Below are 143,209 nucleotides of genomic sequence, written 5' to 3'. Positions count from 1 at the left end.
GGGCAAGCCAGATGAGGTTTGATAGGGTGAGGTATCGATTTTGACTCTGTGCCTCAGGCTTTCCGTGTCCAGAGGGGATGTCAACATGGCTCTGTCAGGGCGGGGCATTCATACCCTGGAAGCCCAAATCCGGCAGGTTGGCCTCTTTACGAGGGCCACTTCTTAGTGGGTGTAGGGTGGGGTCCGGGAGATTAGAATGCAGGCGCTCTCTGTCCGCCAAGGCCCCGCCATGATCCTTTCCCTGACCCAGGGGTTTGCATCAACGAATTTTCGTAAAAAGCGGAAAGAAAACCGTATTCCCTCCTGCTCAGACTCCTCCTCCCCTGACCTAGATTTCAGGACTGACCAGAGGGTTTGGGACCCTCGTGTTTAAAAACAAACAAGCAAAAAACTCATTTGAATTGTGTAGACACAGCTGTGAAGGTGCAAAGCCATCAGGCTACTAGAAAGACTAGTTCTTGCAAAATAGCAAAGGATAGGGATGGTGGGAAGGGAAGATGGAAGCCCGGGACCCAGGGCCAGCTGGCTGGGAACAGAGGCAGAAAGGGTTGCTCTGGTTTCTTCCGAAATGGGGTCATGATCATTGCACAGACTCCCAGGTGTGCTGAGAGGGGAGGGCTGACCCCAGGGGTGCTGCCTGTGGCCTTCAGGATCCTGAAACAAGATAGCCATCCCCTCCCTGCCTCTTGCCAGGGAAAAAGGGGAGACTGGCTTTTAAAAATGGGAGGCAGGTATCACACAGGATCCGTGAAAACCTTCTACCTGGTGATTATCTCTAGGGAGGAGAAGGGGAACAGAGGGAGGGCAACTTGAACTTCCCTACCTGATCTTTTGTCTTCTTCTTCTTTAATTTTATGTTCAGTAACTAACACATTCAAGTGGTTCATAATTCAAAAGGTGATGTACTGCAAAGTCTCTGTCCACCATTCATCTCAGCCTCACAGTTCCTCTCCCGAGGGCCGACAGACTTCCTTTCTGTACTGTCTGAAATTTTGCCTTTTACATATATAACCCATTAAAAAATTTTTTTAAGTAAAGACAAAACAAAAAGGCTCAGAGGGATGAAAAATGGAAAAAGACTTCTGTAATTAAAAGAGGACTGGGCAGGTTCTGGGTAAGAGGATGGGAACGATAAGCCATATAAACACCTGAGGGAGATGGTCTGGGAAGTGAAGTGGGCAGAGATGGGAATAAGACCTGGGCCCAGCTCGAAGTTCTGAGCTGGGAGACCCTGCAGGAATCACTCTAGGCCTCCTGATTTGTTTCCTCCTGTATAAAAGGGAAATAGGATGGAGGGCCGTGTCTAAACAGTGGCTCAAGTTCATTCCAGCCTGCCTGTCATAGCACTCACAAACGTACATTCCTTGAAAGCCCCCCAAACTATCAGGAGGTCTGAACCCACATTGGCTTCTTTCTTCTCTGAAGCATGGCAGGGTGCAGGGCTGGGTCTACAGCCACTCATCCCTGGGAGCCTGGGAGGTTTCCAGGGCTTCCAGGACAAGTCAAGGTGCCAGGGAGGAAAGTGACCTGGAGGCAGATGAGGACCGCAGGAGGGACCCTAGCACTGTGTGCTGTGTGGGAGCTTGATGCCCATGCAGTGAGCAGGGGTGCGTCCCCACACCCCCACACCCAGCTAAGAGGGGCTGGGAACCTGAGTGGCCGGGTGTGCTGCATTGGGTTGCCATGGGAACGGAATGTAGATTTCCCCCAACTGCTTTTTTATTTGCTAGACATTGTAATACATCTTATGTTGCAAGGGGGTGGGGGGGGGGTGCGGGAGAATAGTGGGAAGGCGCCGGGAGCCTGCCTGCACCCTAACCACTCCTAGAAGTTGGGGAGGCGCAGGCGGGAATGACCGAGCCAGGGCTAGTGCAGAGGTTGGCGGGGTTGAGCTCCGTCCTTCCCGCCCGCTGGCTCGCCAGCGCTCGGTTTGTATGCAGGGCAGAGCCGGCCCGTCGGGGAGGGAGGCCCCCCGCCCCGGCCCCTAGCCATTGAGCGCACTCCTCGCCGGTTCTGCTCCGCTTCACGCTGCACACAGACCCCCCAACTGCACACAAAGGCAGCTGCCAGAGCCCGTGAAAAGTGATCAAATTATCAAGAACTTGACCTCACCGAGGGGCGAGGCTCCGGCAACCCCCAAGCCGTATGCTAATGACGCTCAGGGGCTGACTCGTCGAATAATTCGATAAAGGGCGCATTGTTAGCGGCAGGGCAGCCCCCCCTGCCCACCCTTTCACTTCCCCCTACTCCCACCCCCTACCGGCCACTGTCTCTCTCCGTCCACATTTGCATCCCAAAATCCCCGTCCGCAGCTCCGGGAGAGGATTGTTCCAGCCTGATTTATGGGGTGAAGGCGAAGGCTGGCGCCTTCCCCGCCAGCGACCCCTCTGCAACCCCAACCCCCTCCCTTCCCCCGGCCCGCTCCACTTTGGGGTTCCAACTTCGGCGCTGGGGGATGGGTGGGGGCGGGGAAAGAGGAGGAGAAGTGGGGAAAGCTGGCGAGCGCCTCCAGGGTTCGGAAAGTGTCTCGGGAGACAGCCGAGGTCAGGTACCTGGTCCGGGCGCGGCCGCTCCGTCGGGCTGGAGTCTGCTGGGCCGGCACTGGGCTCCTCCGGGTTCCTCGGGCTGGTGGGGGCCGGGGCGGCCGGCGGGACGGGCGCTCGCATGCAGAAGTTGTGAGAGTCATTTCTACTTTCGGTTATCTAGCTTTATGACGGCTCTGTGGCACTCATACAGCTAGATAACCAAAGAGAGAAACGGGCCTCCCTTCGCCACCGCCGCTACCGCGCCGCTGGCCCCACGTGCCGCTGCCCACCGGGTGCGGAAACTGGAGCGGGCGCCGCTCTTGGAGCCGCGGGCTCACGCGGAGAGCCGAAGGGGACCGACAGACACACAGACACACTGACTCCCAACAGCCGAGGCCGGCAGCCCCCGCCCAGTCCCCTCCACTCCTCCCTCCTTCGCGCTCCTAGAGCGTTCCTGCCCGGCTCCCCGCGCTGTGCGTCCGGGCACCGGCGCCGGCTGACCGCTCCGACGGCGCCCCGGGGCGCACCGAGGGCACCCGCGCGGCGCGCGTCGGCAGCCCCGGGCGCCCCGGCCGCCCCGGCCGCCCCCAGCGCTCTGGACTGCCAGCCCTCCTCTCTCAGGCTAATCGCCCCGCGGGGAAGTGACGTCAGTCCAGGGGTTGACCAATCACCGGCTCTCATTCAAATCCCAGCCCCCTTCCCGCGCTCCGCACCACCCAGCCTTACAATGGCCTCGGCGTTCACAGCTTCCCCTCCGAGAGCGCAGGGAGCGCCCCCTCTGCTCTCAAAAGCGCTGGGGCTGCGCGTCTGGGTGCGCACCGTCTGGTCTTTCACCCCAACTCCTTTGCCTTCCCCCAAGTCCCTGGGAGCCTGGCAGCCACCGCGGACCAGCAGAGTTAGGGAGCTACGGTGACAGATTTTGGGGACGTGCTCGTGGGGCGTGGTGAAGGTCTCCCTAGAACGGCCAGGGATACGCGCTTGGGAGGCCGAGAGCCGAGACTAGGCGCTATTTCACCTTTAACTTCCCTTTCCCTCTTCCACGCCCTGCCGCTTACAGTCGACCCAGCCCATGAGCCTGCTGAGACTGAGAAGGGAGGGAGGGGGTAAATATCCTCGTGCGCGTGGGTCGGTGTCCCACCCATTGGTGCGTGCCTGGCACCCAGAGGCTCCGGAGCCGTGCGACACTTGGGCCAGGCCCTGGCACTCAGTACCAGGTTGCTGGTCCCTCCTCTCTCTGCAAGCCTGGGAACGTACAAACCGATTGTGCCCGACCCCTTGGAGAGGTCCTAGGCCCGAACTGCGATGCTGGTTACATTTCTGTGCCACTGAAAAATGAAAGCACAAAGCCTTGTCTCGGCTCTCCTTCTAGGACTCTCAGCACTCGCCTGGCCTACTCACGGCAAGTAGCTCCACAGGGGAAGGGGCTGCCACCCAGGACCTCCCAGAATCTCCCCCAAGTAAGCCTGACACAGACCTGGAGGCCCCATTGTAGCCTTGCAGAGGTGCATGGCCAGGGAAGGCCCTTCTCGCTCACTCCAGCCTTCATCCCTTTCCTCCTTGACGCTGTGGCTACCCTCCAACCTTAGGCAATGAGATTCACCTCCCCACGCCAGCCATCCCAGGGAGGCAAAAGATTAAGTGTGAGAAAAAAAAAATGTGTTATATTTGCTCCCAGATACCCCCCGAGGTGGGTAGTGAGTCCAAGAGCTAGGGAGAGATTTGACAGTGGAATAGGCAGGTGGATTCTCCACTTTTAGCAGCCAACATACCGGTTTTCTCCGACCAGAGGCTGCTGCCACTGAGCAGAGCACCAGGGAGGTTGGAGTACCAGGGAGGTTGGGCGGAGGTACCCATGAGGATCTATTTTCCTGGGATCCAGGGGCGCTGAGCCACTCTCAGCCAGGCAAATCTCCACAGGATGTGTTCCAAACAGGAGGGCCAAATCCTGTGGCTTGGAAAGGATTTCACGATTTTTGTAAATATCCCTGATCTCCCTGATCTTCTCCTAAAAACACGACACATTTCCATGTTGCCAAGTTCTCGATTTTGTCAATTCCTGTCACCCCACCACTTGTCTCATCCTGAACCTAAATCCAAGGCAGCCTGCATCCCATTCCCACCCCAGACCGCTTTTGCCAGACCAGACCTGGTGTTTCCATATCTCCCCCCAAATCCCATTTTGCACATACATCCCTTTTTCCCCAGAAGGTGAAAAAGAACTAGACAGAACCACAACGGGTGGAGGAACAGAGCGTCTGACAGCAGCCTCCGGGAAGGAACCACCTGAATTTGGGCTTGAGACAGTTAATTCCAAAGGATTACCATAATTGGGAGGCGCCCCTTGCTTCCCCTCCTCCAGCAGCTCCAGGAACCCGCACCATCTCCCCTTCTTGGTGTGTGTGTGTGGGTGGCCTCCAGAGCCCCAGTCCTCTGGGCCACCCCGGGGTGGGAAGGGTGGGGCTGCCGAGGCAGGAAGGGGTGGAGAGGCACTGCTCACCTGCGGGAGAGGAAGGGGAGAGAGGGAGCGTGGGGGAAGAGAGCGAGGAAGGAGCCCCTCGGAGTGTGATTTAACCAGGATGCTGCACAAAATGGCTCCTCAGCGAGGCTCACGGTAACACAGCAGCGGCGCCGGAGGCCCGACTGGCCTGCTGAGGGCGAGTAGGGGCTCTGGGAGGAAGAATTAAAAGCCCGATTTAGACTGAGTTCAGATGCGAGAGGCCACTGTCCTCAGGGCCATGTATCCGCTACCCTTTCCGAGAAACCGAGTCCCTTGGCGGGGAGGAGGTGAAGCCAACCAGCAAAGGTCCCAGGCCCTGCCTGAGCGGGATGCTCCCAGAATGAGCGACCCCTCCACCTCACTTGCAGCTGGCCCTTTGAGCACTGCTCCCAGGAAGGAGGCTAGAGAAAAATCTGACCTTGAAGGCGCAGGCATTGGGAATGAGACCGCTCTGGGGGGTCAGGGCTGACCGTGTTCTCCTCAGGCTGGTGGCCAGCCTCCACACACAGCTTAGACGGGGCCCAGGAAATGGTCCATGTTGGAGCCCGCCCGGTGGAGGTGCCTTGTGTGGGCCTGACACCGCCAACTGAGGTGGCAGGCTGTTGAGCAGGCCGATTCCAAGCCCGATTGGGGAGAACCCGATCTGCCCTGACCAAGATCACTCTCTTCTCTGCACAGCAGACCAAGTCTGGCATCTACACGCTTTGTCCCACCCCAAGCCCCAGGCCTTGGCGCCAGGGGCCCAACACAGGCCTTATGGGGAAGCAGGCACTGGGGCTGACTTGAGTGCGGGGCGGGGAGATGCAGGCGTCAGTGGCGCGGCCGGGCCCTGGCCATGGTGCTGAGAAGCACCGGCCGAGTCTCTCTTGCCCCCACGCCCTTTGCCCTGATCATCTTCAGCCTCTTCCCCCCCCTCCCCAACCCAGTCCCAAACCAAGCTCCAGGGACACAAGCAGCTACCAGGAAAAAAAGGGAGCGACCCCTGAAGAGAGTCCTGTTGGCAGGTGACTCTTCAAGAGGAGGCTTCCCTCCTAGGCACCTCCCCCAAGGGCCAGAGATTTCATTTTTCATACTTGAGTCTCACCAAAGGACAGAGAAGCTCATGGGCCCCTCACACCTGCATCTACAGAAATGCCCACTCCTGCTTCAGCCACACGTGCCCTGTAGCCCTTCAGAGCCACGCAACCTGAAAACCCCTCCTCCAAAACCTGGCCCAGGCACCCATCTAGCAGCCGGCCTAAGGCAGGTGGCAGGTCCCTTGCCCATGCAGGCACTTCTGTGCACAAGCGTGCACATACCCACTGGCAACCTCAGCAGCTAGAGCTCCTAGACGGCTTTGGGCCAAATTCCTGTTTCCTTTTGGTCGTTACACCCCTCAGTGCGAGGGCCCTAACCACCCCACAGGAGTATGACCCCCACTTTAAGACACAGTGAGTTAACTCGTTAAATGGAAAGAGAGTGAGCAGTCCTGACTCCAGTCAACAGCTTTGTGCTAGGCCCGTTTTCCTGCTACCAGACTTGCCCTTATCCAGAGGCCGGGAGCCTGAGACCCACAGGGCTCCCCAAGCTCCAGCCCAGGCAGATGCAGCCACCAGACCTGACATTCAGCCTGGATCTTGTGTTCCCTTCCTGAGTTCCTCTGGGACTTAAATAAGAGACGACATCCCTGGTCACAACCCAGGCCAAGTCCAGAGTGCCCTTTCCCCATTCCCTCCCTTCCTTCCTCCTCCCTCAGGCTCAAGCTTTGATTAAAATGATCCTCCTATTGTCTGGAGTCTGGAAGCCAGTCCGACTGGCTCGGATGGACCCAGCTTCCTGCACCCAGGACCTCCACATCACCTTCATGTCCACGTGGTCAGCAGGGCTGTGGTGCTCTCTATGGCTGCCACATCCAGCCTCTCTTTCCTCAGCAGCTAAAAACATCCAGGGTGTGGGCACTGGGCTGACCCAGGAACCCGGAAACAGCCCTCCTGAAAAGATGTGGGCAGAGTAGCACCCTCCCTGAGGTCCAGCTAGCATCGTTGATAGAGGCTCCTGTGGTGGAGCTTGCATATTACCCCCACCTCAGTGCCCACCTGTCTCACCTTCTGGCCTCTGTTCCTTGATTGAAAGCCAGGCCTCCAAACTCCATTCTCTCCCTCTACACTGCTAGAGAAACCACCTTTTTCAGGGTAGGGGTGGGGGGCGCTCAGAAAGGAGTTACCTTTCAGCCCCAGCATCTCTGTTTCTCAGTCACAAAGAATCATACTGTGTCTTTTCGGATGGATGGACAGTTAGTTCCCATGAACTGGCCCGGAGCCACTCCCGGCTTCTTCTACCTCCGTTTTTCTGGGGGGCCAGCTTGGCTACCACCCTCACCCAGACTTCTCCCAGAGAATGCCCTCTCCAGAGCCTCAACCTCCACTGGCACCCTCAATTCTTTCTCAGTTCACTGGAACCCAGGCTGGAGAAGGCTGCAGACACCCCCAAACAGATCCAAGAGGCCTCTTCTGAGGCATGGAGAAGGGAGCAGAGCAGAAAGGGTTTCCCCACAACTTCCCACTACAGAAGGGGAAAGCCTGCCATAAATCTTGTCTAGAGTGGGTGCTGTGGGATGCAATATTCCTTAAAATATTTTCCCAGGAAACCACTTTCTAGATTGTTTTCTGGGGGGGGGGGGAGGGCGCGGATAAGAAGGAAGAGAAGCTTTAGGGGCGGGGGTGGGGTGAGGAAGGGGGAGGTCGCGGACTCCAGGGAACCTCACTTCGGAAACATCGCCTCCTCTCTGCTCAACCTGTCGGCCATCCCACAACTTCCGTAAGCCGTGCGCCCCTCCCCTCCCTGCACACCCAAAGTCCTCACCTCTGGGCACTTCCTACTGCCCCACGACCCTTGACCTTGGCCTTGGTGATTTGTTGGGGATGTGGGGGGGGGGGTCAGGCTCCAGAGGCCGATCCCGCCTTCCACCCGCAGTCGGAGCGCACCCCTCACCCCGCCCGGCGCCAAGGGGAAGCCTGGAGCCGCGGTGCTGCCCAAAGGGGCTGAGCAGGGGCGCCCCAGCCCCCTCTCCCAGTCCAGACCAGCTTCCTGACGCTGCCCTAGGCGAGGCTACCGCCCTGGCGCCCGAGACCCCGCTCCCCAGCTTCACTGACACACAGCCGGCAGCGGCACTTACGGACCGGGAAGCGGGCCGGGGGCCCGCGAGGCGGCGGCGGGGGTGGGGCGGCTGCGGGGACGGCGGCTCCGCGGTCCCTGATCTGGCGCGTCCTCGGGCTCAGGCCCGGCTCCGGCCGCTCTCCGGGCGCCCCGGCCCCGGCGGACGCACGGCCAAGAGCCTCCGGAGGCTAGCGCGGCAGCGGTGGTTCGGGGGCTCCCGGCGGTACGCGGCTTCTCCGGCTCCAAGCCGCTCTCAGCGCCGCCTCCTCGGGCGGGCACGGCCCGCAGTGACGTCAGCGCGGCTCCCCCCGCTCGTTCCCCCTCCCCTCACCCGGACCAGTGCGGAATGGAGGGGGCGGAGGCAAGCGGCGAGGGGCGCCCAGCCCCGCGCCCCGGCGCTTGCGCCCCCCGCCCCACTCGCCTCCCAGCTTTTCCCGGGGAGTCCGGCGCCATTCGAGCCCTCCTTTCCCCTCACGCCGCCTGACTCGTGCAGAGCCACCGACAACTGGAAGCAGCGGGCTGGAAGCCTCGCTGGCAGCTCTGAGCTCAGGGACCCGGGGAGAATGGAGAGCTGGGAGGATGGGGACGTCTCCTCTCTGGGCTGGAAGGGGACGTCTTACCTTGTTCCCTACGCGAGTGTGGGTTAGGGTGAGGATATCCTCGCCGATAGGCCGGAGCCCCCGTGGGAGCTCAGAAGGGATGTTTTAGCATGGGGAAACGTGTCCCGCTCGGAGCGCAGAGAGCCCTCCAGCCTGCGTCCTGCCTCTCCAACGCCCAAGGCCTCCGCCTCCTCTTCCCCGCCGGCCCGCCCGGGGCTGTTCACCTGCAAACTCCGCGCGCTCGGCCGCTGGCGCCCCGGAGCCGCTGTCCAAATGCTGAACCCGGCCTCCTTAGAGGCTGGCTCCCTATGCCTCGCTCCCCTCGCCCAGAGTGCTCACAGGGGCCGGCAGGGGGTTCTGGGACACCCAGCGCGGAGTCCCGGGAAACTTTGGTGCTCCACGGAGAGGTCGGAAAGCTTCAGGGAAGGAGGCGAGCGGTTAAAGAAAGGAGGGAGCCGAGAGGGCAGGCAGAGCCGCGCGCCGTGTCGGTCGCCCTGCCCTGTCGCCGAACCGCCGTCTTCCCCCGCGCGCCCTGGCCGCGCGTCCCGGGTCCCCTCTGCTTGTGTGTTTCTCCCGCCGCCACAGCAGGGGAGGTCCCTCCGGCTGAACTTGTCAGCGGGTTTCACCATCCATCACGAGCCAGACAGACCGGCCAAGTTCACGAGCAACGCTGTTAACCCCTTGCAAACCGAGCGCCTCCCATTAAGAAGGAGCTGCCTGGCTGGGGCGCGCTCTCTTCGATTCTAGAGGCCTCCCCAAAGCTGTGGTCGCCACAGCACCTTTTTTCTTTCCCATTTCTCTCTTTCTGGAATAACTCGGGGAAAGGGCTGGAAGAGAGAAAGGTGATTTGTCTCTCCATCCCACCAACCCCAACGCATTTCCTGACCATTTTCTTTCGTCATTTTGTTTACTGTTTTGGTCTCCATAACCTCTCCAGTTTCTTCTGTTCTAAATTAGTTTGACAGCAGTGTAACTGAGTGCTTTTCTAACTGACTCCCCCTTTTTCTGCCTTATGACTGTTCATGGTGGGGGGAAATGACATTTAGAGAAACATGAGATAAAAATAATAATTGGCCCTAATTTCTAACCTAGAGGCCTGACTTTCAAGGCAAAAGATAGAGAAAAAAATATTTTCATTAGAAGAATCTCGATTGCTGGTCCTGTAGGGGTGGGAGTGGGGTGAGCCGAGATGGGCAGGGCACCCATCCTTCCTGAAACGGATGGAGAAAGGAAAACAAAAATAAGCTCCGAGGAAAGGATCAGAGAGGGAGACCTCTCCAGACAGATCCTGCTAGAGGAGCCTCGGAGAGAAACCGGGAGTGAGAGGGCTAGACACAGGGACCCAGAGAGAGAGGGTACATTTAGAATCTCTACTGGAGAACAAGGGCCGGGCCCAGTCACTCCACCCCCCCCCCCACCCTTTGGCCCCCATTCTAGCATTCAAAGTCCAAGAGAAACTTCTTGTAGCCTCTCTGGGCAGCCCAGCTCCTGAGTCTGGTCCACAGTGAAAGCCTGGGGTCTGGATCCCTGCACTGGGCAAAGACTCAGTCCTGCTGGGGAACCCTAGCCTCCTCCAGGAGAACTTTCTCAGCCTCTCTCCGCCATCCGGCAGACTTGGCCTCCCCCCACCCCCATTTCCTATTGAATTCCTGGTGTCTGGTAGCTGGCGGCAACTAGGGCGACCTACCAACTTTTCCCCTGGGCATTTTCTCACCCCCTCCACCCCCCAGTGCTTTCTTTTCTTCTCCCAGAGCTCTTTTTGAAAGGAGGCACCCAGGCCCAGAACGTGTTCTGCAGTTTAACTACTTCCAAATTCTTTGTTCGGGTCACCCCGGGACTCCATTGTCCGCTATTGAGAGCTCGGGGCGGGCCCGCTCCTGCCGGCAGGCCTGAATCCATTAGGCCGCTGCTCGGGTCCCTGCCGCCCATTGAGGCGCCCGCCAAACCCGGGCTCCTGGCCCCCTCTGGTCCTCTCCACTCCCGCGCCCAGCTGCCCTTTTTAGAGGCCTCAGCGGAGTCCGCCCAGGGTTACCTGGGACTCTCCCCTTCCGGAGGGAATGGGCACGGATGCAGGCCTAGTATGATTCTTGCTGACCCTGTCCCAGCCTGCGGTTCTCAGCCTGGGGGTTGCCAAGACCCTGTCGTCTGCCCCCTAGGGCAGGTTTTGGGGAGGACACAGTCTCGGCCTCAGGACTGGGCGGTGGGGGAACAGCCAGTGCACACCGCTGTGACTTCACCACCCTCCCCGGCTCTCCTGCAGCCCGAATTCCCTTCCTCTCTTTCCTCCCAGCCCAGACCTCCAGCTTCCAGTCGGTTCAAGCCTCTCCTGGGTTAAGGGCATGAAAAAAGGCAGCCCAGTGTTAGGGGAGAAGCACAGAAGGACACATCAGCTCTGTCCTGCGCTGAGCAGGCGCCTGGCATTCCCCTCAAAGGCCCGTCTCCTCAGCATGACAGGTCTCCTCCCAGATCACTAGGAAAAGGATGAGAGATGCTCTGGTCTGAGGCATGACTTTCAGGCTCCCAGGGTGCCAGAGTGGGCTCCCCAGTGGCCTCACCTCCCTGCCTCAGGACCCGAGGAGAGGGAGTGCCCACAAACCCCTCAGAGGGCTCAGCTCGGTGGTGCGAGCCTGGGGATCCGACTCTGATGCCTAGGCTCTACCCGGCACTCCAGAGAGTGTCCCTCCTGGTCCTACAGGAAGATGTTTGCACTCTGAGACCCGAAAAGTCCAGGAGAGACTGAGAGTTCAGCTTGAACCCACGGGAGAAAACATCGAGATTCCAGAACCAGTGCCCAGGAAAGGGTCGGTTACTGTTAGGATGTCTTTTCCTGGCTCCCTAAGGTTCTCTTACCACAGCCCCCATCCTACCCTCCTACTGCGGGACTATGGGATCCCTGAGTCCAGGGTGAATAGACGTCTGGCCCCAGAGGTCACTCAAACCTCTGGCTCGACCTGCTTCGTCCATTTCGAGGATCGGCACGCCCTTCCCTGGAGCAGAGCTGGAGGGAAAGCGGTTAGATGAGCTCATAGGCGAGCCGGGGATAGGAGGACCGGACCCTTCGCGGGAGAAGGGCCCGGCGGCGCAGAGGAAGAGCGCTGGATGGTGGGCTACGCAGGCCACGGAGGGAGGGCGGGCGGGTGGGCGGCCTCTTTTGCACGATCTCTCCCAGAAAGCCCCGCGACTCGGACCCCCGGGCGGGGACCGCGGGGGGACGCGGAGACTTCGAGGAACAGACTGCGGCCTAGATGGTTGGCGGAGAGGCCAGACTAGCGCCCCTGGCGTCTCTGCTGCAACCTGCGCAGTGCCACCTGTACATCCTCCCTGCCACCGGTTTCCAGACTCGAAGCTGGAGAGGCTGAAGCCCGCGCACGCCCAAGACCTGGCCATGCAATGCCAGGACTCTTGCAGGACGCAGGAGTTATGAGGATATCCCGGCCTCCCACCCTAAGCCCTCCTCCTGTTCTTTCCAAAAGTCCGCTGTCCTCCTGTTCACTGTCCTGACCTCGCCGCCCTCCGGAGCGCGGCTCGGCGCGCTGTCCAACGCCGCCCTCTGGCGTCAGTTCCCTGGAAGTACAGGCGCACTGAGGCCCGGGCAGGGAAGCCTCCAGGCGCCAGCCTGATGGTTTAGGGTTGTCTCTTCTCACCCCTGGCTCCTCTAGTCCTCTCAGCCTGCATGCACATCACCCGCTCGCGTGCACCGGGCCCTCTCACGGGAAACGGGCACTCAGGTAGTGGGAACAACAGTGAGGCAGTCAGTCTGCAAGCCTAAAGCTCACCTGTTCTACCTGGGACTAGGGTCTCTGCTATCCTGGCCTCCTTCAGGAAGATCCCATGAAGATTGAAGGGGATCAGGCAGGCTTAGGACCACCACCCCCCCCACCCCCCCGTTCTTGCAGCCGGGCAATCTGTGCCCCTCATCACTTCCCAGCTTTCCCCTCACCACCTCTGCAAAAAGCCTGAGGAGTGAGATTAGGTCTGAGGAATGAGAGATGGGCCAAGGGAACGGTGGGATCTGTGGGCAAAGCCTGGGGTTTGGAGAGTCTCGAGTTCCAAGAGAGTTGGAATTGGAGAGTCTAGGCTCACACCTCCAGTGGTAGGAGCATCTCTGCCCCTGCAAGCATGGTGTTCTCCTTTCTGCCTGATCAAGTTTTGATAGGTTCTTGACATGTATTCAACAGAGCTGAGTTCCAACTACATGCCTCTGGGAACAAAGCTCAGAGAGGGGAGGTAACTTGCTGGAAGTCACACAGCTAGAAATTGCTGGAGCCAGGATTCAGCTTCTGATGCATGCCACCCTACCTCCATCTCTCCTCTTTCACCTGAATGATTTAAGAGGTCTCCTCTTCAGAACTCAGCCCCCTCCATTATGTCATCCACACTTCTGGACCAGGACCCTTCTAAGATGCCAGTCTGGTTGGTCATGTCTCCTCCTTGCTCAGAATCCTTCAGAGGGTTCTGCTACTTTCAAAATAAAAGCCCAAGTTCCTCAGAAGCATTCAAGCTCCCTCTGTGACCTGACCTGTGACCTCTTCTCTGGGTCCCCAACACTCCCGCCATCCCAGATGTCTTCATTTCCCAAGGCCCACACTCTTGCACCACTCACTACCTGCGTTTGTGTGACCAACCCTTCCTCTGCCTGTGATACTTCTCTCTCCTGAGTATCTTTTGGATTCTAGGCACATGTCGCCTCCTCCATAAAACCTTCTGACTCAGACATAGCTCCCTTCAGATAAAAGACCAGATGGGCCTAAGTGGCCAGTTGGGGCTACTCCCTAGTTGCAGTGTGCAGGCTTCTCACTGTGGGGTCTTCTCTTGCTGCAGAGCACAGGCTCTAGGGCACGCGGGTCTCAGGAGTGGAGGCGTGTGGACTTAGTTGCCCTGGTGCACATGGAATCTCCCTGGACCAGGGATCAAGCTTGTGTCCCCTGCATTGGCAGGCAGATTCTTATCCACTGGTCCGTCAGGGAAGTCCTAAGTGGCCATGTCTACACCTCCTCCATTCTTTCCTCTCCGTGGTGATCCATCGATTATATCAGGCATGGCCACTAGCCCCCTGAGGCTGGCCCAGATGGAGTCTCTCCTGAGCCCTGAAGTGAGAGCAGGCTGAGCAGGTCTGCATGGGCCTGATGGATGATGTGTCAGCCGCAATGGGAGCAGGGACGCTGAGAAGAGAATGGAGCCGATGGACAGAGAAAAGATCCCAGGGCTCCAGGACGAGAGGGCCTGAGACTTTCTTAGAGGGTTTCCGCCCCTCCCTGGCAGGAGCGTCTTGCAATAAGCCTGTATCCATTGGCCTTCTTGGCATAGGATTCTGTTCTCTGCCCCTGACAGCTTCCTGACCCAGAAAAAATCCCCTCCTGTCAAGCCTGGCCTTCCTCTCTCGTGTGCGTGGGCACCTCCTGGCAATGGGCACATCTCGCGGAAGCGGCCCTCTTGACCACCTGGCAAGAGTCACACCTGGTGTAATGCGGGCGCTTCTGTTGCGCCTGCTGCATAGCGCCACCGTGTGGCATTTATGAGAAACACAGCCTGCCGTCCTCTGGAGAGCCAGCCCGGGAAAGATGTGCTTATTCATTAACGTTTAAAATGTTTTAGGATTTGCATTTTTCAGATTTGTTCACGGAGTGAGAGTTTGCTAACTGTCAATTGAGTGAGAACAAACCCGCCGATCCTAAAGGAAATCAACCCTGAATATTCATTGGAAGGACTGTTGCTGAAGCTGAAGCTCTGATACTTTGGCCACCTGATGCAAAGAGCTGACTCATTGGAAAAGACCCTGATGCTGGGAAAGACTGAGGGCAGGAGGAGAAGGGGGCAACAGAGGATGAGATGGTTGGATGGCATCATCGACTCAATGAACTCGAGTTTGAGTCAACTCCTGGGAGATGGTGAAGGACAGGGAAGCCTGGTGTTCTGCAGTCCACAGGGTCACATCCAATACAACTTATTGACTGAAGAGCAACAATAATTGAGTGAGTGTGCTATCCTAGTACTTTATGATTAATCTTCACAGCCATCCTTATTCCAAGAGGTTCTCTCTCTCCTCACTCAAAAGATAAGAAAACCGAGGTACAGAGAGGTTAAGTCATTTGCCCCATCACAGGCAGTCCGTCAGTGGCTGACCGGATGTGAATCCAGAATCCACATTCTTTACCACTACATTACACTGCCTCTTAGTAATAGTTTCCCATTGCCCCACTTCCTGTTCAAACCATCCAAATGTTCTTAAAAAAAAAAAAACAGGCAACACTTTTTATTGCTGTTGTTTAGTCGCTTCAGTTGTGTCCAATTCTTTGTGACCCCGTGGACTGTAGCCTGCCAGGTTCCTCTGTCCATGGGATTTCCCAGGCAAAGTGTACTGGAGTGGGTTGCCATTTCCTTCTCCAGGGGATCTTCCTGACCCAGGGATTGAACCTGCCTCTCCTGCATCTCCTACATTGGCCGGCAGAGTCTTTACCTTATCAGACTCTGTTGTACATCTCATCTGTTTGCTTTCCACAACTGTGAGCCCAGTGAGGGAAGAAATCCTGCCTTGTTCATCTCCACATTTTCATTCCTAACACAGAAGCCACAGGCAGCATCTTTACTTTTATTATGATTATTTTTTTTTACTCTTTTATCTGTGGCTGTTCTGGGTCTTCGTTGCTTCTCGAGGGCTTTCTGTAGTTGTGAGCAGGGGGTGCTCTTCATTGTGGGGCACGGGCTTCTCATTGCGGTGGCTTCTCTTACGTTGGAGCATGGGCGCTAGGGTGTGTGGGCTTCAGTAGTTGCAGCTCTTGGGCTCAGTAGTTGTGGCACACGGGCTTTAGTTGTTCCCGCACATGTGGAATCTTCCCAGACCAGAGACTGAACCCGTGTCCCCTGCACTGGCAGGTGGATTCCTATTCATGGTACCACCAGGGAAGTCCAGGCAACATCTCTAGAAGCTGCACCCTTCAAGAGATAAGAAGCTGCCGAAATGCTCTGCATATTTCTGCTTATTTTCATTACTCCTGGGGCAAATTCTGGCCTTTCTCTTCTAGAGACAGCAACAAGTCTTTGAATTATTATTTGTAAATTTCCTCACTCGGTGTACTCTAGAGCAGGTTTTGGAGAAAAAAAAATTGGAGCTTCCTTGTGGACCACGGGCTGCCCTCTCCTTCTTAGTGAATCCTGAGAGACCAGGATTATGCAAGGCAGAGATTTCAGGAACTTGATGTGCACAAACAGGAAATGGGCTTCCTGATGAGGTAGTGAACTTCCTGTTGTTGGAGGTACCTAAGCAGAGTCAAGAGGTTGGGGGAGACAGACAGGGATGCCCTCAGGCCACAGTTCATCTGGGGCTTCAGGAACCATCTTGAAGTTCTTGTGTCAAGCATCCAGCCCATGCAGACCCCCTCCTGGTTTTATTCTTTAATGGGTTGCTGATCTCCATCTCCTTGCTTTCATGCCCTCATTTTCTCTCTGCCAAGCCCTTGTGATTTGGCTGCCTCTCTGTCCCTTTTGGTAATTGAAGTCACCCTCTCAGTGAAGGCCAGGGGATGCCAGCCAACGCCTGGATGCCTCCCTCAGACCTGAAACAAGGAGTCTCAGGTCCTGGCTCTGACTTCAGAAGGAGCCTAGCAGGCACTCTTTCTCCCTGTCTGCAGACATCTCTGCCTGTCTTGGTGATTACAGCCCCCACACCTTGACAGTCCAGCTTTGACAGCTTGTAGAGCTGCTGTGTTCAGCTAGGATTTCCTCCCAAGCCAGGGTCACCAGGCACAGTTGCACAGGTTTAGTGCTGCATTTCTCCAAGGGGTGCCATTCATTTGCACCCCAGTGCTTCCCCCCCAGGGTTGGATATTGCAGAGGGAGGGAATCCTATCAGAACAATGGTGGTGGTTTGGTCACTAAGTCATATTCAACTTTCCGACCCCATAGACCGTAGCCCACCAGGCTCCTCTGTCTTTGGGGTTTTCCAGTCAAGAACACTGGAGTGGGTTGCCACGCCCTTCTCCAGGGGATCTTCCTGACCCAGGAATGGAATCCGGGTCTCTTGCAGTGCAGGCAGATTCTTTACCACTGAGCCACCAGGGAAGCCCCTTTGCTGCTGCTGCTGCTAAGTCGCTTCAGTCATGTCTGACTCTGTGTCCGACCCATAGACGGCAGCCCACCAGGCTCCTCTGTCCCCGGGATTCTCCAGGCAAGAATACTGGAGTGGGTTGCCATTTCCTTCTCCAATGCATGTGCAACCCCATGGACAGCAGCCCACCAGGTTCCTCTGTCTACGGAATTCTCTAGGCAAGAGTACTGGAGTGGGTTGCCATTTCCTTCTCCAGGAAGCCCCTTTAGGTAAGGAGAAATGTCATTAAAAAACATATATATGCAGAGTCTTCCCTGGTGGTCCAGTGGTTAAGAATCTGCCTTCCAGTGCAGTTTGAAACCTGGTTGGGGAACTAGAATCCCACATGCCGTGGAGTAACTAAGCCTGAGCGCAACTACCGAGCCCACGTGCAGCAACTAAAGAATCTGTGCACCACAACAAAAATCCTGAGTGTTGCAACTGAGACCCGATGTAGTCAAACAAATCGACACTATTTAAAATTATATATATCCATTATTGGGATATACCTTTTGAAAAAAATTAAATCTTTCATTGTTTAGGCAAAACAACCATAGAAAGTAAAGGTGGACTAAATCTTCTCTTCTGATGGGGTCTGTGGAGAAGATCTTGATTTTCAATGGTGTGTGCAACTGGCAGGGGAGAGCAGATGTTTGTGTCTGTTAAAAGGTGATCAGAGGGACTTCCCTGGCAATCAGTGGTTAGGACTCTGGGCTTCCACTGCAGAGGGCCTGGGTTTGATCTGGGAACTAAATTTCTACAAGCTGTGTGGTGCAGAATGCACATACCACCCCCCTCCCAGTAGTGATCATAGAAAAATGTTGAGAAATCTGGTTGTCCAAAAGTATCGACAAGCTCCTGGCTGACACCTCTGAGTGTCCAGCAGGAAGTGAATGCATTTTGGAGGGCACCAGAAAGGCTGGGTGGGGGCCAAATGTGGTAAAAAGGCAGGGGCCCCGGCCACCAGCAGGAGAGGTGGGCCAAGGGGTAACCTCCAATAGCCTTCAACGCCCGCCCCCCACCCCCGCCCCCGCAAAGAATACCGATAATCACGATCCTATGCCGTGTAAAGGAGGAGGAAGGAAAGAACCGGCAGGGTGTTTCTGGCAGGGGTCATGTCAGTCTATCCATACTCACAGTTCCAAGAACAGAGTCAGCATTTAGCCAATCGGAGTTGGTATCCCCTCGAGGCCTCTCTCCTTGCGGATGGCTGTCTTCTCTTACCCGAGTTTTCACATGGTCCCTCCTCTGTGCTGTCTGTGTCCTATCCCCTCTTCCTATCAGAACACCAGTCAGATTGGATTACAGCCCACTCTGAGGACCTCACTGCAACTTGGTTACCAGCCTGCTGGGGCCAGTGTGGATTTGGGACAGAGGGGTCATCACCATGCAAAGACCATGCCCACCCATGTCCTAGGGCATGCGGTCCACATCCACAGGTCTTACCTGGTCACCAGGTCACTGGACTCTCTTACTCCCCCTCCACCCAGTCCCCACCACCATCCTTGCCTGAATCCTGGTGTGTGTGGCTCCTTGAGGGACCCGCTGTCATTTCCTGATCCACACTCACCTGTCTTCACCCCACACGTGCTCAGAAATCTGCCATCGGCTCCTTTTAGCCCTCAAGTCCCACATTCACCCTGGAAACTTGGATGGTTCCAGGCTGACACTGGCCCCGATTTCAGCCTGGTTGAGAAGAGAGGTTCTGTTATTTCACATTTCCCCTGTCCTGTCCCTGCTCTGTGGCCAGCCAGGGCCAGCAGTGGGCATCGCCTCACTCCTAGCTAGAGCAAGTCGTAAGACCCATCTCCCCAAAGGCCTGTTTTCATCTGTCCAAAGCCCTTCTGTCCTAGAGACAGGCTGGTTCTAGATACGGACAGATTTTATGGCACAAACCCGGGCCACATTCCCAGCAGCCTGTGCAGGTGGCACCCGTGGGTGTTTCATCTCAATTAAATGGAAAGGCAGCGATGCCACCCTTCTGTGCCACACAGGCGGCTCCCAGCCCTGCTCACGAGTTAGTCATCACCTTGGCAGAGCCTACAGATCCACATAAACCATCTGGAATGAGGAAGGCCAAGTGAAGCGAGAAATCAGTGGAAAACAGCCGAGTGTCCAGGCAGTCGCAATGTTCTTGTGTAAAGGAATACGTGCGGGCACAGAAAAATAACCACTCGATGGTGTCAGATGACAGACAGGGGTGTGGGTGCACTGCTCACACCGAAAATGACAAATATAGCAACTTCACAAAGTGCACCCACCGAAGTGTCAGCCGCAATTATCTCAGGGTGATGGGCTTAGAATATTCGAATTCTCTTTTTTTTGTTTGTCAGTGTGGGGGTGGTGGTGAGGACCAGTTTGGGTTTGAATGGGATTCAGACAGCCTGGGCTGGACTTGTGGACTAGGCTATTTGCATGTGACCTCTGGGAACTACAATTCTCGTTCCACAATCCCGCCAACCAGGATTCTTCTTTTTTTTTTTTTAGTATCTATTTGTTTCTTTGGCTGCCCTGGGATCTTCGTTGCATCATGCAGAATCTTTGTTCTGTGTGTGGGATCTTTAGTTGAACCACGTGGGAACAAATTCTCTGGCCAGGGATCGAACCCTGGCCCCCTGCGCTGGGAGTGCAGAGTCTTAGCCACTGGGCCACCGGGGAAGTCCCCACCAACCAGGATTCTGGTCACTGTTTCTCATGTGTGTAGGGGTTTCCTAATCACCAGGCAATTTGTTGCTCACCAGCTGGGTGTCATGTAATTCCACTCAACCTGACACTGTGGAGATAGCATCAGACTCCACAGCTCAAGGGCTCGGTCCCACAAGATCACCCTCCACTGTGGGCGTCCCTTGCAAGCCCATGGTGTTACCTGGGCTTCTGACCAACTGGCTATGAAACAGAGGTTTCCATGACCCCTTTCTTGGGTTTGATGGATTTGCTAGAATGGCTCACAGAGCTCAGGAACCTCATTGACTCACTAGACCACTGGTGTGTTACAAAGGACGTTAAAGAATGCGAACAATCAGGGGAAGAGACTCACAGGACAAGACCCTGAACAAAGGAGACTCTGTCCTGGAAAAGTCTGGGGCGTTTGGGGCCCAGCAAGGTAGCATGTGGAAGAGCTCTGGTTCATCAAGCTGGAAGCTCCCTGAACCCTCTCCTTTTGGATTTTTCTGGCAGCTTCATGACATAGGAGGATTGATTAATACATTGATCATTGGTGATTGATTCCTCCTCTAGCCTCACTGTCCTTGCTGTAAATCAAGTTGGTTCCTGTTCAGTGTTGGTTCCTCTGGCCATCAGCTCCCCATCTTTAGAGGATTTCCAGAAGTCACCCCATTAGCATAAACCCAGTGGTGGTGGAAAGGGGCTTGTGAATGAGACAAACATTTAACTTTTACAGCTCTGAAGTGATTTCAGGAACTGAGATTGTTCCTATTGTTTGGTAACTAAGTCGTGTCTGACTCTTTGTGACCCCATGGACTGTAGCTCTCCAGGCTCCTCTGTCCATGGGATTCTCCAGGCAAGAATCCCGGAGTGGGCTGCTATTTCCTCCTCCAGGGGATCTTCCCAACCCAGGGACTGAACTCATGTCTCCTCCTTGGCAGGCGGATTCTTTACCACTGAGCCACCAGGAAGCCCCCAGGAACCAAGGACAAGAGACCAAATATTATAACAAAAGTGCTGTCATAGATTTTGTGGCTCAGAAAATTCCAAGGGTTTGGAAAGCTGTGAGCCAGGAACCATGGATAAGGACCAAATGTACATTTCTTACAGATCACAACATCACAGGAATCTTCTGAAAGTTTATAAATTCTATAATATTAATAGCTAACCTCCATATTCATTATAACAGACTCGGTATTTGCCAAGCAGGTTGATTTTGATGCCTACATAACCTTGGTATCCCTATCTTACAGATAAGGAAACTGAGGTCAAGAGAGGTTGAGTAGCTCATCCAAGTTCACACAGTGCTAAGAACCCAGCTCTTAACCACTCACTCTGCATCCTCATGCTCAGTCATGTCTGACTCTCTGTGACCCCCATGGACTGTAGCCCATCAGGCTCCTCTGTCCATGGGATTCTCCAGGCAAGAATACCGGAGTGGGTTGCCATTTCCTCTTTCAGAGGATCTTCCTGACCCAGGGGTCCAACCCACGTCTCCTGTGTCTCATGCATTGCAGGCGGGTTCTTTACCCATTGAGACATCAGGGAAGCCCCACTCACTCTGACCACCCTTCAGGTTCCCCCGTGGTTTTGAGAATGACCTCCCTCCATCTTACCATCAGAGAAGCCAGGCACTCAGGGTGCCGTGCTGGGGGCCAGCTGGCATGCAGACAGGCCTCGGTGAACTGACAGACGGTGTGACTTGTCCTTGAATCCATGTGAGATGTTCCCAGAGGTTCTGAGGTGTACCTGGGGGTAAGGGCTGGGGTCATGGGTGACCTCATCCATCAGAGGGCAGAAAGAATGAAAACCACAATCACAGAAAACTAACCAAACTGATCACTTGGATCACAGCCTTGTCTAACTCAATGAAACCATGAGCCTCACCAGGTAGGGAGAATCAGTAATGTCAGTAATTCCACCTGTACCCACAAGGTGCCGCCACCAGGAGAAAGCACTAACTGCTTTTTTTTTTCTGTTGCATGGAACTTTGTTCAGTGGCTCAGTCATGTCCAACTCTTTGTGACACCACGGACTACAGCATGCCAGGTTTTCCTGTCCTTCACCATCTCCCAGAGTTTGCTCAAACTCATTTCCACTGAGTCGATGATGCCATCCAATCATCTTGTCCTCTGTGGTCCCTTTCTTCTCCCCAGTCTTTCCCAGCATCAGGGTCTTTTCTGATTCATGTCTTTGCATCAGGTGGCCAAAGTATTGGAAACTTCAGCTTCAGCATCAGTCCTTCCAATGAATATTCAGGGTCGATTTCCTTTAGGATTGACTGGTTTGATCTCCTTGCTGTCCAAGGGACTCTCAAGAGTCTTCTCCAGCACCATAGTTCAAAAGCACCAATTCTTCAGTGCCTAGTCTTTTTTATGGTCCAACTCATCCTGATCCATCAGAGGGCAGACAGAATGAAAACCACAATCACAAACTAACCAAACTGATCACATGGATCACAGCCTTGCCTAACTCAATGAAACCATGTGTAGGCCACCCAAGATGGACTGGTCATGGTGGAGAGTTCTAACAAAATATGGTCCACCAGAGAAGGGAATGGCAAACCACTTCAGCATTCTTGCCTTGAGAACCCCATGAACAGTATAAGGAGGTATGGAACTTTAAAAAATTACAAAAGTGACGCACACCTCTCATAACAAAGCAGAGGCATGTAAAGAAAATACTTCATCATCCCCTCACCCCTTATCCTTCCCCAGGAAAGTCAGGTTGAATCTCTCCACTCTTCTCTGAGTTCCAACAAACATAAAACACAGAGGTGGAGGATTTTTTTTTAAATTGCTTTATTTGTTTATTTACTTCTTATAATATGGGGTCACCCTGTCGTCAGTACTTTTTAACCTTCAGTCTTCATTGAACTGTCATGGGCATCCTCTAGATTAGAGAACAGATGATGCTCATTATCCAGTAGTCATGCTCTGTAAAGACCCTTGAAAACAGGGGAGAAGCGAAGGCTGAACCAGCTCTCCTAGGGCAACGTGGAGTTGGATTCTTGCCAACCATGGGTCACCGCATTTTTCTCAGTGGATCAATAGGTAAGTATGTAGCCTTGTTTAGGGGGATGTTTCTACTTAAAGACATCTTTTTAATGTGTACTGTTGGTTCATTAACGTTGCACTCAGGGTCAATAGCTCTATGACTTATGTCTGAACAGAGCTAATTGAATGACCGTATTTTCTCCTTAAGGCCCATCTCATGCTGAGTCCGCTTAGGAACCCCTGACTGTACTTCATTCACCTCCAGGCTTGGGGGTCATTATAAAGATCAAAATCACCTACCAAAAAAAATGCATAAATGTGAAAAAAAAATCATCCTGTGTAAATTACCAAAAGGACACTTGTTTGCGATCTGAGAGCTGAAAGGAGAAGGCAGAACTCTGTCTTATTGCACCTCAGCTAGAAATGCCAGCACCCAGCCACTCAGATTTTTCTCAGCTCTGCCCATGTTGGAGAATGACCGCGAAAATCCCACAGGTATCGATCTGGGGGGTTACAAGTAAATGCTAGAGAATAGGTGGATTCACAAATACAGAATCCATGAATTATGAGTATGGATTGTGTTTTGTTTTTGTTTTTGTTTTTCCTTTTTTGGCTGCTCTGGGTCTTCCTTGCTGTGCATGGGCTTTCTCTAGATCCAGTGAGCTGGGGCCACGCTCTAGCTGTGGATCACAGGCTTCCCATGGAGGGGGCTGCTCTTGCTGCAGGGCTGGACTCAGGTGTGCAGGCTCAGGAGTCGTGGCTCACGGCCTGGCAGTTCGGGGCAGGGGATCTTCCTGGACCAGGGATTGAACCGGTGTCCCCTGCATTGCCAGGAGGTCTCTTTTTAAAAAAGAAATGTACCTACTTACTTTTGGCTGTGTGGGTCTTTGTTGCTGTGTGGGCTTTTTCTCTAGTTGTGGCGAGTGGGGGCCACTCTCTAGTTGTGGTGCTCAGGCTTCTGTGTTGCAGAGCACAGGCGTTAGGGCACGTGGGCTCAGTGGTTGGGGCACATGGGCTTAGGTGCTCCTAGCATGTGAGATCTTCCTGGACCAAGAATCAAACCCGTGTCTCCTGCTTTGGCATGTGGATTCTTTACCACTGAGCCACCAAGGAACCCTGGCAGGAGGACTCCTAACCACTGGACCGTCAGGGAAGTCCTTGGTTGTATATTGACTAAGATATATTTTCTAAAATTTCTACAGTTCATCTGTGGGGTTTTGTGTTTTGAATGGGGAAGGGTGGTAAACAGAGAAAAAAATATTGCTTACTTAAAAAAAAAAAAGGCAAAGGTTGGGGGAGTGGGTGTGCTTTCACCTCTGCTATTAATTCCATTTGTCACCCTGGTCCTCCATGCAGAGTTAAAGTGGAAGCAGTCCCTTCAAATGGAGGTGGCCCTTGGCTTGGGCTGTGGCCAGGGGGTGAGGGGGTTGGGGGAGTGGGAGGCCATAACTCTGTCCACAAGGCACAGAGAACTCTGATGAGGGCAGGGAGCTGGGCAGTGTCCCGAGTCTTCCACTCCTGAGGGCTCACCTTGTTGTGAGGGAGGCAAGGAGGCATTTTCTCCCCACTTCACAGATGAGCGACGGTGGTTCTTAGAGGTCCCCTTCCGCAGTTGCGTAGCACTGGACGTGGCCCACCACTGGCTCAGGCCTTTCACTGTGATGCTTTCTCCCAACATCCATGGAGTCGGTGCTGCTCTGAGGCCTCTGGGGGCCAAGTGAAAGCCGCTCAGTCGTGTCCAACTCATTCAACCCCATAGACTATCCATGGAATTCTCCAGGCCAGAATACTGGAGTGGGTAGCCTTTCCCTTCTCCAGGGGATCTTCCCAACCCAGGGATTGAACCGATGTCTCCCACATTGCAGGTAGATCCTTTACCAGCTGAGCCACCAGCAAAGCCCTTGGAAAAGTCTGGGGGCTAAGCCACTGGAAAACAGTGGATTTCCCCCTTTCCTCCTAGGTGGGTCTGGCTAGAGAAACTGGAGGGCGTAAGGGGCTGCCCCCAAGAGCAATTGAGCCTGTAAGCAAGGCCAAGAAGAGGCCTATGAACAAAAGGAGTTTGAACCCTGACACCACCTGTTGAAGCCGTGTGACCTCCAGCAGAGTATGCTGGACCTCCCTGGGCCCGAGCCCTCCTCTCTAGAAGTGGGAAGCCTTGGCTCCAGAGGGAGCTTGTGAGGTTTCACTGCAGTAACAGGGGCTGATTCCCTAGTTGGAAAGACTCTGGTTGTGTTCCCCCTTCTCCAGAGCTGGCTGGCCCAGCGGCAGGGCAGGTGATGGCAGGCTGGAGCTAGAGAAGGTGGCCAAACGCCCTTTGGTCATTTGGCCCAGCCTTCTGAATGCAGTGTCCCAAGAATGAGCCATTCTGCCTGACACAGAGGGGGATGGTCTGTGTCACATCCAGGTCACTCCCCAGCTCACTCCAGGGCACAGGGCATGGACTTTACCACCCCCGATACCAAAGCTACCAGGACACTTCCCACCCCCCACCCCCACTCCCAAGACCAGCCTGTCTAGCCCCTTTATTTTACAGAGGGCAAGACTAATCACTTACAATTCTTTTAGCTGCAAGCACCAGAAACCTGATTCACACCAGTTTTGGCAGACAAAGGAGAATGTATTGGCTTTCCCAGCCAAACTGCAGAAAGCGAAGGACGACAGGAACCTGACGTCATCGGGGTCTCATCGGGCTCTCCTCTCCTCTCCCTGCGGGTCAGACCAGCTTTCTTCACACTGCAGATGCATGGCTGTGGCACATTTGAGACCTGACCCCCTCTTCTAGCTGTCATTTAAAGAAATTCCAGGCAAAGAGCCTGATGGGCTGACTTTGGCTCACCTGCCACCTTTAGATCAGTCCCTGTGGTCAAGGTGGGGTCTGCAGCTCTTTATGGACCACTTGTGGGAATCCATGGCTCAAGCACTTACTCAGGTTCAATCCCTGGGTTGGAAAAATTGCCTGGAGAAGAAAATGGCAACCCACTCTAGTATTCTTGCCTGGAAAACCCCATGGACAGAAGATCCTGGTGGGCTACAGTCCATGGGGTCACACAGAGTCAGACACGACTGCACACGCACACACGGGCACATTGTGGGAAGCCAGCTGTGTACTCAGGGTGCGTGTGAAGTATAGCACGGAGGGTCCTGAGGACCCATAGTGACTTGACCGTTGCCCGCAGTTAAGTTGAATGTATGTTAACCATGGAAATGAGTGAAAGTCGCTCAGTCATGTCCGACTCTTTGCGACCTCATGGACTGTAGTCCATGGAATTCTCCAGGCTGGAATACTAGAGTGGGTAGCCTTTCCCACTTCTAGGGGATCTTCCCGACCCAGGGATTGAACTGAGGTCTCCTGCATTGCAGGTGGATTCTTTACCAGCTTAGCCACAAGGGAAGCCCAAGAATACTGGAGTGGGTAGCCTCTCCCTCCTCCAGGAGATTTTCCCAGCCCGGGAATCGAACCAGGGTCTCCTGCATTGCAGGCGGATTCTTTACCAACTGAGCTATCAGGGAAGCCCTAACCATGGAAGTAGATAATAATAAAATATGGAAGGGGTGGGTGGGGAAATCACTTCTTTTTCTCTTTGGTTTAATCACTTCTTTTCTTTTTAGTTTTCTTTTTAGTATTATTTTTGAACAATAACAAGTTCATCATTCAACATTCAAGAGCTGGGAATTCTCTGAAGGTCTGGTGGCTAAGGCTCCACGTTCTCAACACAGGGGACCAGGGTTCGATCCCTGGTCAGGGAAGTTGATCCCACATGCCTCATATAAGAGTTTGCATGCCACAACTAAAGATCCTGCATGCCACAAACTAGACCTGGTGCAGCCAAATAAACAAACACTTAAAAAAAATTTTTTTTAATTCAAAAGCTACCGCAGGATTGAAGTGAAGATTCTCCTTGTGTCCTGCCTGGGGGAGATCCAGTTTCTTGCATTTTAGGGGAAGGCGAGGAGCCCTGAGAGCCCCCCTCAGGATGTTCAGGGTGGAGGGGAGGTCACGGGGAGAACCAAGTGCCGGTGTTTGCTGCTCCCATCAGGCCCTGGATGTGCCTGCTTTCTTGGTGGACCCGGCCTCCCCAGCTGAGCCTTAAGAGAAGCACGGATGACCCTGGTGTCAGCAGCTTCCACAAGGCCCTCTCCTTTCCACCCCCGCCTGCTGGGGCTTAGGTTCCAATGCAGCTCTGACCTGATCATGGCCTGCCCCACCCCGGGGTCTCTTCACAGCCCTTCAGACCCAGGACTGGTAGGAGGCTGAAGCACCCAAATTGGGTGGTCAGACTCTGCCGTCTACTAGGTATGGGTAGCCGAAGGGTCCAGGCCCACTCAGGAGGCGCCGAAGCAGAACAGCCAAACCCCACGCACCTCGATGGGTGAGGGGTTAGGAGCCCTGTGCTGGTGGGTCGGGGCGGCCGCCTTTGCTTTCTGATCCTGCAGTGAGGCCATCGTTTTCCCCTGGCTTCCTCCTTCTCAGACACCAGTCACTTCAATGGCCTTGGCGTCCATCTGGGAGTCACCGAGTCTCTCTGCAAACCCAGGGAGGGGCAGCTGAGCCCCGTCTTCTCTTGCTGTGGGTGCTGGGATTGCACACCCTGCCCAGGAGCCCCACACCGGGGGCGTAGCCCTTGTCTGGAGCCACCAGGCTTCCCCAGCGAAGTCTTCTGAGTTCCCCTGTTTGCCTGATCCAGGCCTGCCCTCCCGCCCACTTGTGTCCGCTGCCTTCCAAGAGGTCACTGGTCCCTAAGCTGAGGTGCTTCAGGCCAGGCCTTCAGCTGCTGTTTCCTGCGGCCTCTCAACTCCTGTGAGTAGGGGTCAGGGGGTGGGGGGTGGTTTGCTGGCCCTTTTTAGGAGTATCCCAGCAGTCCCTCTCCCAGATCCCCATTCTTAGGAACCCACAGAAATTTGTGTGAGAACTTGGCCAGAAACCTCAATGGAGCCCTTGTTGTCCTCAGAGCACGGGTCAGCCCAGGGTAATGAAGAAATAGCTCCTGCCCTCAATGCTGGGAGCCAGCGTGCAATTCCCAGAGGCCCTTGCAGCTGGGGTTCTGGCTGTAATTTCTACTCTGCCTGTGTCTCACAGGCAGAGAGAGGCAGGGACCGCCTTCCTGTGGCCTCCGCACAGACCAGCATGCTCTGGCTGACATGACGGTTGTCGCAGCCCAACTTGGCGTGTCACTCTCTCGTCGCTGGATTCGCGTTGTGGCGGCAGCCACAGTGGTAGCCGTGGCAACGGTGGCCTCCTTCCCTCTAGAATCTGGCTCCAGGTCCCCGCTGCAGTGGTGTGACCTTGAAGCAAGTCACCCGAGACACCCACTCTGCCAGCCCGTCCACCGTCTTTATTCTTGCTGATGAAGTTCTGTACCGAATCTCCTCTTGCAGGAAATAGCCAGAGTGTTCCCTAGTTCCTACTCTGAATGATGTGGCTATGAAGGTGAAAAAGAATTTATTCTCACCGGGGAGACTCATTGGTCCATGCAACAAATATTGGCTGGGCACCTTCTTCCTGCAGGTTCTGTGCTGGGTGCTAGGGACATAAGGGAAACCAGACACAGTTCTCAGCGAGCTTGTGGCTGGGGCGGGTGAGGGCAGCAGGGAGCTTAAGCACACCATGGCCACGTGATCCATACCAGAAAGCACGATGGGAGCCCAGAGAAGGGTCCTGGCATCAGTCAGGGTTCAGTCTCAGGAAACAAAGAGCTTTCCAGGTATTTTTGTTGTTGTGTTCAGTCTCTAAGTTGTGTTTGACTCTTTGCAGCCCCATGAACTGTAGCACACCAGACTTCCCTGTCCTTCACTATCTCTCGAAGTTTGCTCAAACTCATGTCCATTGAGTTGATGATGCCATCCAACCATCTCATCCTCTGTTGCCCTCTTCTCCTCCCGCCCCCAATCTTTCCCAGCACCAGAGTCTTTTCCAATGAGTCAGCTCTCGCATCAAGTAGCCAAAGTATCGGAACTTCAGCTTCAGTATCATATTTTTTTAAATTTATTTTAATTGGAAGATAATTACAACATTGCGATGGTTTTTGCCATACATCAGTATGAACTGGGCACAGGTATACGTGTGTCCCCTCCATCCTGAGCTCCCCCTCCCACCTCCCTCCTCACCTGATCCCTTCAGGTTGCCACAGAGCACCGGCTTTGGGGTGCCCTGCATCACACATCAAACTTGCACTGGTTATCTGTTTTACATATGGTAATGTATATGTTTCAATTCTTTCCCTTTCCAGATATTTTAGTACACAAGGGACTTAGCGCAAGGAATTAGGCGCTTACAAATCTTAGGAAGGGCTGGAGGGTAGACTCTTAGTTGGGCCTCCGGAATGAACTTCTAGAACTGACCCTCCAGCAAAGTGACCATCCTGCAAGTCACAGCCACGCCTGCAATTTTGCACCAGCCTAGAGCACCGAGCATCGTGGGGAGAGCTCACAGGGGTACAGCGGAAGCTCTGGTGACCTCAGGCCTCTTGTATTCTCAGATGAGACTGGCCAGGGCCCCTTCACGCTTCCTGAAAGAGGATGCAGTAGGGACACTTGGTCACTGTCTGGTTTGGATCATCCCTGTGGGCTAAGCCTCACTGCATTGACATCTAGTCTCTTTCAAACCTGGCTGGTTCATAGCTAGCTTGACTCAGGTACCTGCCTGAGCCCAGTCAGTTGTGGTTGGGGGAGCACAGCTGGTTTCCTGGGGGGGGTGGGTCTTTGGGCATAGCAGGTCTTTGGGCATAGCAAGTCTTTGTGCACCTTCTGGCAGGACCCCCTCCCCTGTGGCTGCTGACCCCACTGGACACTAACCTGAGCTGCTTCCTGGTTCTACGCTCTAACTGATGATCACCTCATCACAACTAACCTTGTTAACTCACTAAGTTGTGTCTGACTCTTTGTGACCCCGTAAACTGCAGCACGCCAGGCTTCCCTGTCCCTCACCATCTCCTGGAGTTTGCTCAAACTGATATCCATTGAGTCAGGGATGCCATCCAACCATTTCATTCCTCTGTCACCCGCTTCTCCTCTTGCCCTCAGTCTCTCCCAGCATCAGGGTCTTTTCCAGCACAACTAACCTCTGCCACCTTAAAGTGTTTCTGGGACAAAGCAGGGAATAAATAAATAAATAGTCACGCCAGTCCAAACTGAATAGCACATTACAGTCACCAAGTATGTCCCTCATTTCCCCTGAAAGACAACAGACAGAATCTTCTCTCAAAACCCTGACAATTAAATGCCAAGGCAGGATGACCATTTCCTTCCAAAAGTGGGGTACTAGAGATGTTCCCCTACAGGAGAAAATCTGCTCTCAGAAAGTCTTGCTCTCATTTTTCCCCCATTGAATGAATAACTTAAACCTTGTTTGTTACTGGGATGGGATGGGGTGTGTCCTCTTTTAATAGGCAAGCAAGACTGTCTCTACAAAAATTCTTGGTGCTTGGAATTTAGCTCAGTATGACCCAGAAATCCCATTACTGGGCATATATGCAGAGAAAATCATAATTAAAAGAAAAAACATATGCACCCCAGTGTTCACTGTAGCACTATTTATGATAGCCAGGACATGAGGTGAAATGTTAGTTGCTCAGTCGTGTCCAACTCTTGGCGACCCCATGGACTGTATTCCACCAGACTCCTCTGTCCATGGAATTCTCCAGGCCAGAATACTGGAGTGGGTTGCCATGCCCTTCTCCAGGAGATCTTCTTGATCCACGTCTCCTGCACTGCAGGCAGATTCTTTACCATCTGAGCCACCAGGGAAGCTTTGCCAGGACATGGAAGCAACCTAAATGTCCATCAATGGAGGAACAGATAAAGCTGTGGTTCATATATACAATGGAATATTACTAAGCCACAAAAGGAGCAAAATTGGTTCATTTGCAGTGATGTGATAAACCTAGAGACTGTTATACAGAATGAAGTAAGTCAGAAAGAGAAAAACAAATATTGTATAGTAATGCATGTATGTGGAATCTAGAAAAATGGTACAGATGATCTTATTTGCAAAGCAGAAATAGAGACACAGACATAGAGAACAAGTGTACGGACACTAAAAAGGAATGCAGGGTGGGAGGAATTGGGAGATTGGGATTGACATATATACAGTATTGATAGGATATAGAATATAGATGACTAATGAGAACCCTACTCGATGTTTGTGATGATCTAAATGAGAAGGAAATCCAAAAGAAGAGGGGATATAGGTATATATATATATATATAAAACTGATTCACTTTGCTGTATGGTAGAAACTAACACCACTTTGTAAAGAAACTGTACTCCAGAAAATCAGCTTAAAAAAGTAAAAGAGTTCAATCCAACATACTCCTCAAAGGAAATGTCTCTGCAGGAGAGAAATACACATTTCTTTTAATCCCAGAGCTTATATTTTGAGCATAAAATCTTTAGAGACAAACAAATGGCAAGAAGTCCATTTACCTTCTCTGGTGGGCATGTGGAGTGGCCACTGCAGGTCTGGATCTGTGCTCTTCTCACTCTGCAGGGGACACTGCTCGCCAAGCCGGGCCAGGCCGGGATCTAACAGATTACGATGTGGGATTCGCAATGTTGCAGCTGGCAAAACATGCCACAGGGCCTTCGCCAGGGCTCAGAGCCCATGGATATTTCAATCTTTCAGGAACTGAGGGTTCTGCCCTTCCTTGTCTGGAAGGACACACGGCACTGATGCCATGGCCCCCGGGATGGATCCTTGTGGGGATTTTTTTCCCCCAGTGATTTGTAGAACTGCTACTTCCAGAAGTTGACATTTGTTTAGTATGTGAAGTATGGGTAAGGATGCTAATGTCTGTCAGAGAAAGCAGTTCAGTTGCCTTTCTGGTGGTATGCACATGTGGATTGAGATGCTTGGAGCTGATTAATATTAGCATTGTAAAAATGAAATCATCTTGTTGACCCAGAACCTCCTCTTTATCTTAAACTAAGATATGTTAACTGTCTCCTTTCTGCATAGTGTTCATAATGTTTCATTCTTCTGATGGAAGAACTTACTTTCAGGCGTGGTTGTTTTTTTTTTAAGGATTTTAAAAAATAATTTTATTTTTGTCTGCACTGGATCTTTGTTGCTGTGAGGGCTACTCTCTAGTTGCAGTGTGCAAGCTTCTCATCACAGTGGCTTTTCTTGTTGCAGAGCACAGGCTCTAGAGCACAAGGGCTTCAGTAGTTGCAACGAGTGGGCTCAGTAGTCGTGGCACACGGGTCTGGTTGCATGTGGGATTTTCCCCAATCAGGAATTGAACCTGTGTCCCCTGCATTTCCAGGTGAATTCTTTACCACTGAGCCACCAGGGAAGCCCTCAGTTCAGTTCAGTCGCTCAGTCATGTCCGACTCTTGGCGACCCCATGAACCGCAGCACGCCAGGCCTCTCTGTCCATCACCAACTCCCGGAGTCCACCCAAACCCATGTCCATTGAGTCAGTGATGCCATCCAACCATCTCATCCTCTGTCTCCCCCTTCTCCTTCTGCCCTCAATCTTTCCCAGCATCAGGTTCTTTTCAAATGAGGCAGCTTTTCGCAGCATGTGGCCAAAGTATTGGAGTTTCAGCTTCAATATCAGTCCTTCCAATGAACACTCAGGACTGATCTCCTTTAGGATGGACTGGTTGGATCTCCTTGCAGTCTGAGGGACTCTCGAGTCTTCTCCAACACCACAGTTCAAAAGCATCAATTCTTCGGTGCTCAGCTTTCTTTATAGTCCAGCTCTCACATCCATACATGACCACTGGAAAAACCATAGCCTTGACTAGATGGACCTTTGTTGACAAAGTAATGTCTCTGCTTTTTATTATGCTGTCTAGGTTGGTTATAACTTTCCTTCCAAGGAGTAAGCGTCTTTTAATTTCATGGCTGCAGTCACCATCTGCAGTGACTTTGGAGCCCAGAAAAATAGTCAGCCACTGTTTCCACTGTTTCTCCATCTATTTGCCATGAATGCTCAAACTACCGCACAATTGCACTCATCTCACACGCTAGTAAAGTAGTGCTCAAAATTCTCCAAGCCAGGCTTCAGCAACATGAACTGTGAACTTTCAGATTTTCAAGTTGGTTTTAGAAAAGGCAGAGGAACCAGAGATCAAATTGCCAACATCCGTTGGATCATCGAAAAAATAAGAGATTTTCAGAAAAACATCTATTTCTGCTTTATTGACTATGCCAAAGCCTTTGACTGTGTGGATCACAATAAACTGTGGAAAATTCTGAAAGAGATGGGAATAACAGACCACCTGACCTGCCTCTTGAGAAACCTCAAGATATGCAGGTCAGGAAGCAACAGTTAGAACTGGACATGGAACAACAGACTGGTTCCAAATAGGAAAAGGAGTACGTCAAGGCTGTATATTGTCACCCTGCTTATTTAACTTATATGCAGAGTACATCATGAGAAATGCTGGGCTGGAGGAAGCACAAGCTAGAATCAAGATTACTGGGAGAAATATCAATAACTTCAGATATGCAGATGATAGCACCCTTATGGCAGAAAGTGAAGAAGAACTGAAGAACCTCTTGATGAAAGTGAAAGAGGAGAGTGAAAAAGTTGGCTTAAAGTTCAACATTCAGAAAACTAAGATCATGGCATCCGGTCCCATCACTTCATGGCAAATAGATGGGGAAGCCCTCAGGTGTGGGTTTTTGTAAATCAGTTGACTTTCTTACTGGTGTTTGTTATTTTTAAATTTTATATGTTAAATTATAATTCAATGTATTTTTAATTTATAAATTAGCTATTATATAGTCAGTTATGTTGAAATTATACTTATGATGTGATAATTTTTGGCTTATGGTAGAATAAATTGTTTTCCTTCTAGATATTTCTCTTTATCAGAGATAGCTCCAGGAGCATAAATTGTTGTGCAGCTAAGGTGAAATTAACAGCTGCATAGCACATTGCAAATGGAAGAATCTTGTGTATTGTCCTGGTGAAATTTACTTCAGTGAAATTTAGCTAAAGACATTTTTTAGAAAAAGCTCAATCATTTATTCAGCAAATGTTGAATGAGTGCTCAAGCCTGCTGGTCGCAACCCCTGAGCCCCAGTGCCACAACTAGAGAACCCATGTGCTGCAACAAAAGACCCGACATGATGCAACAAAACCCTGCAACTGAGGCCTGACGCAGCCAAATAAGTGATTATTGAAAAAACAGTTACCCCTCTGAAATATGAAGCACATTTTGAAACTAGCCTATGCCTCTCATCCCGGTTTTTACACCCATGCCGGGGTTATCCCACGTGCGGTAGACAGAGACCTGGGACTCCGCAGGAGCTGACCCCAAACAAGCACTCCCCTTACCATGTGTTTTTGGTAGAAACAGCTCAAGAGAGATGGTTGCCTTCTGCCTTCTGAAGCCTGGTGGTGAAGGTCTTGTTATTTCAGGGACGGAGGCCCTGGAGGTGCTCATCATGCTGGTACAGCTTTTACGGAGGTGCTGATCTAAGAATAATCATACACTATATTTTGTGAGCGATTACTCTGGGCCACGCTCTGTTCTCAGTGCTTTACACGTAGGACTCATTTGACCCTCACAGTAACTGAGTGGTGCTGATGCTATAACTGCCCCGTTTTATGGGTGAGGAGGCTCATGAACTGCATAGTAAATAATATTTGGTTAAGACACCTCCCCTACCCACTGCTTCGTCCTGTTCCTCTTGTTCAGCTCCTTTGGGGGGTCTCACTGGTAAAGCACGAAGGAGGAAGTCTCATGAAAAATATTACTACATGCACATGTAGTACACACTGCTATATTTAAAACGAATAACCAACAAGGACCTACTGTATAGCACAGGGAAGGCTGCTCAATATTATGTAACAACCTAATGGAGAAAATAAAAAAGAATAGATACATGTTTATGTATAACTGAGTCATTTTGCTATACGCCTGACTATCACATTGTTGATTAACTATATCCAGTATAAAAGAAAAAGTTAAAAAAAAGACCTATATCACTCAGATACAAATGTTTTTTAAAAAATAAAGTCACATTTGCTTTCTGACAAATATCAGAAGGGCCGCTACTACTGTGACCTGGGATCTTATGCCAGTTACTCTGGGGCGGGCCAGTAGCAAACCCAGGATCAGGATTGGCTTTCTGTCTTTTCAAACTCGCTCTCTCGTCTGTGGGGTGTTTAGTGGGCTCAAAGAAATGCCTGGTGGGTTGGGAATCATACGGTGCTTGGGTCCTAATCCAGGCCCTGCACTGACTGTATGATTTTTGGATAAGTGAGTCAACCTCATACTTATTACTGGAGACTTTTTTTCTCCTCTGGTTCTCTGAGATGACCTAGAGGGGTGGGATGGGGAGAAGGGAGGGAGGCTCCAGAGGGAGGAGATATATACATAATTATAACTGATTTGCATTGTTGTAGGGCAGAAACTAACACAGCATTATAAAGCAATTTCCCTGCAATTGAAAAATAAATTTTTTTAAAAAGCAGAGAGATTGGGTATTAAAAAGAAAAAATAATGAACATCAACCATACCTTTCTATTCTAAGATTCAATTATTCCAACCCCAAATTATTACTTTAATATAATTAATATTAATATAACTATTATAGTAATATAATTGCTCTAATAAAATAGTTAGCATTGAAATAAACTAGTATTGTGTGCATGCATGCTAAGTTGTATCCAACTCTTTGCAACTCCACGGACTGTAGCCCACCAGGCTCCTCTGTTCATGGGATTCTCCAGGCAAGAATACTGGAGTGGGTTGCCATGCCCTTCTCCAGGGGATTTTCCCAATCCAGGGATTGAACCCAGGTCTCTTATGTCTCCTGCATTGGCAGGCGGGCTGTTTACCACTAGTACCACCTAGGAAGCCACATAAATATAGCTAAAAGAAAAATCAAATAATAGTAGTATCTATGTGCAAGTGGTAAGGGACCTGCCCGTCAATGCCGGTCTGACATAAGAGACGTGAGTTTGATCCCTGTGTCTGGAAGATCTGCAGGAGGGTCCAGTATTCTTGCCTGGAGAATCCCATGGACAGAGGAGCCTGGTGGGCTGCAGTCCATAGGGTCACACAGAGTCGGACACCACTGAAGCGACTTAGCACACACACACCAATAGTACCAAAGGGGTCATTGAACAGATTGAAGGAGATGCTACTCTTAAAGCATTTAGCCTGGTTCATTTGGCAGTGGTAGCTTTTGTTAAAGGTAGAACAGTGATAGTTTCTCTCTGAGGCAGAAACTGCTGAAGCTGGGCTTGGCAAAGACGACACAAAAAGGTCATCAGGAAGGAAGCTCCCTAGAGGGACCGTGGTGGAGAAGGCAGTGGCCGGAGAGTCCCTTAGTCAGCAACAGTGACGCAGAGTTGCCCCAGCCTGCATCTCCAGCCTCAGCCTGTGTTTGGCCCACAGCCTAGGAGCAGGGGTCCCCAGCTTTTAGGATTAGTGGGTGTTCACCAAGTAATACAGTACAGCAGGTCTCCCTGGGTTGAAATCTTGGGGAAGCCCTACCACTTACCTGCTATAGGGCTTTAGGCTCCCTACTTTGCCTCTCTGGGCCTCAGTGTCCTCATCAGTAAAAGGGGATAATAACAGAATCTCCACCCTAGGGTTAATGCAAGGATTAATTCATTTAGATGCCACAACCTGACATCTAATATCTGCTAGTAGTTATTACCAAGCTCCAGCCAGATCCTGGAGCAGAGCATCCTATGAGACACAAGGTCAGTCTTCCTGGGTATTTAACAGCAGTGGAAGGGGAAGATTAAAAAAAATAAAATCAGCTTCTGTTACACCTGAGATTCCTGCTTTGCAAGAAAGTACAGTGTGTTTGCATCTGGGCAGGGGGTTCCTAATGAATTTGTCTCTTGCTGTGTAGGAGGAGAGGTCCAGGGAATTGTAGGGAAATGTATGTGGTTTCTCAGGTATTACTCCCTTGGACAGCAAGGAGATCAAACCAGTCAATCCTAAAGGAAATCAACCCTGAATATTCATTGGAAGAACTGATGCTGAAACTGAAGCTCCAATACTTTGGCCACCTGATGTGAAGAACTGACTCATTGGAAAAGCCCCTGATGCTGGGAAAGATTGAGGGCAGGAGGAGAAGGGGACGATACAGGATGAGATGGTTGGGTGGTATCACTGACTCAAAGGACATGAGTTTGAGCAAGCTCCAGGAGTTGGTGATAGACAGGGAGGCCTGGCGTGCTGCAGTCCATAGGATCACAAAGAGTCAGACACGACCAAGCGACTGAACTGAACTGCGAGGCCTGAATTTTGTCCCTAATCAGCTGTGTGTCCTCAGGCCTATCTCAAACCTCTCCCAAGTCTCACTTCCTTCATCCACGCGGCCGAGCCTCCAGGATTCAACCCCCAGGCTCTCGCCGTCTGTGTGGACCTGATTCTCTGCGGCACTTTACAGTTTATCAGAGGCACCTGGAGCAACAGGCGGTGGAGGCAGACAGGAGACCGCGAAAATGGAAGGGTACCTCTGGTGGCTCCTCGGGCCGGCGGGGTGAGCCAGACGCGTTGGACGAGAGCTTAATACCCGGCGACAGATTCTGCTTCAAAGGAAGGCAGTATTTTTACTCATCAGAATTGACCAGGATGTAGAGAGGGAAAGGTCTTGCCTTCAAATGTGAATCTCTGTGATTCCCACGTTATCAGTTGATTTAAAATCGGGTTCCCGCAAAGGATGCTCCCGCTTCTCTACCAGTGTGGGGGTGTATGAGCGCTGATGGTACATTTTTAGAAAAGGACCACCACTTCCGCCCACCTCCATGTATCTGTAGCAGGTAGAAGAGCAATTTTACAGGGACACTGCCGCATGGGATGTGGGTGCAGTTACTTCGTCAGATCTGGGTGTTCCCAGACGTGAACGAAGGGTGACAATCGGCAACAGCGTTTCCGTATGGTCCTGTTACTTAAATTCCTAAGAAATGATAAATCAAAAAGTAACCAGCTCCTTTGCGACCGCGGCAGGACTCGAACCTGCAATCTTCTGATCCGAAGTCAGACGCCTTATCCATTAGGCCACGCGGCCGCCCGCTAGCTAGTGCTCTTTGGATAACTTAAAAAGTATTATTACCGCCCACCGGCTTGCCTGGGACCAACCCACCTGCTTCTTGAGCAGGGGAGATTGGACCTTGGCTCCCAGAGTTCCGCAGGGGAAAGTCCACCCGGAAGTCCTTTTTCCCCCCCTGCGGGCGGACCGGTCCACTTGTGGCTCTCCTATTGGTCTCGCTGGGAGTCTCCGCCTGCCTCTCCGGTAGCCGCGGGACCTAGCGGGGCACAGACGGGAAGTTGCCCCTGCGAGCGAGGCGGGTCGCTCGGGTGGAGGCCACACGCCACCCCGAGGCTGCACAGGCCGCGCGGAGAGAGCCGGGGCGTCGCGAGCCTGGGGTCGGGAGCCGCAGACCGGGAGGCACCCGGCGGACTGAGGTTTCCGGCGGGTTCGGCGCTGGGGGGCGGGCGGCCGGGTCGCTGAGCGGCGGCGCGGCCCCACCCTCTCCCGTCTGGGAGCGCGGCCCTGGGCTGGGTGGAGGCTCGTCCCAGCGCGCACCGCGGCTCGGCCGCCGGGCTCAGGCTCGGCCACCGGGCTCAGGCTGGCGGCCGAGGGCCCCTGCGGCGCGCTGGGCTAGGGCTCGGACTCGGGACTCCCGCGGGACAGCGGCCCCCCTGGAGGGCTCGAACCCGGGCGCCGGCCCCTAAGGGCGCTAGGCCCTCGGGCTGCGGCGGTCGGGGCAGCGGCAGCCACCGTTTGCCGAGCACTTGCCGAGGGTCGTGTCCCGCGGCAGGTTCGCCCTGAGTGTCACCCGAACTGCAGTCCTGTATGACCGGTAGAACCCAGTCACCCCATTTTACAGAGTAGGGAATTGGGGCTTAAGGCGCTACCCCAAGGTCACACGTCTCGGAAGAGCTGGAGCCGGGATTCAAACCCGTGTCGTCCCCACCAGAGTCTTGCGCTCTTAACCACTACCGTCTCCTCTGATGAACTTAACGTGAACCTCGGTTTTCCGAGGGGTGTTGGTATTTCCCAAGGTTGCTTGATGATTAGCTGAGAACATGCACCTAAAGGCGCCTGGCCCCCTATTTTGGGACGCAGGCAGTGCTCGCGGAAGGAGGGCTGGTGAGATCGCACGTGCTCTGCATGTAGTTGGTAACACTGTACATCATCTGTCTCCTTTAGGATTTGTGGGTGGAAGGCAGGCATGGTCAGAACCATTTCCCTGGCAGGAAAGCGGAGACAGGACGTGTCCCTCTCCACGTCTCTCAGCCCGTGAACGCTGCCAAGCTGGATCCCAAAGCCGGGTGTCCTGACGCCCACCGGGGGGCTCCCTGCACCCACCATGAGCCGCCTGCTCTGGAGGAAGGTGGCCGGCGCCACCGTCGGGCCAGGCCCGGTTCCAGCTCCGGGGCGTTGGGTCTCCAGCTCCGCCTCCGACCCCGTCCCCAGAGACGGGCCGCCGCCGCCGCCGCCTGTGCCATCCTCGGAGGGCGGGCAGCTTCGGCACAACCCCTTGCACATCCAGATGCTCTCGAGAGGGCTCCACGAGCAGATCTTCGGGCCCGGCGGGGAGAGGCCCGACGAGGCCGCGGTGCACCGCAGCGTGGAGCACCTGCAGAAGCACGGGCTCTGGGGGCAGCCGGCCGCGCCCTTGCCCGACGTGGAGCTGCGCCTGCCGCCCCTCCTCGGGGGCAGCCTGGACCAGCACTTCCGCCTCCTGGCGCAGAAGCAGAGCCTGCCCTACCTGGAGGCGGCCAACTCGCTCTTGCAGGCGCAGCTGCCCCCGCGGCCCCCGAACTGGGCCTGGGCGGAGGGCTGGACCCGGTACGGCCCCGCGGGGGAGGCCGAACCCGTGGCCATCCCCGAGGAGCGGGCCCTGGTGTTCGACGTGGAGGTCTGCTTGGCAGAGGGAACTTGCCCCACGCTGGCGGTGGCCATATCCCCCTCGGCCTGGTGAGTAGGGAGGGGCGGGGGTCAGGGGACTTGAGCCCACGTGGAGGGCCCCCAGTCTGTGTCTGGCGAGTGGGTTTCTAGGGACTGTGGACTCAGTGGTGAACTGAAATCAGCTTGACCCCAGCTTTGATAGAGCTTACTTTCTGGTGGGGAAGGTGTGCGTGGTAAAGGACGCCCTAGCAAGTGTCAGGTGGTGACTGGGCTCAGCAGTCCCAGTAACATGTTGTACTTGAGGCTGACCAGGAGACCAGTTGAGATTACCTTGATTTGGTGCCTTTACCCCTTCCCCTAAGAGCTTCCTGAAAAGTTAGTCCAAGACATTTGGACAGTGTTTCTATTTGGGGATGCCAGTGGTTATTTTGGACAGGAGAAACTTCTCTTTGGTGGGTATATCCCAGGCAGTATAAGACACTTAGCGTCCCCAGCTGCTCCTTTAAATGCCAGACCAAATCCTGCTGCCCATCCCCCCCCCCCTCAATTTCAGTTTCCAAATACCCCTCCCCTCAGGTAACACCTCACTGACCACCCCTAGTTGAGAAACACTTCTTCCATCCCCCAGCCTCCCAAGTAGGCCTGCAGGCACTTTGGTCCCCCAAATGTATGTCCAATCACTCTTTTCTTTTTGAGTAACTTTCTAAGTGCTACCCAAGTTTCTTTTTCAAACAATGATGGCAGTACTGTTTCTCCCCTTTTTTATTCTTCATTCCAGGATTAAAATACTATTTACAACCTTAATGCTTTCAGGCATGGCCAGCAAAAAAAAAAGTTGGCAGTTTCTTTATTCCTATTGGAAGCTACATCTTTGTAAAGAAAGCTGCGAAATGTTAAATATGCAGTTGAAAATGGTGAAAACATGGCTAAATAGATAAGGTAGGCATTAATGGCTGAAAAGAGCAAAACTAGATGATTCCTTATTGATTAGTTTCAGTTAAGATGAGAATCTCAGCTTACCATGTAACTTGATGGTCAAATAGAGGGAATACTGTCCATCATTTGAGAAAGTAAGGTAGGTTGTGGTGGCTGAAAGGAAATTAGATAACCAGTGATAAGAACTGTTTTTCAACCTTTCGGTCATTCTTGGCCAGTTTACCTCTAGTCCCCTTTTTCTTTTCTCTTCTTCCTCTCCTGACTTTTCACCTCTTTCTCTTCTTGTCCTTTCCATCATCCTCTCATTCTCATACCATTCTTGCCAGTGGTACTGGGGACACCGCTCAGCTTGCCTGGCAGCGGAAGTCATTACTGAGGACCGGGCTCATACAGGGCCTTCCTCCTGGGAGCCTGACTGTGGTGGGGGGTGGGAGGCTGGGACCCTGACAGCAGCCCACTTAACTTGGGCGCATCGCTGGCATCTGGCTGTGTAACGTCAGATACCTGAGCAGCCTGCAGTTTCCAGTGGAAGGGAGAAGCCTTGCACAGGCCAGAGGGCAGCTTCTGAAAGGCCGCAGGTGAGGGCTTTGGTCATCAAACCAGAGGGACATTGCACAGGCTGTCAGTGCCGAGCTGAGGTTCACAGGGAAAGTGTAGTGTTAATGGCGATGGTTCTGACTCATCTTAAGTATGCCAAAGGTGTTTGCATTTTGGCTTTCTTCTTTTTTATCACAAAGGAATTTAACAAGATGGTTCTCATGCACAGCTGCAGACCCAGATCTTGACACCAGTCTGGCTTTTTATTGCAACCAAAGTCCTTGTTATCACCGCAGCCTCTGATATTTGACATCCTTCAGCCTTTTCTTCCATGTTGTTATTAAGGACTTTGACATGTTGAATTGAGAGGGAAGGAGGTTGCAACTTGAGTTCCTGAGCGTTTTCCCATCATTTGGGATGTGGTTAGAGCTTTAAAATTAGGAACCACTTTTGCTGGTAATCCCCTCCCCCAGAGAAACTAGTTTTATGTTTGCCGTTAATTATCGTGGCAGATAACCCCTCCTTCCCTCCGTAAGGGACACGGGGAGCTTGTTTGCAGCTGTGGTGGCCACACAGGTGGCCTCGTCACTCACTTTGGTGCTGAGTGGCCTTGAGCCTTTGGCGTGATCCATGGTTCACAAGAGGCTTTTGCTCAGTGGCCGTTTCCTCATACTTAGTCTTGTGGATCTTGAGCAAACTCCAGCCTTTTCCTGAGTCAGTTTCAGGCCCCCAATAGGCAGCACTCACCCCCTGTCCCCCACCCCCAGCCCTAGCACATACTTCTAGAACATGTGCATACATCTCCTCCTTTCTGGCACTTTCCCTGGTCTGTCACTGAGGGTGGTTGCTCAGAGGCCCAGCACCTTCTACAAGGTGTGTGACTTGCTCTTTGTCCGGAATCTTTCTAGCCGTCAGATGATTCATCCTGTACATGTGTGCAGCATTTGTCTTTTTTTTTTTTTTTGCCACTTTCAATTAAAAAAAAATTCCACTTTGGGTCCTGTTATAATTGTCTGTCCCCTTTATTAGCTCTTTGAACATGAGCTGTTTCATGCTTATAAATGTGAGGGGTCGGTAACATTCATTAAGACACCTGAGAGCCAAGCACAGACTTGGTGAGCCCCGGACTTGACATCTTGACAGCCAGGCTGCATGCCCGTCTGGGACACCGGGAACTGTGGCGCGTAGCTGCCTTCCTCTCTGGAGGTGGAGAAGTAAAGAAGGCTTTGTAACTCCTTCTCACTCCCAGCACGGCCCCCGACAGCCCCCCACCCGACCTCCAGCTCTGTGAGGGTTAGGAGACCTCGTCTCCCTTGTGTCTCCAGCTGCTAGCGCAGGACCTGCATGTGGTGGAAGGTGCACAGTGGGGCTTGTGGAGCGGGGCATGCACATCTCTGGGCTGAGCCTGCCCGCCTCTCGCCTCCTCAGGTATTCCTGGTGCAGCCGGCGGCTGGTGGAAGAGCGTTACTCTTGGACCAGCCAGCTGTCGCCGGCTGACCTCATTCCCCTGGAGGTCCCTGCCAGTGCCGGCGGCCCTGCTCAGCAGGACCAGCGGGAGCGGTTAGTGGTGGGACACAATGTGTCCTTCGACCGAGCCCACATCCGGGAGCAGTACTTGATCCAGGTGAGGATCCCGGGGCCGAGTGCAGGTCCTGGCTCGGGGTGGGCTCAGAGCCCGGCTCTCAGTGGCTGGGAAAGGACTGTGTGTCCTGGCTGGCGCCTCCATCGCCTTTGTAGTGGCTCCAGGGCCCCCTGTTGACCAGCCCTGCCCGTGGTCCCTGTGCCCAGCTCTTGGGTCCCCAGGATCCCTGGCACAGGACCTGAGCTGTCACAGTGCTAATGGCCCTCGTCTGTGTGCGGCATTTTAGAGCTTGGCCTGGGCTTTGTGCGGGCCCCACAGCCTGGGCACACGTCCTGCCTCAGCCCCTGGTGAGCAGCATGCGCTTCTTGCCCCTGAGCCTCAGTTTCCTCTTTTGTAAAAAGAGGGAGATAGCAGAAGTTGCATCGTAGGATTGCTGAGAGGGCTTGAACCGTGCACATGTCAGACACTCAGAGCCATAGTGGTAGCACTTCTTGAGTTTGTGGAAAGTGCCACAGGAGAGGTGGGGCAGGTGGGAGTAGCCTTGACCTCCAGCTGCAGATGCTGAGGCTCGGACAGCCTTGTTAACTTGCCCAGGGCCTCATAGCTGGTGAGTGGCAGGACGGGGCAGCCAAGTCTGATAGCTCGGAAGGCCTGGTTTAGGCCCCTCTGTTCCCAAGGTGCTCCTCAGCCCTGCTGCTGGGAAGGGCCATGTGTTGGGACTGAGCCTGGCCTGTGCCTTCCAGAGTGGCTAGGATCAAAAGGCAGGCCCCTCACAGGTGAAGGAACAAGCATGAGCAAGCTTGAAGACATTGCATCTTGAGCATCCGGCTGTGTGCTGGGAGGGGGCCTGTGGCGGGGTTGGTGGGCTGAAACCCTGAGATGGGGCAGGCGGGCCCCTCTGCTGAAGCCTTTCTCCCTCCTCAGGGTTCCCACATGCGCTTCCTGGACACCATGAGCATGCACATGGCCATCTCAGGGCTGAGCAGCTTCCAGCGCAGTCTGTGGATGGCCGCCAGGCAGGGCAAACACAAGGCCCGGCCCCCTACTCAACGAGGCCAGAAGTCCCAGAGCAAAGCCAATGGCCCGGCGGTGAGGGCACAGTGGGCGTGGGAGACCCTGTCACTAGCCTGCCCGTCTGGCTCAAGGCTACGCTGACCTGCCATGTCCCTCACTCTTGCCCCCAGATCTCATCCTGGGACTGGCTGGACATCAGCAGTGTCAATAACCTGGCAGACGTGCACGGCCTCTACGTGGGGGGGCCTCGCCTGGAGAAGGAGCCCCGCGAGCTGTTTATCAAGGGCAACATGAAGGACGTCCGTGAGAACTTCCAGGTATGGTGGGGGAGGGAGTCCGGGGGTGTGGGCAGGGGCAGGCCCCTCGAGACACTGGGAGTGTAGCTGCCACACCTGACCCTGGGCCCCAGCGGCAGTAGTGGGATGACTGCCCACCCTGCGCCTTCCTATCGCCTGTGCCAGGACCTGATGCAGTACTGTGCCCAGGACGTGTGGGCCACCTATGAGGTTTTCCAGCAGCAGCTTCCACTCTTCCTGGAGAGGTGAGGGAGTGCCCCCCTGGGAACCCCTGGGGGTCAGTGGGTTCCCGGTGGCACCTGGGCCCATTGTAGCCAGGTGCTGCTGGGCCTTTCTCAGGCTGGGGCCCTCAGCCTTTCTGGCCTGAGAGCATGGAGCTGCTCTGTCCAGGGGTGGCCACCTGGGCCTTGGACTCTGGGATGCCTACAGAGTCATAGAGGGGAGGATCCAGGCTGTGCTGATTTCATGGTCTGCTCAGCGCCCTCTCTGAACCCAGATTCTGAGCCAAGGGTTTCACGTCCATCTTGGTTATGTGTCCTAGTGAGTCAGTCTGATGATGTGGTCAGAATTGGAAGCCTCAGCCAGACCCGGTTCTGATCTTAATTCTCCGGTCCAGCTCATGTGACCTTGGGCAAGGCACTTGGTTTCTCTGAGCCTCACTGGTCTTATCTGTGAAGCACATACAGTCATACTTGACTACTCCAGTTGTAAGGCTCTTGTATGACACTTTGTGTGTATGAAGTTGTTAATGCAGTGTCTGGCACCTGGTCATTACTCAGCAAGTGGCAGCCATCTCCATTTTTGTGATCTGTCATTCCCACATTATCCCTGAGGTTGGAATGATATTATCCCCATTTTATAGATGAAGGAACTTTGGCTCAGAAAGATGAAGTCACTTATGCAGGGTCTCATGGCTGGGAAATAGGAGAGAACTGGGGTTTAAACCCCTGTCTCTCTGACGTGGGTGGTTGGGTTGAGGATTGCCAGGCCGGCTCAGGGCTTGGGCCAGAGCCTTGCCTCCCGTGGTCATTTATGGTAGCCCTGGTGTTTGTCCTCAAGGTGTCCCCACCCGGTGACTCTGGCTGGCATGTTGGAGATGGGTGTCTCCTACCTGCCTGTCAACCAGAACTGGGAGCGTTACCTGGCGGAGGCGCAGAGCACCTACGAGGAGCTCCAACGGGAGATGAAGAAGTCGCTGATGGACCTGGCCAACGATGCCTGCCAGTTGCTCTCGGGAGAGAGGTAGCCAGGCCCTTGGGTGGGCGGGGCCGGGCAGCGGGAGGCCTGGCCTCTGGCGTGGCCTTAGCCCTGCCCTGGTGAACTGGCTGTGCAGGTACAAAGAGGACCCCTGGCTCTGGGACCTGGAGTGGGACGTGCAGGAGTTTAAGCAGAAGAAAGTGAAGAAGGGGAAGAGGAGGGAGCCAGCCGCAGCCAGCAAGTTGCCTGTCGAGGGGGCTAATGTCCCTGGGGACCCCAGGGATCAGGAAGGTGGGGAACATGGGCGGGAGGCGGGGAAGGGAGGGGCCCTGGGAAGGGCCTGGGACCCAGGGGTCCCTTGGCAGTGGTGGCTCCAGCCTTCCAGAGAACCCATGCTCCCTGCAGTGGAAGCGCAGAGTTAGAACCACTGGACTGGACCACTGGGCAGGTCCTGGGAGGGTCTTTCTGAGACACCCTTCCCTGGTCCTGATTGTCCTCCCCACCCTGTGCAGACCCCGGCCCCCCCAGTGAGGAGGAGGAGTTCCAGCGAGATGTCACAGCCCGCACCTGCTTGGAGCAGCTGAGGGGGACCACAGAGCTCCTGCCCAAGCGACCCCAGCACCTTCCTGGACACCCAGGGTGAGCCCTGCCCCTTTGCATGTCCAGGGGCCACCCTATCCCTCCCTCTACTCCGAGACACCCATATTCTGGGCCCCAGCACAGGGGGTAGCATGCATATGAGCTCCTGCTATCATGCTGCCATTTGTTCCTGCTGTCTTCCTGTCCTGTTCTCACCCCCAGGTCACTGGGCTTGTTCACTGCAAGTGCAGTAAGCACCTGCTGTGTTCTGGGCTTCATTGCAGTCTGTGAAAGGCAAAGAGGAGCATAACTCCTTTCTAGTAGCTTCTCCCTGGGAGGAGCCAGTTGGGTAGATCAGCCTGCACAGCTGGAGTTTATATCCGTCATGAGACAGAAGAGTCATCAGTGTTGAGGCAGAGCCTAAAACTCTGCCTGGGGAAATCAAGGAAGGCTTCCTTGAGGAGGTGACCTTCATTCTTGCCGCACAGAGTGGCAGAGATGAGAAAATAGGGGTATCCAGACTGAACAGCAAGGGGCAAGGGACCAATTTTGTGTTTGCCTAAGAGGAGGCCTCCTTGAATCTGTGCCCTGAGTGCCTTACTTGCCTCTGGCATTGGCTCTGGTGGACAGCCCCTAAGGGATGGAGCAACAGAGGTCGGGCAGTCCTGCACGCTGCTCTGGGCAGTTTCCCTGGTCACGTGGAGCTTGGTGAGGATCCTGCCCTGGGCCGTGTGTATGGGTCCTGGAACAGGGGGCTGACAGAGGATCTGTCCTTGAGGGATATTTGAATTATTCTAGGGGCCTCTGTGGGGGTCCTGGCTTAGTCCCAGAGGGAGGAGGGGTGATGGCAGGCTGAGGTCACGATTAGGCCTTGGGATGGGTGGGCGTTGTCGGGTGGAGAGAGCCTTCCTTGTTACACGCCGTCCTCCCGTGACTGCTGTGACGTGCTCTCTGCTGGCGGCGTAGGTGGTATCGGAAGCTATGTCCCCGGCTCGATGACCCTGCGTGGACCCCTGGCCCCAGTCTCCTCAGCCTCCAGATGCGGGTCACACCTAAGCTCATGGCATTGACCTGGGACGGCTTCCCCCTGCACTACTCGGAGCAGCATGGCTGGGGCTACCTGGTGCCCGGGCGGCGGGACAACCTGGCTCCGGTCCCGGCCGGCAGCGCCCTCACGTCGGCTGGGGCGGCCTGCCCCCACACGTAAGGCTCCGGCTTGGGGAGGAAGGGCTGGCGTCCCGGGACCCTTCCCCTTGTTGGAGAGACCAAGCCCACCTCGGGCTAGGGTGAGGAGCCTGAGTCAGAGCGTCTGGCTCTGATGGCAGTCTTTCTGTCCAGGCCTCCAAGCCCTGTGGATTAGAGGGCGTGGGGTTGGAGTGGGAAGGGCTGAGGTCCTGCTCGGGAGCCCACAGCCCCACTGCCCACGCAGGAACATGTAGAGAGCGGGCTGGAGGGTTGTTGGACGTGATGGGTCCATGGACTTTGTGTGCCTCCTTTGAGTATCACTTATTGAGCACTGGTTATATTCTCTGTTAATAAGTGCTTTACAGCGCTTCCCTCATTCCCGAGGCAGCCACATGAGACAGGGTGGTTATCTTCATTTTAGAGCTGGCAGAAGAAAAGGTCCCGGGAAGTCAGTCTCTTGTCTGAGATCCCAAACCGTTGAGATTTTGACAGGCAGGTGCTGGGGAGAAGCCATAGCGCGCGAAGTGGCCCAGAATTGAGGGTCCTGGCTCAGCAGGGCAGTCTGACCCGCCTGTGGCGCCTGAGGACAGAAGGATGGGGGTCAGCCTGTGCCTGTGAGCCGAAGAGTGGGTGCGTGGGCAGAGTCGGCCTGGGGCGGGCCTGGCCCTGACTCCCCACTGCCCTGCTCCCCGCACGCTCTTCTCCTGAGTCAGCCCCGGCCTCGAAGCCCAGCCTGCCAGCAGCGTGCTGTCGTTTTCAGCTTGTCACTCACTGTCTGTGAGCCAGGGAGAGTGCTGTCCATTCCTGCCTCAGAGCCGCTCCTGGGGACTGAACAGGGAACGGTGGAAGGCACCCGGCGAGCGGCCTGGCCCGGAGGGGCCCGCGGTAATCAGGCTGCGGCCGCCGTTCTCTGCGCAGAGCCATCGAGTCCCTGTACAGGAGGCACTGTCTTGAACAGGGGAAGCAGCAGCCGGAGCCGCCGCAGGCAGACCTGGCCGAGGAGTTCCTGCTGTCCGACAGCGGCGCCCTGTGGCAGACGGTGAGGGCGGCTCTGGCCTCCAGGACGGGGCAGCCTCTGGGTGGGGGCCGGGCGCCAGAGGCGCTCGTCTGCTCACTCAGCCCAGAGTGGGGCTGGTGGATGTGGGCCAGCTCAGCCCCCTGCTTTACTCGCTTGGTACCTGGGCCCCTCCAGGTGGAAGAACTGGGCTGCTTGGAGGTGGAGGCCGAGGCAAAGATGGAGAACTCGCGAGAGGCAGTTCCAGGTCAACTGCTACCTCCGGTGAGCTGGGCGCCTGCTCAGGGCTTCTCTGGGTGGGTGCTGGGTGGCCACGTTCTCTTGCACCCAAGTAGCTCTTTCCCCCTCAGTTACCAAGGTTTTGGGGGGCTGGGAGATGACTGCCATGCCCTTGGGCAGCCCCACCCTTGTTGGAGGCCGGGGAGGGAGCCTGAGACCTCGTGGCCATCCTGTCATTTCCCAGCTGCATGCTATTTCAGGCCCTTTTCCCACCCCTACCCCATGGCCCTCGCTGAATGCAGGTGCTGGAGCAGGGCCTGATCTAGGTGTGTGGCCCCCACAGACTGCTGCTGGTGGCCCCAAAGCCAGCCAGCCAGCTTATCACCATGGCAACGGACCCTACAATGATGTGGATATCCCCGGCTGCTGGTTCTTCAAGCTGCCTCACAAGGTGTGTGTTCTGGTTCACACCCTGTTCCCTGGTGTCCTTGCTGCATTCAGGGTGCATAGTGGGCCTGCTGAGTGACTCAAACCAGGAGATGGCCTTTCTGTGGGAATGCCAGGAGTAGAGGGGCAGAGCATGATCTCGGACAAAAGTTGCAATCTCTCTGAGCCTTTGTTTTTCTTCTAAAAATTGGGTGGCAAGGGGCCTGGTGGCAGAATTAAATGACATAGGGTGAGAAAAAAAGAGAAAAATGACATGGGGCATCTCTTTGTGACCCCACAGACTGTAGCCCACCAGGCTCCTCTGTCCATGGGATTCTTCAGGCAAGAACACTGTACTGGGTTTACATTTCCTCCTCCAGGGGATCTTCCCCACAGGGATTGAACCTGGGTCTCCTGCATTGCAGGCAGATTCTTTACCATCTGAGCCACCAGGGAAGTCTTCTAGCCTTTGTTTTTGTTCTAAAAATTGAGTGGCGAGGGATCTGGTGGCAGAATTAAATGCCATAGGGCGAGAAAAAAGAGAAAAATGACATGGGGCGTGTCGGGAGCCTATTACCCCACCTGGTGACGGTGGCTGTTACCGGGAGGGGGGCTGGGTTTGTGTCTGTGTTAGCACCTGCGTGTGAGCATGTGTGTTAGGCCTGTGTGTGTATCTGTGTTGCAGCCAGGGATTTGCCCCACGCTGCTCTGCTCGTGGGGCGGTCCGGTGGGTGTGGGGCAGTGCCCAGGGCACTGGGGAGCCGCCGCCGCCAGCCCCCGCTGCCTTTGCTCTCCGCAGGATGGCAGTAGCTGCAACGTGGGCAGCCCCTTCGCCAAAGACTTCTTGCCCAAGATGGAGGACGGCACCCTGCAGGCTGGCCCGGGAGGCGCCAGTGGGCCCCGGGCCTTGGAAATCAATAAAATGATCTCTTTTTGGAGGAATGCCCACAAGCGTATCAGGTGGGCCATGGGGGAGGGCAGAGACTTGCTGCTGTCCACGCCTCTGACCAGGTCACTGCTCTCCTGGGATCCCTTCCCCTCCCCGCCCCACGGCCCCCCAGCCCCGGGGCCCCTGACAGCCTGTACTGCAGCTCAGGGCTTGCCTGGTCTGGAGGCCAGGCTCCCTGGTCCAGGAGCTGTGCGCCTACGGGCCAGGCTCTTTCCCTCTCCAGCTTCCGTTTCCTTGTTACGTAAGAAGAGTGGTACCGTAGGTCCCTGAAGGCCCCTCCCAGCTCTATGAGGCCCCTTCTGTGAAGGGCTAGTGGCCTGTAAGCTGTGTTGTGGGCTGGGTCCTAGGCCGGGGATGGCAGATGGATCGAAGCCTAGTTCCACAGCGGAGGTGGCCGCCAGCAGCACGCTCCTGTGAGAAGAGTGGCAGGGGCTGTGACGTCTGCCCTGAGCGTGGAGGCGGCAGTGGTGGCAGGGCTGAAGCGGGGTGCCTCACGGTCACCTCAGGAGGCGGGCAGAAGCAGCCTGGCTGGTCATCTCCCTGAGGGCTTGTGCTCCTGGATGGGAGATGGCAGGGCCTGGCACGAGTCAGGTCCCTGGAGAGGGTGGAGGCTGGGCATGGAGGGCACGCAGCTGAGGCTCCTGGATGGGAGATGGCAGGGCCCGGGCCGAGTCAGGTCCGTGGAGAGGGTGGAGGCCGGGCACAGAGGGCACGCAGCAGAGGCTCCTGGATGGGAGATGGCAGGGCCCGGCCCGAGTCAGGTCCGTGGAGAGGGTGGAGGCCGGGCACGGAGGGCACGCAGCAGAGCAGGGTAGTTGAGAGCTACGTCGTGCGGGGGTGGCTCCCGCCCCCACGGCTGAGCTCAGCAGTGTCCCACCGCAGCTCCCAGATGGTGGTGTGGCTGCCCCGGTCTGCGCTGCCCCGGGCCGTGACCAGGTATGTCCTGTCGGGGTTGCGGGAACAGGAAGGCTGAGTGAGGCGGGGCCTAAGACCAAAGCCAGCTGCAGAGATTCAGGTCCTTCCCCCCACCCCCCCACAGGCATGCCAACTATGATGAGGAAGGCCGCTACGGGGCCATCCTGCCCCAGGTGGTGACGGCCGGCACCATCACTCGGCGGGCCGTGGAGCCTACGTGGCTCACTGCCAGCAACGCCCGGGTACGTGTTCTCTGCACATCTGTTCTTCCTGGCCTTCTTCTCCTTTGTCGAGAGGCTGGGGTTGCAATGGGCCTGTACTAAGATCTGAGTCTGGCGGGACTCCAGTCTAAATCTGGCATCACAGCCCCTCCATTTGTTGGGCAGATAAGTTCTGGGCACCTGCTCCTGGCCAGGCATGCGAGGCACAGCTGTTGTGGAGTCTGCATGGGGCAGGGGAATCTTTACCTGGAACTGGCAGAGCTGGCTGCATTCCCTAAAACCATGCCCTTGGGAAGGGCCACCACATCTCAGTCTAGTCAGGCCCTGGGGTGAGCAAGAGGAGTCTCACCAGGCACCTACGTGGGGTCTGACCTCCCTCCTCCCGCAGCCTGACCGCGTAGGCAGTGAGTTGAAGGCCATGGTGCAGGCCCCGCCCGGCTACGTCCTCGTGGGTGCCGACGTGGATTCCCAGGAGCTGTGGATCGCAGCTGTGCTGGGAGACGCCCACTTTGCTGGCATGCACGGTGAGCGGGAGCCAGGGCTGAAGTGGAGTGGAGGCGGCCTGACGCCTGGCCGACGGAGCACTTCCAAAGCCGCCTTTCTCACTGGCACCCTGCCCCCCAGGCTGCACGGCCTTCGGCTGGATGACCCTGCAGGGCAGGAAGAGCAGGGGCACCGATCTGCACAGCAAGACGGCGGCCACCGTGGGCATCAGCCGTGAGCACGCCAAGATCATCAACTACGGCCGCATCTACGGGGCCGGGCAGCCCTTTGCCGAGCGCCTGCTCATGCAGTTCAACCACCGACTCACGCGGCAGGAGGCGGCTGAGAAGGCCCAGCAGATGTATGCAGTCACCAAGGGCCTCCGCCGGTGAGGGTCCCCCATTCCCCACCCCTGGGCCTCAGGCTTGCTTTATTGTCTCTGCTGCGCCTGTCTTTTTGGCCTTCCCGTTGCCTGAGCCCTCACATGACCTCTGGCCTAGCTCTAGGTGGGCTGTCCTTAGGTTGTGACGTTTGCTGGCTTCACAGTCCGTTTTCCTCATAGAGCTGCATGCGTTATCACTGAGTGGTTGCAGGGTGCCTGCTCTGCTCCTGAATAAAGAGAATAAACAGCAATGTAGGGGTTGCGAACCCACATGCCCACAGGGCATGCGAGCAAGTGAGGGGGGAGCAGAGTGTTGTCCAGGGAGGTGAGGGGGAGACGGGGCTGGGGGGGTGCACTAGGGCAGCGTGTGCTGGCGGAGGCGAGGCAGTGACGACAGAGATGGCTGGGTCTTAGTCGTGGAGACCTTTGAAGGTGTCCGTGTGGACTGGGGTGGTGGGGAAAGCCTGTTGCACCTCTGAGCAGGTGAGTGACATGACGAGCCAGCAGGGGACTAGCCTGGTGTCGTCTGAAGCCGCAGTTCTGAAGCTGGGAGTCTGGGGCAGCAGGGACCAAGAAGAGTGAGCCAGGCCTGGCTGTATGTCCTGTCTTCTGCCTTTCTGAATGCTCTCCCCACCCTCACCCCGAAATGCAGGGTGGTAGCCTTTGCTGCTTCCTGGACTAACATGACACCTGTTGGTCACTGGGTAGTGCAGGGTTGAAGGTTTAGGACAGTAATGGTCCCGTCCTTTATCGGGCTACCCTCAGGTAGCCCACAAAACCCTGGGATCCTGTCTAGGCTCTGTTTCCTCCTGCTGTGTGATCCCAGAGTCACTTGGCCTCTCTGAGCCTTTTGACCCCAGGGCGGTTGTGGAAATGGAGTGCTCTTGAACACGCCTATCCCAGGGTTTGGCACAGAACAGCCATTCCCTTGGGAGTGACGGTTGTGACGCTGCCCCCCAGGTACCGGCTGTCAGATGAGGGCGAGTGGCTGGTGAAGGAGTTGGACCTCCCGGTGGACAGGACTGAGGACGGCTGGGTTTCCCTGAAGGATCTGCGCAGGATCCAGAGAGAAGCTTCGAAGAAGTGAGAACCTTGTGTTCATGTCAGTGGGAGGGTTTGGGCTGGCCTGTGGAGAGCTGGCGTGCTTTTGCTCTGATACAGTGAAGCACAAAGCTTGCCCTCTTTGTTGCCCAGATCGCGATGGAAGAAGTGGGAGGTGGTTGCTGAGCGAGCCTGGATGGGGGGCACAGAGTCAGAAATGTTCAACAAACTGGAGAACATTGCCACATCTGACATACCTCGTACCCCGGTGCTGGGCTGCCGCATCAGCCGGGCCCTGGAACCCTGTGCTGTCCGCGGGGAGGTACCGCCGCCCTCGGAACGGGGGATCGGGGGCCTCAGGGCGGGCAGGGCTCCTGTGCCGCCTCCTACTCGGGGGGAGCTGGCTGTGGTCTGACCCTTCTCACCTGTGCCTGCCTTCCCTCCCAGTTCATGACCAGCCGTGTGAACTGGGTGGTGCAGAGCTCCGCGGTCGACTACCTGCACCTCATGCTCGTGGCCATGAAGTGGCTGTTCGAGGAGTTCGCCATTGACGGGCGCTTCTGCATTAGCATCCACGATGAGGTTCGCTACCTGGTGCGGGAGGAGGACCGGTACCGCGCGGCGCTCGCCCTGCAGATCACCAACCTCCTGACCAGGTAGGCAGGCCCGTGGCCCCTCCGGCCTGACCGTCTGCCAGATCCATGGGGCTTGGACCACACTGGGCACAATCTGAATTTTCATCCCCCCAGCAATAAGTGTTTCCACTTTTACCTCTGATTTTTAAAAACTGAATTCTTAAAAAGACTAGCTCAATATTTAGAAAAGATTTTTTGGAGATTGGAAGTGTCGTATTGCCAGACTAGATCGCTGGGGTGGTCAGGAGGTGGAAGAGCCCAGGGAGTAGCCTCAGAGAGGAGTTCTCAAACTATGCTTCAAACTATGCTTCAAAACTTTGTTTTGAAAATCAGATGACAGGCTTTTTTCAACTCACAGAAAATTGAGATAATTTTTCATTTGTAAACATTGATTCTTAAGTGCCAAAAGTATGTTATTCTGATTACTAACAAAAAACATTGTTAAAAGGGAAGCTCAAGTATACATATTGAGTTGCATTTCCTTGCAGTAAAATCCCTAGTTTATATGGTTGGATTAACTGATGTTACAGTTCCATGTTGATCTGCCACTAAGAACCAGTTTGGGACCCATGGTCTGATTAATGGGTATATAATGTATGTTTACAGTGATCAATACTGTTGCCCTCATCTTCTGACCAAAGTGGGAAAAAATGTGTGTTTTGAGTCCACAGTTGTACCGAGTGGCTCAGCGGGAGGTGTGGGCTGCTGGGTGGAGGGCCGTGCTGGCCCTTCAGCTTTCTTTGCTAAGTAAACAGAGCTAGGTGGGCAGGCCCTGTCCTCGAGACGGGCCTTTGTTTAGAGCAGGGACACGGCTATTGAAAGAAGGTCGGGTCTCTTTCAGGTGCATGTTTGCCCACAAGCTGGGTCTGAATGACCTGCCCCAGTCAGTCGCGTTTTTCAGTACCGTCGATATTGACCAGTGCCTCAGGAAGGAAGTGACCATGGATTGTAAAACCCCTTCTAACCCAACTGGGATGGAAAGGCGATACGGGATTCCCCAGGGTGAGCGCAACACCTTCGTTCCTTATTGCACGTGGGATGGGGGGAAGACTAGAAAGTGGTCTCGGACAACAGAGGCTTGGGGCACTAGAGGATAACAACCCCCCTCTTGTGCTGTGTACTGGGCTGTTTCGGTTTATAATGGGCCCAGAGTCCAAAGTGAGCATACTGTTCAGATCACAAAGGCAAGAAGTGTTTGATTCTGGTTTCTTTCCTCTTCAACCACACACACACAAAAGATTTAAAGGAGATTTATTGTTTGAAAGTCACAGTGCGTTCTTGGGCAACAAGTAAATTAGAAAGCTTAAAGTCTATTTAAAATGTATCTAAGACAAACTTATTTTATACATAAAGAAAACAGACCCTCCCCAAATATGACCCTACCATTCTTGGCAATCCTTTATGACCTTAACATTAAGTTCCTTTTCTCACTTCTGACTGCTTCGTGAGGGGGCATCCTAACGAACTGCACTATTTTTCAGGTGAAGCACTGGATATTTACCAGATAATTGAACTCACCAAAGGCTCCCTGGAGAAATGAAGCCAGCCTGGACTATAGCCCTGCCTGGAGGCTCTGTATTTGCTCCCATGGAGCTTCATCGGGGCAGTGCAGGCTCCTAAAACTCAGGCTTTCAGCTCTGCTTTTTGCAAAAGGGGCGGCCAGCCATTTTTCAGTAGCAGGACCTGCCAAGAATGATTGCCTCTAAACTAAAGGTGCAGTTGAGTTCAGAACCAAGATGCCAATGTGGTGCAGGCATTAGGACAAGGGGGCATTGTTGCTTGTTGGGTAAAAGGAAAGCAGAAGCCCCAAAGTTCACATTAACTCAGGCATTTCGTTTCTTTTTTCCTTTTCTTCTTGGCTGGTTCTTTGTTCTGCCCCTCATGCTCTGATGCAGTGCCCTAGAAGGGGACAGAAGTAACGCTGTAATGTGAGAAGCCTGTTCAGAGGCAGTGGAAATAAAAACAGCAATCCTTTATCTTATCAAAGCCTGTGTTGGTCATGCTTTCTCCCCCATCCCACTCACGGGAGGTAACTGTTGGAGATGAGGTGAGCTCTGTAGTAGAGCAAGGTGGTGCTGACTCCTTCCCTTTGGACTTCTGGAATGATGCAGGGAACACAGTGACAGAGAAGGGGCATCAAGATGGTGCAGAACTCCCCTGAACTCAGATGCCGGGTAGGCAGAGGGAGTGGACAGGGCCAGGTGTATTATGGCTTAGAGTGTGGTAAATGGAAGCATGTAGATTCACAATTTTTGAGAAGCTAGAAATCCAGGGTGGTTGATGTAAACTTCCAGTTCATCCTGGATATACAAAAGGTGATAGAAACACTGGGTTCTGCTTCAGAGATGCTGTAGGGCTCACGCGTGCGGTTGGGACAGGTCTGTTCCTCTCCCTTTAGTCTCAGCAGAGGGGAAAAGAGGCTGAGAAATGCGCTGAATGTCATTCAGAGTAGTTGGCCCTACTTTGAATGAGGGCATGGTAGAAGAGGAAAACACTGGTTTCTGAGCCAGAATACTTATGTTCATAATTTTCCAATGGTTTAAAAGGTTATGGGGAAAAGACCCACAGTAAGACCTTGTTTTCAACATCCCCTTTCTGGAAATGTCCACCCTAAATGTACACAAGCCTGGGAAACTTCGTGTGTGGTTCACCATTTACAACCTTTCTCTTGAGAATGCCTAGTTTTGTCTTTGACCAGCTTTTGGCCCTTTCTCTGTGGCTGCTCCCAGATAGGCTACTGACAACCAGCCAGGAGGGCAGCTGAAGCGTGCTGCACTCCAGTCAGAGCAGGCACTGACCTCTTCATTTTCATCCTCCTCCTCCTGCCGAAGAACCACGTCCAGGACGTTTCCCTTGATCTTGAAGTCTCGTGAGGTGCTGAGCTTTATATGCTTCATCAGGTTCACCTGGGACAGGATTGTAAACACAGGCGCAGTTTCCTACCAATAAAACCTGCCCAGGGCTGCCTAAGCCAACCCTGATAAACCTTCATTGCTAGAGAAGCAAGTAGACACCCACCAGACTTCACATCAGGTTCCCTGGGTCAGTGTTTGGCTTCAGGCCATCAGATCAGAAATAGCAAAGAATCAAATGTAGTCGACCCCCCCACCCAGTGCAGTTGCATTGCTTCAGTTTGCCAGGTCCCCTCACAGGGTAAGTGGGCATCAGTACAAAAATAACAGAATATGCTTACCTTTGACCTCTTAGAAAGGTGGATGAGAAATTTTTCATACTGTTCAATGGCAAAGATGAGATTAGGAATTGGCTTGGTTTCCCGAAGAGCTCTGGCCTACAGGGCAAAGAGAAGACCTAAATTTGGGGTTCAGGAGTGGTAAAGTCCTCTGAAGCTGCTTGTCGCAGAACTGCTCGTGGCTTTGAGGGAAAGATAGTCTGACCTCCAATGAAATGCAGTTTTACTTATATACACCAGTCATTAAGATTTTTTTTGATAGTTCAGTTTCATCAAAGGACCTAAAAATGCCAATGAAGATGGCAATTAACCCTTCTGTAATTCCTAAACATGTGTTTTCTAGAGGCTGGCTGAGGGAAGGACCATGTGTAGGTATCTGGTTGCCTCTCTGACTTAGGATTCCTGTAACAATGAGCCCACTCTGCCCTAGCTCTGTTTCTGCTCTAGTCTACAGATGCATTTTCATTGCTGCGATTCTCTCTCCCCTCAACTTGAATTGTAGCTTGTAGATCCTTCCATATGTTTCTTACGCATATAGACAAGTTTTTATATTTTTTAAACTACAAATGAAGACACTGTTCTCATCTTTTTTTCTTTAACATTATCTTAGAATTCTATATCTGAACATTTAGCTTTGTATTTTTTCATGTCTGCGTAGTGTTCTACAGTATAAATATACTATAAAAGCCAGTCAGTGGGCATCTTAGTTTTCCCAATATTTCACTTTTACTTATAACATTACTAGAACTGAATATACACAGGCCTTTACAATTTCTCTATTCTACAAGTAGAATTGTGGCATTAAAGACTGGTGCATGTGAACAGTTATTGCCAAATGTTTACCTTGAGAGAGGACTCAATTCTTTGCCAGCAGTGCCCTGGAGAACCCACTTTCTGGCACCAATCTTTCACATCCTTTAAGAGGCACCTTTTCACTCACTAACTTTTCCTAAGATCAGCTCCTTCCCAATGGTTATCCTAAGCTATTTCTATTTTTGAAGAGCGAGCTCAAGATTTCCTGGTACTTCCTGAATAGAGCATATACAGAAGAAAAAGACGTTCCATCTGAACAAAGTCCATGAGCTGAGAGGCAGTCATATACAAATAAGCACATTTTCCCCAGCTTTACTGAGATGTAATTCACATACCAACCAGTTTACCCATTATATTGCATACTTCTGTGTGTGTGTTTCTTTGTGCATTCACAGGATTGAACAACCATCACCATAATTTACAGCATTTTCACACACCCCACTCCCACAAGAAATCCTACACTCATTTTAGCAGGCACCTTCCCAGTTTTTCTAACATCCCCCTAACCACTCCCGCTCACCAGTTCTAGACAACCACTAATTTTTCTTTTTAGATTTACCTTTTCTGGGCATTTTATATAAATGGATTCATATAACACGTAGTCTTTGTCCGATTGGCTTCTTTTACTTACTGTATTTTCAAGGTTCATCAGCAACCATTTTTTTGGGGGGGGCTGTACTGCATGGCATGCAGGATCCTAGTTTCTTGACCAGGGATCAAATCGGTGCCCCCCTGCAGTGGAAGCGCAGAGTCCCAACCACTGGACCAGCAGGGAACTCTGAGTGGCCACGTGTTGCTGTCAGCGACTTACCATGGCCGTGGGGCCGGCGGCCGTCTTCTCCTTTTCTCCTGTGCATTTGAGGCTCGTGCTGTGCTTGTTCTAAAGGAGAGCAAACAAGTTCTCTCATTCCTGAAGGTCCTTCTTTAGAGCTACCAGGCTAGTGGTGATTTTCTAATGTGATGATTATAGCAATAATGGGGGAACTCTTAAGGGGACCAAGTCTGGGTGAAGAGATTATCCTGAAGCAGATGCTGGCCAATGGGAAACAGTCTGGGACACTTTATAATTCTCAGATATTTTTCTGCTTTTTGTTGTTGGGAGATTTACAGTCTTGCTCTTGGATAGGTCTATCACATGGAAGTGAGGGTAGGACCCATTGTTACTAACACTAGGGCAGCCAAGGGACTTGTGAGCTAGGAAAGAACTGTCAAGGTGGGAGTAGGACTAGGTGTTCCCTGCTGGGACTTTCGCTAAAAGGGCTGTAGAAAAGACAGGAAGCTGGGGAGGTGGTTCCCAGAGCCATGTGTCTCACATGACAAGTGGTTACAGGCTCCAGAAAGGTTTACAGGTCATAGAAACACTTTGTTTCCCTATGTTGCAGATAATCAAAATAAAGAGCTCCTGGAGAAAGGAAGAACCAAGAAGGGGACCAAGAAGCACAGGGTTCTGATAAGACAGGAGAGAACGGACCATGAGTCAGAGAGCGCCCAAGCGTGAGGTGCACAAACAGGAACCTCCTACCTGAAGGGGCGTGCTGTGCCCTCTAGGAATGACATACCACGGCCCAAGGGACAACTAGCAGAGCTAAGAACAGACGCCTGCAAATGGAGAGGAATTACACTACTACAGCCACGTGAGAGAGGAGGCTTGGTCCCCAGGGCATGTTCTGGAAAATAAGAAAATGTAGGGACCCCAGAGATGCTGGTGTGAAGAGACTCATTTTTGGCCCTGGAAGGCAGGGTAGGGGGTGAATACTTTGTAGGGGAGGGGCAGAGAGCAGCTCAGGTAGAACTCATGTGACCAAATGGGAAGTGAGCCGTCTTCCTAAAAGTTGTACCCCAGATAGGACCTTGTTGAAACTCCCTAAATCAATCCCAGTTACAGCCTGTTTCTGCTGATTCAGACAGGACTAAAACTAGTGGGAAGAGAAGTATCTTTTAAAGGTATACAGTCCTGAGCAGGATGCTAAGCTAAGGGTTTTGGAGCAATGGCTTTCACTGCTTTCTTCTCACTGAGATCCAAGGCTATGGGAAAAAAGAAGGGGCTAAAAGAGAATAAGCAGCTCTTTGAAAGATGTGGCAAATGCAATCCAAATTTCTAGATAAAAGTTGGAGAGAGTTAATGGAACCATGGGCTCTTGGCTCATTAAACACATCTCACAAAGACAAAAAGTGCCTGTGGATCAGCTGACTTGTCAAATAAGGCTTTAAGTCAAACACAGATCCAGAAGGGGAGAAATATCCAAGGAGGAATACATCAACCAGTTTTTGTGTAATGTAGAAAAAAAGATAGTCTAGAAGGTGCCTAGTGATAAGCAGAAGAAAAGCTTGAGAATGGGTCAAACACAAAACCCCAAACCTCCCAGCATTTTACATGTCAGTGAGTATCAAATATGGTTCCAGAGCAGGGGCTGGCCAACTACAACCAAGAGGCCAAATCCAGCTCACTGCTTGCTTTTCAAAAGTTTCACTGAACACAGCCAAGCTCATTCATTGTATATTGACTGTGGCTGCTTTTATTTTTACAATGGCAAAGTTTAGTTGTGACAGTGACTCTATGGCCTGCAAAACCTAGAGCATTTACCATTCGGCCCTTTGCAGAAAGTTTGTTGACCACTGTCATGGAGTCAAAGAACCCAATTTGAACCCCAGCTTTGCCCCTTTTTTTGGCCGTACCACATGGCACACGGGATATTAGTTCCCCAACCAGTGGTCAAACCCACGCCCCCTGAATCAGAAGCTCGGAATCTTAACCTATCTGTTTCTGGTCTTATGTCTGACAGCTTGGGAAATGATGCTCCAAGGTCCTGTTCATTTTATTGGAACTATTTAGAGAACACCTGCCTGGTGTTGTGTTAAGCACTTTCCACAAGTCACCTCATTTATCCTCACTATGCCTGCCACTACTTCACTCACATTCCCAAAGGAGTGGGTTTGGAATCGCCCAGAAATAAACCAAGTCACTGAGCCTAAGGATGCTTGTTTCTCCTCTGCTCCAAGTGCAAACATACTGAATGCTTTTTCTCTCTAAATCAAACTTTTTTTTTTTTTTTTTTTTTAATATTTTCCTGCTGCAAAGACTTCAAGCCTTGGCGTGTTCTCAAATGGACACCTCTGGCTTATTTTAAGTAGAAGAAACTTTATATACGCTCAGCTCACGTGAGTGAGCAGTCCCCTGGGAATATAAGGAGTCCTTTCTCACTTGAAGATACATCGTGATACAATCACTTACCTGCACATAAGAAATAAACGAATAGCATAGAGGGGTCAGATGTGAACCAGACAGCTTCACCTGCAGCAAAGGAGAAAGAAGTCAATATAACTAGGAATAAGATGCTTTCCCCATTCCTAGGAAAGGCATTCTCAACTCACCAGTTTTTCCATATTTTTTGGAATTCCTGTGGAGCGCTGATACACCTGGAGATACTAACAAAAGAATCCAAGATTTAGTATTAGGCAAAGGCAGGACACCCACTTCTCTCAAAGGTTTCATAACGTTCTAGGGAAAAGTGTTGGAATCTTGCATGCACGCATGCTCAGTCATGGCCAACTCTGCGATCCTATGGACTGTCACACGCCAGGCTCATCCGTCCATGGGATTTCCCAGGCAAGAGTACTGGAGTGGGTTGCCATTACATACTCCGGGGGACACTTTCCAACCCAGGGATTGAACCCGCATCTCTTATGTTTCCTGCATTGGCAGGCAGATTTTTTATCACTGAGCCACCTGGGAATCCAGATTTAGTATGCTATTCCTATATAGATGTCCCATGAAACTATAGGTAGTGACGCAGCGAGCACATGGTGTATGACTATTGCTCTGGCTGGAGAGAGAAAAGAAAATAAGCTACCCAGATTCATGGAGAATCTCAGACTCCAGGGTTCCTTTTTCCCTCCCCTAAGCTCCAAAGCTTCCCAGACAGGAGGCAATGAAAGATTTCTGTTTCTGACTTGTTCCATTTATTGCTTCAAAAATCCTTCAGGGTCATAGTCCCTGCATTTAGAAAGCCAATGACTTTGCTGTTTTTCCTTTAGAAAAAGCCAATAAGATTATAGAGGTTCTCAGTATTTCTACCACAGAAGCTAGTTAGCCACATGCTATCGCCAGAGCTGCACCTTCTCAGGAACGGCAGTGCTGCGGTTTGGGTATATGGTGTGAGGCAGTCCACCATCTTTCTTGGGTTGTCTGTGCCTTCCTAAGTAATGTGGGTCATTGCTAGAATCGGAACTAAATTATGTAGTTCCTATCACTCTTGAATGTCTGCTGAGAATCAAAATACTGCAAATATAAAAAAAGTTTCTTGTTAACGGATACTAAGAAGCATTAACTTAAACTCAGGGCAAGTATACCTTGTATTTTCAAAAAATAAACTTATTCCCTACTCACATACCTGACCTGTGAGGCATTTAACACCTACTTGTTAAAGGACAAACACCTTTTCGGTGTCCAGACTGGTCTGAAATTGTCTAATTTTTTGTGTAATTGGAATCAGATTAAATTCTCTAACTAAAGTTTAGACTTGAGTCTTAGAAGGTGTGAAAGGCATTTACACTCAATTAATCATTTACACTCAATCAAGAGGTATTTACATTCATTATACTCAATCATGTGAACGACATACTCATATGCTAAAGAAATAGAGAGCTCTAAAAACAGATTTAGAATTATGCTTCCACTGTTATTTCCAGGCCTGTGGAGTCACCTGCCATCTACGGGTCACACAGTGACTTGCAGAGATGTAGACGCGAGCCCTGCACTGGGGTGTTCAGCACCAGGAGCACTGTCCTGGCTGGGTGGGGCAGAGTGATGGTTATCGACTCTCCGATACTCACATATTTGACAAGTGCTGTGAGAGTGGTGTACATTTTGCAAAGGTCCTTTAACAAGGTGTCCACACAGCTGCCTGATGGCAGGGCTGTCTGCACCAGCTCGTGGAAAAATGTGAGCAGAGTTCCCAACTGTATGATGGTGACTTTCTCCATGGGACGGTTTGTTAGGGCTGCCTGAGAAGAGGCCTCTTCTGAAAGGAAATGAAGTTTTAGCACATTCAAACCCAATTCACCTGATTTTCTAGTTCAAGTCAAAGAGATTTAGAAACCAACTAAACATCATTAACTAGGAAGTCTGGATGCAGAATACATTAATAATTATGCTGTCATAAGCCACACTACTGTCTACTTTCATTACTTTGGGAATCTAGCACAAACGAACAGACAGAGCCCAGGGGCTCTGCCTTTATGTTTTCAATCCAGTTCAGTTGATCACAATTCCTGGAACCTCTCCCTCAACTCATGTTACCTGGTATGATTTTTTGATTCGCTTGTCCCTTAAGCTTGGTGATCAGCCAGTCCACTTCTTCTAGGACCTTCTCAGCTTTACTCAGAACAAGCAGCTGTGAAAGGAAAAAATGCCTGACATGGCTCACTACACACAGCTGCTGGTGTAACATGAAAGCCACGGCCACCCGTGGGTGGGTTACAGGCCTCAGGACTTGAGCCACTGTAATTCACTCCTCACAGGGAATAAAATGGAAGGGATGACAAGGCTATTTCCCAAGTGTCAGGGATCCACACTTACACAGACTGTAGGGGCAGCTGTTTTCAGATTCACCAATGCAAAGTGGTTTGTTTTCTCCACTTCTACATCCTGGGCACGGGAAGAGAGGTGAGATGTAAGGACAGTAAGGCTGTTCCCCTGGCCTCTACTCCCAACTCGGGGCACCATACTGAAGGCTCACAACAGTACCTCGTCTAGGTCTCCAAGATGTCCATGGATATCCTGGGACAAGTCACGCAGCAGACTAACAGGACTCTTACATGAAACATGGAGGCTGAAGAGCAAACTCAGCATGCCCTTGGAGAAGGAGGCATCCTCTAGAAGTAGAAAGGAAAGAAAATTCAGCTATAATCCCAGTCAGTCCTGTAGCAGGTGGGTGCCTAACTGGAATGCTAGCCTGTCATGCTTCAGGCACAACATCCCCATGCTGCACACACTCCAATCCAGGCAGCTGGCTCACAGAGGTACACTTCGACCCACGGGTGCAAATGACGGGGATGTTTCCCATTTATTAGTCACTATCATCACACAACTAGCATACAGGTCAAGAAATATGAGCACCCCAGGACACCCCTCACCCCACCAAGGAAGCTGTCATTCTGCCTTGTAACCTCACATCAAGTTTTGTCTGATTTTGGACTTGATCTAGTAGAATCACAGAGTGAGTACTCTTTTGCGTCTGTCGCCTGTTGAACGTTCTGTACGCCAGACCCTCCACGTCATGTGTCAGCGGGGCTGTTCATCCTCACTGCTGCAGGGTCCCACCGTGTACATACAGCACAACCCCTCGATCCATTCTACTGCTGACAGACGTTTGGGTTTGGTGTTGCCTGTTACAACGGTGCTGCTGTGAGAATTTTCCCACCTGTTTTTGCTAGGAGTGGAACTGCTTGATTGTAAGCCTATGTTTAATTTTAGTAGTTAAGTATTGCTAAACAGTTTTCCAGAGTGGTTTTACCAACTGACACCTCTAGCAGCAGTGAATGAGAGGCTCAACTGCACTATATTCCTACCAACCCTTGGGATTGGTTTTGTGTATTTCTTCCTTTTGGCTACTCTGGTGAATGTGTAATTTTCTAAATGTTGTTTGGTGGTGATGATTTTATATAAAGCCGAAAAAGGAAATATGGCAGGAAACTTACCCCAGCTGTTTTCCTTGCAAATCTTAGATGTCCAGGATAACATCTGCACAAACTAGAGATCATTCAGATATTATAGAAACATTCAAAAGACAGACCTAGGTGCTATCAGACTAAAAGAGCTCTAGTCCTTTCCAAGTCTAAGCAAATCACCTGCTAAAACATGTGCCTGGATCTAAAGTGGTACTCTACTAAAAAAAGGCATAAAAATAAGTCCAAACTTATGAGAATAATTACTGATTCTTTTCTTAAATGTAGCCTGTGACTCAATTCTCAAATGTTCTCATTAAGGGCCAAAGGTCCTGGGGTCTGGGCTGTTATTTGAGCTTCCCTGGCCACTCCCACCACGGTTTGGGGCTAAAGTGCCCTTCTTCCTCTTCCCATGCCCAGCACTCTCTGCATCTGAGACATCTTTTAAGGATAGTAAGCTAACAGAGGCATAGGAGAGTAAGATCCTGGCCACAGTGACAGTCAAATTAGCCTTTAGGAACCAAAAGGCCACAGGAGGTTAAAAGGGAGCAGGGAAAAAAAAGAAAAGGGGCAAAAAAAAAAAAAGTTGGGGAAGCTTAAGGCCTTGGACTAGTAGGTCATGTTTCGCTAGACACACATTCAGCTTTTTGCTTCAGCAGTTGTTTGGGATAGGCTTCTAGCCACCAAGACACTGAAATGCAGTGATGTTTAAAGGTAAAATGACCAGTAAGAATTCAGGTTTTGATCTGTCAGGGAAAAAGATAACTTCAGAGGCTAAATGAAGATTCTCTGTGAACTGATATAAAAGTATTTCCCAGAATACAGTGATTACTGTAGAATACAGATGTCCAGAATACAGTGTTAAACGTAATAAATAAATAGAGCAGGATGTTGAACAGGCTTTTGTGTGAAGAGGGCAGGGTTAGGCATAAGAAGCTATATTCATATGACTGTACAGGAAGAAAAGAACTCTTTACACAAGAAAATAAAAAGTATTTACGGGCTGGGGGAGAAGAGCTGAACAGATGGAGGACACGGACAGAAAGGTGACAATCTCCTGCAAATCTTTTTATAATGTCTGGTTTTCAAATCAAAGAACTTTATTACCCATTCAAAGTTAAACTAAAAAATTTTAGACACACTACCCAAAATTATGAGGGGGTGGTAAAATTTTAAAAATTTCTTCTTTGTGTTAGCCTTTCAAAATCTATTTTCCTTCAAATATCCCCATGTTCCAATTCCCTGTGTTTCTTTCCTAGTCTTGGGCTCCTTGCAGCAAAAGTAGCAACATGAAAGAATGAAGCTGAAAGCAAAGTGGGGATGCATTGTTCCGATCTAGGATGAAATAAGTAGCAATGGGGATTTTCTTTGGGCTACCTGGAACTAGGACAAGAGGAAAATCAAGTCTGCTTTTTCAGTACTCAAATGTCATAACATACTAGGCTGTAGTCTGGTTAGTTCTTCCTAAAAGCAAGGGCTTACACAAGGAGGCCTGCACCTCAGCACTCTCAACTGGTCTCCCCACAGGTCAGGAAGTAGGAGTGGGAGGACCACATAGCCCTAGGCTCTCAAGGACTCTCTTTATCATCCTTTAGGGAAATTACTCCTGAATGGAACAGATCCACAGAATATGGCACTTCTCTTATTTCACATATATATGGGTACACATATTCTTCATGTATATGTGCAGACCCAAGCACATATACCTAAAATCTATCTGGGTAGAACAGATTCTATTTTAGGACTATAATCATGCTTTCTGACTTATCAGTGGTTTGTTGAATATCCCCCAAACTCAAAATCAGCTAATTTTGATGAGAAAGTTAACTGCTGAATGTCAGCTACCTTGATAATTAACATACTTTCATCTTAGAAAACACCAAGGGGGAGGGGGGAGGGAAACACAAGAAGGTTGAAGGCCCCACAGATAAAAGCTTTTTTTTTTACAGAGCTTACTGTTTACCTTTGACAGTGGCCAAATAAACAAAAGCAGTAACTACGTCATGGTAGAAACACTATGTGTGTGTGGGTGGGTACATCTTACAGATCTTATATTAATTCAGGAGCATAATGATACATAATTTTAAATAAGCCAGACTTCATTTTTATCATAACTGGCACTTCCTTATACATAAGTATTAAGGTTTACTTCTAAAAGTTCTATTTGTATTTTATTTATTTATAATATGCCTATTATTCAAAACCAAATTATTTAATTTTTATGGGTTGATGATATGCTTTAGGATAAGTCTCTCCTGTCAGACCAATCTTTTTCATAATTTCCAGAAGCATTTGCTTATGTTTCTTCTTTCCAATAAATTGCATCATTCTGTCTAGTTAAAAAAAATAAAAATAAATAAATAAGCCAGATTTCAAGAGGACATTTAGTTGTACACTGTCAGATGTAGTACTCCTGGCCTTCTGGGGGATGCAAAGTGGGACTGATTGATGCTCATACCTCAGCAGAGACGGGCTTCAGCAGCTTGGACAAGCTGGTGAGAACAGTGACCAGAAGCAAGGCTTCTTTGCTCTTAAAGTCTTCCTCTTGGCTGCTAAGTAAATTCAACAAGGACCTCTGAGAAAAGATACACAGAAACATTAGCAGACATGATACTAGCAAAGACAAGAGACATCTAGACAGAGATTCCTAAGGCTGGGACAGAAATGACTCAAAAATACCAAAAATCCAAGAGGATAAAATCTGGAAATAAGACCTGGATTGAGCAGGTAGTTTCCTACCCTGTTTGTGATCAGACGTCTGAGTGTTCTCTTGAGAGCTATGGACTCCTTCTCCTCCAAACCCCTGCCACATATACATTAGGAATGAACTGTGCACCCAGTTTTGTTTATTTTAGACTGCACCACACAGCTTGTGGGATCTTAGTTCCCTGACAAGGGACAGATCACGGGCCCAATGAAAGTGCTGTGTCCCAACCACTGATCGCCACAGCGTTCCAGTGCACCCAGGCCTGGGTGGTTCACAACTTCCTGAGGCCCATTCACTCACCTGAGGGCTAGACCACACCCCAACACTGGCATTCTCTACACACTTTCCGTTTCCCTTTTCTCTATTTCTCTCTCACCACCCAGAACACTGTCTTTGGTCCGTCAGTCTCTCCCTACTACAGTGTAAGCTCTATGAGGGTAGGCTTGTGTCTCTTATTCCTTGTTATATTTTCAGCGCCTGAACAGTTCCTGGCGTGTGACAGGAACTTTAACATTATTAAAGAAATCCTCTGGGATAAAAGCTCCTGATAAGTGACAACTAGTGGTTAGAACCATATGACAGACAAAGCCAAGTTACTCCCTGCACGAGTGGGCTCCTGGCAAGCTCTTTGTATAATATCAGCTCAAACAGTGATTCTTAGAGGTAATGAGTGCTGCAGATTGGGGTGGCTTGACACACATCCTTCCTGGAATGCTTTTAAATGCATTATCTTTCATTCTCAGAGCTATGTCAAGTTGCTTGAATGACAACCCAGAAAAAATTGCTGTCCTACTTGCGGACGGTCTGCCTGTTCCCACCAGCTGGCCTGGCTAACGGTCCCTTTCTGAGGACCCTCACAAAGCACAGCAGTCTCCTAGGCTTCTCACCTGGAACTGCCGGATCTGGAAAGCTGCTCTCTGAGAGACACTGACTTCCTCCTCCTCTTCCTCCTTATCTGTAGCATCTAGGAAAGGAAAAGAACGCTATCTGCTTTGAAAGGGGCTTGGCTTTTTTCTTTGCCAAGCTAAAATTTTAGGAGGCCAAAAGTCTGGAGGCAACTTTAATTATATTCCTAACATTCTGCAGCTTCTTAAGGCTATACTCAGTTTCCCAGTCCCATCTGTGGTTAAATGGAATCCAGTAAGTGCCAATTCTGAATCCACTAGGTGTCACTCCTTAGCCACACTGGGACTCTTCCCAGGTGTCCTCTGCTAGGCTAACAACTGGAATCGAGAGGTTTGGTTGAGAGAGAGAGACTCAGATCGAGCCAAGTTATCAAAACTGAAATGCCCACCCAGAGCCTTGAGAAACTGATGACACTTGGGCTGGTAGAACTGCTGCACGGCACTGAGTATCTTCTGCAAGCCCTCTAAGCACAGCAGCGAGATGTTCTTTCCTTTCTCTTTCTTCCCCAACTCTTCCACTGAGGTAGGGATTGAAGTGTATCTCCAAAGCAAGACCCTGGGGAAAAGTGATTTTATTTTCAAAGTCAAGTTCACCGAGATACAATTTCCATACAGTAAAATTCCCATCCTGTAAATGTATGGCTCTGCTGATTCACTTCCATAGTCATGTACTCATTCCCCCCAATCTAGATATTTCCATCACCCCAAAAGTTCTCATGTGCTCCTTTGCAGTCAGTTCTCTTTGATTTCCCAGGCAACCACTGATCTGTCTCCTGTCCCGGTGGTTTTACAATTTACAAACTATCATATGAAAATGGTATCATTCATTATGTAGCTTTTAGAGTCTGGCTTTGCTAACAGCATATGGTTTTGAGATTCACCTATGTTGTTGCACGTACTGGTAGCTTGTCGCATTTTACTGCTGAGTAGTATTCCAGGGTATGAATGTACCACAGCTTGCATATTCACCGATTTATCATCTTTAGGTTGTTTCCAGATTTTGCTATTACAGATAAAACTACTATATACAAACTTTTATAAGAACATCTGCTTTCATTTCTTTTGGGTAAATACCTAAGAGTGGAATGGGTATATCGTAAGATAGGTTGTATGCTTAATTTTTTAAGAAATTGCCAAATTATTTTCCAAAGTGGCTGCACCATTTTACATTAAGTCAACAGTGTATAAGAGTTTAAATTCTGGGCGTCCCTGGAGGCTCAGTGGTAAAGAATCCACCTACCAATCAGGAGACACGGGTTTGATCCCTGATCTTAGAAGATTCTACATACAGTGGAACAACTAATTACTTGAGCCTGTGATCTAGAGCCCAGGAGCGAAACTACTGAAGCCTGTGGCTCAAGAGCCCGTGCTCTGCAACATGAGGAGCCACTGCAATGAGAAGCCTGTGCACTGCAACTAGAGTAGCCCCTGCTCACTACAACTAGAGAAAAGCCCGCACAGCAAGAAGACCCAGGGTAGCCAAAAATAAATACATAAATAAATATTAAAAAACCAAAAAAAACATGGAGTTTAAATTCTTCCACATCCACGACAACACTTTGGTATAGTCAATCTAAACTTTTAGGCATTTTATTATTATTATTTTTTTTTCTAGGCATTTTAATAGGTGTTTACACCGAGGAAACCAGAATTAAGAGAGACACGTGTACCCCAATGTTCATCGCAGCACTGTTTACAATAGCCAGAACATGGAAGCAACCTAGATGTCCACTGGCAGACAAATGGATAAGAAAGCTGTGGTACATATACACGATGGAATATTATTCAGCTATTAAAAAGAATGCATTTGAATCAGTTCTAATGAGGTAGATGAAACTGAAGCCTATTATACACAGTGAAGTAAGTCAGAAAGAAAAACACCAATACAGTTAATTAATGCATATATATGGAATTTATAAAGATGGTAACGGTGACCCTATATGAGACAGCAAAAGAGACACAGATATAAAGATCAGACTTGAACTCTGTGGGAGAAGGCGAGGGTGGGATGATTTGAGAGAATAGCATTGAATCATGTATATTATCATATGTGAAATAGATCGCCAGTCCAGGTTCAATGCATGAGACAGGGTGCTCAGGGCTGGTGCACTGGGATGACCCTGAGGGATGGGATGGGGAGGGAGGTGGGGGGGGTTCAGGATGGGGAACACATGTACTCCCATGGCTGATTCATGTGAATATATGGCAAAAACCATCACAATATTGTAAAGTAATTAGCCTCCAATTAAAATAAATAAATAAATTTTAAAAAGAAAAAAAATAGGTGTTTAGTGGTATCTCATCGTGATTTATAATTTGCATTAACCTAGGGCTGCAGTCTGTGGGGTCGCGAAGAGTCAGACACGACTGACCGACTTCATTTTCACTTTTAACTTTCATGCATTGGAGAAGGAAATGGCAACCCGCTCCAGTGTTCTTGCCTGGAGAATCCCAGGGACAGCGGAGCCTGGTGGGCTGCCGTCTATGGGGTCGCACAGAGTCGGACACGACTGAAGCGACTTAGTAGCAGCAGCAGTGGCAGTGACTAATTATGTTGATCATCCTTTTGTGTTCTTATTTGCCATCTATACATCTTATTTGGTAAAGCGTCTGTTAAAACACTTTGTCCATTTTCTCAATTTGATTGTTTTCTTAAAAAGTTTGAGAGTTCTTCATATAATCTCGTTACCAGTCCATCATCAGACATGTGTTTTGCAAATATCTCCTATTAATTCGTGGCTTGTCTTCTAACTTCCTTAGGAGTGTTTTTCAAGGAACAGAGTTAAATTTTTAAAAAATATTGATTGTGCTTCTGGTATTATACCTAGGAAATTTTTTACCTAAAACAAGGTTGCAAAGGTTTTTCTGTCTTCTAGATGTTTTACAATATTTGGTTTTACACTTATGCCTCTGATTCATTTCAAGTCAATATTTTGTTATAACATGAGAAATGGATCAAGGTTCATTTTTTTTCACATCAGTTCAGTTCTCAGTCATGTCCGACTCTTTTCAACCCCATGGACTGCAGCACGCCAAGCTTCCCTGTCCATTACCAACTCCCAGAGCTTGCTCAAACTCATATCCGTTGAGTTGGTGATGCCATCCAAACATCACATCCTCTGTCTTCCCCTTCTCCTCCTGCCTTCAATCTTTCCCAGCATCAGGGTCTTTTCAAATGACAGTTCTTCACATCAGATGGCCAAAGTATTGGAGTTTCAGCTTCAGCATCAGTCCTTCCAAAGAATATTCAGGGCTGATTTCCTGTAGGATGGACTGGTTTGATCTCCTTGCAGTCCAAAGGACTCTCAAGAGTCTTCTTCAACACATCAATTGATTCTAAAGCATCAATTCTTTGGCACTCAGCTTTCTTTATAGCCCAACTCTCACATCCATACATGACTACTGGAAAAAAACCGTAGCTTTGACTAGACAGACCTTTGTTGGCATAGTCATGTCTCTGCTTTTTAATATGCTGTCTAGGTTGGGCATAGCTTTTCTTCCAAAGAGCAAGCGTCTTTTAATTTCATTTTTTCACATATTCCTGTACAATTATTCCAGAAACATTTGTTTGAAAAGACCTTTCTTTCTCCATTCCATTATCTTGGCACCTTTGTTAAAAGTCCAAAGACCATACTTGTGTGGATCAGTTCTGAACCATCTATTTCTGTTCCACTGATTCTGGCAATACCTCACTATCTTAAATACTTATTAATGTTCTATAAATATTGATTAAGTCAAGCTGGATGATAGTGTTGTTCGAGTCTTTCACATCCTTCCTGATTTTCTATCTAATTCTACTGATTACTGAGAAAGGTAGATTATTATTTGTGTATTTCTCCTTTGGTGTTATCGTTTTTGCCTTAAGTATTTTGAAGCTGTTATTAGGTGCTGTTAGGTACATATACATTTAAAACTGTTCTGTCTGCTTGATGAATTATTTAGTCATTATGTAATATCCCTTTTTATTCCTGGTATTAGAATAACATTTTTTATGTGGCCAACAATCCACACCAAAACAGGACTAGGAAAAAACCCCAACATAGTGAGTGACTGCACTTCCACCTTTGGGTATGCCCGACTTCAAACCATCTTACTCCCCACCCAACTTCAAACCACCTTCCTCTCCCCAACCCCCTTGCCGATTTCCCCTCTTAGAGATGCCACAGCAAATGGAACAGGTCTCTAAGGGTGCGTGGGGCTTACCGAGTTATGTCACAGAGGCTCTGAAAGACCTTCTCTGGGTTCTGGCCATCGGGGCCACTCACATGCCCTGTTTCCTTTAGCTGCTGGACCTTCTGCAGAGCTACATTCACTGCGTAGCGCATGAACTCATTGCTGGACCTCAGAACAGACAGGCTCTCTTCATGACTCTGGGTACTGTCCCTAGACAGGAAAAAAGAGACAGAAAGATTCCCCTGCTACTGGGATCTGAAATTACGTTTTCTAGGGACAGTTCACAATAGCACCCAGCCAGCTCTAAAGACAGACTCGAGGCAGCCCACGCCAGTCACTGCCAAGGCTGTCTTTCTACAAATATTATTCTCAGTGTTACCTTTCTCCCCCTTCCCCCAATCTTTTAACTTTGATGAAATTTAAAGGTCAGTCTTAGTTAACTTTCTTTAATGTTTTTTTTGTTGTTCCTTTTTTTTAAATTCAGGCTTTTCTTTCTCCTTTTCACTCTACTTAGGTTGATTTCTTGGAATCCATCCTATGTTTTCATCCGCTAGTTCATTGTTTCTGACATTCCCTTTAGTAATTCAAAGTATCCCTTTAAATGCCTATGTGGGATTGTTCTGCTTTCAAGAAAATTACAACCCCCTTGACTTACTTTTTACTGTATATAAGCTAAAGAATTGTGAATCCAAACTAGGTAATATCAGTGACCCTTAGTAGGTGTCTCTACCTTCACCTTAAGGCTGTCTGTCTTTAAGCTCTTTGTTAGAACCTTACCTGAAAAGAGCTGTGAGAAGATCAGACACAAATTTCATGGACAAAAAACTATCGGTTGTTCGGTTGGCCATTTTCGTTTTGCCTTTACCAGATTTTTCATTAAGGATGTCAGAGAGCTTCTTGTAACACATAAATAAGCTCAGAATCGTTTCAAACTTAGTCTTACTGTATAAAAGGAAAAAGAGACCACCAAGGAAAGGTGTCAGAATATTATGGTTTACTTTCAAAACACTAATAAGTAAATCACAATACTTCTTTAGGTGTCATACTTTAGACCCAATATTACAAATGAATGGATCTTCACTATTAACACAGTACTCCTAGGTAATACCAATCTGGGTCATTTCTTTTCCTCCTTTATTTGTATCAGTCATTGCAGAGAATGAAAGTTCAGTACTACCACCTATCAAAATTTCTCTATTAAAACCAGGGGTTGTTATGTTCAAGGTCTGGGGAATGTTCAATAATGTAAAGACTGATGGAGAGACAAAATTCACGAGCCTGTTTGGCATGTGCTTTGATGTTCCCTGGTAGAAAGAACATAGTTTGGTCTTAGGCTAAAGGTCCATCTAAGAGATAGTGTCATGGGGCTGTGGTCTCTTCATCTCTAGCCTATTGTTAGTGTTAAGAAAACACACTCCCACACACAAAATGAACTACAAGTAGAGTTACAGTAATACCCTACCTGAAATTACTTATGAAGAAATTATATTCTATTAGAACCTCACAAATTCCCATAACAAGAGAAGCGCAGATATTATTTTTGATGCCAATACCAGTGCTCTGAGAAAAGTCTGCTGATTTGTCCTAAAAGACACAAGATAAAAATTAATAAGCTACTAAAAACCTCCATTACTCAACACAGCTTAGACTTAGCAATTACCAGTTCGAAGTCCTCTAGTTCACTCTTAATCATTCTATTCGTAATCGACTCCAACATATCATCTAAGTATTGGTAGAACCCCTCTTCCTCCTCCTCTTCTTCTTGCTGTAATGGTACCACTCTGCTCTTATACCAGGCCAAACAGTGTTGAATACAACATAGCAGATAATCCTGTAGAAGAAAATATAACTGAATATTCTTGTTAAAGAATTGACAAATAATCCTTATCTATAAGGCTAAATAAAGTTATTCATTAGCATCACAAATTAAGTCAATCTGGAGTTAAAAAAAAAAAAAACAGAAAAAAATAATTGAACTAACAGAGGCATTGTTTTCTGGCCTTTCCCAAAGGCACTGGCTTCACAAGTAGCTGACACCTAAGAATGTAACATCAAATGTGCTATCTCTGATCTGGTACAAATACCAAGGAGCCAGGTTGTGAAATTAAATCCTCTCCAGCACCTTTGAGTCTCAGAGGCTATTCTAAACATATGGGTTTGGGTTGAGGGAATCTTTGGAAGACCAATATAGCTTCTCTGACCTAGGCTGAGCACATCTCAGTTTTAAGTCACTCAGGAGTTTCAGTTTCTTTCTTTCCTGTCTTTCTGAGGCTAGACGAGAATAGAAAACCAACCTGTCCCAGTTCCTCTGAAGGTTCAACAGAATGCCAGTTCTAGCCCAGCCTAAATCATACACTCCAGACTAATGAAGCAGATCCCCTGGGTTCATCTGCTTCTGGGTAACCTCGTTCTCCAAATTCTAAAGTATATCTATTTAGTACTTGCAATCAGAGAGCCATTAATGGGAGATCAAATGCTCCCTGGGAGAAGTGATGGATGCCTTGATTATTACTCAACTGTTGACATGCAGATACCTCACCACCAGAACCAAGGTGGTGATGGGTCAGAGAAGAGTCAAGAGTAAAAATTCACTGGGAGTACCAGGTGTTTCACAGAGAAGTCATCTCTTTCTGAAGCTCAACCATATCAACAGGGCTGGAAGTTTTACTTAAGAGTAAAAATAATGGTTATAGGAGGAAGAAACAAAGTCTCACCAGTGGTTCCTGTAGACAGACCTGATCTCCTTGGGTCAGAATACAAGCTTCTAATTTCAGAGGAGGCAGTACATCAGGTTCTGGCTCATAGAACTGTTTCAACTGTGTATGGAAAGGAAAAAGACACCATGGCTCATGAATGCTTTTCACTTTTTTAACTGGTCAAGCCAATGGCAACTTTAATGTCTAATGCCTTCTAAGACATTATTTCCCAACTGTCCAAAGAAGACTGCAGGAAAATCTTCTGCTTTGGCTCGACCCTGTCCTTCCTTTGCCCTTGCATCAGGCAGGGCACTGACTGAGATTGCTCCTAGTCCACCTCACCACCTCACCTGTAAGGCCCCGCGCGCTCTCACACCAGTTACTTAATGTGTATAGGCTACCAAGCACTTTCAGTACAGCTTGGTTGTTAAGAATACAGGCTCCAGAGTCAGACTGACTGAGTCTAAAATCCCAGTACCACCACTTATTAATTCAATAAAGGTGGATGTCTTGGTTTCTTATCTGCAAATGAGGATATTATTAATATAAGCACAAACATTTCTATCAGATTAAATGTGCTAACAACACACGTAAGGAGCTTCAAATACTACTCAGCTCATAATAAAGCTCAAAAAAAGTTAGCTAACTCAGCCATAAAAAAGAATCAAATGACGCCATTTACAGCAAAATAGACGGACCTGGAGATGACCATACAAACTGAAGTCAGACTGAGAAAGACAAATACTATATGATATCAGTTACATGTGGAATCTAAAATGATACAAATAAAACTTATTTACAAAATAGAAATAGATTCACAGACCCAGAAAACAAACTTATGATTATCAAAAGGGAAAGCAGGTGAGGAAAGGATAAATTAGGACTTGGGGATTAGCAGAAACAAACTATGATATATAAAAGAGATAAACAAGATCCTGCTGTATAGCCCAGGGAATTTTATTGAATATACTGTAGTAACTCATAATGAAAAAGAAAATATATGTAACTGAATAACTTTGCTGTAAACAGAAACAAATACATTGCAAATAAACTATACTTCCATAAAGAAAAAGTGCTAATTGCCATTCTCCCCTTTTAACTTTTGGAGTTTATATAACTTTATTGGCCCACACACTAACCTGCGTTGGGAAGCACTGCTCTATGCTTTCAGTCATAACTCGCCATGTTAATGTGCAAATGCAGATGGACTGATCGTTAGTTTGAAAGATAAAACATAACTAACAAGATATAAATTTTATATAAGATCAGGTCCAAGGCCCACTGAAAAACTTTTGATAAATAGTATAAGATCTTCCAATAATTTCTCCACTTTCAAATGGAGCTTCTTTAGAAGAATTAGCACAAAGCAATGGCATAAATAAGGAGGAAGAGCAAGAGGGAAAGAGAAGTTCTATTTATAGCAAAATGGTGGACTAGGGTTTAGAGAAACCCTCATGGTAAAGAACAATAAAAAATACTGCATTAAAATTTTTATATAGATACATTTATTAAATAGATAGCTAAGATGAAAGGAAAGTAAAAGGAATAATGGAATTTAAGATAGAGCCTAGGGTCCTCATGGGGTTGTATCAGAGATTGTTATCTAGACTGTATCAGAGATTGTATCTGAGATTGTATCAGAGACTTTCACAGAAAGCTGGAATTCTCAAAAGCAGATATCCTTGGTGGATGAACCTAAAAAATAAATCTACCACATGGAGGAAGATAGTAGGGTGATATATACCTAGCTAACTACCTCTGACTTCAGGTGAAGGGGGAAAAGTCTCCTCAGGGACTTTCTAACCATAAGTTAGTCTCCAAATGTAGCTGGGGCTGGAATTCACATGACTTCAAATAGAGGGTTATTTGAGAGTTAAGACTGTCCAAATCATTAGACAATATACCTGAAAGTTTAAAGAGTGTTTAACTTTGAAACAAGTAAGGGGGAAAATGGAATAAAAGAAACTTCAAATTTTACATAAATCAGAAAAAGAGGGAATATCCCCAACATTTTACTAAGCTCATACTAAACCAAAGAAATTTAGTATGAAAAATGAAAATTATAGGCCATTCCTTCTTATAAAGATATATGTATGTCCTAAATGGAAACCAAACCCAGTAGTGTATAAAAAAGGTAATATAATCAATTTGAGTTTATTCTAGGAATGCAATTTTTTTAAAAGATCAAATAATATAATTAATCACAGTAACAGATTAAAGGAAAAAAATCATATGGTCATCTTAATAGATACAGAAAAACATCTGATAAAATTTAACATGCATTTAAGAGTAAAACAATAGAACTGAAATGGCAGAAGAAAGTAAACTTGAAGACAGATTATGAGAAAATATAAAATCTGAAGAAAACAGTGTAAAAATATTGAGGAAAAATCAACCAAGTCTCAAAGATCTGTGGAACAATATTAGGCATTCCATTATACATACCACTGAAGTCCCAGGAGGAAAGGAGAGAAAGAGGGGATAGGAAAAAATAATCTGGTGAAATAATGAATGGACATTTCTCAAATGTGGTGACAAGCATAAACTTACAGATCCAAATAGCTTAATCAACTCCAAATAGGAGAAACACATGCTTCGGCTCTTGAGCCAGATCTGAGTTCAAATTCTAGCTCCATCACTTATTAACTGTGGGACCTTGGGCAAATTAAATTACTTAACCTCTTGGAGCCTTAAAACATACATCTGTAAAATGGAACTAAGCAGTTATTTCACAGGGCTTTGTGAGGACTAAATGAGATCCACCATACACCATTCATAAATTGCTTGGCCCTCTGTAAGTGCTAAACATTAAGTACTGTTATTACTATTAGTACACAATAGTCTCTTGAACTCTCTCAACATACATTAAAAAAAAAAATAAATCATACAATGAAATATTATTTAGCCATAAAAAGGAATAAAGTACTGATGCACCCTACAATACGGATGATCCCTGAAATCATCATGTTAAGTGAAAGAAGTCAGTCATAAAAGACCACACATTGTTTGACTTCATTTATATGAAATGTCCAGAACAGGCAAATCTATAGAGAGAAAAAGAAGACTGATGATTGCTTAGGGGTAGAAGGTTTGAGGAAGGATGGGAAAATTAGAGGCAGGGTAGCTAAATGGTGTGGTTTTTTCTGAGATGACAAAATGTTCTCAACTGATTATGGTGATGGTTGTACTTTGTGAATACACTAATTCAAATAAATGCTTAATAATAAACGTCGAGAGTAAAAAGGTCTTATTCACATCAGAAACTCTTCAGCTAAATTCTTCTCATCTTGATGGTTCTTTGAACTATTTCATAATTTTCAGCTTTTTAAAAAAGCTGAGAAATACAAAAAATACTAATAGACACTCATGAATATGTTACTCAGATTTAAGAAATGTCAATATTTTACTGTTTTCTCCAAATCACTTTTCTTTATCAGAAATAAACATAACAGATACTACTGCTGATGGCCTTTGTATAAATGGTTCTACAAAATGTCCTTCTGACTTAGGATGTTAACTGAGAAGGTTAATTGTCAGATGATGGCAATATGGTAGATAGATAAACAGTGATTAAAATAAAACAACATGAAATAGCATCATGTACCCTCGGCATGTCTGCAATGTACCAGTGGACTAGTTGGGAATTATTTTATATTTTGAAAATTATGAAAAATGTCAATTATATTTAATGCCTTGGCACCTGTTCCCTTATATCCATGAAAATATAATTTACCTGTGACAGCAGAGTTTGCATGACTGAGTTAGCCAGCTGAGAATTCCTTCGAAGGACATCATAGAACCCCTAAAAGGAATCAGAGGACAAATAAGCTATCAGAGTCACTAGTGATTTGGACAATCTTAACTTTAAAATAACTTTGTATTTCTTTACCTATTCTCAGCTCTCTGAAAAAAAGATGGAGGCCGTACATGCTAGAGGGAGAAACAATTCAGAAAGTTTAGGTTATTGGCCTAAGCTAGCGTGAGATCTCTGACAATGAGAACTCGATTATAAACGGACCATAATCCTCACAACTGTTAGATGTCAGGTCTCGTCTGGCTTTGGGGCACTTTTCCCTTTCCCAGACCTCATTTTTGCCTCTTATCATACATTAGCAGCCTTCCTTTTTAGGGCACTCCCCCTAGTCTCCAGTGATTCAAAAGTGCCTCCTGGACCTAAGCACCCTAATGTGAATGACTATGACATTTCTTTCCATCCAAAATTTCCCAGTCTTAGTTTAAAACTGCTCAGATTAAAATCCTGGGGAGGCTTTTCTTTTTGGAACCTGAGAAAGAGATTATACAGTCCACCAGTGAGAAACAGAAAATGAGAATTGACATCCCCCCCATTTTTTTTTTTTTAAAAAACAAAGGCTCTAATAAGTATTAGGGTATTTTATAAAAGTATAATGGTAATAAAAAGACAGTTGTGGTCCTGGCACAAAAATTACAGAAAAATAAAGGCATAGCATACAAACTGAAAGACTCAGTACACATAAGAGGCAATATATTATATCTGAAAAAAAAAAATGGCTAATCTGGGGGGAGTTGGGTCTTTATATATTAATATAAAAATTGTAGAAGAATTAAGTAGTTAAACAAAAGCATGAAAAAAAAAATAGAAGAAAATGTTAGTAAATATTCACTGGAAGGATATGGACTCTACACAAAAGAGATAGTAGGTATCTCAAAGGTGAAGATTACAACCAAACTGTAAAATCTAAATTTCTAGCTCTAAAATGATTATCATTAAAAAAAAAAGAGGGGGGGGGGAGAAGGAAACGGCAACCCGCTCCAGTATTCTTGCCTGGAAAAGTCCAGGGACAGAGGAGCCTCGTGGGCTGCAGTCCATGGGCTTACATGACTGAGCATGTGTGCACAAAGGTGGAGGGAGATGGGTTAGCAGCAATAAAGTGGTAGAACTAAAAAAAAAAAGCAAATGGCAATCTGGCCTGTACTTAAAATAACTATGACAAAAGGTATTTATGTTAATAATACATAGAGTTTTTACAAATCAAAAGACTGACTTAAGTCTTTGATGAATAAATGAATACTAATATTCTAACAGATTTAGGTCTATGAGACATTACAAGGTAATTTTTTTAATTTGGAGCTAAATAAGGGTTGAGGGTTTCTTCTTTTTAATACGGATGACTGTGGAGAAGAGTTAACTTAGTAGTCTGAGACGGCTATCCTTGGTAAGGTCTGCTTCCAAGGTTAGCCCTTGGCTGGTGGCTGTGAATCTGGTTGATAAACAGTTTCTTATACTGATATAAAACTCCCAAAACAATGAGAAGCTTATTGTGCCTAAACTGTATAAACAATATAGTTTATATTCTTAAAGAGGAATCTGGTTTCCTGTGGACTTTACCCTTTGAGCCTCTCACTTGTGCTATTTTTTGCTTTGTATCCTTAACTATAATCTTAGCCATGAGAATAAATATATGTTGTTTTATGACTCCTAGAGAAATTTTTAAATAGAGGTGGCTTTGGGGACCCCGCCAATACAACAAACAATTATTCCAGAATTGTTTGTTGAAAAGACTATCCTCTTTCCACTGAATTACCTTGGGATCTTTGTCAAAATTCTACTGACCAACTTTATACTTTTCAATTGTGCTGTTCATCTTAGAGGTGGTTTACATTCCATGTAACTTTTAGAATCAACTTAATTTCTACCAAAAAAGCCTGGGATTTCACTCAATTTACAGATCTTTCAGATACTTAAAAATATTGACAATATTGAGCATTCTATTCTGTGAACACTGCATATCTTTCCAATTACTTAACTCTTCTTTAATTTCTCTCAGTGATATTTTGAGGTCTTCAGTGTACATATCTTGCATATACTTTGTGGAACCTCTCCTTAAGTATTTTTCATCCACTATAAATATTACTTTCAATTTTGAACTATGTGTTGCTAGTAAGCAGAACTATAATTGACTATTATATGGTTACTGATCTTGTATTCTATAACCTTACTATATCATTTTTTGTAGACTCTTTGGTATGGTCTATGTACACTATGTGAATCAAGACAGCTTTACTTCATATTTTCAAATCTATGAGCCTTTATTTCTTTTTCTTGCCTTGTTGCATTGGATCAGACCTTCACTTCAATGTAGAACAGAAGTTTTGTGAACAAATATCCTTGTTCCTGACCAGAGGAGAAACACATTAAGTTCTCTCACTATTTAAATTAAATGTAGGATTCATAGATACCCTTTATTAAATTGAGAAATTTCCCCTCTAATCCTCATTTGCAAAGAGTGTCTGAGATTTTTCATCACAAATAAATGTTAAAACACAGGTATTTTCAACCATTAAAAAAAAAAAAATTCAGTGCTTGACAGCATATGCTATAGACTTTAAAATGTTCTATCTTTAACCCGGCAACGTGGTCATTCACAGTGGTACATTATTGTCAAACATTCAGTGTGGTTCAACAATATTCATAGTGAAAAACTGGAAGCCACAAAACGCCCCCAAAATAAAGAAAAGTTAAATAAATTACTGTACACATAAAGAGCACTTTTTAGCATTCAAAATTATGTGGCAAAGAACATTTAATAAAATAGGAAATGCTTACAGCATAATATTAAGAGATAAAACACTAGAGAAATCTATGATTCCAATTTTGTGTAAGTATACATATGAATGGTAGGACTAGTAATAATAAAAAAAATTTTTTTCTGTACTTTCTATATTTTTTACAATAAACCTGAAAAAATCCAATGTCAGGTGTGGTGCCTGACAACTACGGTAGCTCAATAAATGCTATTTTAAAAATGCCAAATGAAAGTAAAGGTGTTCTCTGAAATGACTTGCACTTAATCTACCTGCTAGATTATCTAATGTTCTTCATCCTATGAAATGTGTGCTGAAGTGCAAAGCGTACTAAATGCTAGAACTTGTACTGCAGTAGTCTCCCATGACTGCAGACTTTTGTTCCACTGGCTGATTATATTCTAATTACAAGTCAGTAGTAATCAGTATTTTGTTCCACTCATTTTTTGCTAATTGTACTGTCATTATGTAATCTACTCAAGACATTCTGTAAACTGTTGGAAACCAAGAGCAAAATGACAAAGAAGCTGTTTCAGGGAATTCCCTAGCAGTTCAGCTGTTAGAACTCTGCTCTTTCATTGCTGAGGATGTGGGTTCAATCCCTGGTCAGGGAACTAAGATCCCACAAGGCATGAAAGCATGGCCAAAAAAAAAAAAAAAAAACACCCCACTAAAAACACAAACAAAAAAACTTAAGAAGTTGTTTTTATGAAAACTAAGTTGAAAGTTTTGGAAATATTTAATAAAAGTAAATCTCTAAAACTAATTTCTGATGGATTGGGGGAAGGGTAAGACAATTCTAAAAACTTAGGGAAAAAACTGAATACATTTAGAAGATTTCTCTACCAAGACTAATCTGGAATATTCTTCATACTCAAAAACAAAAGAACTTTTCCTTAAAACAAAAGGCTGGTAAATTAACAGTACATTTAAAAATTTCAAATGAAAACATTTAATATGTTTCAACTATTCTTTATGCTTCCTCACCTTCAATGAATTTTTGGCTAAGCATCACTAACTACTAGTTCTCACTGCACTAAATAAGAGTATATCTACTGTACTCTGATAAGAAAAATTATTAAAATTAAAAGGATCAGTGGAGTTGGGGAGCAGAGTACTACATCCCTTTCACCCTACTGATTTACCTCATAAAGCATGAGTCGAACATCAGCCTGCTGACCTAAGCATCTCTTCAAACTATCCATGATCTCAAGGCAAAAGGTCTCATTGGCGACAGAATTGTAACGGCTATGGATATCCACGTGGACCTGAAAGGAAGAGAGGTCAGTTCATGTAGATCTTACCTGAGTAAGTATTAATAGTTCCTTTAAGGGGTAAAATGAGCTGATATTTTTGGTCAAAAAACCTTACATTTAGCTTTCCCCATACAGCAAAACCCAGGGCTGAGGCAGACATTATAACCATTATCAGACCATGGTAAGTATCCTATTCCATTTTGGAATAAGAATTTTCAAGCACTTAAAAAAATTTAACTTTCGCATTCCTTAAGATTTTCCTTGGCAATGTGGTACAACAATATTCTTAAGTCACCTACTTAGGAAGGCACACAGATTATTTCATGCCTCTAGAATTTAGTAGTCAAAATAAACTTGATTCTACTTAAAAGGCTAAGAATTGAGCTCTTCTGAGGGTTCCTGAACTCCTGAGAGGTTTAGAGGTAGGTAGTTTTTAGATATGGACATGACAAAGAATAATACTGCCTGTTTGATTTCATAATAATTTCAGCCATTATAGACCAAGAACCCTAATCCTTACTTCAGGCTCCTAGTGAGGTAGTTAATATTGACTGAGGGCAAATCCGAGTTCCACACTTCACTGGCTCTATCACTTTGGGCAAATTACTTAACTTCTCTCAGTCTCAGTTTTCTTATACTTAAAATGGGGATATTAACCATACATAAATGATATCCAGTGTTCCTAATATTTAATCTATGGCATAAGTTATAAACAAAAGTGGCGAGTTGTCGTAACAGCAATAAAGGATTCCTAAAGAAACTGCTATACAGATGTCTCTTATTTACAAATCACATTAGTACTGAATTTAAATGACAAAGACAATTTTACTGCTGCCAAGCCTAGATTATCAAATTATTGTGAAAAGCTTTGTTATCTCAGAATACAGGTTTTATCAGGTGTGCAAATAAATAAACTATTAAAACTGAGGACAATAACAGTATTTAGCCAGAGGACTGCTGTGAAGGTTAAATGAGAAAATAAATGTAAAGCACTTAGCATAGTGTCTAGCACAGTGCTGTCCATTAAAACACAATACAAATTACAAATGCAAGCTGTATATATAATATTAAATTTTCTAACAGCCAAATCAAAAGAGCAAAAAGAAATTGGTGAAATTAATTTTAATATTTTACTTAACTCAACATAGACAAAATATTATCTCAACACATAATCAAAATAAAAAATTATGAGATATTTTACACTTTTATCTTACACTAAGTCTTCAAAATCCAGTGTGTGTGTTTTACATATACAGCACAACTCAATTTGAACTAGCCACATTTCAATCAACATACAGTTCAAGAGCCAACTTGAGGCTAGCGGCTACCATACAGAAAAGCAGTTTAACATACAGCAAATTTGCCATTAGTAAGTGATGGCTGATATTATCATCATCATACGCTCAGTTTCAGGATCATTTGTACAACCAGAACACGAGTAAAAAAATCTTTACATCAACTCCTGCATCAGTGTACACATAAGCCAGTGCAAAAAAAGTCCTTACCTGGCTAACACCAATAGACTGACTGCACTGAGAAGAAGACAAGCTGCCTAAAACTTTGAAGTTCTTCAGTAGCAGTAAAAATCCAGCAACTGCAGATTTTCGGGCATCAAGCTGGCTAGCTCAGGAATAGACAGAGAAGAAGTTACCAAACAGTATTGATTTCACAGGAATAGGCTTCTGTGTCAGAAAAATCCAGTCAGTTTTGTACAGAAAAAGAATGTATATTAACAAGGAAGAAGAGAGCAAAATAAACATACTCAAAATAAGGCATAGCTGTTCACATCACTTAGGAAGTATAGGAATTCAGCTGAAGTTTTCACCTACTTAACCTCATGACACCATCTCTACTCTCCTCTATCCTGCTGACAAGCCTTTGTGGGCAGTGAGAACAGGAGTCCTCAGAGGCTGCACAATGAGTTGATAACTCAAACATAAGGACTAAATAGCAAAGAAAATTGTTGATTTTCTGAGTCTAGAGACGACTTCCCTTCTACATAGAGGAGTGCACTGCTTGGCACCTTGTAAACCCTCCATCCAGAGAAACCATTCATCTCACTGATACTACAACATACAATGCTGGCCTATCACACATACTTTTGGGAAAGGACTAACAAAAACTGTCAGCTCTAGAACACAGATAAATAGCATTTGGCTGTTTACTAGTTGCTCCTCTGAATACCCATGAGTGTACTATAATATGGACAATGTGATAATAATTTGGTATTTTATCCTTAAAGTAGCAAATTCTTTCCACAGTACTCATCTCATAATCCCTTTAGGAGATGGTACTGTCATCTCGATCGTGTGTTAGGAATTTGCATACTGCTTACTAGAGGTGACTGCAGAGAGGACTTTAGGTAACAATAGAGTGTTTCACTTCCTAGGATCTCAGGGGATGCTACACACCTGGCAAACATGGCTTTCCGAAGGACAAGTATCAAGGAGTCTCTTATTGACATGCTGACTTTGAGAAGGGGCTGAAAGAGGAAGAATCAGTGTTAAAAACAGCAATTTGCTTATTAGCCTTAGCACATTTCTATTTAATACTGTCACCATTTGGCTTGTATAAGAAAGCTTGGTTCTGTTTTATAAACATGCTGCAATGTTTACTGCACTTAGTAATAAGGACAGTTAATCCTAATGCTAAATTGAAACTAGTTGTGAATACCTTTATATCTACTGTCTTCAATTAACAATTTCCCAAGAGCCTTTCAATTACTTCACTGACTTGAAACAGAATCAAAGGAGAGAGAACAGTACTATGAAGAGGGGATAAACTTGGAAAATAGATTCTAGCTCAGTGCTTCTGCTCTTTTAATAGAAAGTTCTGTCTTAGAATCAAGGGAAATAGGATTTCTAATACATATGTAATTATGAAGAAATACATCAGACTTCTACTGAACAGTTCAACCTTGCCCATGAGCTGCTTAGGAGTCAAAAGACTTACCTGCACTGCCTTCAGCAGTCCTTGTACGGTTTGAACGGGCAGAAAGGACAAATAGTCAAAAGTTTCTATAACTTTAGATGAACAGCTTTGAAGAACTAGCGGTGAATACTTGATGATATCTGAAAGTAGGTCTGAAAAACGGAAACGATGATCAGCTGCCTCAAATAACTAGAGGTTTTAAATAAAAGGAACATAAATATGGAAAAAGAAATGGTAAAAGTTTTTTGCTCCTTTCTCAAGTAAGTCAAGTAATATACATTTCTGCTGATCCTATATACTTTAAGGTCAATGCTAACCAGATACTTTTCAAAAATTTTATGTCTAAAAGAAAGGAAGAAACTCATTATAGTGCCTGAACAACCAGCACACATTGTCTTCATATTTCCAAGCTGAAATAAATCAATAAATATTTATGAATTTTTATTATAAACAAGCATAATTATATGGTCCTACAAGGAATATACAGAAACACAAAACATGGCCTCTCTTCCTTCAAGAAAGATAATTTAGTTGAAAATCAAGAAAAATTTTTTTCTTTTTTAAAAATTTTATTTTTAATTGGAGGATAATTACTTACAAAACTGTGCTGGTTTCTGCCATACATCAACATGAATCAGCCACAGGTATACTTATGCTCCCTCCCTCTGGAACCTCCCTCCCACCTTCCAAGAAAAAAGTATTTTAAAAGAATGAAAGAAGTAACAAAATCATATCAAGTATCTAATAATTCCAAACATTGTTCACTGTCTAGGAAACAGTAGAGAATTTAAATAGGAGTGTAAAGAAAGTGATCATTATGGGATGGTATGCTTTAGGTGAGCAAAGAGGAAAAGGAAATTTAACTTAGATCCTAAAGAATGCACAAAGAAACAGGGAAAAGTCCAAGTAAAAGAACAGGAAGGAAAGTATAAGACACATTCAGAGGATGGTGGGGAACTCCGTGGAGGTGGGGTGAAGCAGAAAAGTAAATAACGGAAGTTAATGCTGGAAAGTGAGGTTCAATCAAATTGTTAGGGACATTTTTGGGTTTTTTTTTTTGGGCTATGCCATGTGGCATCTGGGATCTTAGTTTCGAAACCAAGGATGAACCCAGGCTCACATCAGTGAAAGCACCAAGTCCTAACCACCAGACAGCCAGGATATTCCATCAAGAACTTGAAATAAGAGGATAAAGACCTGGTAATTTATGAAAGAAGGTACTGGTGATTTCTGGGTGACAGATGTTTTGGGAATACTGTTCTGGTAGCAATTTGCAGGGTTGATTGCTGCAGAGAGAAAAGAAAGCAGGGAAACCAGTTAGGAAGCTGTTGCAGTAGCCTAAATGGAAGGTTATAAGGTTGGGAATTAGGCAAATGGATGTCTGTGTGTGGCAGGGAGGGTATAAAAAAGAAGATAAAAAGTATGAGGGAAAGAATGAGAGAACTTAGGTACCAAATGTATTCCAGATTAAAAGAAATTCTAGCCTCTGGGACTCAGACATCTGTGTTTCATGTAACAGAAATAGGGACAAAGGAAAGAGGAGGTTGTTCAAAGGAAACAGTATTGCATTTGAAATAAAAGAAAAAAAAAAAAAAAAGCTAAATGGAATGAAGGCATTCAGGCACTGAACTAATAAGCAAATAGTCCTGACATAAAAGATTTGGGAGCCATACCCTCAAAAGCCCACCTAAAAAACCCAAAGCAAAACTGAAATCATGAGAACAGGGGTGATATCTACAAGTAAGAGAAAGTATAAAAAGAAGAAGAAGCACTTTCCACCACGATAGAGTAACACTCACCAGAGTTATCTTCACTTTAAACACCTACAACAAAATAAGCCAAATGACATGAAACAACAATTTTCAAATACCAGATAAGCAGTACACACTCTCTCAGTATCCCTGAGAGAGGGAAATACATGAGGAGAGGCTTATAATTGTCCCATGTTATTGCCTGGAGAGCTTCTAGGCAGGAACACAGAGAAGAGAAACTCAGAACCCAGTGGTCTTCCTGAGTTAAAGAGACAGAGTTGACAATTCAGGAAAGCCAAGGCAGCTTGCACTAGAAAGGAAAGAGCTACAGCGAAAGCACCCTGGAGATGTGCAGGGAGCTCTCCTTGTATGTGAGCTGCGTGCTAGTCAGTACATGTGTGTGAAAAAACCACCTAAGGGAAGCTAAAAGTGACTGGCGAGGAGTAGGCAAATCCATTCTCTGAGGTCCTAAAGGGCAGGAAATAGTTCACACTCACAACACCCACACTGTACACACCTCATAATATACAGGGAACATTGCTTTAACTGCAGCATCAAGTTGGCCCTAGATTAAAAGCTGTCTGGTCTTTCATAACACAACATAGAAATAATCATCAAAAGGATTAAATACTTTCCAAGAAACTTAAGTGAAAGTGAAGCTGCTCAGTCGTGTCCGACTCTTTGTGACCCCATGGACTGTAGCCCACCAGGCTCCTCCATCTACGGAATTTTTTAGGCAAGAGTACTGGAGTGGGTTGCCATTTCCTTCTCCAGGGGATCTTTCCAACCCAGGGATCAAACCCGGGTCTACCGCATTGTGGGCAGACACTTCGCCGTCTGAGCCACCAGGGACCTTAAAGCTCAAGAATATTTGAAGGAAAAAAAATTCAGCAAATCAACAATGTGAAACTCACAAAGTCTGCCATCCAATCAAAACTTATTAATGATGCAAAGAAGCAGGAAAACACAACTCATGATGAAGATGACATAAATCAACAAAAACATATCAGAAACAACACAATGATAGTAGACTAATGATAGTAGACAATTATAGTAAACTAAATAACACACTTCTAAATAACCCATGGGTTAAAAAACAAATCACAAGAGAAATGAAAAAGTATGTGGAATGGAATGAAAATAAAAAACAAAATTTAAAGGATGCAGCTAAAGCAATGTTTAGAGGGAAATTTACAGTTTAATGCCTGTTTCGAAAAAAAAGAAAAAGATCTCAAATTAATGACACATGCATTTAACCAAAGGTAGTACAGACTAAACCCAAGGTAAGCAGTAGAAAGGATCCAAAAAAGCACACAAATCAATAAAACTAAAAACAGAAAAGCAGAAAAACTCAATGAAATGAAAAGCTGGTTCTTAGAGAAAATCAATAAAATTGATAAGCCTCTTGCTGATAAATACAGCATTCCAATAATACTGTATTTTATGGACTCTGAAATCTAAAATTTTCATGTATCAAGAAACATTCTTTTGATTTTTTTCACCCACTTTAAAAAAGCAAAATGAACCCAATGCAAGCAAGAGGAAGGAAATAATAAAAGCAAAATTTGGTGAAATTGAAAATAAAAGAATAGAGAAAATTCAAACTAAAATCTCATTCTTTGAAAGGCTGTAAGCTGACAAGTTTCTAGGCCAGATTGATAAAGAAAAAAAGACAAATCACTGATATCAAAAATGGCTGAGTTTGCAGATGATGTGATTCCATGTAGAAAACCTTGAAGAATTGCTGAAAGGCTACTAGAACTAATAAATGGGTTTAGCATGGCTGTAGGTGATAAGGTCAACATTAAAAAAGCAACTATTTCTACATGACAACAGTGAACAAATCACAAATTGAAAAATTTTTAAATACTATTTACAACAGTGTCAAAAAAATGAAATAGGGATCATCTGACAAAAGATACAAGATACACACACTAAAAATATAGAACAGTGTTGAAAGAAATTGAAGACCTAAATAAATGGAGAGATATAGTGTATTCATGAGTTAGAAGACTCAATATGGTTAAGATGCCAATTCTCTTCCATATTAATCCATGGATTTGAGGCAATCTCCATCAAAACATGAGCAGTCTTTTCAAAAAACTTGACAAACTGATTAGAAGATTTATTTAGAAATATAAAGGACCTAGAATAGCCAAAATTATTTTGAAAAAGAACAAAGTTAAAGGACTTACACTACTGATTTTAAGACTCAATATGAAGCTACAGCAATCAAGACATAACAGAGCTCACTGGAATAGAAGACTACTAAAATAGATCCACACATAAATAGTTAGTTGATTTCAATAAAGACACTGTGGTAATTCAATGAAGGAAAAGATAATCTTTTCAAAAATCTGTGCTGGAACAATTGGATAGCCATAAGCAAAAAAATGAACTCTGTTATATCACACCATACACAGAATTTAACAAAACTGGATCATACATCTAAGAACAACAGATGAAAATATAAAGCTTCTAGTAGAAAATATAGGAGAAACCTTAGGGACCTTGGATTTGGCAAAAAAAATTTTAAATACAAGACACAAAAAGCAGGACCTACACAAAGAAACTGATGAACTGATAACTGATAAAAATATTTGCTCTTCAAATGACAATGTTACAAAAATTAAAAGTCAAACCACAGACTAGGAGAAAGTATTTGCAAAACACGTATCTGACAAAGGATTTGGGAAACTCTCAAAATTATCCTGGAAAAGCCAAACCAAAAGGAAAAAGAAAAAAAAGTACAATTGTAGGATTCCATTTACACAAAATATTTAAAATTTATAGTGACAGAAAGCAGATCAGACTAGATAGGAAGTCAGGGAAGGAAAAGAGAGATGCAAGAACAAATCAGAAAAAAACACCAGGAAACATTTCTGGGTGATAGATAGGTTCATGGGCTTCCCCAATGGCTCAGCAGGTGAAGAATCTGCTTGCAATGCAGGAGATGAGGGTTCGATACCGGGGTTGGGAAGATCCCCTAGAGGAGGGCATGGCAAACCACTCCAGTATTCTTGCCAGGGCAATCCCATGGACAGAGGAGCCTGGCAGGCTATGGTTCAGGAGGCTGCAGAGAGTTGAACATGACTGAAACGACAGCACACACAGAGATATGTTCATCTTGACTGTGGTGATAGTTTCCATTTCACGGATGTACACACATCAAAAGTCAAACTGTTATGCTTTAAATATGTGTACATTACTGTACCTCATTATATTTCAGTAAAGCTGAATGTAAAGAAAGAAAAGAAGTAGAATGAAATGTCAAGTACAGAACTTTGGAGAATCTTGACATTTAAGGATAGAAGAAAACCAATCTCCAAGAAGAAAGAAAAACTGATCAGGATACAAGGCAGGATAAAAGATGCAAACTATTACAGTCATCAGAGAACTTCAGGAGGGTTATAAATAGTGTAGAAAGAAAAAGAAATTAAGAAAATTGGTGATCAAAATGAGTGGATTTAGGCATTAGGAAATACGTATTAAAAAAAAACAAAAAATTCAGAGGTCACCAAAGAGGTCACCAAATGACCGACCATTGATCATTCTGACCAATGAAGTCAGAATGTCAAGGGTTAAGGGAGTGAGAGGTCAGTAAGTAGACAGCAGAGGGACAGCAGTCACTTGACAATTAAAACAAAAAAGAGAGAAAGTTGATGCAAAGTAGAAGTTTCACTCATTAGTTATATGCTCCTTTCCTTCTTGACAACCATAGACAATATAAAGGAATTTATATTTCATTGGCATCATAATCAAAGATGTTGCATTAATCTACTATATCATTAAGGTTTTTTTCCCAGGATCCAAAGCATTATGACATTTAAATAAAAATATTCCTGACAACTTTTTCCACCCTTTCAAAGTTCAATACCTAAGAAATGACTGATGGGGGAGGATGCTCTGGTAACAACCCTGTTGAGGACCTGCTCCAGAATTTCTTGTCTGATCATCTCATGGATCTAAAAGGAACAGAAGAATCAATAAAATATTCCTTGGTGACCTTCAGCTTACAACTGTGTTATACCTATTAGGCAGAATAAACAATAGCTTGAATATGGGTAAAACTGGACTGCTTATTTCAAAAACAAACACAGTGTGAATCATCTGGAAAGAATCATTCAATTCAGCTCTCATCCTGTACGCAAATGATTCATTAACCAGGCAAACTTTTACTAGCCTAAAAGACAGAGCACATGAAGGTGCTGCTACATGTAAGGTCCAGCAGCAAACAGGAATAATTCTACCTAGGTATCTACTACATGCCAATGTCCATATTTCTGACAGTATGCACAACTTTCATATTAAAATTTAAAAGCCCATAAAAAAACCTGAAAATCTAGAAAATCTTCACCAACCCTGTCCTCAGTTTCTAGAAGCAGAGTAGTTGCCTTAAAAAGACCTGTTTTGAAATTTTACTTGAACTTTAGCTAAATTTCATACCTGACCTTGATTACTTTCGGTAGAGACTGATTTCTTTCAGACTCTGGACTAATAATTTGATTATCAGTAAATTCTATGTTCTACAGGTACCTTGACAAAGCCAACAACTGTGTGAACCAAGTAAAACCTTCATTTTTAAAAAAGATTAATTTAAAAACAAAAAATATTAAGTCTCTTATTCTAAGAATGTTTTTAAATCAGATTAAAGAGTCATGTGTATCTAACACACAACCCTCAAGGACTATTATATGGTATTCACTACACTTCTGGATCAGAACATCAGATTTACATTTAAACTGACCTCCAAATAACACTGTCAGCAGATACTTTTGGTGTATAGATACACTGAAGAATGGATGTCAAGATGACTTAGAGAAATCAATAGCAAAGCAAATTTGTTTAGCCTCAGATATGATCTTACTTAGATTAACAGTCATAATATGGTAGTGAATTAAAAGAATATAAATTTCCCATTTGGGGTTCTTCAAAAATAATAAACCAATAGGCATGATTCTTCAAGTTTGATGTTCTACAGCGACCTAAAAGATTCTTTTTTGTATAAGGGAATAAAATAAATTCAGAAATGATTTACCGCTAGAGGAAGAAGAGGAAATAATAAGGAAGCTAACTTATATTCAAACTTCTAAGAAATGGTCAGAAAGAACAGAAATTAGAATAGATGAAAAACTCTAGATAAAGAGTGAGAAAGTATTTCATCAAATTGCATCTATTAATGTTTCAACTATTATCCCAGTTTCTGTTCTGGGAAACTGCTACATACTCAACCTGCCCAGTCCCCCAAACTCCCAGGTGAATGCCCTATTTATAATATAATACAACAAAATGAGGGAATGGTTGCTAAACTAGAGTCTCACCTTGAAAGTTTCCAACAGGATATTAGCTCCCAGTTTACAAGCATGCTGGTTTGGTATTCTAGAAAGACCTGAGCTGGTTTCAGCAGTTTTTCCATCAAGAATCTTCTTTGGCCCATAGGAATCCATTAAAATGAAGCCAAATTCTACCAAGCCCTGAGTAACATGATCCCAACTATGAATACTGCAGGAAAACAAAGTTTAGTTAAAAAGAAAAACTTAATAAAATACCTTACCTCTACATTCTTTGCCATGTTACACATTTCCCAAACTTGACCAGTATAACCAATATTCCACATGAATCTTTCCTTTTCATGTACCCTTAATCTGGCAAAATTCTGAATTTTTGGAGGAACAGTAATGGGGAATTGGTAGGCAAGCAATCTCTACCGACAGATCACCATGAAAATCCAGAAACTGTGGAACATGAAGCAACATATGGAAGAAACTGGAATATTTCAGTGTACAGATCATTACAGGCTTCCCTGGTGGCTCAGATGGTAAAGCGTCTGCCTGCAATGTGGGAGATCAGGGGTCGATCACTGGGTTGGGAAGATCCCCTGGAGAAGAAAATGGCGACCCACTCCAGTATTCTTGCCTGGAAAATTTCATGGACTGAGGAGCCTGGTAGGCTACAGTCCATAGGGTTGCAAAGAGTCGGACATGACTGAGCAACTTCACTTTCTTTCACTTTTCACAGATCATTAGAGATTGCCATTCAAAATTTCATGACCACATGTTAATTTCTGCTTCTACTATTTCCCTCATGCCAATGAGCACACTGTAGTCATATTTTTGCTCATAGAGCCTTGCACAAATTCTGGCATATAGAAGGCACTCAGTAAATATTTATAATAGGAACATTTATATTCATATTTATTTCATATTCACATTTATAGTAGCAATTGGACTGATGAATGATTGGATTTCAAAAGCATGAAATAAAACTACAAACAACCTTTGCAAAGCAAGAGAAACCCTGGTGATTTTATACCACTTAATGTTATCCACAATAGTGGAAATCATGTCTATAATAATCTTTATATCATTACATCTACCTGCTAAACAGCAACAAATTATAATGCAGCATTAAAGAATGAAGGAGACAGTTGTGAATAGATTCTCGTAACATTCTGACAGATTTTAACAACAGTCACACTCTGGGGATGTGGGATCAAGACAATAAAATGAGCACATGCTCCATTTTTCCCAACCTGAATACCTACAAATGACAGAAAAGATAGATATAACCATATGTGAATGTCTATATGTGGTGCATGCATACAATCCATGATAACGTGGAAAAATAAGAGGTGCTCTGACTGTCTAGAAATTATGAGGAATCCTTAAAAAGTGAAAGTAATAGAAGGAAAGAGGAAATCACAGACAGCATTATGCAGACTGAAAGGGTGCCTCCAAAAGCAGATGCCAGGGGCAGGTATGCTGGGAACTGGAAGGAACCCTGGGGCAACTTTGGTGGTGACTGGCTAGGATACCCCTGAATGAAGTTTGGTACACAGCAGCCTTCTCCACCTTTTTCTCCAAGACCTCACTGCATCTGGGGCCTGAGAGGCAGAGCAGCACTCTGAGAGGATGACAACATGCTGGAGGATTAGGGAGACACCATACCTAGAAGATTAGCCCCTGATATATCCTACTGCTATCCTCAAATCACTGAGGTAGAGTGTGTTAAATAAATACAACACTCTCAGACAAACTAATGGGGAACATCAAATACAATAATAAGGAAATAAGCAATCACCAAATGCAAGAAAATAATATTATCAGGAAAGAGAAGCACCAAACTCAACAAAGAGAACCAACCCCTATGGGAAAAGACTAATGGAACAAATATAATATTTTAAAAGTCTAATATTCTCAGAGAAGAGAGAATATTATCACATGAAACAAAAAAAATAAACTGTTATGAAAAAACAACCAAGTGGAAATTTCAGAAATAAAAAACATGATGGATACAGTGAAAACCTCAACAGATGGCCTAAGAATAAAATGTGCAGAACTGAAGAAGTAACTAAAGAGTGAGCTAAGGAATTTTTATTTTGGCTGTGCCAGGGGTGAGCTGTGGCATGCGGGATCTAGTTCTCTGATTAGGAATCAAACCCGGGGCTCCTGCATTGGGAGCATGGAGTCTTAGCCACTGGACCACAAGAGAAGTCCCAGGAATTTTTGTAGAACTTGACATAAAAAGACAAAAATACAGAAAGTATGAAAGAAAAATTGAGACATAGTATATAGATCAATGTATTCCAACAGAAAAGGGAGAGAGTACTCAAAAAAAATAAAAGAAGAAAAACATTTCAAGAGGAAATACATGAATCCTTATAGTGGAAGGGCACACCAAACACCAAGCAGAAATCAGATGAGCCAAAGTATGAGATTCAAAAGATAAACATAAACAAAGAAACCAATAAAACAGTGAAGTCTAAGTAATTATTGCTTGTTAGTAATAATGTTGAACAAGAAGGAAGTGGAGAAATTGTGCTATGCACTAAAGTTCTCATTTTGGAGAGAAGAGGCAGTTACAATCTGTTTTGCTACAAAATGTCTTATCTGTAATGTGAAAGAGTTCATATGTGATTGGTACACAGGGGAGTAAGTATAACCTTTAAGTTGTATTGGTTCATAGGTGATTTTTTTCCTAGTACATTAATGTTTTGCACCTCCAAGTTACCTGCAGGTAAACACAAAAATTGTCAACAGAGCTAAATACAGCAAACCAAAACCACAAAAAAAGCATTACTCAGTAAAGATTTTTATAATGGCTGAGGTATATTCTGAAATACAACATTAACCATGAAAATAACAACCAGGATAGTAATCAGTTTTTTTTTTTTTCTATTTGGTCAAAGATAAATTTGCCTAAAACTGCTAATCAGTTGTCTAAAACTACTAATTCAATTCCATCCATCAGTCCCAAACTCCAACAGTTACAGTAAACAAAACTGTTTTTTACTTACCTAAAAAGCCAATGAAGACTTAGACCAACAGAGTAGTAATAACATGAAAGAAGCAAAGGTACCTACTTCAGTTTTGTGTTCTTGCTAACAAGGTGGCCAAGAAATCAGGCCTTGGGATTTAAGAATCTTCTGATACAGGGAAGTCTGCTTGATCAATTTTAAGGGATTTAAACCTTGATATGTAAAGTCAACAGTTTTCTCTGATGGGCCATAAGTATGGTACCACACTGCATTTTCTAACACTAAAGAGCTTACAAATCTTTTGGTTCATAAACTTACCTATTATTTACCACTTCCAAGATCATGGTTGAAATACAACATCCATGAGGAAATAGACTCTGCATATATTTTGCGCCTTCGAGAAGCTGAACATCCTTAAAGCTTTTTATAACTGAAGACTTTAAAAAGTCAAACACCTAACATAATGAAAGAAATAGGAAAATGAAGCAAAAAATGTATAGCCCATACCAGAGAATCTTAACCCTGTAACTGTTCCTACTTGCTGCCACACACTCATATCCCTACAACTGTTTCAACAGATGAGCATGATGCAAAAATTATGACCTTCAGTGAGAACTTAAAGGAGCTGAAGACATGCCTGTCTTGAGAGAAAAATGGCTAAAAATAAATACTACCCACACCCAGGGAAACACATATGAGAAAAAAGGGTAAAGGATTTTATAGTTTCATTCTTGCAAATAACCTATTCTCATTAATTTCAACTTGGTCAAGGACTATTTCTTAGAAAGCTACAACATAATATGACTGCTATGAATAGCCAGCTAAACTTGCCATTCTTGCTACCTGGACTGTGTGATATTCCCACTGCTATTCCCATCTCAGCCCCTGGCTTGCCACACAGTCGGAAACAGAAGTATAAATCAAGTATCTGAAGAAGTCTTCAAGCAGCTCCCAGAGAAGAGTGTGGGCCTACATTCTTACAGGGTAATTTGCTGCTGGCAGGATGGGAGTGAAATTGTTTAGGAAAGAATAAACAGGCTCTTATACTCCTTATCAACTACAGAAGGAAACCAAAAGTCACTCATAAATACCTGTTCCTCAAATCTTTGTACTCTTGTTACAGAGAGCAAGAGGGCGATGCTGAAAGGACATATAACACTGCTGAAATCTCCTTGCTGCGCTGCCTAGAACAGATAAACCAAAAAGAAGTCATAACTTACATCTGAAAAATATAACATATCCTACTTAAAAACAGGTCCTTAAGTGGATCAGAAACCTAAACCTAAGAGCTAAAACTATAAAACTTCTGGGACTTCCCTGGCAGTCCAGCAGTTAACTCTGTGTTTCCAACTCAGGGAGTGCAGGTTCAATTCCTGGTTGGGGAACTCAGATCCCACATAACACAGTATGACCCACCCAAAAAAAGCCTATAAAAACTTTTAAAAGAAAACACAGCAGAAAATCTTCAAGACTTTGGGTTAAAGATTTCTCAGATACAATGCCAAAAATATAATTTATGTTAAGTAAAAAACTGATAAACTGGGCCTCATTAAAAATCAAAACTCTGGTGCTTCAAAGGAAACACCATTAAGAAACAAGCCACAGACTGAAAAAAATATTTGCTAATTACATACACGATAAAGGACTTGTACCCATAATATGCAAAGAAATCTTAAAACTATGTAAGTCATGCAATCAAAAGATGGGTAAAAGATTTGAACAGACATTTCATCAAAGATATCGCTGCTGTTGCTGTTCACCTGCTAGGTCATGTCTGACTCTGCAATACCAAAGATATCAGAATGGCCAATAAGCCATTTTATAGCTATTAGAATAGGTATTAAAAAAAACAGTAACAAATGTTGGCCATGATGTGGGGAAAAAAGGAGTCCTCATACAGTGCTGGTGGCTATGTAAAATGTTGTAGCCACTTTGGAGGACAATTTGGTAGTTTCTTTAAAATATAAACATAAATGTATTACAAAATCCAGAAATTCTACTGGTAGGTATCTATCAAGAGAAATGAAAACATATATCCCGACACAAAGACGTGCATTTGGATGTTCACAGCAGCATTATTCATAATAGCCAAAAAGTAAAAACAACTGGAATGTCATCAACTGGTGGACATCTAATCAATGGACACACACACACACACATAGTGGAAGACTATTCAACAACAAAAAAGAATGAAATACTGATAAATGCTACAACATGGATAAAAACCTTGAAAAATTATGCTTAATGAAAGAAGCTATACACAAAAGATTATATATTAAATGATTTTATTTATATGAAATGTCCGGGAAAGGTAAATCTATAGAAACAGGCATGAAGGATCTTACAAGGTGATGAAAATGTTCCAAAATTGAATTATGATGATGGTTGTTGCACAATTGGGTAAACTTATGAAAAATCACTGAATTATACTTTAAAATCAGTGTATTCTACATTACATAAATTGTAACTCAATAAAGTTAAAAAATAGGTTTTTGAGCCCTAAAAGAAACTGTAGACAACAAAAGAAAAAAAGAAATCAAAGATGAATAAAACAGAAAACCAACAAACAAAACAGTAAATACAAAGCTGGTTCTTTGAAAAGAACAGTTACTAGCAACCTAAATAAAAAAAAAAAATAGACACAGAGAAGATAAAGGAGCTTTAAAGGTTACTTTTCACATTTGTCTTTAAATATCTTCTACAAAAGGGACCTGAGGCTTCTTGGAGAAATCAGATGCGATAAGGAAAGTACAGGTGTGTCTTGGATAGCTTATGCCATGGAAGTGCTCAAAGACTAACGGGGTCATGTCAGAAGGACACATAAGCCAACCTCAGGGATCCAAATGGCCAAATACGGATCATTTTGGGTACTGTTTATGAGTACATGGAATTTTAAAAGGTTCATGGTTGCATAACAATATTCAAAAAAATGGGAGGTGTGGGGCTTTTTTCACAGAAAACCAACTAGAAGGAATGACCAATAAAAACTTCTGCTTTTAATTCTACTATTTTGCAACTCCCAGTATAATTACTGATTTAGGACAAGAATCATTAATAGATAGGAAACCAAAATCCACATGTCAAAGGTTGCTGAGGAAAGGATTTTCACATGTTTCAAATTATGACCCCATGGATTACTTTCTAATTACAAAGGGAAACATATATCTTTGCAAGTGAAGAAAACTGCTGGTCCTTGTCTTAATCAAATGATTTGGCTAAGACTGCCTGATACTATGAGCCTTTTGACGTGATGCAATAGAATAGTGATAGCAAAATAAAGCCTCTGGGACAAATCTAGCTCACCACCTATTTTTATACAGCCCATAAGCTAAGACTGCATTTCACATTTTTAATTGTTGAGGGGAAAAAAGTCAAGGGAGTAACAGTATTCCATAACACATGAAAATTAAATAAAATTAAAACTCAGTGCCCATATAGTTTCACTGGCCCACAGCCACACTATTCATTCATGTGTTGTCTCCAGCTGTCTTCTTGCTACAAGAGTAGTATGACGGCGACAGAGACCATATCATCTGCAAAGCCTGAAATAGTTTATCTGGTCCTTCAGAGAAAGTTCGCTGACTCCAACAAGAGAAAAAATACAACAGCACAGCACTTGTGACATATTCTCACCAGAAATGTTTAACTTGAATCTAATCACGGGAAGACAATAAGACAAATCTGACAATGTGAGACACAAGAAAACTGGGCAGGATTCTTAAAAAATTCAATAAAAAGGTATTAATCCTTATTATTACAAAACACATGTGGACATATTCAGGCACTGAAGTGTCAACATTTCTTCTTTTGAATAGTTCAGAAAAAATATACTTGAGAGAGGTGAGATAAGGTAAATGTAGCAAAATACTTAAAAAGTTCAAAATATTTCTAGTTTTTATCTTACTACTTTACAAATATTTAAAAATGACTTAGCTTCACAAAACTCCATGATTTACTATGAGAACTCCATGATTTACTAAGAGACAATTTCCCCAATTTGCAAATAAGGAAACAGGTCAAGAGTGAAGTTCATATAATAATGGAGCTAAGGCTAAATTTTGAGTTTCCTACAGAACAGTCTTCATCTTTAAAAAAACAAATAAAAAACACTAGAACACTTAAGGTGTGGTTTTAAAATGAGACTTGCTTAAGAATGTAGTGGTATCATATATCTTCCACTTTCAAAGTTAAAAAAGAAACCCTCTAGACCCAGGGTCATTCTATAGTATTTCTATGTATTGGTTTCCTGTCATTAAACAGCATAAAAAGAAGCTTGAGTTCAAAAGTCCTTATTTCATGAAGAGATCCTGGATCACCTTAAGAGTCTGGTTGCTACCTTTAAGTGTCTCAGTAGTTCTCTGCCTAGCTCAAAATCCAACTTGATGGCAAACACAATGTGTAGAATAATGGTGCCTTCCACGTGACGAAGTTCATCCAGTGGTACAGTAACAAGATCCAAGTACCTAAAAGATTCAACAGAAAGGTTTGAGCTATAGCTTGACCAAGAGAAAACGGTGCATTTGCTCACATGAACGAATAGAAAAACTCAGGCTGAACTAACAGGATCATTGGAGGCAGGCAGAAAGTACAAAATCTACTGTCTTATTCTCTGCTCCTTTTCATAAAACTTCTTGAATGAACTGTCTATGGTCATTATTTCCACTTGTTTACCTCTCCCCAGTTAAATCCAATTCAATTAGGCTTCTGTGCCCTCCCTAACCTCCCTTTCAATGCTATTTGATTATCCTTACAAAGGCTACAAACGACCTCTACATTGTCAAAATCAATAATCAAGTCTCATCTTAATTAAAGCCTCAGTAGATCTGACACAGTTGACCCCTTTCTTTCTGGAAACATATTCTCTTAGCTCCTGGGGCACTGTCACTGGCCTCAAATTATTTGTGCTGGCTCATCCTTCAAGTGGTGGAATGCCTCTGAGAGTTCAATCTTGGGTTCCTTTTCTCTTTTCACAACTTGCCCAGGTGACCCTAAAGAGCCTGCAGGCTTCAGTCCCTTCCAATCCGTATCTCTGGTCCCAACCTCTCCCTGAAACTCCAGACTGCCTGCTCAGCACCTTCACATAAGATACTAATACACATCTCAAACTTACATGGTAAAAACTGAGCTTATTCTCCTCTAAAGCTGCTATTCTGTCAGTCTTTCCTAACTCAGTACACAAGAACAACTTCTCATCAACTGCTCAAGTAAAATAACAGTTATTCCAGGTTAGAAGACTGAGATAGGATTAAAAGCACAAACTCTGCAGACAAATTGCTTGCATTCAAATCGCAAATCCAGCAATTTATGGCTATATAACCCCAGGAAATCCCTTAATTTCTCTGTGCCTTGGTTTCTCCAAGCATAAAATAGAGACAAAATGGAGTTGCTGTGAAGTTTAAAGTGCTAAGAACAGTACTTGGCACATAGCAAGCATTCTACAAATATTTGCTTCAAAAACTCTTTTCCAGCCATACCATGCTGTGTCCTGCCTTTGGACTAACTGTTCCACTAAGAATGTTCTTCTCCTTGATCTACATATTATGGCTCTTATCCTTCAGGCTTCAGTTAACATACCACCTTCTCAGAGGTTTCCCTGACCACTCAACCTGACGTAGCTACACTGTCACTGTCACGTCATCCACTTGAAATATATGCATAGCACTTTCCACTCTAATACTTTTCTTGTCATTTCTTTTCTTTTCTCTTCTCATTAAAATTTCTCCATGAGAGCAGGAACTTTGACTGGCTCATCACTGGCCCAGGTCCAATAGCTTCTGACACAGAATAAACACTTAATAAATGCCTTTGAAGTTTGTAACTACAGAGTCATTATTGCTGTTTTCCAGGAAAGATTAAAATAAAAGAGTTGAGGAGACTACACTATTTTTTAATTTTATTACTGAGCAGCTAAGGGAACTAGGGAAATTCTATACTGAGGGGAAGGTAGGGACTGAAGAGTTAGACAATGAGATGATGAATTTGGAAAAATGATTTTATTTCTATACTCTTTGACTCACTCATCACCACTTTGTTCCTCACTGTGTTGCTGATCTAGCTTGTTGAAGAAAGCTATGATTCCTGCCAAGACCCTCTTCCGGCTTCCCTGAAAAAGAATAAAACAAAATAAATAAGGGCAAGTTAAAGTACTTTTCAGCTTAAAGAATTTTCAAGTATGAATTTAAATAAATTATAAGCTAGACTCACACTAAGAATTTATAGAATACTTTCATAAAAACACTTTTTGAAACTGAGTTTGAAATACATCTTAATATCAGACTCTAAGGGGCCTATAATCCACCCTTTCAGAGCTCTTCATCCCTCTTCCTACCACACACACGAGACCAGAGATAGTGCACATTCACTCTGGCTGAGGACCATGACATTTTTAGTAGACCAAATCATCATATGTGAAATGAAAGCTTCTATGTCCTAGTACATAAAATAAAGAGTTTGAAAAAGCTGAACGGTACCAATTGGTCATTACACCAGAGTTTAAAAAAATATTTTATTTATACCTTTGAGGAGAGAACCAGAAGCTGATAGACCAAGGGTGGTATTTCTTGAAGATTCAATTTGGAGAACACTTTCAACACTTTTTCCACCACAAATTCCACCTCTTCTGCAGTCAGAGGGACAGCCCTGTGGATCAAAGATTCTAAAGGTTAGAGACTAATTTGGGAGATATCACAAGATTGTTAATTGCCTCTTTTGGTTTTTCTCTAATAGAGAACCTTAAAGGAAACCAATAACCTTACCTCAGCAAAATTATCTTGGAAAAAAACATTATAAAGTTATACTTCAAATAAGAAGTTAAAGTAAAAAAGGGTGGGGGAAAATCTTGTAACAGAAAACAGAGGTACCAATACTCTTACTGAGGAATAGTGGTTTTTGAGCTTACTACATTTCAACTTCTAGCAGGTAAGTTCTCACAGCAGGATTAAAAAGAAAAGGGAATGATGATACTTACTTGAACATAGAGGTGAGTTGGATTACATACTGATGATCCCATCTGATTAAAAATGAAAAAGAAAAGTATGTGTTGTTTTAACTTATTTACATGTTACTTTGTAAAATTAGCAAGGAAGAAAAGAATCAGGGCCCTTTCAAGTTTGATTTGCTGCCACTGGGAAACAAGATCAAAGAAATGACATTTAAAACAATGAAATAACCACTTTTAACCTACCAGACTGGCTTGATGACATTCAATGCTAGTGAGATTTTGGTAAACAAACACTTCACATACTATTTCGGGGAACATACACTGATATAACCCTTCTGGGAAGACAAGTTGGCAATACTACTTATCGACTTTAAACATGCACATAACCAAAGAGCCACCCAGCTTACTATTAGGAATATATCCCATGTACATGCTTATAAAAGGTCACCCAGACATAAAAGAATGTTAACAGCAACATCTTTTATAATAGCAAAAAACCAAATAGCCAATATTATTTATTGGCAAAAACTAAACAATCTAACAATTAGAGATTAGCCAAATATTAGAATACTGTGGAACTATTAAAAAGAATGATGTAATAAGGTAGTATATGCTGACATGAACATATGTGTTAAATGAAAAATGCAAGGTATATTACAATGTGGAATAAATAAACTTTTGTGTAATTAAGAACTAATAAATGGACAAACATACATGAGCTGATACATGCTTAAAATCATTTCTGTAAGAGACCTTATGAACCATGAAAGCAGTTATCTCTGGTTTAGATAATCTAGTTCCTTTCAATATACTGAAGTATAATCACAGTATTATGTAACTTAGTATTCTATTCATTTCAGACTATATATAGGTATATATACATATAAAGATACATATTAAGGATCTCTTACTATATACATATACACATGAAGATCTTTCATCTTTGCTATATGTCTTTGTATATTTCATTTCTAATGAGTATAAATTACATGGAGTGGCTCTTTCATAACTTACATACCACAACTTATATATCTCTATTATTGTATCCCTAAGTTAGTCACAAATTTCTGTGTTGAAATGTTCATGTATGAAGACTTTCTTATACAATGCAGTTTTTCCTTAGTGTAGACACTAGTATTTCAGATTTAAATATACAAATATCAGGTTTAAAGATAAAAATATCACTTATATATCACCCATTCCCCCCCAAAAAATAAAAGATAGTGGCAAGATGACTTTCTAGCCTTGAAGACCCTGGGACTCCGAATAATACTATAGGGCTAAACTGCTGTGTTAAGATGAACAGTTAAGTAAGTAGAGACTATATGTATAATGTTAGAACAAAGAATACAGCAAATAACCTCTCTCAAAAACTGATCATGGACTAAATGGTTTTAGAGTAGTAAATCATAAACAAAAAAATGGACTAAAACTTCAGTGATATAAATTCCCAAAATAATGGTATTCCTTTTTTTGGTGACTTGTAGTCCTGAGAAAAGTTCTTCATATTATTAAGAACTTACCTGCCAGAACAGAGGGTGTTAATCAACTGCTTCTTACAGTCTTCCCCACTTAGTTCATCTAGAAATACAAAATACACTGAAGAATAAATCCAATTAAGTGAAGAGAGAAAAAGCTACTAAGACTGGAAGAAAAACTACCTTTTCCATAAGTCAGATTTTCCTTTTTGGTACCAAGGGCAGTGAGAATGATGGGTAACAGCTCCAAAGATTTTCCATTTGTTAGCTTGCCTTCATTGATAGCACCAACAAACTCATTGGCTAATTCAACCAATAACTGTCCTGGAAAACGGTGAACCTAAAAGTTCACGGGATTAAAAAAACATTAAGCAGATATCTAGATATTTGGTACCTCTTTCTAAGAAACTGTCTTTTGCTGAGTTGACAGAACTGGCATTGAAGCCCAAAACTGGTTCTAAAAGTGATTCAGGGAATCATTCTGCTCTGGTAAAGGATTTCAAAAGGTCAGGATCTTCTATTAGTTCCCTGATGTTCTTAAATATTCCAGTTCTTGAAAGAGACACACGTCCATGATACCGGAAACCAAACATAAACATCTAGGTGGTTTATGGCTCATTCATCGGCTATTTTGTTTTAGAATGGTAGTTAGGGTGGATTTGTTTTCCCTCCCTCAACAAAATTACAAACCCCGCTCCAAATCCAACCAAAACCAAAGAAGTTTTTGTTTTCCATCTCACCTCCAGCATTAGTAGTCCTACGATTTCAGACGCTACTTCTTTCTGTAAATCCCCTGATTCCAACAACTGGATACAACAACTGTATATCTTAAGTCTCTTAAGAGCTCCAGCTTCCTCAGAACAGGGTAAACCTTATTGTTTTAAACAAGTAGTACAGAAACAAAGAAAAAAAACGAAGAAGTCTTACAAGGTTGAAAGGCAAACAGGAATAACAAACAGCTTTGCAGTTGAATATAGAAACAGAATTATCAAAATACTTATTACTATGGTACTTAGAACAGCAATATTTAGGAGCTTTGAAAAAGTCTTTTAATTTAGACAGAAAACTGAAATACCACCTTTTCTGCACACTTCCATCCATGCCATTAATTTTTAAAGTAATTTTATAGTGCAGAAGGAACACCTTCTAACATTTCTTAAAGCTTTTCTGGGATCCAGTAACCCAAATTAAGTAACATACTTCAAAACATCATCACTGAATGAAGTCAGCAGGAAAATAGAGAAAAATATTTTGAGGTGAATGGGGGAAAAAAAAAACAACACACTCCAAAAGTTATTGGATACAGCTAAAGTAGAACTTATAATGAAACTTATAGCTGTAAATACCTATATTAAAAAAGATCTCAAATCAATAACTCAAGCTTCTACTGTAAGGAATTATAAAGAGATGAAACTCAAACCAAGTGAAAAGAATATAAAAATAAAATCAGACAAAAATGAAAGAGAGAATAGAAGAATAAAAATCAAGGAGACCAAATCTTTTTCTTTGAAAAGATAAACAAAATTGAAAACTCTTCAGACTGACCAAGAAAAAAAAAGGGAGAAGACTCAAATTACTAAATCAGGAATGAGAGTGGCATTACTCCCAATCTTGCAGATATTAAAAAAAAATAAAGTGATACAATAAAAAATATATGAAATTAATAAATTGCTATAAAGACACAAAGTATCAAAGCTGACTAAAAAAGATAACAGAAAACCAGAACAGACTTATAAATAGAGACTGAATTAGCAATAAAACCTCTTCTACAAAGAAAAGTCCAGAACCAAATGGCTTTACTGGTGAATTCACCAAATATTTAAAGAATTAACAGCAACTCTTCCAAAAAACAGAAGAGAAGGTAACATTTCCAAACTGATGTCTATGAGGTCAATATTACCTTTATACCAAAACCAGACAAACATATTCAGACAAAGACATGAACGATATTCCTTGTGACTATAGATGCAAAAATCCTCAACAAAATATTAGCAAACTAAATTCAGCAATATAAAACAAAGATTGTACTCTCTAACCAAACTGGATTTAACCTAATAACACAATACTGGTTCAATGTATGAAAATCAATTTTATATACCACATAAATAGAATAAAGGATAAAAGTCACATGGTCACCTCAGCAGATACAGAGAAAGCATTTGAAAATTTCAGTACTGTTTCATGATTTAAAAAAAACACTTAAAAAACTAGGAATAGAAGGAAAACTCCTTAACCTGATAAAGGGCATCCATGAAAAACCCACAGCTAACATCATACTTACTAATAAAAAACTGAAAGATTTCCCCCTGAAATCAGGAAAAAAACAAGGATGTTCACTCTCATCATTTCTATTCAGTATTGTACTGGAGGTTCCAACTGAGGTAACTAGGTTAGAAAAATAATAAAACGCATCTAGATTGAGAAAGAAGTAATCTATTTGAAGATGACATAATTTTGTTTGTAAGGGATCCACAAAAAAGAAACTATTAGAACTAATAAACAAGTACAGGAAGGTTGCAAGATATGAGATCAATACACTCATCTACTGTGTTTCTATATACTAGCAGTGAACAATGAGAAGATTAAATTAAGAAAACAATCTCATTTACAATCACATCCAAAGAATAAAATACTTCAGAATAAATTTAATAAAAGTAGTGCAACACTTATACTCTGAAAAGTACAAAATATTGTTGAAAGAAATGAAAAAGAACCTAAGTAAATGGAAAGATATACCATATTTATTAGTGGAAGACATATAAAGATAGCAATACTTTCCACAGATAGATTCAACATAATCCGTATCAAAAACCCAGTTTCCATTTTTGCAGAAATTGACAAGCTAATCTTAACATTCATATGAGAACTCAAGGGACCCAGAATATCCAAACTAATTCTAAAAAAGGAAACAGTGGAGGAGTCATACTTCAAAATTTTAAAGCTTACCACAAAGCTATTTTAATCAAGACAGTGTGGTGCTGACACAAGGAGAAACATGTAGTTCAAGGGAATACAACTATGAGTCCAAATATAAACCCTAGCATTTATGGGCAACTGATTCTCAATAAAGGTACTATTGAAAATGGGAAAAGAGATTTCCCTGGTGGTCCACTGGCTAAGACTCTATGCTCCCAATGCAGGCGGCCTAGGTTCAGTCCCTGGTTATGGAACTAGATCCCACATGCTGCAACCAAGACATAGCACAGCCAGATAAATAAATAAATATTTTTAAAAAGAAGGGAAAAAAATGGGGAAAAATGAAGCTGGACTCCTACCTCACATCATATACAAAAGTTAACTCAAAAATAGATCAAATTTATAAATGTAAAAGCTAAGATTATAATCTTGAGAAGAAAACATAGGTATAAATCTTTGTAACTTTGGATTAAGCAATGATCTTTTAGACAAAAATCCAAAAGCAAAAGCTACAAAAATTAAGCAGACATCAAAATTTAAAGCTTCGTGCATCAAAAGATACATTAAAAAAATGAAAAGAACCTAAAATGGAAAAAAAACTTTGTGATTAATACATCTAATAAGGGACTTATATCTAGAATATTTAAATACTACAACTCAGTAATAAAAAGACAATCCAATTTTTAAAAGGTCAAATAATTTGAACACAGATTTCTCCAAAGACATACAAATTGGTCAGTAAACACAAGAAGAGATATTCAATATCATCAGCCCTTAGCGAAACGCAAATCAAACCCACAATTAGATACCACTTCACACTCACCAGAGTGGATAGAATGAAAAAGACAATAACAAGTGTTGACAAAGGATGTGGGAAATGGGAATCCTTATTCAATACTGATGGAAACATGATGTAGCAGCTTTGGAAAACAGCTCATCAGTCCTCAAACACTTAAACATTGAGTCACCATGCTGCTGCTGCTGCTGCTAAGTCGCTTCAGTCGTGTCCGATATGACCTAGCAATTCTACTCTTAAATATTTACCAAACAGAAATGAAAATGTGTTTATACAAAAATTTGTAGCAGTATTTCTAATTGCTAAAAAGTGTAGATAACCTAAATGTCCACCCATTCATGAATGGAAAAGTATGATCTATTCAGATAATGGAATATTATTCAACAAACAAAAAGAAATGACATACTGATACAGGTTACAACATGGGTGAAACTTAGTAACATTATGGGAAGTAAAAGAAGCCAGTCACAAAGGACACATATAGTATGATTCCACTTTTATGAAATAGCCAGAACAGGCAAATCTATAGACAGAAAGCAGATAAGTGGTTTCTTTGGGCTGGAGTCGATCAGGAATTTAGGAAGGTGACAGCTAAAGAAGGTAAAGTTTCTTTCAGGGATAATAAAAATACTCGAAAATTGTGACAGGTGTGCATCTTGGTGAATATATTAAAAGCCACTAAATAGATATTTTAAGTGGGTGAATTTTATGATGTCAATTACATCTCAATAAAATAATGTATACTTTAAAAGGGTGAATTTTTTAGTACATGGATTACATCAATTTTTTAAAACATCATCATTAGCTAACTATTGGTCCTTCACAGAACTGATTTAATAGGATTAAAATGGTTACGAGACAGTTTCCATAAATACTCAATAATTCATGCTACTTTGAAACTAGGATTTCCAAATCTATGATTTTAAATAAGGTAAAAATAAGGTTAGTTACAGAAGTGGGAGCCATGATGATCTGTTCCCAGTTTTACTCTTATTACTTTCACTTAGTATACAAAGGCAGCAGCTCCTGATTCTCCATCACTTCCTGGTCTCTGATATTTCTACAAAACAGTCATTTAAAAAGTTTCCAAATTTTAAATATGTGTTTTTGAAACCTTGCAAGGCAAGACCCAATTACTTGAGGGGGTAAGAAAAATAAACCAAGTTAAAATAACCTGCTAAGGGTCTAAAGCCACTTTTAATTTGTGCTTATAGAATTTTATTCTACTACAATTTACAAAATGACTGTGAGTTACAATCTGCAACAATATAAAACTGGCCCTTGTTCAAGATACGGAAACAAATATGCCCCACTGGGAATTAAGCATCTCTAAATAAGTCAACTAAGATACTCCATTTCGTTAACTCAGAGCTCCCTAGCCTCTTGTTAAATACAGATTAACTATTGCCGTTCTCCATAAGCTTAAAAAGCACAAGTAAACCAAACCGTATTTTATGAAATACATCCTTTCCAGGTTCCAAAACTAGCAATACATCTCAGATAGCCACTTCTACCTGCCTTAGAAGAATTATTTAAGTCCACAAGATAGTGCTATTGATTCTGTGAAATCCCCAAAACAGAAAAGTTTCAGTGATGCTTCAAGCAATACGAAAAATAGCAATAGGAGCCAAAAGTAAACAAACATACCAGTGAACACAGAGAGAGGAGTGGCATTATTATTACCTTTGAAGATGGCTTTCAGCAGTGCTCCGGCAGTTTTTCCTTTCACTGCCTGATTCTGAAGGAGGTTAATGAGCTACAAAAAAAGAAAGGAAAAGGTACAAGTCTGGCAACAATTTCCCTATTTGAATGACCTAAACTCCCAATATGAAAAACGCTCATCTGTCAGGATCATATCTTTCAGAAATTCCAGGCATCAAAAATAACATATGTATTCACATTATAGCAGGGTGGATCGTAAGATGATACTGGGCTGTCAAGATGAAATTTATTCATACGTTCATTCTACAAACATTTATTAAATATTTAATCAGCACTAGGTATTGAGCTATGTTCTTGGGGATATACATTCATTCAACAAATACTCTTTGAATATTTTCTTTTTCCTCAGCATTAGGTGTACAAGAATGAACAAGACCAACATGATAGTCTGACTCAGTTTACAGTAGGATAGAAGGAAAAAGGATAACAGGAAAAAAATCAGAAAAAGAAATGGTTGAAAAGACTGAAATAAACAATAATTGAGGAAAGGGAGGCAACTTCAGCTACAGTAGTCAGGGAGAAAGCGTCTCTGAGGCGGAGGACATTTCCATATAGAGAATTAGAGGATGAGTGGTGCAAAAGTGATACATATTCAGTACATATTATATTTCAAATTTTTATCCTTTCCTGCTAGTGATCAGCTTTGGGATCACAAGGATAAACAACAAGTACACGTACAACCATTCTGCACCCATGCAACCATTCAGTATTTCACTTTCAGAATAGTATTCAATAAATTACATGAGATATTCAAGACTTTATTAAAAAACAGGCTGTTGGACGATTTTACCCAACTGAAGACTAATGTAGGTATTCTCGGCATACTGAAAGTAAGGGTAGGCTACGAAGTTTGGTAGGTGTGTTAAATGCATTTCTGGTTTACGGTATTTTTCAATGTATATTTTCAACTTAAAATGGGTTTATTGGGATATAACCCCATCTTAATTTGAAAATCAGTACACTGAAGATATATTTGAGAGCTTGATCAGGAGGGCTTTACTATGGTCTGAAAATATCCCCCAAAATTCATGTGTTGGACTCTTCAGACCCATTATAATGGTATTTGGATGTGGAGACTTTGCGAGGTGAATAGGTGTAAGGACAGAACTCCCACAATGGGATTAGGACTCTTATGAGAGATCCCACAGAGCTCCCAGGTTCCTTCTACCATATGAAGGTACAATATGAAGCCTGAAACCCAGAAGAGGGCGCTCACTTGACCACACTGGAACCATCATCCAGGACTTTTGGTTTCCAGAACTATGAGAAATAATTGTTGTTATAAGTCACCCAGTCTACTGTATTTTGTTACAGCAGCCTGAATGGACTAAGACAAAGACAGATTTCCTCATGATTTAGAAGTGAAATGGCTGTGGTGATAAAGGAAAAAGAGAAATCAAAGAGAATTCAAAATTTCTGGCTTAAGCAACTAACTGGGTAGATGGTGACACCATTTACTGACATGGTGAAAATCAGGGATTAAGCAAGCATCTAAATCTTTCAGAGGGATTGTTAAAACAGAGACCTCCACTTGCAGTTTCTGACTGAGCAGATCTGATATGGGGCTCACAACTACTATTCCTAAGATATCCAAGTGGTAATGTCAAGTTGATAACTGGATATGCCAAAGTAGAGCTCAGAGAGCAAAGAGGTCAATGGGAACATGTAAGATCATCCAGGGAGAAAATGTAAAGATAAACAAAGCACAAACATTCAGTGATTAAGCAGCAGCAGCCAGCAAAAACTCAGATGAGGTTGATAATATCCAGACAAAGGACTATCACAGAGGCCAAAACCAATACAATACTGAATTTGATCTCTTCTACAGGTGCCTGCTCTTTCTGACTAGAGTTCATCTCTCCCTTCTTAAATACTTAATAGGGAAATAACTGACTGCTCTGCCTGGAACCTCCAATAGCCCTTGACATAACCCTCAGGGGAGAGGTTCCCAACCAGGGGTTACCCCCTCACCCCCACTCCAGGCAGGGTATACAGGGCAAAGTCTGGAGACATTTTTAGTTGCTATAACTGGAACGGTGCTGTCACCTAATGGGTGTAGGCCAGGGATGCTATCAAACAACCTACAATGTATAGGACAACCTCCCTCAATAAAGAATTATCCGCTCTAAAATATACACAGTGACAAGGCTGAGAAACCCTGACTCTTCTTGAAAAAATTCAGTTTTAAGAGAAGGCAAAGTGGCATACAGGGAAAAAAAAACTGGCCCCAGAATCAGAAGACCCAGATATGAATCCTCGCTTTGTCATATATTAGCTTTATAACGTCAAGTTATTTAACCTCTGTTATGCGTGTCTACTTCCTGCCTCAAAGCACTGTTAGAAGGATTACATTAGATGACAGGCAGAGGACCCTGTACAGGTCTAGGGCACAGCAGGCTCTCAACAAATGTTAGCTCTCTTCCACTCCTTCTGTCCTCTACTCCTATTTCGTCTTCCTCCCTCTAGTTACATGATCTGCGGTCTTAGTTTTTGAACTTATTCAGTTCCCTTTTTACTGCATTTTAAAATGCAAAAGTAAACCAAGTGTGTATTAGTCACTCAGTCATGTCCGACTCTTTGCGACCCCATGGACTGCAGCCTGTCAGGGTCTTCTGTCCATGGGATTCCCTTAGGCAAGAATATTAGAGTGGGTTAGCCATTCCCAGCTCCAGGGGATCTTCCCCACCAAGAGACTGAATCCAGGTCTCCTGCACTGCAGGCAGATTCTTTACCGTCTGAGCCACCAGAAAAGCTCCAAGTAAGGTTAAGTATCCTTGTTACATTGAAAAGCTTAAAATTTTTTCTTTTAGTGGACAGACTGGAACTACCAAGTTAATGGCATCATCAAAATAGATTTTTTTTTTTTCAAAATAGATTTTTATAAGACAGGACAATCCTCATTTTCTGTTGTCTAATGCTTCCTCATGATTAGATTAAGTTTATGCATTCTTGGCCAGAATACAAGTGATATTGTGTCCTTCTTGGAGTATCACACCTGGAGGCATGTGATACCATCTGTCCTTCACTGGTAGTATGAGTCTAATCACCCAGTCAAATGTGTTGCCTTATTTTCCCACTTTATAATTATTTTTTTTCCTCCCTTTGCAACCAGTATGCAGTTTGTGGAAGAAACTTTAAGACTATGCAAGTATCGTGCTCCTCATCTAACTTTTTCTTGTATAATGAAAAAGCCCAGCAGCAACCTCTGATATCAGGTTCTCAAAGTCAGCATCACCAGGTATGACATATCACAAGCCCAATGATATGACATACAGTGAAAAGGCATGGAGCCATTTCTGTGGTCTTTTTGCTGAGGATGCATGTCCCGAGTTCAATCATGAGACACATCAGACATTCAGCAAAATAATGGATCAAAACACTTCAGTGTTCTCAAAAGACAGAAAGACTGAGGAGCGGTTGCAGACTGCAGAAAATCAGGGGAAAATAACAATTAAGTGGAGTGTAGGATCCTGAGTAGGATTCTGGAACATAAAAAAGCAGGTATCAGTGAAAAAACTACCAGGTAGGGTTCAAATAGTCTTTAGTCTCACTGAAGGTGTGGTACAAATATTAACTTCCTGGTTCGTAAAATTTTACTGAAATTATTATGTAAGATGTCAACACTAGGGAGGGAACTATATGGAAACTCTACTATTTTTATAACTTTTCTGTAAGTCTAAAATCAGTTCAAAATAAAAAGTTCAAAAAACTTCTCCCTGGATTTAGCATCCACTGCTGCTTCTGCCTGATCCAATGTTGATCATGATTGTTGCCAAATGATGATTTTCTAACTTTATGGTAAGCAAGAACCTTTCTCACCATTTATTTACTTTTATTATCAATATGGACTCACAGATTTCTTTATATTTCAGTGATTTATAATTCATAACTGAACTTGATTATATTGATGTTCACATTTCACCAATGGAAGCCCCTTCAAGCTGTCTTTATCAGGTTTAGGGCATCAATGTTATATTTTATAAAGAGCACTTGGAAGCTTTCCTTATGTATGTACATACATTATGTAATATATATGCTCTAAAACAACTTGTGTAGCATTGGGACTATCTAGCTCTTATCTCTGATCTCTAAAGGTTTGGTAGAAGCCTCCTGCAAAACTATCTGGGCCTGGTATTTTTGTTGAAGTATAACTGCTAACTTTTTTTATGAAACTTGATCTGTTTAAGCACTCCATCTCAAACTGGGTCAATTTCATTAGACTGTATGTTCCCAAGAAATTATACAGTTGTATAAATGTACAGAAATGCCCTTAATTAGTCCATGTCTCTTCCTCTCCCCCATTTCTTTACATCTATGAGTTGTTATCAAATAAACCCTTGTCTTCTAAGGAGAGTGGGGGATAGATGAAGTGGCAGAATTAATTCTAACATGTCCCTTGCATCTGTCATCATGCCTGGCATCTGCTTTTGACAGAACTTGCTTCCCAATACTCACATCATCTTCTTTCAGGGTTTGAAGAAATTCCTGTAGGCCGTCTGCTGTTTTTTCTGCTGCTAGAGATAAAATTTTCTGGTCCATTGTTGCACACAGCAAGGAACTGAAAAGGAAAAATGTCAAGAGCTGGATGAAACTACCAAAAGTAAACAAATTTGATTTTTTCCCTTCTCTACTTGTTAACTGAGTATTTCAAACATGTTATGTACACAATGGGTACTCAACAGGCTAAGGACTACCAACTGTAGGAGTAGGTGATTCTTAGCCAAACCAAAGAATCTGGAGAATCCCCTGGAATTTCCTTATTAGAAAGCTGTAGTCTAATCAAGTGGTCTCATAATTCAATTGTTCACATTTTCATTTTTTTTTTTTAGTATCTACCCATTATGCTACCTAGAACAAAGCTGTCATTTAACAGTATTGCAAATATATACTATTATCTACACATACACAATAAATGAATAAAGCAATAGCACTGCAAATGCATTTATACCAATTAAATGGTATAAAAATAAATGAGAAGTTAACAAGGCTAAGAAATAAATGTGTGCTCAAACATCAAGCAGGATTCCCAGCAAAAGAAATCTTGAACTGGAATGTAAAGATTAAATTTAGATAGTCACCAGAACCACATGGTACATTACTGGGAAGGAAAGTATTGTCAACAAAGGCATTCACAAGGGAATCCGAAAAACTTACTTGGGGAAAATGAGTACGTAGCCTGAGGTAGAGTTCAACTCGGGGGGCAGTGAGAAGGAAGGCTAGTAAAAGGGTGGGGCTACACTGTGCAAGATCTTAAACGTCGAATTAAGGAAGTTAGACCTTATTCTGTAAGTAATAGTGACAAAAAGTTCTGGAGTAAAAGAGAATCTGACAAGACTGAATCGGTGTTTGAGGAAACTAAATATGGCATCAATGCGAAGATTAAAGTAGGGAGGGAATAACAAGAGCATAGGCTAAGAGGCTACTGAGAGCTATTTCAGCGGTAGTGACAAAGGCTGGTGTTGGTGGCTGACTCTGGAGAGTGCAAAGGAAAGGGTAAAATGGAAGCACATTATGCAGATAGGCTTTAGTGAGTAGCTATGGGAGTATTACAAGAAGAGGGCAACACAGAGTGGTGGAAAGAAAACCCCTTCCTGTATTTCCTGCTGTTTTCAATCTTCCTAAATTATACCATCATCCACCCAGCTGTTGAAACAAGAAACCTAGGCAACATTCTTAACCACTTCACCTCCACAGCCACTACCAAGTCCTGTGTCCCCAAACATCTCTCAAGTCTACTTTTGAGATCCACTACTGCCACATTATTCCAAAGTCACCATCATCTCTCACCGGAACTACTACACAGCTTCCTAACTCATTCCCCACACAGCAGCTAAAATGTCTTTGAAACAACAAACCAGATTTGTGACTCATCCTCATCTTAAAAACGATTTGGTGGCTTTCCATTATTAGTCCAAAATCCTGACGTCAGGATATAAAGGTCTGGTCCATGCTAATTCCCTTTCATCACTCTATATGCCAGCTACACTGAACTGCTGAGTCCTTCAAACCCCCAAGTTCCTCCTGCCACAATTTCACATGATTTTCTGTCTGGAACTTATATAAAAATAAATACCCCTTCTTTCATCTCCCGCCCACCGATCTTTTTATTGTTAATTCCTAAAAATCCTTTAGGTCTCAGCTCAATCCCACACTCCTTTACAAGCTCAGTCTAAACACTCCCCTATTACATCTTTCAAGGCAACTGTAATCTCTCACCATCACCACACTTTTAACATTACACTTCTTAGATTAAGAACTACATCTCCCACTCCATCACAAACTCCAGGAGGGCAGTGGGCCATCTCTGGTTTTGTTTATCACTGAATCTCCAAGACTTAGCACAGTACCTGGCTCGTAATAGGTGCCCAATAAATATTTGGGGGAAAAATGATACTGATCCTCATACCAATCCTCTGACTGGTGCTATTACTCCCAATTCAGATGAAGATCTTTTGGGATTCAGAGAAATTAAGGAACGTCCCCCACGGTTAGAAGGCTAGTAAGTTGCAGAAGTAGAACTGAAACCTAAGTCTGTCCAACTCGACTCCAAAACCCATGCTTTTACCCACTACTGGGGACTCTTACCTACGATTAGGCCCTCTGTTAGGGGCTGAGTGGTAGTAGAGGATTCAGAAAAGGCATTCGGACCAAAAGAGAGACGTCCAGCCCTAAAGGGAAGATGCTGAACTCCTTCTATTTCAGCAGGTACATTTGCTAAATTAGTCCTAAGACCAGACTTGAGTAGCACACAGGTAGGTGGCTGTTAAGTCCCTGTGCGGATAGCAGACTCCTTGTCAAGAGGCCCTGAGGTTAGTGAGGCGCCGCGGAAGGGAGACGCCGCGGGTTTAGCACCCGGGCTTCTCCGAGAGCGAGAAGTAAACACAGAGAAACTATAAAACGAGGCAGCTGGGGATGTGCGCTGTGACCGAGCTACAAAGGCGAAACGGGTTTAGAGAAATGTCTCCGATGTAGGAGCTGAACGCTGAAGGACAGGAAGAATTTAACGAGAGGGCCAACTGTAGGCCGCCCAAGGAGCTAGAAAAGCTAAAGACCGCAACGGGAGACACCAGGGCACACTGACTCTTTCGGGCCAAGGAAAACGCCAGAACGCCATTCGGAAGGGGCGCCGTTCTGTCCTCCCAGACCCGTTACCTCCCGGGAGCTGAGTCCCACCTCCCCTGCAACGCGCGAAGCTCCTCTAGCCGGTCACCTCCACCTCAACGCAGCCACGGAATTCCAAAAAACCCGCTCAACCTGCCGTTTCCGTCCTTCCGTTACCCTGAGCAACGGGTCCCGCCCCCCGAGGCTTATTTCCGGTACCCGGGAGCCCTTGCTTGGAGCGTACCATTAAGACAACAGGGGAGGGGGGGAGCCTTGGAATCCTCGGATGTTCCCACTCAAAGTGGTGGTGGTCAGGGGCACAATCTCTGAACGCTATTTTGGGACCTCAGAATGAGCAGGGGAAGTGTGGCCTGGGCATAGTCACCACGATGTCTTGACCAGTTAAGGCCTTCCTGTGTGCTATTGGGGAAAGGGTCAGTGAGGAAATGAATCAAGTGATGTTGCATGGGAAGTGCCTGGAAGGCAGAGGAAGGCGTCCTACTCCTTGGGCCAGAGGAGGTGTCAGTTGCCCCTGTAAAGGAAAAATAAATGTTGCGTGCAATTCCTCTTCTGCAGGAATCAAGTCTGTGGCCACTGCAGTCTCTGGTCTCAGTCTGCCTGAGGGGAAAACAGGAAACGTTCTGTGTTTTGAATGTACTGATCCTTAGATAGTGAAGATGCAAATCTAAGGAATAATTTAAATGAACCTAGATTCTTGCATTCATTGGAAGGACTGATGCTGAAGCTGAAGTTCCAATACTTTGGCCACCTATTGCGAAGTACCGACGCATTGGAAAAGACCCTGATGCAAGGAAAGAGAAGAAGGGGGTAACAGAGGATGAGATGGCTGGATGGCTTCTCTGACTCAATGGACATGAGTTTGAGCAAACTCCAGAAGATATTGAAAGACAGGGAAGCCTGATGTACTGCAGTCCATGGGGTCGCAAAGAGTCTGTCGCGACTGAGCAACGGAACAACAAGATTCTTGCATCTTCCTACACATAGAAGAGCATTTAAGTCATTAACTTGAAATGGCTGGGTTTTTGTGTATGATCAGTTATCTTTTGATGTTCAATTTGATGGATGGATTTCCCACCCGTCCACCCGCTGCAAAAAAATCTCATATATATCCACCCTTAAGGGCTAGGCTGTTTCCTGGGTTATCGTGCTGTGTAAGTTCCCCGGATAAAACTTAACTCACTTTTAGGTTGTGTATTTTTCTTTCAGTTGACAGCCCTAAGATGTAAGTCTCATGTGGTGAGGGGGGTTATTGCATGCAAAACCTCAGCCTTTAGCACAAAGCCTGAGCTACAGTCTATGAAGTCACAAGTCAGACAAGACTTGCAACTAAACCACCACCACTGGCAAAGCAGTAAATATTTGTAAAACAAACAACTGACAGTAGAACAAAGAGCAACGGAGGGGAGGTTTGAGAGCCTGTGTTAGGTTGAAGGGGCAGCTTGTGCAAAGGGTCTGAATGGCAACAAGCAATCAAGCCCCTGGCTGGCTCAGGTGCTTTGGATGGAGGTGGAAAAGCAGTCTTTTTCACATCAGTAGCAAGTGGGGAATGGATCAAGGGGAAGGGCATTATTGCATTCACTTTGCAGAACGATATTTCTGACAGGTGAGTGCTGCAGAGATTATTCAAAAGAGATGATAGAAGTGAGGAAGACTGAAGTCAGGATTCCCTTAGGAGGCTCTAAATTGTCCTGAACAAAGGTGGTGGTGGCCCAGGCTTGGGAAAAGGTGGGAGGTGTTGAGGAATATTCAGGCTTGAGTGACAGGGGTGGATGTGGGTGATCCTGCCAATGAACTGACACACAGGGAAGGGTGCAAGTTTGAGGGTGATGATTTGGCTTTTAGACTTGGACTTGCCAAGTGTGAGACCATGGGATGGCATTGGAAGGAATGCTAAGATCGGAGGTTATTCAGTCTGGAGCCTGACTCCCAGTCCCCAGGAGTAGAATGGATCTACTTGGCCAGTTCTGGAAGAAACATAGCTGCTGGAAGAGACCGATGTCTCTCAGCTGTCTACTACTTGCTCACGACCCTTCGTAAGCACTTTATTACTTCTACCATATCCCTGGCCCAGTGTTGAGCTGTGATGTGTGGCTAAAGTGGGCTTCCCTGGTGGCTCAAACGGTAAAGAACTCACCTACAATGCAGGGGACCTGGGTTTGATTCCTGGGTCAGAAAGATCCCCTGGAGAAGGGAATGGCAACCCATGCCAGTATTCTTGCCTGGAGAATCCCATGAAAAGAGGAACCTGGCAGGCTACAGTCTGTGGCGTTGCAAAGAGTCAGACACGACTGAAGGACTAAGCACACAAACACATGTGGCTAAAGCACAGCAGCTGAGTTGGGAGATTATTCCTGAGGGGACTCCTTTAGCTTTCCAAGGAAGAGAATTGACCTCATGTTCTCCCCACAAAACCACCCTTCCAGGATGCTTCTGGGGAAGGGCCAGCAGCCGTGAATTTGTAGCAGCCGTGTCTGTGTAGCTCAAACAGGCTCGTTCTCAGCTTCCATTTTTGCATTCCCAGGCGCACTTGCTGCATTGCCTGTGTAAACATTTACCTACTGGCATTGACAACTAGAGGGTCTTGCCTCCCCTTTTTGCATGAATGTATCATCTGTATTTCCTATTAGTGCTCATGGGTGTTATGTATGCAAAGGACAAGAACAGACTTAGACTCATGACAGTATTTTCCACCCTGGTGCAAACTTCCTTACTAAGCAACAAATCTTACCCATCTGCTTCAACCGCCCAGCCTCCATACACTGGGCAGCTAGGCGTACACTGATTCTAGAAAATACAGCCAGTTAAAAACAGGTTTGCAATGTTGGGATCACATGATTTTCAGACCTGGTTCATGTTTGGGTAATAATATTATAGCTGCTGCTATTTGCAGGGTTCCAGAGAAAAAGTACAAATGGAGGCCCCCTGTCATTTCCCACTCAGTCCTGCAGTGTAAGGGCCTTCGTATGCCTGCACATGGACACTCAGTCTGAAAATCCACACCACGTCTCTCCCTGAAAGCTGCCCTTGGCTACCCTTGACTACCTCTGGGCCCAGGGCTCTACACCGTAACAGGTCCACTCTGAGAAGGGTGAACTTAGGAAGAAGTCTGTATAGACTGAGGAACTGAGCTTGGAGATGTTTGGGAAGGTACCCCGAGCATGGTCTAAAGGAGGGTATGTGGGCTTCAGAGGATATACCCTTCAAGTTCCTTGGACTCTTCATCATCAAAGAAGGGGGCCATCGAGGCACCACTAAGCTCAGGCACTCCAGTTGTCTGGGTTTAAGGATGATATTGCTTGAGGGAATAATCAAAGTAGCATGTAAAAAAAAAAATTTTTTTTTTTAAAGGGGGGAGCTTCCTTGGTAGCTCAGTGGTAAAGAATCCACCTGACAATGCAGGAGACATGGGTTCGATCCCTGATCCTGGAAGATCCCACATGCCACAGAGCAAATAAGCCAGTGCATCAAAACATTTGGACACCCAAATGTCCACCAACAGATGAATGGATAAACAGAATGTGGTATATCCATAAGGTGGAATACTATTCAGCCATAAAAAGGGAATGAAATCCTGTCACATGCTACTACATGGATGAACCCACAGGACATGTTAAGTGAAATAAGCCAGTCACAAAAAGACAAACACTGTATGATTCCACACATATGAAATATCTTAAGGAGACAAACTCCAAGAAAGAGAAATTAGAATGGAAGGGGCTTCCCTGGCAGTCCGGTGGTTAGGACTCTGAGCTTCCACTGCAGGGAATGCGGGTTCAGTTCCCAGTTGGGGACCTAAGATATCACATGCTGTGTGGCACACACACAAAAAATAAAGTAGATGGTGGTTGCCAGGGGCTGGGGAGAGGGGGCATTTGAGAGCTGTTGTTTAATAGGTATAGAGTTTCAGTTTTATAAGATGAAAAAGTTCTGACGATCTGTTTCTCAACAATGTGAATGTACTTAACACTACTGAAGTGTATACTTAAAAATGGCCAAGATTTGAAAAAGATATTACTATCTGGGAAGTCCACAGGATTATTAAGAAGAACCAGCTGACTTCATTCTGAAGAAATTCTGGTTTAGAATGGCTTAAGTTCAGAGATTTAACAGTTCACTGTTTGTATTCCCAGTGTCTGGAAAAGTGGCACATAGTGGGTACTTCAGATATCTGTTAAATGGGTGCAAAGTTATGAACACATCCTTAGAAAAATAGGTTTTTAAATTATTTCAATGAAATAAATTCCAAAATGAAAATTTTGACTTAGGGACTTCCCTGGTGATCTCATTCGTGTGTAGTCGCTTCAGTTGTGTCCAACTCTGCAACCTCAGGGACCATAGCCAGCCAGGCTCCTCTGTCCATGGGATTTTCTCAGCAAGAACCCTTGAGTAGGTTGCCATGCTCTCCTCCAGGATATCTTCCCGACCCAGGGATTGAAACCTTGTCTCCTGAATTGCAGGCAGATTCTTACCACTGAGCCAGAAAGCCCCTCTGGTGGTCTAGTGGTTAAGAACTTGGCTTTCAATACAACAGGCACAGGTTCAATCTCCGATCAGGGAACAAAGATCCTGCAAGCCTTGCAGTGTGGCCAAAAAAAAAAAAAGCGCTACCATAAGATCCAGCAATCCCACTCCTGGGCATACATCCAGGCAAAACTATAATTCAAAATGATACATGCACCCAAATGTTCATTGCAGCACTATTTATGTAGCCAAAACATGGAAGCAACATAAATGTCCATCAACAGATGAATGGATAAAGAAGATGTGGTACATATGTGTTAATACAATGAAATATTAGCCATAAATAGAATGAAATAATGCCATTTGCAACAACATGGATGAATTGAGAGATTATCATACCAAATTAAATAGGCCAGGCAAAACCAAATATCATATGATATCACTTATATGTGGAATCTTAAAAAAAAGTTTCAAATGAACTTATTTACAAAACAGAGGTAGATCCACAGACATAGAAAACAAACTTACAGTTACCAAAGGGGAAAGAGGGAGGGAGGATAAATGAGGAGTTTGGAATTAACATATACACACTGCTGTACATAAAATAATCACCAAGGACCCACGGTATAGCACAGGGAATATACTCAACATTTTGTAATAACCTATAAAGGAAAAGAACTTGGAAAAGAATGTATATATATATATATGGTGGCTCAGTGGTAAAGAATCCACCTGCCAACACAGGAGACGCAAGCTCAATCCTTGGGTTGGGAAGATCCATTGAAGAAGGAAGTGCAACCCACTCCAGTGTTCTTGCCTGGGAAATCACATGGACTGGGCTACAGTCCATGGGGTCACAAAAGAGTTGGACCCGACTTAGCAACTAAACAACAATATATATGTATGAATCACTTTGCTTTACACCTGAAACTAATACATTATAAATCAACTATTCTTCAATTTGGAAAAAAAGAAAAAGCCATTGTGACCAATCTCAAGGCTTCAACTTAGCCAATCTTCCCTAATAAGTTTAACCATTTTTTCTTCATGAAGATTATTTCAAAGTTTCCTATCTCCTCCTTTACACTCAGCAGATGACCTGAACTTTATACCAAATCTTTAAACTCACAGTCATCAGCACAAATTCTTCTCTTTGCCTTCTTGTAGTGATGAGAGAATGTTCAACCAAACTGACTATGTCCAGTACTTCTGCTGGAGCACTGAATCCTACTCTCTTCCATCTTCTCAGCAAGAAACTCACTTACTGTCACTTCCCCCTCTCTCTGTCTGAACTTGGTCATTGCTGTTGTTCAGTTGCTCAGTCGTGTCCATCTCTTTCCCACCCCATGGACTGCAGCACGCCAGGCTTCCCTGTCCTTCACTATCTCCCAGAGTTTGCTCAAACTCATCTTTAACCTCTCCCTTTCTACGGCTTCCTTCCTATAAACACTACCATGACAAGATACCATAGACTGGGTGGCTTAAACAAGAGAGTTTTTTTCTCACAGTTCTGGAGGCTGAAAACTTAAGATCAAGGGGTTAGCATGGTCAAGTTCTGGTGAGGACCCTCTTCCTGGCTTGCAGATGGCCAATTTCTCATTGTGTGCTTGAGGCCTTTCTCTACCTATTCGCATGGAGAGAGACAGTGAGCTTGGTCTGTCTTCTTCCTCTTCTAAATAAAGGCATTAATCCCATGACGAGGACCCCACTGGCAAGATCTTATCTAAATCTAATCACCTGTGAGAAGATCTGCCTCTTAATACCAACATATTGAGGGTTGGGCCTTCAATGTAAGAACCTGGTGGGAGACACAAACATCCAGTCCACAGCAAATACTTGTGTCTTTTTCTGTAGTAGTGGGAGTTAAAGCACCAACTGGTTTTTCCCTGTATTTTTGTGTTTCATGCGTGTTCAGTCGTGTCCGACTCTTTGCGACCCCATGGACTGTACCAGGCTCCTCTGTCCATGGAATTTTCCTGGTAAGAATACTGGAATGGGTTGCCATTTCCTACTCCAGGGGATCTTCCTGACCCAGGTATCAAACCCAAGTTGCCTGCAACTCCTGCATTGCAGGTGGATTCTTTACTGCTGAGCCGCCACATATTGTTAAACCTACTAACTTGAAAATACTCTTTGAACAACATATTGGTTGATTTTACTCTTCTACTTCTTGTAACTTTAATCTCTGGCACCTCCTTCTCCCCCACTGCCACAGGGCAGACCCCTTTTCATGGGATGAATGAGCATGCCTCTTGGAAAAACTGGAGCTTTTTTTTAAATTAAGATTTTAAAATTTATTTTTAATTGAAGGATAAATGCTTTACAGAATCGTTCTGGTTTCTGCTAAACGTCAATATGAATCAGCCATAGGTATACATATGTCCCCTCCCTCTTGAACCTCCTTCCCACCTCCCTTCCTGTCCCACCCCTCTAGGTCTTTAGAGAGCCTGGTTTGAGTTCCCTGGGTCAAACTGCAAATACCCATTGGCTATCTGTTTTACATATGGTAATGTACGTTTCTAAGTTACTCTCTTCATACCTCCCACCCTCTCTTCTCCCCGTGTCCATAAATCTGTTCTCTATGTCTATGTCTAAGAACAGGAGCTTTTTATTATTTACTTTTAATTATTATTATTATTATTTTGGCTACACTATGCAGCTTGCAGGATCTTTAGTTTCCTGCCAGTGCCCATGGCAGTGGAAGCATGGAGTCTTAACCACCGGACCACCAGGGAATTCTGTGGAGCTTTATAGAGCACAAGATGACTGCCAGTCCTTGTGGGTCAGCTCACACTAGTTGAGGGACTCTCATTACCACTGTATAATTTTAAGGAAGGTGTAGAATGTCCCTCAACCTGGGATTTCCCACTTCTCAAAGCTGGGGGGTTGAGGCCTGGGCACTCACTGGGGTCCTCCTTGGCCCAGGGGAATTAGTACTGACCAAGAGAGAATGGCAATGACCAGACTCTTGTCCCTGGAAGCTGCTCCCCAGAAGAGGAGACCACATCACCTTCCCCAGGAGCTAGGGGCAGGTGTGACTTTCCTGGGCCATCACTCTCACTTCTGGAGAAGAGGGCAGCCTTATGCAATGAATAATGAGAGGGCTTTAGAGGAACCAGGACTCGAGTCTTTTCCAGCTGTGTGGCTTTGGAAGGTCCCCTCGCCTCTTGGGACTCTGAGTTCCCTGTTCTGTGAAAAGGGGGGATTTACTCTCTACCTCACATGGGAAAGGACTAGATCAGGTAATGCTGGTAAGGCCCCTGCTGCAGTACAGAATGGGGGCATGGCGAATGTGCCTCTAGCCTGGCAGAGAGAGCCGAGGAGCCCACAGGGTCTGCCAGTGCACAGGGCAGTGTCTCCACGAACACAGCGGCACCATTGTTCCAGCCAGAGAGGCTGGACGTGAACGTGACTTGGGAGGGGGGAAGGGCAGGGCAGAGGCACAGAAGGGCTGTGAGCAAAAGAATGCCACAGAAAGCTCTGCTCCTTACACAGGGCCCTGTGGCCTGTCAGCATCCTGAAAATCCCCACTCCGGTAAGGGCTGTGCCATCAACTCTAAAGTGTTCTTGGTAGAAAGGAAAATTCCTCATGATGGAGTCCATTATTATCTAGTTTGTTTTTTTTTTAATTAACTTGTTTTATTATTTTTGACTGTACCATGTGGCATGCAGGATCTGAGTTTCTCCAACCAGGGCTCAAACCCGTGTCCCCTACAGTGGAAGCGTGGAGTCTGAACCACTGGATTGCCAGGGAAGTTCCCATCATCCAATTCTGACAAAGCCTTTTCTGAGGTCTCTGGGCTTCCCAGGGGGTTCAGTGGTAAAGAATCTGCCTGCCAGTGCAAGAGACTCAGGTTCGATCCCCGGGTAGGGAAGAGCCCCTGGAGAAGGAGATGGCAATCCGCTCCAGGATTCTTGCCTGAACAATCCCATGGACAGAGGAGCCTGGTGGACTACAGTCCATGGGGTCGCAGAGTCAGACATGAACTGAGCACGCATGCACGCTTCTGGGGTCTCTATGTTTCCTTCCCATAGATCTGCTTAAACTCTCACCACTGTCTCCTTCCATTATTGCCCTCACACTTTGTGAAGTACGTGGAGAAAAAAAAAAAATCCAAGGACACATCTCTATTAGTTTGCTAATGCTGACATAACAAATTACTATAGACTGAGTGGCTTAAACAACAGAAATTCATTTTCTCACAATTCTGAAGGCTAGAAGTTTAAGGTCAAGGTGTCAGCAGGGCTGGTTTCTTTTTTTCTTCTTTTTGGTCCTGCCACATGCTGCTTGTGGGATCTTAGTTCCTTGACCAGAAATGGAACCTGGTCCCTCACAGTGAAAGTGCAGAGTCCTAGCCACTGGACCGCCAGGGAGTCCCCAGGGCTAGTTTCTTCTGAGACTTCTCTCCTTGACTCGTAGATGGCGCCTTCTTCCTGGGTCTTCATGCCGTCTTCCCTCTGTGTGTGTCGGCGTCCACATTCCCTCTTCTTATAAGGACACCAGTGATTTGGATTAGGGCCAACCGTGATGACCTCATTTTTCCTTAATTACCTCTTGTATCTCCAAATACAGTCCCGTTCTGAGATCCTAGGGAATAGGACTTCCTCTAATGATCCTCGCTTCTCTGAGGAGGAAACTGAGTCACTGAGCGGTGAAGTCACTTCTTGAAGCTAGAAGGTGTTGGGTTCGGGGGGTGGGGGGTGGGCAGTCAGTCTGGTTCCTAAGCAGGCTCTTATCACTGCACACCACTGCCTAGAAGTGGGTCAGCCTGGTCTTGTCCTTTCCCCACGCAGCCTTAACCAGTTACCTTCCCCAACGGGCCCTGCTCCCTGCCCTACCATACCAGGCCCTGCTGGGTTCAGGGAGAGGGTGACCAACCCAGATTCTCCACCGCTGCCATTTCATCAACGATCGCATTTCAATTTTCCCTCCGTCTCCAGCATGTCTTACCCTAGGGAGTGCTTTCTCAGACCCCCTCTGCAATGAGAGAGAGGAAGGGGAGGAGAGAATGGGACTGACCCAGATCCCACCCCCATGGCCCGGCTTCCACATGGCTGAGCAGGAACTCCGGAGCAGCCACACACAAAGGAGGGCTTTGAGGGAGCTCCAGCCAGGCCCAAGCTGTGCCCCTCTCCCCCTTGGCGCGTCACTTGCCCCAACCTGGGCCTCCCTGTGAGCCTGATTTAAACGGAAACTGTGGGCCCTGAGAAGTTCCTTGTGACCCAGTAATCCCAGCCTGCTGACTGGACCACGCCCCCAGCAGAGGCAACCTCCAGGCTCCCGGAGGACACAGGCTCCAGGTGTCCCAAGAGGAGCTGCTAACTTGTCAGGTAAGTCAGTAGCAGGGGCCTGGCTGGGCCAGGAAGCTCAGGATTAGGGTGAGGAGTTTGTGGTGGGGAGATCACATTCCAGGCTGCCCCCAAAACTGAAACCAACTGGCCATTCTTCAGGTTGAGTTCGACCAAACTGATGGCAGATTTAGCAAATAAAAATGTAGGATATCCAGTTAAATGTGACTTTCAGATGAACCACAAATACATTTTTAGTGTGTTTGTGTTCCCAGTCTTTGTAACCCCGTGGACTGTAGTCTGCCAGGCTCCTCTATCCATGGAATTTTTCAGACACGAATACTGAAGTGGGTTGCCATTTCCTACTCCAGGAGACCTTTCCAACCCAGGGATTGAACCAGAGTCTCTTGCATCTCATACATTGGCAGGTGAATTCTTTACCACTGTGCCACCTGGGAAGCCCTGTTTAGTATAAGTATGTCCCAAATATTGTATGGCACATACTTAAACACTTCAAAACTTTTTTGTTTATCTGAAATTCATGTGTAATTGGATATTCTATATTTTATCTGGCAACCCTAGATGGCAGGGAATAGCTTTGGCATGAAGTGAGGGGTGGGTATTTTCTCCATGTATACAACTCATAAATCAATAGTTTAAAATCACAGTTAGTAGTTTGGACATATTTTATTTTTAATTTTTTGGCCATGCACAGCATGTCAGATCTTAGTTCCCCAACCAGAGATCAAACCCTCATCCTCTGCATTGGCAGCGCAGAGTCTTAATCACTGGACCATCAGAGAAGTCCCCTGGGCATATTTTATTTTATTTTTTTAAAAAACTTTTTATTTTGTATTGGGGCCAACGAACAATGCTGTGATAGTTTCAGTTGAACAGCGAAAGAACTCAACTACACATGTACTTGTATACATTCTCCCCCCAATTCCCCTCCCATCCCTGGGCATATGTTAAAAAGAGTTGCTGTACTGACTTTAACCCTTCATTTCTAAGACCCTTGATCTTGTGATGATCTGCTTAACTCTCTGGGGGTGTCTAGTTACTGTCTCTCCTGTCTGAGCCTCTCACTCGGGGAGTTCTATTAGCCTTGCTATTTCTGTTCCAGCAAAACCGAAGTGATAGCACAGTCACATTTCAGTCTATCTTATATATCTTCCTGCATATTTGGAAGTCTATCTCTTAGAAAGTTGACTTTGATTTTATTCCTGTTGGTGGATTACAACCCCCAGAACTTCCCTGTCCTGCTGGGGCTGCAGAATGGGACAGACAGGAGATGGAAGATCCTCAGATACTCCCTGGAATCTTCTAAGCATCTCTCTACAAGCTGGGGTAATGATCAGGATGGTGCTAAGAAAGAGAAGGGGAACTATGATTCAGAGCAAAACACTGTGCTAGGTACCCTACAGAACTTATATGATCTTCAATACAACTCTATTTGGTAGGTGTGGCTATTATCCCCAATTTGCAGATGAGAAAACTGAGGCTCTGAAAGGTTTTATTTGCCTAAGGTCACATGGGTGATAAATAACAAAGGCTGATTCAAATCTGGGTCTCTCTGACTCAAAAGTGTGGTTTTCTATGACACCTGCTGCCTAAGAGTTTGCCTGGAGATGTCTTGGCTCTAGGTGTCAAAAAAAAAGTCTTGGTGTCAGGCAGACATAGGCTCAAGTCCCACCTCTGCCACGAATCAACAGTGAACAGGTGACAAAACTGACCGACAGGAACCTGGTCGGAGGCAGGAGTGGAGTAGTGACGGGCCTGGGGATGCTTAGGTAGGAGAGGGGAAAATGTGAAAATAGAATTGTCTTAAAAAATACTCAGCGGGATGTCACGTGGGCAAAGGATGAAATTTGTTCTGCTGGCCTCCCACTGCTTCTGTGTATATTATTTAATAAAATCTTCATAACCTTCCACCTCCCTTTTATAGGGGACAACCCAGATTCAGGTTAGATCACATCACTTGCAAGTGGAAGAGACAGAATTTGAACCCAGATCTGACCTCTACCACAACAGGCTGCCTCTTGGTGCTGACGGAAAGTCACAGTTTGGTCTTGATCCCTGATCCTTGGCTATTTCTGGCTGTGTGACCTTGGACAAGTCACCTACTCTCCTGGACCTGTTCCCTCTTATGTAAAATGAGTATAATAATGCTGGCTCCCAGACAATGGATTTGCAAAGTGCATCACAAGGCACTGAACATGCACCCAGTTATGGTTACATAACTAGCCATCATCCCTCCAGAGAGTGAATTCGCTGGAATGGGGCCATCCACAAGGCTGGGGAGTTTCTCAGGTGTTTCCTTGGGACTGGAAAAAGAGGGACACAAATGGGAAGAGGGATTGCTTTATCCCTCAGTGACCATGTAACTGAGAATGGAAGCCTGTTCTAGTTTCTCCCTGGCTGGGCCATCTCATTTTAAGAACTGAAGTTTGAGGTATGTTTGTGTGTGCTCCTTCTTAGAGGGGTGTTTCCCAACGTGTAGCCCCAAAACCACCTTATTCAGGGCCACTGGTGTGCTGCTTTGTTTTCTTTGACTGTGCCACATGGCAGGTGGGATCTTAGTTTCCCAACCAAGGATTGAACCCGGGTCCCCTGAACTGGAGGCATGGAGTCGGAGTCTTAACCACTGGATCATGAGGGAAGTCCCTGGGGTGCTGCTTTAAAATACAGATGTCTGGTCCCCAGTTCAGAGTCAGGCACAGGGCCAAGGCATCTGTATTCCTAGCAAATGCCTCATGTTACTCTGATGCACTCAAAAGTCTGAGATTCATTGTTCTGAGACAATAACAGAAGAACTTCTCCATGCCTCCCCTAGGAAGGAAGCTGCCTTGAAAGGCCAGGACAGACAGAGTGGGTTCCTTCTTTGTCTGCAGCTCTCCCAGTCTTCCAGAGACAGCATGTCAGAGGGGGTGAGTACTCCCGTGCCCTGGGGCTCCCCCCTGTCCACCTTCCCTCCTTCCTTTCCTTCCTCCTTGTTTCTCCATTGTCTGCTCTCCTCAGGGTTATGGGCATTCACCCTTCAAACCTCTCAGTAGTCCCTGACCCCACCCATGGGGAGGAAGTTCAACAGTGACCTTGGGCAAAAGCACTAGCTTGGGGTATGAGCAGACCCATTTGGCTGGCTTGCTCAGGCTGATGGGGGCCTTTTCCTCTCTTTTCCTGGCTTCTCCTTCCTCAGGCGGGCACATTCCGCATGGTCCCTGAGGAGGAACAGGAGCTCCGTGCCCAGCTGGAGAGGCTTACAACCAAAGACCATGGACCTGTCTTTGGCCCGTGCAGCCAGCTGCCCCGCCACACCTTGCAGAAGGTGAGGTGGCCCGGGGGTTTGTGAAGGGACAGGTAGGGAGGCAACAAGGGGGAATATATTTATTTATTTATTTGGCTGTGCTGGGTCTTAGTTGCAGCGTATGGGATCTTTAGTTGTGGTATGCAGGAGCTGTTACTCACGGTATGTGAGATCTAGTGCCCTGACCAGGGATCGAACCTGGGTTCCCCTCATTGGGAGCACAGAGTCTCAGCCACTGGACCATCATGGTAATCTCAACATAAGGGAATACTGATAACATCCTCTCTCCTGTAGAAGGGGGCCAGTACCAGCCCTCCGGGTCATTCTGCACCTAAAGGACTGGCTTGTTCTAGGGGCTATTTTGAAAGTCAGGGCCATGGTAGCTATTGGGTCGACCAGATGTCCAGGCCACTCTATTCTAAGATTATGGCATCAACAGGGTTCCCTGAAACTGAGGCTGGGACCTAGGGCTTCTGGACCAAGGATCATCCTAGACTCAGATGTGAGGAACCCTGATCTGCAATGGTCTTAGAGAGGACGGGTACAGCTGCTGCCCCCAGCTGAACAGGAAAGGGCCCGAGGCCTAATATCACATCCACTTCCAACTTACTACCTGATCTTGAGCAAACCGCTTTCCCTCTTCGGGTCCTGTCTTCCATGTCTATGAAAGAAGGTTCAGTTCAGAGAGCATCCGAGTATGGCAGAGCTGGCCTGGCGTTGAGCTGACGCTGGGCTCCGGGCTTCCGTCTCTGCTCCCTGGGCATCTCAAGGGAAAGCTGCTCCGAGTTCCCCCAGAGCTGCCTTCACCCCTCATGCCAGCCAAGGAAAGAACCGCCCCTGGCATGCTGAGGATTTCTCCAGGCTCATCCAAGGCGAGGAATATGAGGGAGAGGGCAGGCTGCCATCTGACTGGTATCTTTAATTTTTTTTTAATTAATGGTATCTTTAATTTTGAGAAGATCAGAAATGAACCTGGGACGCAGCAGAGTGAAAAAATTATTAGTTCCATCTGATCAGGAGTTGCAGCTTCACCTCTTTTTATCTGGGTGATCTTGGGCAAGAATATCTCAACCTCTATGAGCCTCAGTCTGCTCACTCTGAGAAATGGGGGATAAGGATACAACCTTCCTGTGATGGACTGTGGCCAAGATTTAAAAACATCAAGTATTGGACTTCCCTGGTGGTCCAGGGGCTGACTCTGCCCTCCCAGTGCAAGGGACCTGGGTTCCTCTCCTGGTCAGGGAACTGGGATTTCACATGCCCCAACTAGGAGTTCGAAGGTGTGTGTGAGTCTCTCAGTCGTGTCCGACTCTTTGCAACCCCATGGCTCCTGCGGGCTGCAACTAAGACCCAGAGCAGACAAATCAATAATTTTTTTTAAAACGTATCTACAGGACTTAGCAGTGTGCTAATTCAGGGCTCCAGTAAGCATAGGTTGTTGTGGTTAGAAACATTTAGCCCTTCGGCCGTCTCTTGCAAACAAACCCAGGATGAGCAGTTTGCCCTAATTTTCTCCAAATATAACGGGTAGTCTGAGCTGCTGCCGGCGCTGATTGATGCCGTGCCCTCTGCCCCGGGAGGAGCCTTCCGCACCTCGCCTACCTGACTTCGCGCCTGCACCCCGCTCCTGCTCCAGGCCAAGGACGAGCTGAACGAGAAGGAGGAGACCCGGGAGGAGGCGGTGCGGGAGCTGCAGGAGCTGGTGCAGGCGGAGGCGGCCTCCGGGCAGGAGCTGGCGGTGGCCGTGGCGGAGAGGGTGCAGGGAAAAGACAGCGCCTTCTTCCTGCGCTTCATCCGCGCGCGCAAGTTCCACGTGGGGCGCGCCTACGAGCTGCTCAGAGGTGAGGCCCCAGGAAGGTTGCGGGGGTTGGGAGTGAGAGGGGAGGGTCATGAGGATGGTGTGGACCCTCATCCAGGCACTGAGGAGACTGCCCACTCCACCTCCCTCCCATGCTCTGTCGAGTGACTGTATCTGAACCTCCTTCTCATCTGTAAAATGGGTGTGTGAACTGAATAGTTTCTGAGATCCTTTTCAGTTCTGACAATGAATGAGTCTGGCAGGACCAGATTCCTGGAGATCCGGCGCCTCTTTCCACTCTCAGTGAGCAGAACTTAGCCACCCAAACTGGGAGCCCAAGATGTCAGAGCTCCCTCTCCAACCCCTGCTCCCTCCTTGCTCCCACCGGCCCCTCCCAGGCTTTGGCTGTGGAGCGCTGCTTGGAAGGTGGGTATGAGCCTGATTCCTCGCAAGTACCCAAACCTCACAAAGAGTGGAATTGGAGATGGTGCCTGCCCTGGGAGTGAGCCCAGAGGACAGAACCTCCCCGGCCACGCCCATTGGATGAAGACCAGTGTCCTAAGGGAGTCAAGTCTTCGGTGCTGTTGGAGGGAACGGTGTCTGAGCAGGCGCTCAGCAACCTAATGATTCTCCTTCTTCTTTTTTTCCTCTCCTTCTTCTTAAAAACATTTTTGTTTTCATTACTCTGGGTTTTTTTGGGGGGGTGGGGGTGCTGTGGGACCTTAGTTCCTCCACCAGATGTCCACCAGCACACCCCTGCAGTGGGAGCCTAGAATCTTAACCACTGGACTGCCAGGGGAGTCCTTCTCCTAACTCCTTCCTTCCTTCTATAAATGTTAATTCACTGTTGCTCTGTGCCAAGGGCTGTTTCAGGCCAAAGGATGCAGTTGAGAACAAAGTAGACAAGAACTGCCTGCCCTCGTGGCCCTGATAGTCTATTGGTAGAAATAATAAATCAGACAATTAAAAATATACAGAGAAAAACAAAAGAGGTGGATATAAAGGACTGAGGGGTTGAAGTTTTAGGTAAAATGATTAGGAAGGCTCTAGTGCAAAGGAAACTTTTAAAGAAAAACTAAAAAGTAGTGAGATGCCTGAGGAAAGAGCAATAAGGCAGAGGGTATAGCAAGGACAAAAACTGGGTGGTGGGAACGTGCCTGGGGTGTTGGAGGAACAGCAAGGAGGTCAGTGGCTTTCCCTTGGCAAATGCCTCTCAAACTCCTCCTCCGAGCCTGGCACCTCCAGGGTCTGGTGGAGGAGACAACCGCAGAGAAGAAGGGACCCAATCAGGATGGTTCAGGATGTGGTTGGTGGGTAGTGGAAGTCCTGCTGAAATTAGAAGGGACCTCTGTGTCCTGCCTGGGGTTTGGATTTTATCTGGGATCATTTTCCCCACCCCTGCTCAGCTAACCCTGTGTCCAACTGAAACACCTGTGCTTCTACTCTTGGGAAAGAGAAAAATAACCACTAATAGCTGTCTTTAGATTTAGGATTACACCTTATTTTTGTACAGTTTACTGATGGCATTCATACCTGGAAAAAATTCAAGCACTTTTTTCACTTTTTATTTTGTATTAGGATGTAGCCAATTAACAGTGTTGTGATAGTTCCAGGTGGACAGCAGAGCGACTCAGCCATCCTTCCCCCCACCCGAACTCCTCTCCCATCCAGGCTGCCACGCGACGTTGAGCACAGTTCCCTGTGCTAGACCGTAGCATACCTGGAATCTTGTTTGATTACCACAGCAACTTGGCGAGATAGGCCAGTATTATCCTTCTGTCTTTTGGAGGGGAAACTTGGGGCACAGAAAGGTTAAGTACCCCCGGGTTATACACAGCATGTAGATGAGGAGCCAGGCAGGAGCCCGGGTCTCTGCATGCCCACACGTGCCACCCCGGGAGGGGTTGGCTCCCTGAGGGGCCTCCTCTGCTCCCCCTCTGCCAGGCTACGTGAACTTCCGGCTGCAGTACCCAGAGCTCTTCGACAGTCTGTCCCTGGAGGCCATCCGCTGCACCGTCGAGGCTGGCTACCCTGGTGTCCTCTCCACTCGGGACAAGTATGGCCGAGTAGTCATGCTCTTCAATATTGAGAACTGGGACTCTGCAGAAATCACCTTTGATGAGGTCAGTGGGGGCTCGCCTGGTTCCCTGCCGTTGCCCGGGTTGGGTTCCCTTCTCCAGATCTGGTCTCCACTGGAACCTCATTCCTGGCTCCCCGGGAGGCAAGGTTTGTGAGGGAATGTCTGGGAACTCATGGCACCAAGCCCTTTCCGAGCAGGAAGAGAAATCCTTGGATGTGCCGTGGCAGCTGGAAAACCCAGCAGCTTTGCAGGCAGAGCCCACTGGCCAGTACACGGCTGTCCCCTGGTATCCCTGCCGAGTGGGAGTGACAACTGTGGGCCATGAGCTGGGATCAACCCTGCCAAATGCTGAAAGCTGAGAGCAACACAGAGAACAGGGCTTAGTGGACTGTGGACTGGGAGAGATTCTGGAAAGCATGGGTTTCAATCTATTAAGCAGCCTGAGTTCTTTGTGTTTGAGTATGTGTGTGTCTGTGATTTCACTTGTCAAGCCCTTAAGAGAGCTATTGTAGTGGGGGATATAGGGTTCATCTTGGGAGGACGTTGGCATGTGCCACCAAGCCTTAAAGAAAATGTATAGACTTGTTTTAGAAAATGCTATCTAGTTGTCGCAACAACAGGTATTTAAAAGTCCATCTTTCCCCCCAATGACTTGAGATGCCATCTTTATCATATTCTGCATCTTCACAGGTATGTAGATCTATTTCTGGACTTTCTACTCTGTGCCATTGGTCTGTCTTTTCATGCTCCAGAACCACACTGTTTTAATTATAGACAGAATCAGTCCTGTTCAGTTCAGTCACTCAGTCGTGTCTGACTCTTTGTGACCCCATGGACTGAAGCACGCCAGGCCTCCTTGCCCATCACCAACTCCTGGAATTTACTCAAACTCTTGTCCATTGAGTCGTTGATGCCATCCAACCATCTCATCCTCTGTCATCCCCTTCTCCTCCTGCCTTCAATCTTTCCCAGCATCAGGGTCTTTGCAAATGAGTCAGCTCTTCACATCAGGTGGCCAAAGTATTGGAACTTCAGCTTCAGCCTCAGTCCTTCCAAAGAATATTCAGGGCTGATTTCCTGTAGGATGGACTGGTTGGATCTCCTTGCAGTCCAAGGGACTCTCAAGAGTCTTCTCCAACACCACAGCTCAAATGCATCAATTCTTCGGCGCTCAGCTTTCTTTATGGTCCAACTCTCACATCCATACATGACTACTGGAAAAACCATAGCCTGGACTAGACAGACCTTTGTGGACAAAGCAATGTCTCTGCTTTTTAATATGCTGTCTAGGTTGGTCATAACTTTTCTTCCAAGGAGTAAGTGTCTTTTAATTTCATGGCTGCAGTCACCATCTGCAGTGATTTTGAAGCCCCCCAAAATAAAGTCTGTCACTGTTTCCCCATCTCTTTGCCATGAAGTGATGGGACCAGATGCCATGATCTTAGTTTTCTGAATGTTGAGTTTTAAGCCAGCTTTTTCACTCTCCTCTTTCACTTTCATCAAGAGGCTCTTTAGTTCTTCTCTTTCTGCCATAAGGGTGGTGTCATCTGCATATCTGAGGTTATTGCTATTTCTTCCCAGCAGTCTTGATTCCAGCTTGTGCTTCATCCAGCCCAGCGTTTCTCAAGATGTACTCTGCATATAAGTTAAATAAGCAGGGTGACAATATATAGCCCTGATGTACGCCTTTCCCAATATGGAACCAGTTTGTTGTTCCGTGTCCAGTATAGAGTGTTTATTATCTGTTGGGATTAGTTCTGTCCTTAATGCTTCTCTTTTCCAGGGCTTTTATAGCTATTCTTGCATGTTTACCCTCCCTAAAACAATTAGGATTAACTTGTTTAGCCCTAGGAGAAAAATCTAGAAGATTTTTATTGAAGTAACATTAATGTAAATAACAAACAAGGAGAATCAGTATCAGTATGAATGCAACATCCATGGCCAGTGGTACCATCCACAAAAAAGGGATGCCTTCCCTTTTATTAATACATTTTGAGTTTCCAGAAGTTTTTCATAGTTTTTAATCCTTATGCACATTTGTCATTAAAGTATTTATTTTTTTTGCTATTAGTGGAACTTTCTCTGCCATTTTATCTCCTAATTGGTTATTTTTTGCATCCAGGAAGATTATTGTTTTTGTTTCTTAGTTTCATACCCTAGTGTTTTTACTGAATTTTCTTGTTATTTATGTTACTCATATAACTGACTCAGTTTTCCTAAGAATGCTATCATAATACCTGTAATTAGAGGAAATTTTTTCTTTTCCTTTTCTAGTTCTTATGCCCCTGATTAAAACAAAAACAAAACCAACCAACAGCAACAAAAAAAACTCAAATGCATTGGTCAGTACTTCTGTGGTGGGGAAAGTGCGCATGCCTATCTTGTTCCTGATCCTATTAGGAATACCTGTAGTGTCTGCTACTGAATAAGATATTGGCTTTCGGACTGAAGCATATATCTGCTAAGGAAGGCTTACAAATATTTTTTTTCTGATTACATAAGTGATACCACTCATTTTAGAAAATATAAAAAAAAATCACAAATTTTAAATCATCCAGAATTCTACCATCCAGAGATTTCTACCACTGACATTCTTCCAAGTCTATTTTTTTCAAGAAACCTAGAAACATACATGCATGCAAATGCATACAGACATACACATTTTTTTCTTATAAACATGGATCATACCCTATAATAATATACCATGAATGGATATCTTTCTGTATCATTAGTCTTATATCTCACTGTTCCAAAATACCCCATGGTGTGAATATACCATAATTTCACCAGTCCCTTATTGCTGGACATTTAGGTTGTTCCACTATTATAATGGTATAAGGATAGACACTCTGGCATCTAACCATGGATATGACACTGAAGATATTTGATTATTTTCTTGGGATACATTCAAAGAGGTGGACTGTTTCAGCCCCAAGCCTGTGACAAATTACCTCTAATTTGCTAACTGGTATAGCTCTTCCCTTAAGACCTTTCTTAAAATTTTTCTTTCTTTCTTTCTTTTGGCTGTGTTGATTCTTCACTATGCATGCTTTTCCCTAGTTGTGGTGAGCGGGGGCTACTCTCCAGTTGCAGGGTGCAGGCTTCTCATTGCAGTGGCTTCTCTTGTTGCGGAGCACAGGCTCTAGGTGCACGGGCTTCAGTAGCTGTGGCTCCCGGGCCCTAGAGCTCAGACTTAGTAGTTATGGCGCAAGGGCTTAGTTGCTTTGTGGCAAGTGGGATCTTCCCAGACCAGGGATCATGCCCGAGTCTCCTCCATTGGCAGGTGGATTCTTTACTACTGAACCACTAGGGAAGCCCTCCTCGTAGGACCTTGAGTCTTAGCTGTCCTTATGGGTTGGATCTTACAGCCCATTCACTTTGTGCCCAAGATCTTGCAGGCATATTGCTTCATCCTGGAGAAGCTACTGGAGAATGAGGAGACACAAATTAATGGCTTTTGCATCATTGAGAACTTCAAGGGCTTCACCATGCAGCAGGCTTCCGGACTTCGGCCTTCCGATCTCAGAAAGATGGTGGACATGCTCCAGGTGAGGCCTCAGAACTCTGTCCTGCAGGAGCCTGTCACGGGTGGGGAGACTGAGGCAGGGCCTGGTTTTCTGGTTTAATGATGCTGGCAGGGGCCTGAGAAGGCAATCACAACCCCAGTGACAATCACAACCCCAACCACAAACACTTCATGGTGATCCACAGTTTGCCACGTATTCACATTCATCAGTTCATTTACTCTTTAAAAACATTCTCTTCCTGCTTCGCTGCTTCATTTTACAAACCTGGAAACCTAGGCTCAGAGATTTGAGTGACTTCTCAAGGTCACACAGCTATCAAGGGGCAGAGGTGGGACTTGAACTACACCTTCTGACCTGGCATCCCATTCTCTGTCCCGTTTTGTCATGCTATCTCCCTCTGCATGTGAATTTATCCTGAGAAAGAGATAATGCCTCATGACAGCTCACTCCTATATACTGATGTATCTGAAGTACTTTCTTAGAATGAAAACAGTGACAGACTTAATTTTCCTGGGCTCCAAAATTGCTGCAGATGGTGACTGCAGTCATGAAATTAAAAGACACTTACTCCTTGGAAGAAAAGCTATGACAAACCTAGACAACATATTTAAAAGCAGAGGCATTACTTTGCTGACAAAGTTCCATCTAGTCAAAGCTATGGTTTTTCCAGTAGTCATGTATGGATGTGAGAGTTGGACCATAAAAAAAGCTGAGCACCAAAGAATTGATGCATTTGAGCTGTGGTGCTGGAGAAGACTCTTGAGAGTCCCTTGAACTGCAAGGAGATCCAACCAGTTCATCCTAAAAGAAATCAGTCCTGAATATTCATTGGAAGGACTGAGGCTGAAGCTGAAGCTCTAATACTTTGGCCACCTGATGTGAAGAGCTGACTCATTTGAAAAGACCCTGATGCTGGGAAAGGTTGAAGGCAGGAGGAGAAGGGGATGACAGAGGATGAGATGTTTGAATGGCGTCCCTGACTTGATGGACATGAGTTTGAGCAAGCTCTGGGAGTTGGTGATGGACAGGGAAGCCTGGCGTGCTGCAGTCCATGGGGTCACAAAAACTCGGACACGACTGAGCGACTGAACTGAACTGAATCTAATCTTAAATCTGCTTTGCCTTGGAAAGGAGAGATGGGAAGTAAGGCTGATGGGAGGGGATGGAGGACAATTGTTGTTGTTCAGTCACTAAGTCGTATCCCACTCTTTGCGACCCCATGGACTGCAGCTCTCCGGGCCTCCCTGTCCCTCACCATCTCCCTGAGATTGCCTAAACTCATGTCCATTGAGTCGGTGACGCCATCCAGCCATCTCATCCTCTGTCGTCCCCTTCTCCTCTTGCCCTCAATCTTTCCCAGCATCCGGGTCTCTTCCAATGAGTCAGCTCTGCGCATCAGGACAATAATACGTGGCAGTAGTGTCCCTCTGGTCTATCATGGTTTGTAGTCTACTCAGCAGGCAAGTGGATTTGAAAAGACTCGGTCACCTAAAAGCCAAGCAAGGCTACTGTTCCATTTCCACTCCACTTAGTGGCAGGGTCTTGTGCATTAGCAGGAAGAGGGTTGGGCTGCCTCTGGGTTATCCTTCCTTTAGTTTGGAGCTTCAACGAAGCCAGGGCTCCCCAGGTACTGGCCTGGGGATGGAACCTCCAGTGGGCTATCCTCCAGGACAACTGTGCGATGACAGCTCTGTCCTCATGTCATGGGGAGAGGCAGTATAGTGGGAGAGTGAGTGGGAACCTTTGAGGCCATGTGGCCATGTGTTGGGATGTTGTCTGTCCCTGCAGGATTCCTTCCCAGCTCGGTTCAAAGCCATCCACTTCATCTATCAGCCGTGGTACTTCACCACCACCTACAATGTGGTCAAGCCCTTCTTGAAGAGCAAATTGCTCCAGAGGGTGAGTGCGTGGCTGCACAGGGAAGGTGCCCACTGATCGTCTGGTGTGTGGGTGAGTGAGTGAATGGGCTTGTAGCAGGAAAAGTTTCAGGAGACAAGAGGGATGAGGGTGGAGGAGGAGGGGACCCTACCTGAGCCCTCCTCGGGCTCTGTACCAAGATTTGGAACCAAGTGGATCCCTTGGGCAGCACAGCAAAGAGGACTTCTGAGAAGGACATCGGCAGGCAGAGATGACATGTGTGCCTTTGTCCTCCTGTTCCTCTTCTCCCCCAACCTCATCCTTAGGGTACCGCCTTGCTCAGACCCATCTCCTCTTCTTCCTTGCAGGTCTTTGTCCATGGAGAAGACCTCTCCAGCTTCTACCAAGAGTTTGACGAGGACATTCTGCCCTCTGACTTCGGGGGTACACTGCCCAAGTATGATGGCAAAGCCGTTGCTGAGCAGCTCTTTGGTCCTCGGGACCAAACCGAGAACACAGCCTTCTGAGAACATCTCCTGCCATCTGACCTGTAGTTAGCATTCCTGGGCCTCTCCTCAGCTGCCCTGGACCCAGAAGGCTCTGAAAAAGGGCTTCCTGGGGTGACTGTGGTGCCCCAGAACCTCCCGAAGCTTGGGCGAACTCAGATGTCATTCTCCTCCCAAGCTAGGGACCAATAAAAAAAGCAGGGGAATTTCCTGAACATGAAAAAGTGAGGATAGTTATATTTCTACTGCCTCTGAAGCTTTAGGACACAGACTTGGTATGGGGTTGAGTTTCAAAGACTCTAATCAAGCTTCTGGATGATTTCCTTTGTAATAGAGTTTTACTGTTTAGGATCTGTGAAAATAGGCAAGGAGTCTGGTTTTAAAGTTCTCTTCCTCCCTAAAAATACAAAAAATAAAAGATAAAAGAGGAGTAAAGTAAAAGTGTTAGCTGCTGAGCCCAAGAGGGGAGGGATATGAGTCCAAAGTATCTGGTGAGTATAGTGACCTTGGTGGCTGGTAGGCAGGTGAAAGGTTTTCCATGTTGAATCCTGGGGTGGAAGCAGCCTTGACGTGGCTCCATTTTGGGGTGGTGTGGTCCTCCTCCTCTGATGTATGCAGGAGCTTGGACTTCCTCCAAAGATGGCAGTTGTGTCCCCCTCCTCCTTTCTGTCTGTGGATCCCTCCACCAAAGCTGTCTCCTCCAGACCCCTTGCCTCCACAGATGGTTTTACTTGGATTTACAGATGGTATCTTCTCTGAGCACTCTCCCAGTCCTCAAGTTATACGATGAGAGTTCTTTGTCTGCAGCCTCACCCTACAGCAGTGAGCTTCTACTTTCAAGCTCTGCATATTTAGACAAATATAAATGCTTTTCTTTCTGTGGAGTTGGCTTTCCTCAAAGCATCTGGTGATTTTTGAGTGTATGCTGGGCATGTTGCTCCCTCTTGGGGAAGGCCTGGCTTCTTCTGGGCATGGGGCTCAGAGGCACTGATTCTTCTCCCAAGGTCCTGCACTGACTTTCCCACTCAGACAGATACTTGTTCCTGTTATCCGGCTTGTGGTGATGGGTGAGGGTCGACTGGCCTGGCTGTTCTCACTGAGATACCTCAGTCATCATCCCAAGACTTCCCTGCTCTTGCCTCCTTCTGAGCACGAAAGCACCCTTGGTGTTGTGCCCACCGTTTGGTGCAGGACCCTCAACTCTTTCCTGGGCTGTGGGTTCAATCCAGTGCCCTCTGCTTTCACGCCTTTGGAAATTTCTCTGAACCCACTGAATTCTCTTTCTTGTTTTCCAGTGTAGTTATGTACGTGTACATATATATGTGACTGTGCATATATATGCATTCATTTCTTGTATCTTTTCTTTCATTTTTAGGGTTTGTAGTGTATGCTTATCACCCAAGTGACTTTCCTCCTTTATGACTTTCACAGTCAACAATCTCTATTTTCTTAAATGATATACAGACAGTCTCAGAACTGGAGGAAGAATCGCAGCAAATTATTATGGGTGGCTGACCAGTGAACAGGCTTCCCTGGGGGCTCAGCGGTAAAGAATCTGCCTGCAATGCAGGAGACCTAGATTTGATCCCTGGGCTGGGAGGATCCCCTGGAGGAAAGTATGGCAACCCACTCCAGTTTTCTAGCCTGGAGAATCCCGTGGACAGAGGAGCCTGGCAGGATACAGTCCATGGGACTGCAAAGAGTCAGATATGACTGAAGTGACTGAGCATGCATACACACGACCAGTGAGGATTTCTCCCAAACCCTTCTTCAAACCCTTTAAAACCTGAAGCCTTTCCAAATCAAACCTTACATGGAACTCTAGTATTAAGCCTGAAAGAGTGGAGCTGCCCTGAATGAAGAGGGCTCTGCAGCCTCATTCCCAAGACATCTAGAATATCTGGAGCTAAGAAGGTTATGTCCAGGGTGAGGGCAGAAACATGCTGCTGAGCGGGCAAGTTATAGGAGGTTGAGGCTTGTATTTGCCAAGATAGAGGGCACTGGTGATTTGCCAGTACAGGTGTTGGTAGAGGCGGAGAGGGGATGAGGCTGAGTTGAAAAGATTAAAGGAATGAGCCTTGTTAAAGCTTTCAAGCTACACTTATAATTGTTTTGTAGAAGAGTTGTGTCCCAGATTTGAGGAAAACCCTGGCTGATTCCTCTTGGATGACTCCAATCTTTCCCCTGGTCCCTTATTGCTAGAAGCCCTCCTCACCCCACCCTCTGATTTGTGGCCAATCTAATTTATGAAGGCAATCAGGATATGGAAAACACTGCAGGCAAAGGTTCTTGGGGGCAGCTTTGGTTCTTCAGTTTAGTTCAGTTCAGTAGCTCAGTCATGTCCGACTCTTGGTGATCCCATGGACTGCAGCATGCCAGCCTTCCCTGTCCATCACCAACTCCTGGAGCTTGTTCAAACTCACATCCATCGAGTTGGTGATGCCATCCAACCACCTCATCCTCTGTCGTCCCCTTCTCCTCCTGCTTTCAGTCTTTCCCAGCATCAGGGTCTTTTCAAATGCATCGGTTCTTCACATCAGGTGGCCAATGTATTCGAGTTTCAGCTTCAGCATCAGTCTTTCCAATGAATATTCAGGACTGATTTCCTTTAGGATGGACTGGTTGGAACTCCTTGCAGTCCAAGAGACTCTGAAGAGTCTTCTCCAACACCACAGTTCAAAAGCATCAATTCTTCAGTGCTCAGCTTTCTTTATGATGCAACTCTCCATACATGACATTTGGTTCTCACATCCATACATTTGGTTATTACACAAATCCAAATGGGATGCTGGGGTCCCCGCTAAAGTTAGCAGAGCTAGAGGCTTAGCTTAAGAAGGGTTTGACAGAAAAGCCCCAGGGGTTTTCTGAGGAAGTCGGTTCTGACTGTGGGCTGCTCTCGCCCCCTGCTGGCCGTGCCCTGATACTGCTCCTCCGTGTCCATGGACATCCATGGCAGTCCTGGGCAGGGGCAGGCTGAGTCAGATCTTGCCAGGAAGGGGGTGCTGCCTTTAAGAGCATGTGCCTGAAGACCACGAATGTTAATGTTAAAATCTGATGTGCTCAGTTCCCCAAAATCTGAGCTGCCTAGATATGCTGGATTCCTACAAGTGACTACCACCCCTCTCATTCATGAAAGAATTAGAGGGACAATAAAATACTCTTGAAAGCCACCAAATATGGGAAAGGGGGGATAACAAAACATGACTTTCATGACAACCATTTGCTGCTCAGAACACCTTCCTTCTGGAGACATCTGGGATGAGGCAGGGATTCTGCAGATGAAAGTAATTTGAGCCAAGCAAAAGTTGAGAGGGCTTCCCAGGTGGCTTAGTAGGTAAAGAATCCGCCTGCCAGTTCAGGAGTCGCAGGAAACTACGGTTTCCATCCCCGGGTCAGGAAGATCCCGTGGAGGAGAAACTGGCAACCCACTCCAGTATTCTTGCCTGGAGAATCCAGTGGACAGAGGAGCCTGGCGGGTTACAGTCCACAGGGTCGCAAAGAGTTGGACATGGCTGAACACAGCACAACAGCAAAGCTGGGAGGTCACAGTGATGCATCATGTGGCCTTTTGGGGAAATACTGTTTGCAGATGGAAGCATTTGTTAAGGTGTGGGTGGAGGTCTCAGTAATGAAATCGGCCATCAGCTTCAAAGAATCTCTGAGCAAGGCTAGCCACTTCTTAGAGTCTCGAGTTTACCTAAGGGATGCTGCAGGAGGCTAATGCTGCTGGGTGTCCTGGCAGTCTTCCTGGAAGAGGGATGCCTGGGTTTTAAGTTAATCTGGGAAAGCTGAGGAGTCATCTTCAGGGTGGATTGGACCACCTTTTATAATACTTTCCATGGTGGGTGTGGCTCTGGTGTTGAGGAAGCTTAGCAGTACAGGGAGGGGAAGCTCACAGGATACCCGGGAGCCTTCCTGCTCAAAGTGTGATCCCAGGAGTGGGTGTCTGCTCCACTTGGGAATTTGCTAGTGATGCAGAATCTTAGCTCCCCCCACCCCAGATCTGTTGGATCATAGTCTGCTTTTAACAAGATCCTTAGGGCATTGCACATAACCAATCAGAGCTTCCAGGGCAGGAGTTTGCAACCTCCTTGCTGACTGATTCTCCTGGGAAGCTTGATGACTTGCTCAGCTGTGTCCAACTCTTTGCAACCCCATGGGTTGGATGGGCTGTGGCTGGCCGGGCTCCTCTGTCTGTGAGCATTCTTAGGTCTTGCTGATGTATGTCCCCCAAAACCAACTCTCCCCTTCCCACTTATTTTGTCAACGGTTTTGCAAGACCAAGGAAGAAAGAAGATTGAGTGCAAGGTCCCTGGGGTGGGGGAGCATGGACCACCACAACTCTCCTGGCTGGGCTAGTACTTGGCCGGGAGACCCTTAGCTTGGATTCAGACAGATATAAAGAAGAAAACACCACTGTTACTCAACCAACCCAATATAATCTTAATTTAGATCATGTTCACCTGGTCTTTTCGAAGAACACTATTAGAAAAGCTTGTGAATCATGTGTGACAACTACCACTTTGACATCTTTTCTTACATTCTGTCTACATGG

At 46.0% G+C, this 143,209-nt stretch overlaps 3 protein-coding genes and 1 non-coding gene across 6 annotated transcripts; 2 read left to right on the top strand and 2 right to left on the bottom strand.

The window, feature by feature from the left end:
• Positions 1–37,416: 37,416 nt before the first annotated feature.
• On the bottom strand, positions 37,417–37,489 carry TRNAR-UCG (transfer RNA arginine (anticodon UCG)). The gene has a single exon. It is a non-coding gene; the product is annotated as a tRNA-Arg (tRNA).
• Positions 37,490–38,650: 1,161 nt separating this feature from the next.
• Positions 38,651–54,935, top strand: POLG (DNA polymerase gamma, catalytic subunit). The gene is made up of 22 exons (XM_065906950.1): positions 38,651–39,406; positions 42,239–42,434; positions 43,317–43,481; positions 43,577–43,723; positions 43,868–43,947; positions 44,762–44,944; positions 45,036–45,190; positions 45,412–45,538; positions 46,445–46,681; positions 47,582–47,702; positions 47,856–47,942; positions 48,241–48,348; positions 49,123–49,283; positions 50,155–50,208; positions 50,312–50,429; positions 50,797–50,932; positions 51,033–51,279; positions 52,234–52,356; positions 52,468–52,636; positions 52,762–52,970; positions 53,791–53,951; positions 54,431–54,935. The coding sequence occupies exons 1-22, from the start codon at positions 38,796–38,798 to the stop codon at positions 54,487–54,489; spliced, it is 3,654 nt and encodes a 1,217-aa protein (XP_065763022.1). The 5' UTR covers positions 38,651–38,795; the 3' UTR covers positions 54,490–54,935.
• FANCI (FA complementation group I) lies at positions 54,712–115,983 on the bottom strand. Of its 3 annotated transcripts, none has more exons than XM_065906947.1 (38): positions 115,863–115,983; positions 113,166–113,268; positions 108,672–108,744; positions 104,017–104,147; positions 103,460–103,616; positions 103,322–103,379; positions 101,826–101,867; positions 101,374–101,497; positions 100,876–100,961; positions 99,195–99,321; positions 95,950–96,042; positions 95,177–95,313; positions 91,923–92,103; positions 90,479–90,566; positions 84,872–85,002; positions 84,331–84,401; positions 83,425–83,539; positions 81,809–81,931; positions 77,833–77,901; positions 74,118–74,219; positions 73,064–73,234; positions 72,866–72,987; positions 72,181–72,345; positions 71,434–71,613; positions 67,620–67,786; positions 67,213–67,289; positions 66,077–66,193; positions 63,652–63,703; positions 62,699–62,826; positions 62,531–62,599; positions 62,252–62,345; positions 61,786–61,973; positions 60,325–60,378; positions 60,185–60,244; positions 57,764–57,832; positions 56,143–56,238; positions 55,748–55,855; positions 54,712–54,848 (listed from the first exon to the last, which is right to left on the bottom strand). In XM_065906947.1, the coding sequence occupies exons 2-38, from the start codon at positions 113,247–113,249 to the stop codon at positions 54,768–54,770; spliced, it is 3,990 nt and encodes a 1,329-aa protein (XP_065763019.1). In that variant the 5' UTR covers positions 113,250–113,268; positions 115,863–115,983; the 3' UTR covers positions 54,712–54,767. The 3 variants fall into 3 exon arrangements, with proteins under 3 accessions (XP_065763019.1, XP_065763018.1, XP_065763021.1); XM_065906946.1 differs by having other exon boundaries at positions 115,884–115,981; XM_065906949.1 differs by lacking the exon at positions 115,863–115,983 and adding an exon at positions 113,865–113,996.
• Positions 115,984–128,420: 12,437 nt separating this feature from the next.
• On the top strand, positions 128,421–138,690 carry RLBP1 (retinaldehyde binding protein 1). The gene is made up of 7 exons (XM_065906918.1): positions 128,421–128,509; positions 128,779–128,907; positions 130,523–130,727; positions 132,629–132,807; positions 136,154–136,312; positions 138,080–138,190; positions 138,517–138,690. Exons 1-7 carry the CDS (start codon positions 128,498–128,500, stop codon positions 138,673–138,675), a joined length of 954 nt encoding a protein of 317 aa, XP_065762990.1. The 5' UTR covers positions 128,421–128,497; the 3' UTR covers positions 138,676–138,690.
• Positions 138,691–143,209: the final 4,519 nt, after the last annotated feature.

The sequence above is a fragment of the Muntiacus reevesi genome, chromosome 15 (genome assembly GCF_963930625.1).
Source record: "Muntiacus reevesi chromosome 15, mMunRee1.1, whole genome shotgun sequence".
Lineage (NCBI taxonomy): Eukaryota > Metazoa > Chordata > Mammalia > Artiodactyla > Cervidae > Muntiacus > Muntiacus reevesi.
The sequence above is the reverse complement of the archived record's forward strand: the minus strand, read 5'-3'. Positions and strand labels throughout refer to the sequence as shown.

Bases quoted from the DNA above. Each gene is read 5' to 3' on its own strand.
- POLG (XM_065906950.1), top strand. From the start codon at position 38,796: ATGAGCCGCCTGCTCTGGAGGAAGGTGGCCGGCGCCACCGTCGGGCCA. The intron at 43,724-43,867 runs GTATGGTGGGGG...CGCCTGTGCCAG, and splicing joins ACGTCCGTGAGAACTTCCAG to GACCTGATGCAGTACTGTGC. The intron at 44,945-45,035 runs GTAGCCAGGCCC...CTGGCTGTGCAG, and splicing joins CAGTTGCTCTCGGGAGAGAG to GTACAAAGAGGACCCCTGGC.
- FANCI (XM_065906947.1), bottom strand. From the start codon at position 113,249: ATGGACCAGAAAATTTTATCTCTAGCAGCAGAAAAAACAGCAGACGGC. The intron at 74,220-77,832 runs GTAAATTATATT...TTCCATACACAG, and splicing joins TGCAAACTCTGCTGTCACAG to TTGAAACAGTTCTATGAGCC. The intron at 67,787-71,433 runs GTAAGCCCCACG...ACTTTTCCCCAG, and splicing joins AGCCTCTGTGACATAACTCG to GGTCTTGCTTTGGAGATACA.
- RLBP1 (XM_065906918.1), top strand. The intron at 128,908-130,522 runs GTGAGGTGGCCC...CTCCTGCTCCAG, and splicing joins CCCGCCACACCTTGCAGAAG to GCCAAGGACGAGCTGAACGA. The intron at 130,728-132,628 runs GTGAGGCCCCAG...CCCCTCTGCCAG, and splicing joins CGCCTACGAGCTGCTCAGAG to GCTACGTGAACTTCCGGCTG.